Raw genomic sequence first — 106,559 nt, forward strand, 5'->3', positions numbered from 1 at the left:
AGCGAGGCAAAGTTTTACTGTAGTTTTGTTTTATTTCAATAACAAGCGGTGTCTTAAAAATGAGAATTTCATCTCAATCAGATGTTTATTATTATTAATAGTAATGATAATAAGACTAAATAGAAGAATTATAATGAGCTACTTGTGCCGCAGCTTCCATACAAGGAATCACAAGCGAGATAAAATAAACATAATATGAATAAGTGGACGGTGGGGATTTAACAATGAGCATAAAAATACACTGAAATAAACAAAAAGGAAAAGTTGAGGATAAAATTCAATAGAAACCCATTAAATAGACAAAGAAAGATAACAAATACATTGTGAACTGAAGGTCTTCTGGTCCAGCTTTGTTTCATTTAACAATACAGACTGAAAATAACATGGAAATAATGAGCTGCTCCGCCGTTCTAAAAAAGGTAACAAACCTACTGCTAAAACTATAGGGATTATGGCAATGGGCCAGTTTGCCAAAATGTTGAACTATCCCTTTAAATATGAATGAATGGAAACAGATTATTATAATAAACTTCAAGGATAAATGAAGAAATGTGAACGACAGTGATGAACAGCTGCTGAACCTCTTCCAGCCTCTACATGTGAGTTTACATTTACTAAACATACATAGTAGTGGTGCAGTAACCATAGAAACAACAGGGTAAACACTACATTAGTAATAGGCTAATAACTGGAAAACAAATAAATGATACAGAAGATAAATACACACATATAAATACAAATATACCAGATATTGAGTTGAAATACAACTCCACTTCTTTCATAAAAACACTTTGGTAAATTTACATTGTGGCTGTAAAACTAAAGAGTTTTTACATTAACAAACCTTTTCTTACGCTCCACCACGTGAATTGCGACGACGTGTCTCCATGGCAACGGCGGCCGGCCGGCCATTGCCATGTCCTGACGTCATCAAGCCTTCCATGGCGTTTATCTATGGGTCCGATGACGTCGTCGAACCTCGAGCTCAGATGAAAGCCACTACGTCACAAAGGGGGCGGAGCGAGAGGGTGAAGATCACAGAGAGAGAGAGAGAGAGAGAGAAGAGGAAACACTCACCAACTAAACCACCAGAGACTCTCATGTTCATTCACATTAATATAGGAATTCATTAATATTCATTAATATTTAAAAGTATTTTAAACATTTTTAAATACTTTTTGAAGAAGAGAGAAGTCAGAGAGAAGTCAGAGAGAAGTCAGAGAGAAGACAGCGAAGAGGCAACAGGTGGAAAAACTCTCTGATTCTAAAACTAAACAAGAAGACACATTAATATTAATTCAAGTGAATTAATATTAATATTGAAAAGTTTTTAGAGACATTAAAGCAGAAGTAAGCGATCCGGTCGTTTTGGCTAATGCTGCGTTCCAGACAGGCTTTTGAAATCGTAAATTACAGCTTCAAGTCACAACTTACGACTTTGTAGCGTTCCAGGCAACCCACTCGTGTTTTTCCGACCTGTTTTACCGGTGAAAGTCACTATAACGGCCACTCGTAACTTCTGACCTGTGAACTCGTACCAGATCGAACTGGTACGACTTCACGGTCGGAAAAATACGAGTTTCCTTGAACGCACCATAACAGTCCTCGTCCCTACGTCACCACATTCAGGCGCGTTCCTTGGCTGCACACACAGAGAGGACTGCCCCTTTATGCCGTTCTCTCTCCTCATTGGATAAAAACTGTAGGATACGATAAATGTTTTCTCTTCGGCTCAGAGCAGAGCAGAGTGACTGACAGACCCGTGTTTCAGACCAAACACTCTATGTAAGTGATTGCTGTCGGAAGATAGAACTATTTAAGACTTATATTAACACAAATATATCACTTACTTCTGCTTTAAGACGTTTTGAAGAAGGAAGAAGAAACTAGAATCATGTCTGTGTTCACTGACGTCGTTGGAAGACTGACTTCAGCTGTTCAGAGCTACATGTCACCACCGCCGCCGCCGCACGGCAACGCCCCGGCCCCTGACAACGCCCCGGCCCCTGACAACGCCCCCGTCCCTGACGACGGCCCTAACAACGGCCCGGCCCCTGAGGACGCCCCCGGACCTGACAACGCCCCTGACAACGCCCCTGACAACGCCCCTGACAACGGCCCCGGCCCTGACCCCGCCCCCGCCGGCGACAGCGACAGCTCTCCGTCCTCCTGGTGGTGGAAGGCGGCGTTGCTGCTGGGCGGGGGCGTTGCCACGGCCGCCACCGTCTGCGTCTTCTGCGCGGTGTCGTGCCCCGCGGCGCCGCCCGCCGTCCCCACGGCGACCATGGACGCGCTGCTCTCCAGCGAGCTCCTCTCCAAGTTCAAGACCTTGGTGTTGGAGCGAGGACTTCCCGCCATGACCAACTTCAAACCCGTCCTGGCTCCCTTCATCCAGGCCCGGGGATCGAACCTGGCCCACGCCGCCGCCGAGGCCGCCGCCGCCGCCGCCGAGGCCGCCGCCGCCGCCCCGGCCTCCCCCGGACTCCTGAACGCCTTCATGTCCAGACTGCTGGGGCCGCTCAGGGGGATCGAACAGGCGATCCTGACCACCGCCCTGAAGGTCGCCAGAGCCGCGCTGCTCCGGGTCCGCTAGCCGGTCGCCATGACGACCGGCAGGAGGCGCCGTCGCCCCGACGACCAGCAGGAGGCGCCGTCACCTTTAGTTCAGGCTCTTTCTCTTTCTACTGTTTCTTTGGCTGCCTGACCCCCAACCTCCCTCCTCTCTCTTTCTCCCCCTTTTCTCTCTCTTTCTCCCTCTTTCTCCCTCTTTTCTCTCTTTCTCCCTTTTCTCTCTCTTTCTCACCCCTTTCTCTTTCTCCCCCTTTCTTCCCCCTCTCTCTTTCTCCCCCTTTTCTCTCTCTTTCTCCCCCCTTTCTCTCTTTCTCACCCTTTTCTCTCTTTTTCCCCTTTCTCTCTCTTTCTCCCCCTTTATCTCTCTTTCTCACCCTCTCTCCCCCTTTTCTCTTTCTTTCTCCCCCCTTGTCTCTCTCTTTCTCACCCTTTTCTCTCTCTTTCTCACCCTCTCTCCCCCTTTTCTCTCTTTCTCTCCCTTTTCTCTTTCTTTCTCCCCCCTTTTCTCTCTCTTTCTCACCCTCTCTCTCTCACCCTTTTCTCTCTCTTTCTCACTCTTTTCTCTCTTTCTCCCCTCTCTTCCCCTTTTCTCTCTCCTTCTTTCACCCCCTTTTCTCTCTCTTTCTCCCCCTTTTCTCTTTCTCCCCCTTTTCTCCTTCTTTGTCCCCCTTTTCTCTCTCTTTCTCACCCTGTTCTTTCTTTCTTCCACCTTTCTCTCTCTTTCTCCCCCTTTTCTTTCTTACTCACCCTTTTCTCTCTTTCTCTCCCTTTTCTCTTTCTTTCTCCCCCCTTTTCTCTCTCTTTCTCACCCTCTCTCTCTCACCCTTTTCTCTCTTTCTCACCCTTTTCTCTATCTTTCTCCCCCTCTCTCCCCCTTTCTCTCTCTTTCTCACCCTCTATCTCTCACCCTTTTCTCTCTCTTTTCTCTCTTTCTCCCCTCTTCCCCTTTTCTCTCTCTTTCTCCCCCTTTTTCACCCTTTTCTCTTTCTTTCACCCCCTTTTCTCTCTCTTTCTCACCCTTTTCTCTTTCTTTCACCCCCTTTTCTCTCTCTTTCTCCCCCTTTTCTCTCTTTCTCCCCCTTTTCTCCTTCTTTGTCCCCCTTTTCTCTCTCTTTCTCACCCTGTTCTTTCTTTCTTCCACCTTTCTCTCTCTTTCTCCCCCTTTTCTTTCTTTCTCACCCTTTCTCTCCCCCCCCATCTCGTCTGTCCGTCCTGGGTGAGGGATCCCTCCTCCGTCTCTCACCCTGAGGTTTCTCCGGATCTTTCCAATGTCTAAGGTCTAAGGGCAGAGGATGTTCTATCCATCCATCCATCCATCCATCCATCCATCCATCCATCCATCATCATCTCTCTAAAACTAATAAAAAAATAAAAATAATAAAAAACAAAACAAAAAAAGTAGTAAATGATGTTTGTAAAGAATAAAACCAGAGACTAAAGGACATAAACAACCTTAAATATTCAAACAAGAACAAATTAAATCAGAGAAATAAACAGACACATCAGTGAATTCAGTTGGAGATTGTTGTGACTTTATTATAATATTATAATAATATAAAAGCATCGTTATGAACTGTGAAACTGGTGAAAACAGCTTCATTATGTCTTTAAACATCCAGAAACAGAAATAATTCATTCACCAGCTCAGTTTCTCTGACAGCTGCAGCTTCGTCCAGGTGCACGACATCATACCGGAAGCTGGGCGCCGGGCCTTCAAAATAAGAGTATTTATTAAAAAAATAAAATAAAAAAAACACAAGTTGTGGCTTTGAATTATTTGTATTATTGATTGTTGTTTTGTCTTATATTTTATGTCTTTAAGATCAATAACACACAGCCTGCTGTCAGACTGTTTAAAAAAAAGATTCAGAAAGCAAAAACACACATATCAAGTCAGGTTTCTTAAATACATATTTTGTCAATGTCACTACGTATTTTGTTTTGTTTTTTTTACAATCAAAATATGAACAAATATTATGGGATTATTGTTTGTATTCATCCCTATGTGTGTGTGTGTGTGTAGCCTTCTGTGTTAAAAAAGCATTGTGCGTTTGTAATTTGTCATAACTCAATAAATAGAATATGTGAATTATGTAAATTATGTTAATTGTGGCTGTGAATATTCATGCGTGTATATTTATGAATGTGAATTTGAATTTATTCATTTGTTCATTTAATGTATAAACATGTTTCAATGTTTATACTTGTACATGTTGCTGTATGTTATTTGCTCTGTATTGTAGCTATATGTTAAATAAATAATGTAAGACAGAGTCTGCTGGGCCCTCCAACCAGTGTTTATCAGTCTTATTTTATAAATAATCTAACACCAACAAAAAATGTATGAAATTTAAACTTTTTTTTATTTAAAATATCCAGTTATGGTGTTGGCTGGTGACAAGTCGTCCTCCTGATGGGCCGGTGTTGCTGTCTCGCTGGAGGTGGACGTTCAACTGATGTGACAAAAAAACAAAGGACAGTTTTACTTTAATTGATAACATTTTGCCCTCTAAAGATTCTTTATGACAATATACACTTACAGATTTCACTGTCAGCACATTATCCTTCTGTTCTGCTGCTGTCAGAAACCTGAATAACTTTCATAGCACCATAGCAAGTCAACTCTTACACTTTCATATTATTATATTACAGTTACAGAGACTGCTTGATGAAAAACTGTCCCTGAAGGCAACGCGCATCAGCGGTTTTGCATGAATTTCCCTCTGAAACAACTCTGTGTGGTAACGTTGTGTTATTATCTCATAGTGTGGTGAATGTGCAGCTCACAACTTGTCCACCAGAGCGTTGTGGAGTTGTTGGATTGTGTATTTGATGAGTTTGATGAGGGAAACCAAGAAATCCCATAATGAGCCTCCGTAGCGTAGCTCTGAGCAGCTCACGGCTCTGCTCCGCCGTTCTAAAAATAGCTTGCACCGACAATTAAAGGTAACAAACCTACTGCTATGACTATAGGGATTATGGCAGTGGGACAATTTGCCAAAATGTTGAACTATCCCTTTAAAGTGTTGAAAAATGGGTCATAGCGATCGTAAAAAAACTGTAACTGTACGTTCACACCAAAAGCTTCCAAAGCATCAAAAACGCCGGAAGTCAATTCATTTTCAATGAGAGCCCGGCGACACTGAGCGTCCAAAGCGTCAACAGGCGTCGCCGCGCTTCCAGAGCGTCCAAAGCGTCACCAGATGAGAAGTTGAACCATGGTTAACTTTAGGGTAATTAGCTATGACGCGGTTAAGCGGCAACCGGCGGCAGCCTGTCAGAATAGAGATGTTATTTATTTATTTATGTATTCTTATTTCTCTTTTCTCTCTCTCCTCCATTTTGTTTGGTTAATAAGTATGAAGTGCTAAATGTAGTGGAACCTATATGATATTTAAATGGCAGACATACCCAGTCTAGATAGGGTAAGGTGATGGCTTATATCAGTATGAGATTGATATATGGCCAACTTTTGTTTTTTGTTTGTTTGTTAGTTTTTTGGGGTTTTTGCTCTTTTTATTTTCAGTGTGGGGAGATTTATTTTGAGATCACTCTTATTAGATGGTTTACAAAAGGCCTATTGGATTGAGGAATATACTACACTTTGTCTGCTATGATAATGCCTCAATCCTCGATTAAAATCTGTTCCCTTAATATCAAGGGCTGTAAAAATCCAGTTAAGCGAAGTAGGCTATTATCCTCTTTCAGGAAAGAAAATGTTTCCATTGCAATGTTACAAGAGACCCACTTAACGGATGAAGAACATAAAAAGCTTAAAAAAGACTGGGTAGGGCAAGTGTATTTTTCTTCATTTAATAGTAAAAGTAGAGGAGTGTCAATATTAATCCATAAAAAATTACCGCTCATTATTGATCACTTTGAGGCTGATTTAAGTGGTTGCTATGTGTTGATTCATGGTTTCTTGTATGGTGAAGAAATTACTATCCTTAATGTGTACGCTGCTCCTGATATAAATGTATCCATCTTTACTACTATGACTGATTTATTGCTTAAATATAGTTGTCCAGTTATGATTGTGGGTGGGGATTGGAACTGTGTAATGGACAATACATTAGATAGGAACCCAAGTTTGAACACAACGAAAAGGAATCCTAGACAACGAGCTCTACAGCAAATGTTGGATGAGGTAGATGTTGTAGATATATGGAGGTTAATGCACCCTTATGATAAAGATTATACTTTTTTCTCTAATCCACATAAAACATATACTAGAATAGATTTCTTTTTGGTATCTAAAGTATCTACAGAGCTTGTATTAAGTAGCAGTATTGGGAGCATTCATATATCGGATCATGCCCCAATTATAATAGAGATCTCCATAAGTAAATCACATAAATATCGACATCCCTGGCAGTGTAATAGGTCAATATTGTCTGACCCTGAATTTTGCTCTATGATAAAAAGGGAACTTTTGGAATTTTTAGAAGTGAATGATAATGGGGAAACAGATCCATCAAACCTATGGGAGACAACAAAAGCCTATTTGAGGGGCCTGATGATATCGTACTGTTCTGCCAGAAAGAAGAAGTTTGTGGAAGAACAGAGGAGATTAGAATTAAAGCTACAGGATGCAGAATTGGAGCACAAGCTGACTCTTTCTAAGGAAAGCTGGGACAAAGTTTTAATTTATCGATCTGCATTTAATACATTGCAATCTCAAAAGTCAGAAAGAGCCTTATTCTTACAGAAGCACAAGAGGTATGAATATGGAAATAAATCAGGACATTATTTAGCTAATCTAATTAATAATAAAAAACCTAGTAATATAATTACAAAATTGAAAGATAAAAATGGTAAATTAGTATATACATCCTCTGAGATTTCAAATGTTTTCAAAGACTTTTTCTGCTCATTATATAAATCAGAAAATTCAGGAGAAGAGGAGGGGATGAATACTTTCTTTCAAAAACTTAAGTTACCTAAAGTTAGCGATGGTGATAGGAAGAGGCTTGATGCTGAAATTACATCTGAAGAGGTTGAAAAAGCTATTATTAATTTAAAAAATGGAAAAGCTTGTGGCCCAGATGGCTTCCCTTCTGAAGTATATAAGACCTTTAAATCTATTTTTGTACCTGTATTAACAAATATGTTTCAGTATTCCTTTCAGGTTAGGAAACTACCTAAGACAATGCATTTTGCCACTATCAAGGTAATACCGAAAGAACAGAAAGATCCGGATAACCCTTCTTCATATAGACCTTTATCAATTCAAAATATAGACTCTAAAATATTGGCCAATATTTTGGCAACAAGACTTAACTTAGTGCTGCCCAAATTAGTGGACACAGACCAAACTGGTTTTGTTCGAAATCGTCACTCGTATACAAATATCAGACGATTATTGGGCATTATGCAGTATTCAAGACTTAATATGAACAATGCGGTTATAGTTACATTAGATGCTGAAAAAGCTTATGATCGAGTAGAATGGAATTATTTATTTAGAACACTCAATGAATTTTCTTTTGGTAGTATTTTTATTGATTGGGTCAAATTGCTCTATGCATCTCCACAAGCTGCTGTATCTGTTAATGGTTTGTCCTCCCAGATGTTTTCCTTAGAGAGAGGCACAAAACAAGGCTGTCCACTGTCTCCCTTACTCTTTGCTCTGATTATAGAGCCTTTAGCTGAGACTGTAAGAGTAAGTGATCAAGTGATGGGCATTCAAACTAATATCAGAACACATAAAATATCATTATACGCTGATGATGTACTTTTATTTATGAAGGAGCCATCTAAATCTATACCAGCTTTAATTAAGATTATAGATCAATTTAGTACTTTTTCTGGATATAAAATAAATTATGAGAAGTCCCTGGCCTTACCTCTTGGGAAGACCTGCAGTGATTCAGAATATCTGCCTTTTAAGGTGACCTACAACGGATTTAAATATCTTGGGATTTTCTTCTCGCCCAATCTCTCTGATTTAACTAAATTTAATTTTTTACCTGTAGTTACTAAAATCAAATCAGACCTTCAAAGATGGGTGAACTTACCAGTGTCTTTATTAGGCCGAATTGCAATTGTTAAAATGAATGTTTTGCCACGATTATTGTACCCAATTCAGATGCTACCTACTTATATTCCGTTAAAATTGTTTAAATCAATACATGGTGCAATTCGTAGATTTGTTTGGAGAAACAAACGTCCTAGGTTAAAGCTGCAAAAGCTTCAATCACCCATAAAAAATGGTGGCTTAGCTTTACCCAATTTTATTTATTATCATTGGGCTTCACAATTGAGATATGTCACAGACTGGGTAAAAGATAGTCAGGTTTCCTTCATAGATCTGGAAAGTATAGGGCTAGATAACGTATTAATAGCAGACCTTCCCTTTGTATGTTCTAGGAAACTGCAAATTAAGATGAAGGATAATTTCATAGCTACAAATATATGCAAGTCTTTGACTAGCATACGTAAATACTTTGGTTTAAATCAATATTCATTCTTAGCACCCATTGCAAATAATCCTGACTTTGCAAATTCTTGTGTAGATGTGGGATTCAGAGATTGGAAGACCGCTGGTATTACAAAAATTGGTGATATGTATATAGGTGGTGCACTAAAGTCTTTTCAGCAACTGCAAGAAGAGTTTAAGCTTTCTCGAACTCAATTTTATCGTTACTTACAAATGAGGAGTTATTTAAACTCAATTTCATATTACAAAAGTGGTAGTAAGCTGAATATTCTTGATAGTCTCATCATGAAAGCAGCAACAATTAATAAGAAAGTGATTACTTATATATACGATCAGTTGCTTACGAATGATGGGACTATAATTAATATCAAAAATAGTTGGGAAAAAGACTTTGGTGCTCACCTAGATGACCAGACCTGGCGTAAGGTGTTAAATAATGCCAAGAAAATTACTAGATCAGACAAATCACATGAAGTACAATATAAGATAATTAACAAACTGCATGTGACTCCTGAAATACGTAGTAAATATGATGACTCATGTTCGGTAGCATGCAAGAAGTGTCAAAAACAACCAGGCACTTATTTTCATTTAATGTGGTCATGTCCATTGATTAAAATATTCTGGTCTACTGTCCAAACAGAGATAGAGAAGTTTCTTGGCATAAAAATGGTAATGGATCCTAAACAGTGTATTCTTGGTATCGATCTTTTGTCTTTGTCTGGTCAAACGGGTAAATTGTTGAATATTATGTTGTATGCCGCACGTCTGTCAATTTTGCATGCTTGGCTTGACGAGCACCCACCTACGTTAGCGATGTGGTATGAGAAACTGTTATCAATTGTTCCTTATGAAAGACTATCTCATGTGGTGCAAGGAACCTTATGGCGCATTTCCACTAGCACGGTTCGGCTCGGTACGGCACGGCTCGGCGCGCTATTGCGTGTTTCCACTAGCACGCAGTACCTGCAACCGGGTACAGTTTTGGTATCACCTCAGCCCTGGTTCCAAGCGAGCCGAAGCGTTACTAAAACGTGACGTCAGCCGACTGCCTTCCACTGATTGGCCGATGAGTGTCGTCACTGGAAGCGTCATAACCACTCGACGACCGACAACAGAAATGTTCCTGCTGAAGCTGTTATTACCAGAGAATTTCTAATATGTGACCCGCTCTGGCGAAATGAGTCGGAAGTCGCAACGTTCTATTTTTAGATAATCAGCTGATAACGTGGAAAATCAATAAAAACTCAAAAAAATTTTTTTTTGCTAATTTCAAAGAAATGACATTCAAAAACAATCTCCCAAAGTTTCATAGTCCAGATAATTGAGGAAAGGCACGTAAATGACTGTTGAAGTTGACTTACAACTTTTAACCCTCTAGAGAGGAGCACAACATTAGGCTAAATAACTTCTGAACCTGATAGGGACGAGCTGTAAACTGCATCTGAATCGTCAGATTCTCCGCTTTCCGAGGGTCCTTGAATGGTGCATTTATGACAACAAGGGTAGCCACGTGAAATCACAGTAGTACGGGGCCAGATGCTCAGCTGAGCGGTAGCAGCGATGCTAAACCGAGCGTTAGCATCGATGCTAAACCGAACGTAGCATGCTAACGCTTGCAGATGTTTTACTAGGCTAAACATGAAATATCTTCTGAACCGTTTATGATAGAGACGAGCTGTAAACAGCATCTGAATAGATACACTCTGCTTTCCGAGGGTCATTGAACGGTGCCTCTACAAGGTACGTGTAATCACATGGTACTGAACAGACGCCAGATTCACGGAAGGCTTTAAACCAGAGACGTTCTAAATTTTTTTGAACGCATTTTTCTCAGGTTTTCAATGGAGAGCAGTGAGTGGAAGACCATAATTAAAATCGCCATATCTTAAAAACTATCCAATGTATGACTTTGACTAGGGTATCATTTTAAAGCTTATTTTCTCCTCTTTCCATTGATACCAAAATCTCAATTTTGAAATTTGGGTCACTGCGACTCATTTTGCTGGATCAGGTCACATATTTAGACTGGCTCTGTTATTACGTGACTTTATTAAGTTTTAATATTTTTTCATGCGAGAAAGTAACTGTTTAGATCCCCATGTGCGGTTAGTTTATCCAAACGACGGCTGATTAGAAGTTTGCCCCGATGTTTTTCGGAGAAGTGAAGCTCCAGGTCCGAGCAGCGACCGCGACATCACAGAGGCAGCAGCCCGGCTCCTGACGTGCTCCGCCGGCCAGCCTACCACCGTCACCCCGAGGAGAACAGACCGCTAATTAACTTCCCCGATGGCTTTTTAGAGGTTTACCACCGGCTGGTTAAACTCTTAAATGTTGGTCTCATTGATTAAATCTAACAATTGTGGCTGTAGCAGCAGTTTGTTTGTGGTTAGAAAGAAGAGCAGCACTGCCTTGGGTTCTGTACGCACAGAAAACACCACATTTACATCAATAAATAAATGTTTTACAATGAACCAGGCCGATCTCGGAGCTGGCAAGACTCTCCGGTAAGGCATATTGAAAATTAAATGCCGTTATGGGGACGAGAGCAGTCAAAACGGCGGTTTAAAGCTAGCTACAGCGAGGGTAGGTTCACTTCCTGTTTACAAAGTAAAAGCACCAGTTCTATCGTAATGGCTTTCCTTATGATAAAAGGCAACAGGTGTTTTATTTTGTGAAAATAACCGGAAGTGCGTTGCTCACTACGGCTAGCTTTAGTAACGCCGACTTCGTTGAAACAAAATTGTAAACAGCTGGTATTTTGTCAGTTTTTCAACACGTTGGGGATCTAAACGACTACTTTCTCGCCTGAAAATGTTTCAAATGTTGCTAAAGTTATATATTTACAGAGTTTAGAGCGTTGCTCGGCGCCGTGTAAATGACGTCACGGCGGCACTAGTGATACTCAGTTGTAATGGAAACACAACCAAACCGAGCCGAGCCGTGCCGTGCCGAGCCGTATCGAGCCGAGCCGTGCTAGTGGAAATGCGCCATTAGATGAATTTGTTAAAGAGTGGACCCCCCTGAGTATGTTTTTTGGATGCGAGTGGCCTTCAATAATAAGTGTTGGTGTAAATTAAGACAACACCCCCACACACACACCTTTTTTTTTTGTTCTTTTCTTTTTTTTTTTTTTTTTTTTTCCTGTCTTTTGTGTTTTTGGTTCTTATTATATTATGTAGTATTATTTTGTGTTGTATGTTGTGTTCGCGACAGCGGAAGGCTGTACATTTGTGTTGTTTTTCTGATGAGCTTGTCTTGCTGTCAATGTAAATTAAAAATTAAAAAGAAAGTTAAAAAAAAAAAAAAAAAAAGAATAGAGATGTCCGTCGGCTGCCTTTTTTTTTCTTTTTTTTGTATTTCGGCTCCCCAATGACCAGCGCGATCGAACTTTGACGTTAGTCACGTGACAAGCGGCCAAAGCGGCTGAAAATATTTGCCGTTTTGGGAGCTGTCTTGTCTGACGCCTAGGATCCACTGGCGTCAATGCGATTTCTTGCCGGACGCGACGCCTCCAAAAAAACGGACGCTTCGGTAGGCGGGAACACAGACCGGCGAGTTAACGGACAGTGGACAAACAGACCCCCGCCCCCCCGAGCTGTTCTCTATCTCGCTCCCCATTGGACAGTGACCCTGCGTCGGACGCATTCATTTGCATAAAGTTGAGCTGCGGTCAACTTTTTGACGCGCCGCAACTGCGTCATAACGGTTTGACGCGTCCCATAGAAAATGAACTGGCAGCCGCGTCGCGTCGGACGAAACGAACGCCAGTGGATCCCAGGCGTGACGCCCACCCTCGAGCGTTTTTGACGCTTTGGAAGCTTTTGGTGTGAACGTACAGTCATACTTCAATACTGTAACATAGCTTTACTATGCTAGCTAGTACGTTAATACAGTGTTGTTAGGAGGCCAGAAGATAACGTTAACGTTAAATTAAACCTTGCTTGTTAACCTTTTTTTGTTTCTTTGTAACTTAGCGACCGTAACCAAGTCCAGCACCAGAAAGGTTAACACAGTGGTCACCACTGGTCTGAAGCTAACATTAGCTGCTAACATTAGCTGCTAATCAGTTAGCATTTGTTCAATAACAGCAGTTATTTACTGTTGACGTTACACTCTGCTCCACTTACCACCACTGTTACATTCCTCTTTTATTTACTTCAGTCTCTCTTTTCCTCTCTTCTTGCCTCCAGACGGACTCTTCTTCTTCCCCTCGGCTTCATTAGAAACTCACAAAGTGAAAACTCAGGTGCATCTGCACCATTATTACGCTCGACGACGTACGACGTTCGACGTGTCTCCACGGCAACGGCGGCCGTTGCCATGCCCTGACGTCATCAATCCTTCCATGGCCCGATGACGTCGTCGAACCTCGAGATCAAAGCCACTACGTCACGGGCGCGTGTGTGAAGATCAAAGGCAGAAGAACAGAGAGAGAAGTCATTCAGAGAGAAGACAGAGGAGGCAACAGGTGGAAAAACTCACTGATTCAACTGTCAGATTAGAGAAAACTAAACAAGAAGACACATTAATATTAATTCAAATTAATTAATATTAATATTTAAAAGTATTTTAAAAAAATTAAATACTTTTTGAAGAAGACATTTTAAAAAAGAAGAAAGGAAGAGACTGTCTTCGTTGACGTTGTTTGGCGACTGGCTGCAACTGTGCAGAACTACATCTCGCCGCCGCAACACGACAACGCCCTGATTTAACGTCAGATTAGAGAAAACTAAACAAGAAGACACATTAATATTAATTCAAAATAATTAATATTAATATTGAAAAGTTTTTTTTTTTTTAAATAAATACTGAAGAAGACATTTTGAAAAGAAGAAAAGAAGAGACAACAAGGATCATGTCTGTCTTCATTGACGTCGTTGGGAGACTGGCTTCAGCTGTGCAGAACTACATCTCTCCACCGCAACACGACAACGCCCCGGCCCCTGACGACGCCCCTAACAACGCCCCGGCCCCTGACGACGCCCCTAACAACGGCCCGGCCCCTGACGACGCCCCTGACAACGGCCCTAACGCCCCAGCCCCTGACAACGTCCCTAACAACGCCCCGGCCCCTGACAACGCCCCCAGACCTGATCCCGCCGGCGACAGCGACAGCTCTCCGTCCTCCTGGTGGTGGAAGGCGGCGTTGCTGCTGGGCGGGGGCGTTGCCACGGCCGCCACCGTCTGCGTCTTCTGCGCGGTGTCGTGCCCCGCGGCGCCGCCCGCCGTCCCCACGGCGACCATGGACGCGCTGCTCTCCAGCGAGCTCCTCTCCAAGTTCAAGACCTTGGTGTTGGAGCGAGGACTTCCCGCCATGACCAACTTCAAACCCGTCCTGGCTCCCTTCATCCAGGCCCGGGGATCGAACCTGGCCCACGCCGCCGCCGAGGCCGCCGCCGCCGCCGCCCCGGCCTCCCCCGGACTCCTGAGCGCCTTCATGTCCAGACTGCTGGGGCCGCTCAGGGGGATCGAACAGGCGATCCTGACCACCGCCCTGAAGGTCGCCAGAGCCGCGCTGCTCCGGGTCCGCTAGCCGGTCGCCATGACGACCAGCAGGAGGCGCCGTCGCCCCGACGACCGGCAGGAGGCGCCGTCGCCCCGACGACCGGCAGGAGGCGCCGTCGCCCCGACGACCGGCAGGAGGCGCCGTCGCCCCGACGACCGGCAGGAGGCGCCGTCGCCTTTAATTCAGGCTCTTTCTCTTTCTACTGTTTCTTTGGCTGCCTGACCCCCAACCTCCCTTTTCTCTCTTTCTCCCCCTTTTCTCTCTTTCTCCCCCTTTTCTCTCTCTTTCTCCCTCTTTTCTCTTTCTCCCCCTTTTCTCTCTTTCTCCCCCTTTTCTCTCTCTTTCTCCTTCTTTTCTCTTTCTCCCTTTTCTCTCTCTTTCTCCCCCCTTTCTCTTTCTCCCCCTTTTCTCTCTCTTTCTCCCCCCTTTCTCTCTCTTTCTCCCTCTTTTCTCTTTCTCCCCCTTTTCTCTCTTCCTCCCCCTTTTCTCTCTCTTTCTCCTTCTTTTCTCTTTCTCCCTTTTCTCTCTCTTTCTCCCCCCTTTCTCTTTCTCCCCCTTTTCTCTCTCTTTCTCCCCCCTTTCTCTCTATTTCTCACCATTTTCTCTCTTTCTCCCCCTTTTCTCTCTTTCTCACCCTTTTCTCTCTTTTTCCCCCTTTCTCTCTCTTTCTCCCCCTTTATCTCTCTTTCTCACCCTCTCTCCCCCTTTTCTCTTTCTTTCTCCCCCCTTGTCTCTCTCTTTCTCACCCTTTTCTCTCTCTTTCTCACCCTCTCTCCCCCTTTTCTCTCTTTCTCTCCCTTTTCTCTTTCTTTCTCCCCCCTTTTCTCTCTCTTTCTCACCCTCTCTCTCTCACCCTTTTCTCTCTTTCTCCCCCTCTCTCCCCTTTTCTCTCTCTTTCTCCCCCTTTCTCTCTCTTTCTCACCCTCTCTCTCTCACCCTTTTCTCTCTCTTTCTCACTCTTTTCTCTCTTTCTCCCCTCTCTTCCCCTTTTCTCTCTCTTTCTCCCCCCTTTTCTCTCTTTCTCACCATTTTCTCTTTCTTTCATCCCCTTTTCTCTCTCTTTCTCACCCTTTTCTCTCTTTCTCCCCCTTTTCTCTCCCCTTTCTCCTCCTTTTCTCTGTCTTTCTCCCCCTTTTCTCCTTCTTTGTCCCCCTTTTCTCTCTCTTTCTCCCCCCTCACCCTTTTCTCTCTCTTTCTCACCCTGTTCTTTCTTTCTTCCACCTTTCTCTCTCTTTCTCCCCCTTTTCTTTCTTTCTCACCCTTCCCCCCACCCCATCTCGTCTGTCCGTCCCAGGTGAGGGATCCCTCCTCCGTCTCTCACCCTGAGGTTTCTCCGAATCTTTCCAATGTCTAAGGTCTAAGGGCAGAGGATGTTCTATCCATCCATCCATCCATCATCTCTCTAAAACTAATAAAAAAATAAAAAAAATAAAAAACAAAACAAAAAAAGTAGTAAATGATGTTTGTAAAGAATAAAACCAGAGACTAAAGGACGTAAACAACCTTAAATATTCAAACAAGAACAAATTAAATCAGAGAAATAAACAGACACATCAGTGAATTCAGTTGGAGATTGTTGTGACTTTATTATAATATTATAATAATATAAAAGCATCGTTATGAACTGTGGAACTGGTGAAAACAGCTTCATTATGTCTTTAAACATCCAGAAACAGAAATAATTCATTCACCAGCTCAGTTTCTCTGACAGCTGCAGCTTCGTCCAGGTGCACGACATCATACCGGAAGCTGGGCGCCGGGCCTTCAAAATAAGAGTATTTATTAAAAAAATAAAATAAAAAAAACACAAGTTGTGGCTTTGAATTATTTGTATTATTGATTGTTGTTTTGTCTTATATTTTATGTCTTTAAGATCAATAACACACAGCCTGCTGTCAGACTGTTTAAAAAAAAGATTCAGAAAGCAAAAACACACATATCAAGTCAGGTTTCTTAAATACATATTTTGTCAATGTCACTACGTATTTTGTTTTGTTTTTTTTACAATCAAAATATGAACAAATATTATGGGATTATTGTTTGTATTCATCCCTATGTGTGTGTGTGTGTGTAGCCTTCTGTGTTAAAAAAGCATTGTGCATTTGTAATTTGTCATAACTCAATAAATAGAATATGTGAATTATGTAAATTATGTTAATTGTGGCTGTGAATATTCATGTGTGTATATTTATGTATGTGAATTTGAATTTATTCATTTGTTCATTTAATGTATAAACATGTTGTTTCAATGTTTATACTTGTACATGTTGCTGTATGTTATTTGCTCTGTATTGTAGCTATATGTTAAATAAATAATGTAAGACAGAGTCTGCTGGGCCCTCCAACCAGTGTTTATCAGTCTTATTTTATAAATAATCTAACACCAACAAAAAATGTATGAAATTTAAACTTTTTTTATTCAAAATGTCCAGTTATGGTGTTGGCTGGTGACAAGTCGTCTTCCTGATGGGCCGGTGTTGCTGTCTCGCTGGAGGTGGACGTTCAACTGATGTGACAAAAAAACAAAAGACAGTTTTACTTTAATTGATAACATTTGTCCTCTAAAGATTCTTTATGACAATATACACTTAGTTTTAGTTTTCACTGTCAGCACTTTATCCTTCTGTTCTGCTGCTGTCAGAAACCTGAATAACTTCATAATCCTAATGTTTTCCTCGGGCAGAGCTTTCATAGCACCATAGCAAGTCAACTCTTTTATCAACTCTTATTATCTTACAGTTTTTACAATCACTCTGACCCGTTTTTCAATAACACCAACAACTGATGGAATAACACAAACTGAATCACTTTACATGTGTCAGCTCTACTAACTACTGTCTGGTAACGTTGTGTTATTATCTCATAGCGTGGTGAATGTGCAGCTCACAACTTGTCCACCAGAGCGTTGTGGAGTTGTTGGATTGTGTATTTGATGAGTTTGATGAGGGAAACCAAGAAATCCCATAATGAGCCTCCGTAGCGTAGCTCTGAGCAGCTCGCATGCACCGAGAAGTTTATTTACTTCAAGCAAGCCGACATGTTTGTAAAACTAGATCTAATTCAAAGTCTCCCAGAGTCTCGCGCGAGACCCAGTTGCCGTGCTCGGTGTGTTCAGGTGCAGTGGGAAAAGCTACCGTTTGTGTCATAAACACAGGAATATCAACTCTTGACTTGCTTCAAGTAAAAAAAACTTCTCGGCGCATGTTTGAGTCGCCACCTGACGCTGTCTGTGGAAAAAAATGTACACTTCAAGCAAGTAAAGAGTTGATATTCCTGTGTTTATGACACAAGCGGTAGCTCCCACTGCGCCTGAATACACCAGCACTGCAACTTGGGTCTCGCGCGAGACTCCGGGAGACTTTGAATTAGATCGACTTTTACAAACATGTCGGCTTGCTTGAAGTAAATAAACTTCTCGGTGCATGTTTGAGTCTCCATCTGACGCTGTCTGCGGCTTTGAGGGCTGTAAACAGCCTAAACAGCAGAACTTACATCCACTCCCATTCATCGCTGCCGTGGCGACGCGGGGACAGACGCAGCTACCGCAAAACAGGAGACATTAAACTGAAAATCTTCAGATTCATTCTTTTCAAGAGTACCTGTATGCAGGGACATGGGCGCCGCCATTAGCCCAGATCCATACCGGAAGTCACGACCGGAAGTTGCTCTTCTTCGTGTATATTATTTCTATGTAGATAAAAAAAATAACTCAGTAACTCAATGGTCCATAATAAAATATTGTTTTCCAGCGGATATCTTTACAGTTACAACATGATTGAGCTATAAAATATTTTTTTGCATGGATCGTTTATTAAGTTATTGAGTTATTTAAAAAACGCTGCTAACGGCTAACTGCTAGCGCCGAACGGCTAACGACTAGCGCCGAACGGCTAGCGGCTAACGGCTAACGGCTAACGGCTAGCGCCGCTCCTGCTGACAGCAGACCAGGAGAGAGGGAGAGAAAAAATAAATGAAATGTCGTTGGTGGGTGCTTTGGTTAGGGTTAGGCAATGAAGAAAGGAGTTGGTTAAGTTTAGTAAAAAGAGCAGCTAGAGGCTAGACAGTAAGGTGACCAGATTTCCGAAATGAAAATCGGGGACATTTTCAGCGCAGTGGTCAAAATTCAAATGTTATCATTATGAAATGAATAACAGGGGCAATTACATGTTAATGTATTTGACAAAGCAAATGAGTAGCCAATAAGAAGTTACCCATAACCCTTCCAACCTCTCAGTCACTTCTGGCTACCAGTTCAACAGCATCAGCAAAACCAACAAAAACAACAACAACAAAACAGAAGCCAGTGCTGAAAGAGGCTTCTGCACCAAACAAACACTATCACACTCCTGGATGGATTCTTAGCTCAGTGTTTTTCAACCTTTTTTGAGCCATGGCACATGTTCATTAAAAAAATCCCGTGGCACACCAACCAAAATGTTACAAAATGACAGTGCAGCCTAATACAGTAAATATAGCCTAATACAAATATTGTCTCTTACAGTGTAGTTAGTTTATTCTGACTCAGTAATGGTCATTGCTAAGGCCAGGTCATTGTGCAGGCCTCTGCCACTACCCACTGACATAAAAGAGTCCTATTTTATTAGCCAACTCTGCCAGACAGTCACTATTGCAGACACAGATGCTCAACAAAGCCAAATTATTTTTAGGAGCTAAATAATATTTGTTTGGACACAAACTGTTAACTGATAACAATAACTTGTATTCTGATTTTACTCTGATTCTTCTTCTTATTAGGCTATTATGTTTTTTTTTGTTTTTTTTAAATTTTATGTCAATCAACTCATGGGAGCTTGTCAACACGTGCACACTTCCACTCGTGCCTTCAGCCATATTTCACAGCAAAGTGTTACATGAGAGGATTTACACTTATGCTGTGCACTCCCTGTGATAGAAAGTCAGAACAAACTCTGAGTGCAACCTGCAACGCGTACGGTGCCCCTAAAATAAAAAGGAGGGGCTCTCCAGTCGGCTCCCCCGTCATTCACCTGCAGCTGCACAGACGAACAGAGGAGCAGAGGAGCGCTCTGCTGTCTGATGCCGCAGCACAGCGGTAACAGCGCGTGTGTTTTATTTAAAAAAAAAAAAAAAGCAAACAAAAAGAGACCGCAGCCGGTCGGTACAAGCCATTTATCGCGCACGTAACGTCAGCACGCTAGTTATACTGGTTTAACCCTATGGTTTAACCATAATAACTGGAGTTTGTATCCATACGCAACTTTGTTTCTCCCCCATTCAAATCGGGGACATTTTCGGGGACAGCTTTAACCGGGGACAGGTCGGCCAAATCGGGGACTGTCCCCGAAAATCCGGGACGTCTGGTCACCCTACTAGACAGGCCAGAGAGAGACGAAGAAGAGCAACTTCCGGTCGTGACTTCCGGTATGGATCAGCTGGGCTAATGGTGGCGCCCATGTCCCTGCACACAGGTCCCTCTCATTCTTTTAGACCTAAAATGATAGGAAAATACACCCCTGAGTTGAATTCGCCTGGAATTGTCCTTTAACACAGTGGTCACCACTGGTCTGAAGCTAACATTAGCTGCTAACATTAGCTGCTAATCAGTTAGCATTTGTTCAATAACAGCAGTTATTTAGTGTTGACGTTACACTCTGCTCCACTTACCACCACTCTTACATTCCTCTTTTACTTCAGTCTCTCTTTTCCTCTCTTCTTGCCTCCAGACGGACTCTTCTTCTTCCCTCGGCTTCATTAGAAACTCCCAAAGTGAAAACTCAGGTGCATCTGCACCATCACCACGCTCCACGTGCGACGTTCGACGTGTCTCCACGGCAACGGCGGCCGTCTACGTCACGGGCGCGTGTGTGAAGATCAAAGGCAGAAGAACAGAGAGTCATTCAGAGAGAAGACAGAGAGGAGGCAACAGGTGGAAAAACTCACTGATTCAACTGTCAGATTAGAGAAAACTAAACAAGAAGACACATTAATATTAATTCAAAATAATTAATATTAATATTTAAAAGTATTTTTAAAAAATTTAAATACTTTTTGAAGAAGACATTTTTCTTCATTCTTCTTAAAAAGAAGAAAGGAAGAGACAAGGATCATGTCTGTCTTCGTTGACGTCGTTTGGAGACTAAACAAGAAGAGACATTAATATTAATTCAAAATAATTAATATTAATATCGAAAAGTATTTTTTTTTAATTTAATACTTTTTGAAGAAGACATTTTAAAAAGAAGAAAGGAAGAGACAAGGATCATGTCTGTCTTCGTTGACGTCGTTTGGAGACTGGCTGCAGCTGTGCAGAGCTACATCTCGCCGCCGCAGCACGACAACGCCCCTGACAACGCCCCTGACAACCCCCCGCCCCCCATCCCTGACGGAGGTGGCGACGCCCCTAACCCCGCCCACGTCCCCGTGGCTGACCTACGTGGGGGCGGAGACGCCTCGTACCCGCGGCTGCGCCCCGGTCCAGACGGGTCCTCCCCCTGGTGGCGGGAGGCGGCGTTGCTGCTGGGGGGGGGGCACCGCCGCCTTCCTCCTCCTGCGGGCGGCGCTGTCCCCCGGCGGGGTTCTCCTCAAACCGCTGCTGACGCCGCTCCTCGCCCGGGTCCGGGGATCGAACCTGGTCCCCGTCGGCCCCTTCGCCCCCGGACTCGCGTATCTCACGGCAACGGAGACGCGCAACAAAGTCGTGAATAACTTTCTGAACTTCGCCAGACGTGTGTTGTTCAGGGTCCGCTAGCCCCCCCTCTTTCTTTCTTTCTTTCTTTCTATCTTTCTTTCTTTCTTTCTTTCTTTCTTTCTCTTTCTTTCTTTCTCTTTCTTTCTCTCTCTCTTTCTTTCTCTCTCTTTCCTTCTCTCTCTTTCTTTCTTCCTCTCTCTTTCCTTCTCTCTCGTTCTTCCTCTCTCTCTTTCTTTCTCTCTCTTTCTTTCTTCCTTCCTCTCTCTCTCTTTCTTTCTCTCCTTTCTTTCTTTCTTTCTTTCTTTCTCTCCTTTTTTCTTTCTTTCTTTCTTTCTTTCTTTCTTCCTTCCTCTTTCTCTCTCTCTCTCCTTCTTTCTTTCTTTCTTTCTCTCCTTTCTTTCTTTCTTTCTCGACGATCATTTTAAGAAAGCTTCTATACTGACAGAAAAAAAGCAGTAAAAAAAACGCTGCATAAGACCACAGGTGGTCTCTTTCTTTCTTTTTTCTTTCTTTCTTTCTTTCTCTTTCTTTCTCTCTCTTTCTTTCTTCCTTCCTTCCTCTTTCTTTCTTTCTTTCTTTCTCTCTTTCTTTCTTTCTTTCTTTCTTCCTTCCTCTCTCTTTCTTCCTTCGTCTTTCTTTCTTTCTTTCTTTCTTTCTTTCTTTCTTTCTTTCTTCCTTCCTCTCTCTTTCTTTCTTTCTTTCTCTCTCTTTCTTTCTTTCTTTCTTCCTCTCTCTTTCTTTGTTTTCTCTCTCATTTCTCTCTCTCTTTGTTTCTTTCTCTCTCATTCTTTCTTCCTTCCTTTCTCTTCTTCTTTCTTTCTCTTCTTCTCTCTTTCTTTCTTTCTTGAGGTTTCTCTATCTATCTATCTATCTATCTATCTATCTATCTATCTATCTATCTATCTATCTATCTATCTATCTATCTATCTATCTATCTATCTTTCTATCTATCCACCATCATCTGTCTAAAACTAATAAAAAACAAAACAAAGAAAAGTAGTAAATGATGTTTGTAAAGAATAAAACCAGAGACTAAAGGACGTAAACAACCTTAAATATTATAAAACAAGAACAAATTAAATCAGTGAATTCAGTTGGAGATTGTTGTGACTTTATTATATTGTAATAATATAAAAGCATCGTTATGAACTGTGAAACTGGTGAAAACAGCTTCATTATGTCTTTAAACATCCAGAAACAGAAATAATTCATTCACCAGCTCAGTTTCTCTGACAGCTGCAGCTTCGTCCAGGTGCACGACATCATACCGGAAGCTGGGCGCCGGGCCTTCAAAATAAGAGTATTAAAAAAATTAAAATGGAAATGTTTGTCAGCAGAACACGAAGTTGTGAACAAATATTATGGGAAACAACACAGATCAAAGGAAGTGTGAACACATGAACTGAAAGATGTTTTGGATATAAAATATTTTTGAAATATTATAAAATGAAAATTCAAGATTCAAAGACTTGAGAATATGAATTATGATGAATTACTATATTAATCCTCAAAGCAAATTCATTTGTCTGGCAGTTCATCTACTATTTACAGAAGATTTAAAAAATATATTATAGATATAAATGAACTGCTCAACTCAACTCAACTCAACTCAAACTTTATTTATAGAGCGCTTTAAAAACAACCCAAGTTGACCAAAGTGCTGTACAGATCAATAAAAACATACCTTTATTAAAATACCATAATATTAATAAGTGAAGTGCAGTGCAACAGAATATAAATGAGCTATAAATAAACAGATAAAATACAAGTAAAAGACAAATGAGTCAACTCAATTGAATGCCTTGGCTCTAGAAAATACCGGTAAAATATAATACATAATATATATAAAACCATATTATGCAGCTACATCAGTGGCTGTTGTAGTGTTATGGTCTGACACCACATTATCAAGGTTTTTCTTTTTCTTTTTTAACCATAAATGTTAAAGCAGCAGCAGGTTCTGTGCTGTGTTCTGTTCAATCAAAACTTTGTTCACATTAAATATGGTTTAGATTTTAGATCTAATCATCTTTTCTTTTGTAGCTGAGGGGGAATAATGTAAATATCAAGACACGTGGTTATTATGAGGACTGGGACTGAACACAGTGATGGTTTTGAAAATGGTCTCTCATTAGCTTTGGTTTTGACTCGGTCTCGAGTTCAGTGGTCTTGACTACAACACGAGTCCAAAATATAGTGCATATGGGAGGAAATGTTAATGTTAAAGTCAGGGGACTGTATTTGTTGTATAAATTATAATAATCTATAAATAATAATACATTTTATTTCATAGACACCTTTCTGTCACTCAAGGACAAAGAGGTGCAAAATAGCCGAAACAATAAAAATAGTACACAAGATTAAAAACAGGTTAAAATTAAACAGTATAAATACACATGAATGATACAGGATACAGAAAATAACATTATTAGCCTTTACAGTTTTTCTCCGTTGGTTTGGCTCATTTCTCAAAACAACATGGACAAACCTCCAAACCACTTGGCAATAGTTCACCACAGAATTGTATTTCTCATTCATTTCATCAAACTGCAAATGTCTTTGTACATCTTTGTAAATGATTAAGTACAGATAGCTGCAGTTACTGTAGCACAGTTTCCAAGTGAATAGATGTTATTGATCTAAACTGATTGATTGATTCTCAGTCTAATGGTTGTTCTCTCCAAAACATGTCAGCATCATTTCATTCTATAAGTCGTCACATGCACAATTATATAGTCTGTTCAGTTGTCTAAATGAGTCAAGAACATAAAACCATGAACACCATATATTTATTTACAGCACTGTAGGCTACTTATAATGTACATAGTTTTTGTTTGTGTGTTTATATTACAGTATATTATGCTGTGTACATTTTCTTACTCTGATGAATGGAAGTTACTTTACGTGTGAATAAAAATGGCGACCTTTCCTTGACAGTATGAGTGCAATGTGCTACTCTTACCCTAACATCCTGTTTTATTTATTTATTTCAGTTTTATACACAATTATATTCTGTTAGGTAGACAAAAAAACAAACAAACTAGGCCAGTAACTATAGTGAACGAAGGACTGGGCTCAGACTGAGAGTTGGACATGCTCCTCTGCCATAGTGACAAAACATCTAAACATTTTGACTCCCACGATGCCAAAGGGACGATGCATTTTGGGGGCAACTATTTCTACGAGAAGGACATTTAGTTTTGACACGAGTGAACTGCTTTGAGAGAGAGAGGTGAGCTTTTTCCAGTGATCTCTATGGTGTTGTGCTGAACTGTAACACTGTTTTACCAAATGATCTTAGAGTTGTAAATGTAATGTAATTTCTGTTCAGAGAAATGAGCCAAACCAACTGAGAAAAACTGTAATTCAAACTCGAATCCTCGACTAGGCCAAGGACCCCCAAACTACTGGAGAAATGGAGCAGGGACCCCTGCTAAATATTTTCATATCATTTTGTATTATACTAAACTGGGCCTAATATCACCTTAATTCAGTACTAAGCTATTCAAATAATACACAGGTATAATTCATATTTTTATTTTAAAGGTACAGTGAGTAGGGTGGCCATTCATTCAGTCATTCATAAACACACTTTGTTATATCAAATGTCTGTATGTCTGTTAAAGCAGAAGTAAGCGATCCGGTCGTTTTGGCTAATGCTGCGTTCCAGGCAGGCTTTTGAAACCGTAAATTACAGCTTCAAGTCACGACTTACGACTTTGTAGCGTTCCAGGCAACCCACTCGTGTTTTTCCGACCTGTTTTACCTGTGAAAGTCACTATAACGGCCACTCGTAACTTCTGACCCGTGAACTCGTACCAGATCGAACTGGTACCACTTCACAGGTCGGAAAAACACGAGTTACGGGTTGTCTTGAACGCACCATAACAGTCCTCGTCCCTACGTCGCCACATTCACGGCGTTCCTTGGCTGCACACACAGCCCTGCATGCCGTTCTCTCTCCTCATTGGATAAAAACTGTAGGATACGATAAAAGTTTTCTCCTGGGCTCAGAGCAGAGCAGAGTGACTGACAGACCCGTGTTTCAGACCAAACACTCTATGTAAGTGATTGCTGTCGGAAGATACAACTATTTAAGACTTATATTAACACAAATATATCACTTACTTCTGCTTTAAAGGTGTACAGAAATGACCGTTTGTCCTGTTTGTCGCGCCGAGTTGTCCCGAGCTGCAACACGAGTTTACCCGAGTAAGGAAAACGAATTTGATTGGTCGTTATCGAGCGGGCGGGATATTCAAAGTTTGGGGCGAGACCGAGCTCCATGTGTGTGTGTGTGCGTGTCTCAGACGTTTGAATGACGGATTACGGATCCAATGTCAGTGGCTGGTGAATCGTGTACAGGCTGACGTATAATCCGTGCGCCTGCATTATCCAATGCGAAAAAAAAAAACACACTTTCATCCCGGATTTACTCAAAAATAGAATTTTGCACAAAGTTTGGCCTACATCGTCTGATAGATGAGTTATTACACTAATTTTATGATCCAGAGTGGGCTCAAATTCAATTTTCTTTTCTGTACACCTTTAAATGTGGAAATGAAAAAAATATACAAAATAGTATAATCAACCATAAAGTTCATGACCCCCTTGCACCTACCTCTGCGGACCCTATAGGGGTCACGGACCCCTTGTTGAAGACCTCTGGCCTAAACAATAAAAACAGTACACAAGATTAAAAACAGGTTTAAATTAGTGCAAATACACATGAATGTGACGGGACACAGAAAATAACATTCCTTCAGTTCAAAAAACCTTTTTGAAGACTTTTATTTTGAAGTCCGGTCGGTAGCGGAAGCTGTCGGTAGTTTGTTTGCAGCTTGACGTCACTCACGCTGCGGCTCCTCCTCGCGCGCCGCTCAGAGCAACATGGACGTCACATGCATGAGAATGACCTAAACATGGTCCGCGCAGTCCGCAGAGGGAAAACCAGCGACCACGACCAGGACCAGGTACGAGTCCGCTTCTAGTCTGACTTCTCCGGTACCGACGTTACTCTGTCTGTCTGTCCGGTGGCACGCGCCGCTGCTGCCGTTACACCGGTCTGTCAGTTATTTATACGTAACAGGCCCGCGAGCCTCCGGTTAACGGGGAGAGCTCGCGGCAGCAGCAGCAGCAGCAGCAGCAGCAGCGCCCATTGTCGGACACACTGAAGCCTCTTTCCTTTATTCCTCCTCTTCTCCTCTTCTCCTTCTCCTTGGTTTATTTAATAAACCATGGTCTTGTCCTGTCCGGTTCGGCTCAGCTCGGCTCAGCTCGGCTCGGTTCGGTTTCACTCGTTGTTTTCCGTTGACACATAAATAAACGGTGCGTGCACATTGTTTAAAATAGAAACGAGCTGAGCTGCTGCAGCGGAGAGGAGAGAGCAGCTGGTTCCTGCTGCTGCTGCTGGTTGGTGGGAAATGAAAAATGAGTTTCTGTCGGTTTATTTGTCAAAACACAAACACACAAAGACAGAACCGAGGGGAATCGAGCCTGAAATCCAGACCCAGACGGGCTGAATGTCTTCGTCCGATAATGGAACCAGACCTCTACTGCTGCTGGAGGAGGAGGAGGAGGTTTAAAGCTCCAGCAGCTGCTCATTGGGCCTGTTGTTGTTGTTGGTTTGTTGCAGTGCAGCTCCATTCCTGCACACTGACTGGAGCATCACTCACTGTTGTGGTTATTATTATTATTATGGTCTGTTGCTTTCACTAGTATCCATCACTGAGGTTAAAGCCCCGTGCAGTAGTAGCCTATGTAACTTATTTGGCTTTTTATTCGCAATAATTCAAATCTGTCTTTCATAAATCCGTATTTCACTTAAAGCAGAAGTAAGCGATATTTTTGTGTTAATCTAAGTCTTAAATAGTTCTATCTTCCGACAGCAATCACTTACATAGAGTGTTTGGTCTGAAACACGGGTCTGTCAGTCACTCTGCTCTGCTCTGAGCCCAGGAGAAAACATTCCTTGTATCCTACAACCTTTATCCAATGAGGAGAGAGAACGGCATAAAGGGGCAGTCCTCTCTGTGTGTGCAGCCAAGGGACGCCGTGAATGTGGTGACGTAGGGACGAGGACTGTTATGGTGCGTTCAAGGCAACTCGTAACTGGTGTTTTTCCGACCTGTGAAGTCGTACCAGTTCGATCTGGTACGAGTTCACGGGTCAGAAGTTACGAGTGGCCGTTATAGTGACTTTCACAGGTAAAACAGGTCGGAGAAACACGAGTGGGTTGCCTGGAACGCTACAAAGTCGTAAGTTGTGACTTGAAGCTGTAATTTACGGTTTCAAAAGCCTGGCTGGAACGCAGCATTAGCCAAAACGACCGGATCGCTTACTTCTGCTTTAAAGCCCCATGCAGTAGTAACCTATGTAACTTATTTGGCTTTTTATTCGCAAAAATTCAAACATGTCTTTCATAAATCTGTATTTCACTGAAGTGGAATCACACCATGCATACAAATGAAAGCTTTCTGGTACCTTAGAATGAGTTGTTACAAGTCGTTACCGAGGCGGCCATGTTGCATCGCCATGACAACATGTTGTCAGGCCTGTATTGTTTTGCCTCGTGCTGGCGGACCACTTGTTTATCCTGTTACATGCAGCGTCTGTTGTCTGTCTGACGTCTGCCCCATTTCACGTGAATGCAACAGAAAGGATACGTTCAAATATGCAACCACCACGGGATTCCTGCACACTGGAGCATCACTCACTGTTGTGGTGGTTATTGTTATTATGGTCTGTTGCTTTCACTAGTAGCCTCTCTCTCCATCACTGAGGTTAATAACGATGCCAACAACAACAAATTATGTTTTTATTACGAGAGGAAGGAAGGAACTCTTTAGGATTTCCACCTTCACTCTGCTCCATTTGTCCCTTAAAGGAGAATTTCCGTTTTTTACAATCTGGACCTTATTTTCTAGCATAAAATCCGATCATTTCCTCCCCCAGATAACTTTGGTGTCATTACAAGTGGTTGTGATGAAATGAGCTCCAGCCGAGAGCCGCGTATGTAAGGGATAATGCCCGACGAGGTGTCCATTATCAGAAATTAATGGACGACGCGGAGGCGTGAACCGTCCTCCGCTTCGCGTCGGACGGTTGCTTCCGCGAAGTCCATTAATCTCTGATAATCGGACACCTCGAAGGGCATTATCCCGCTTATACCATGGTCACTTACGAGATAAATACATATTAAATCAATTACTTGTAATTGAATGTTGTTTTTACCGTTAAAATCATACGTCTTTAAGCGGCTGAGCCGAGCGGACTATTTAATAAACTCGTCGGCGATAAAAGAGAAAAAAAGAGGGACCCGCTGTGACCGCAGCGTAACGTTACAGTCAGTGACTCTGCCACAGCCTGGTAGTTGATCAGTGAAGGGAGGTGAGGTGACGGCTTCAATGTTACGTGACACAAAGTATTATTTCAGACGGCCAGTGCACTTCTTACCGCTGGTGTGTTTACAGACTCCAGAGCCGTGATGCGCTGAAAAAAAGTTGTTTTGGTCCGAGTGTCCGTTGCCGTGGTTACTAACAAGCGTTTGAGCCAGCGCAGTAATATTTAGAACGTAATCAGGCTATTTTACCGGAACATCTTTATGGGTGTCCATTATCACTTTTTAATGGACACCCAGCAGCCAATCAGAATCGAGGATTCACCCAGACCATGGTATAAATCCGTATAATGGAGTCTACAGGGCAGCAGAATGCAGCCTCTAAATAACACATTATCTGCAGAGAAACTCCTTCATTTCACCAATATTTAGTTCTGATAGGCTAGTGCTATTCCCCTCTGAGTCCGGGGTTAGCTGTTATCAACATCCGGGGTCTGTAGGTTGACCTACTGACCTCTGACCTGGATGATGTCATCTCTGCGTGGCTTGTTGCTACCGCTAATGCTACGGTTGGTTTCTGCGTGTTTCTGACTTGTCAGAACAAAATGAGCAGCTGGATGAAGTTCAGCTTCCACAGGCTTCCTCTCCTCAACCTGGACTCACTAAAGCTCCGGCTAGTTGAGATAAAAATGGACCCGAATGCCGAAGCAGAATGATTATTATCAGAATGAGCCGCGCGGTGCTCAGAGATGACATCATCCAGGTCAGAGGTCAGTAGGTCAACCTACAGACCCCGGATGTTGATAACAGCTAACCCCGGACTCAGGGGGGAATAGCACTAGCCTATCAGAACTAAATATTGGTGAAATGAAGGAGTTTCTCTGCAGATAATGTGTTATTTAGAGGCTGCATTCTGCTGCCCTGTAGACTCCATTATACGGATATACGCGCCTCTCGGCTGGAGCTCATTTCATCACAACCACTTGGAATGACACCAAAGTTATCTGGGGGAGGAAATGATCGTATTTTATGCTAGAAATAAAGTCCAGGTTGTAAAAAACGGAAATTATCCTTTAAAGGGATACTTCACCCAAAATTGATAATTCACCAATAGGCTTTATGCACAGCTCCACTACTTCCTGAACTTAAGCCAACTCCTTTATTTCCTGTTTTAGATTATTGGACAAACTGATTAATGCAGGTGTGTCTGAGTGAGTCAGACACACAAAACATAAAAAAATATGGTGTGTTAGCCTCAATGATAATAATTATAATACATTTTATTTGTAATGCACTTCACATATTTAACAAAACATACAAAAAAGTTTACTTGTTAAGTTTCATGTAGATCTCGACGCTCTGATTGGTCGACTGCTCCGAATGCAAAGTGTTCACAAACTGATTTTTGAATGTGTGTGAGCTGCAGGACACACACACACACACACACACACACACTCTCTCTCTCTCTCTGCAGGTGAGTGTGTTTGTGTTGGCAGCGCCGGCCTTGTACCTGAGATAAGAACCAGACGAGTCGCCTCATGTAGAGAATGTGTCGCTGTACCAGGTCACACAGACGGCCGACAAGATGGTTTCACTTTGGAATAACTTTATTTATATATTTTTGGAATAACTTTATTTATATATTTTTAATAAGAAAAGGCCTTAAGCCCCGCCCACCTCCACCTGCCGGCTGCAGGTGAGCCAAGAGAGAGGAGGACTGAACTTTGTCTGAAGTGCTTTAAGTTGATGCTTCTCATTTACCCTCTTGAAGTTTTATATTGAGTTGGTAAAAGCTTAAAGGAGAATTCCGGTCATTTTTGACCCCTAAACCGTTGTCCTGATGGTCACCCAGTGTTGGTTGGAGCAAAAAACGCGACTAAAATTGCTGACTGAAATTGACTGAACTCATATAGTGTAGAGTATAAACAGTAGAAACTTTGTGTTTTTGCATCAGATAGCTGAACTCTGAACCATCCTGGAGAGACATTACTATCACATCACAGAGCGCCTGCTCTCCCCGCCACAGAAACTAACACTTTGTCCTTGTTGTGATGATTTCTTTACTAAAATAAACGGTGGAGCAGTGCAGCGGTAATGTCCAAAATATCTCTGACCGGTTATTTTATGCACGTTCCCGTCGGGGACAGTTTTGTCTCTGCATTCACCTCTCCTTTAACGTCTTGTAACGTCTTTGTTTTTTACACTAAATTACATGTTGTAGTATCAATCGGAGTACTGATAAGGAGTATCGGTATCGTTAATCCTAATGATATCCATCCCTATAGTATTTACTGATGGATGTCGTAGAATAAAACCTACCACAGACCTGATCTGAGCTGTTTTACCAAAATCCCACTCAGAAAACGTACTGACTTTTAGACGAGGGAACAGGAAGTGATGAAAGCGCTGACGGAGTTCAGGGTTTACCGGCGACTCTATAGGTGGATATAATGAGCTAAAAAATATATATATATAAAATATTTGAATACAATTTGAACCATTAACATAAGAAACATTAGAAAAGTGAATCTGATCTGGGGACAGACCAACGGCCCTGGTACAGATACATGTGACTACATCTCAATACAAAAGAGATCAGACTGTCAGACTGTAGTTTCTCTTTCCACTGCTGTTGTTCATCGCTCCGTCTCTGCAGCAGCTCGTCGTCTCGTCGTGGCTGCAGCGGCGGCGGCCCCGCAGCATGTCCCAGCATGCACTGCAGCATGTCCCAGCATGCACCGGGGCAGAGACTGGCAGCAGCAGCAGCAGCAGCACAGACCCACAGAACAACAACACCGTAAAATCTACAGTCGCTATCAAACTGTCTCATGTCTCGCTGCTCGCTCATCGACATTCCTGCAGCGATGCGTTCACTGTCACACACACAGACACACACACACACACACATGCACACACATACACAGACAGACACACACACACACACACACTCTCTCTCTGCTGCTCAGGAGGTTGCGTAACAAACCTCACGTGCCGAGCAGACGAGTTCATAACTCAACACACCCTGAAACATTTCTGCTGCTGCACATCATCACACAGGGTTCACACACACACACACACACACACACACACACACACACGCACACACACACACACACACACACGCACGCACACACACACACACACAGATTTTATCACCCGATTAGAAATGAAGAAACTTGAGTTTTCTGTTTACTGTTGCTGTTGTTGCTGCTGAGGCCTCGATGTGTTTCACTCTTCGCATGAGATCATCTGTGTGTGTGTGTGTGTGTGTGTGTGTGTGTGTGTGACTGTGTGTGTGTGTGACTGTGTGTGTGTGTGTGTGTGTGTGTGTGTGTGTGTGTGTGTGTGTGCTGGTCCGTCTCCAGCCTTCGTCCTCTCTCACCATCTGTGACTGAGCCGTGCCAGGCCTCGCTCGCCCTCGGCTCCTCGCTCTTCATTTTTTATCGATCGATCGATTAAAACCGGATCATTCTGACATTGATTATCAGTTTAATTTGTCCTTTATGTCCATGTGAAAGCTGAGTAGCTGCACTAAACTGAACATTTTTACATTTTGAGAATTATTTTGTTCATTTTTCAACAGTTTTTTACGAAGTAAAGAAGTAAATCAATAACCAGCTGATGAGTTAATAATGATATTGATTGATTAGTTTCTGTGACTAAGCTGCATGTTGAAATATGAAGAACTCAGAGCTGGTTTCACTGATGCTTTAAATGCCTTCAGCATTTACACTCATTACTGGATTATTATTAAAGGGATAGTTCAACATTTTGTCAAATTGGCCCATTGCCATAATCCCTATAGTCATAGCAGTAGGTTTGTTACCTTTAATTGTCGGTGCAAGCTGTTTTTAGAACGGTGGAGCAGAGCTGTGAGCTGCTCAGAGCTACGCTACGGAGGCTCATTATGGGATTTCTTGGTTTCAAACTCATCAAACTCATCAAATACACAATCCAACAACTCCACAACGCTCTGGTGGACAAGTTGTGAGCTGCACATTCACCACGCTATGAGATAATAACACAATGTTACCACACAGAGTTGTTTTAGAGGGAAATACATGCAAAACCACTGATGCACGTTGCCTTCAGGGACAGTTTTTCATCAACAGTCTCTGCATTTCCCTCTAAAACAACTCTGTGTGGTAACGTTGTGTTATTATCTCATAGCGTGGTGAATGTGCAGCTCACAACTTGTCCATCAGAGCGTTGTGGAGTTGTTGGATTGTGTATTTGATGAGTTTGATGAGGGAAACCAAGAAATCCCATAATGAGCCTCCGTAGCGTAGCTCTGAGCAGCTCACGGCTCTGCTCCGCCGTTCTAAAAATAGCTTGCACCGACAATTAAAGGTAACGAACCTACTGCTATGACTATAGGGATTATGGCAATGGGCCCAATTTGACAAAATGTTGAACTATCTGTTACACATTCTGCTGATGTCATTGTTTCAGAACAACTGCTCCAAACCAACCAGGTCTGAATTCACCCGTAGTGTTACACTACATTCATGGTCTCTGATTATACTGATAACAGCCGACCTCCAATGTAGACGCAACATGCGCGCTCATTAAAGCGGCGCGTATCCGCGTGGTGCAGTCGGTGCGACGGCGACGCCGTTTTTTTTTTCCCCTGTGCATGTGGAGCTGTGGCCGCGGACATGCACGGTTCCCTACGTTGCTGTGTCAGGCAGGTGTCTCCACGGAGCTCTGCCCCGTTTCAGAGGTGAAGGAAGCCCTGAGTGGAAAGACGTCGCCTCCGCGATGTAGAATGTGTTCAATTCAGAAAGTGAAACTAACACATTATATAGGCCTATATGTCCATTACACACTGAATGAAACATCCCATGTCTTTATTTATTCAGTTTATTTTAATAGTAATAATTATGACTAACATTCAGTGAAGACATAAAAATCACTATCTCCAAAATGGAAATATTGCTAAGGAATTTTTTTTAAAAGTATTTTTAATATAGAAATGTTGACCTTCTGAAAACTATGTCCATCTATAATCAATCAATACTTGGTTGGTGTTGAACTACTGGAAATGGACTTTTCCGTGATTTGTTAATGGTGAGCACCCCCCCCCCCCGGGAAATTCCTCTCTTTTTTGGTCCTGACCCGTTTGCATCCCTGAGTGTAGTAGCATATTTTACACTAAACTTCATCATGTTTCATCTGCTCCATCATTCACTAACACACTATAATCTGTGTTCCCAGTTGTTATTGATGGTTGTGTTATTAGTTGTTACTGAGTGCTGGTTGTTCTGCTGCTGCTGCTGCTGGTTCATCTCCTCTGTGAATCACTCTCCACGTTGGTGCTGAGGCTGCAGATCTGCACCGGCCACCTTGACACACACACACACACACACACACACACACACACACACACACACACACACACACACACACACACACACACACACACACACACACACACACACACACACACACACACACACACACACACACACACACACACACACACACACACACACACTCTCACACACACACACACACACACACACAGAGCGTTGGCGCTGAGATCCAGTTTCAGGATGTCCACAGAATCCCTCAGCAGTCGTCTCCGTCTCTCTCTCTCTGTCTCGTTCTTTGTCATCATCTTAACAAACTCATCACTTTAATTAATGTTACAGTGAAATATTTTGGGGGATTTCTTTCTTTTTTTTGAATAATTATTCTATTAAATAACAAAACAAATATATGGAAACAGGATCACCCAGAAGCTTTGAGCTTTAAAAAGAGCATGAAAGTGATGCTGCCACTAACCAGCAGGTCACAATGGGATTGAATTGAATAACTTTCGGTCGACTATTTGGGTCTGTATGTAGCTTATAGCCAGTCGTATCAATCCTCATGTTATTCTGTATTTCTTTCAAACTGTAATTTCCCAGCAATGGGATCAATAAAGTATCAATCAATCAGTCAATCAATCAAAAAACGCTAAACGTTGCTCTTTTTTCAAAATAAACTTGCGGTCTAAACTACTTAAAACGAAAGTAGTAAAGTGTCTGCCGCCATGTTGGATCGACAAGCTGTCAACAAAGTCTCTTCGGTGTGTCGTCATCGTCCCGCGAATAAAAGCGCAAGACTTTATAAGAGTCAGTTTAGAAAACAAACTACTGCCCACCTGCTCTAGAGAATTTAAACTTGATGGCAGAACAGCAGCATCGTTGTATTGTTATATCTGGAGTGGTGCTGACACTTTGGATGAGGAAAATGAACTGACTGTGGATTGAAAAACATTTCAAAGAATTTAAATGTTGTTTTTTCTTCGTACTTTCTTGACTATAAGCCGCTACTTTTTTTTACCAGCTCTCGTCTCTGCACCGCAACACAAACGCGCTCCGTAACCCGTAATCTTTTGTTCATGACGGTTAAGACTACACAAACACACACGTTGTAACATGGTATATGTTATGTAACGTTATCCACCGCTCCATTTATTGATTTTTCGCCGGCTTCGTTGTAAACAAATGAACATGGAGGAGAGGAGCGTAACCAGAACAGAGGAAAAGTGAGCTGACTTACATAGTTCCCCTTTAATGTTTTAATCATGAGGCCCTTCACTGACTTTATAAGAGTCGGTATAGAAAGAACTATTGCCCACCCTGGTCTAGTCTAGACAATGTGAACTTGATGGCAGAACAGCAGTGATAGTTTGGTGTGTAGAGGTGGTGCTGAATCTCACATTTGTAACATATTGTGTTATTTGTTCAATGTTCCCTCTAATTTTCAAAACTCCTGAGCAGAAATTCAACTCCCCTGATGACCTGCTTGAGCGACTGTGAGCGACGGCTTAAAGGACAATTCCGGGCGAATTCAACTCAGGGGTGTATTTTCATATCATTTTAGGTCTAAAAGAATGAATCTGAAGATTTTCAGTTTAATTGCTCCTGTTTTGCGGTAGCTGCGTCTGTCCCCGCATCGCCACGGCAGCAATGAATGGGAGTGGATGTAAGTTCCGCTGCTTAGGCTGTTTCCAGCCCTCAAAGCCACAATTTTTTTCCACAGACAGCATCAGATGGAGACTCAAACATGCACCGAGAAGTTTATTTACTTCAAGCAAGCCGACATGTTTGTAAAACTAGATCTAATTCAAAGTCTCCCGGAGTCTCGCGCGAGCCCGAAGTTGCAGTGCTGGTGTGTTCAGGTGCAGTAGGAGCTACCGCTTGTGTCATAAACACAGGAATATCAACTCTTTACTTGAAGCAAGTAAAGAGTTGATATTCCTGTGTTTATGACACAAACGGGAGCTTTTCCCACTGCATGTGAACACACCGAGCACGGCAACTTGGGTCTCGCGCGAGACTCCGGGAGACTTTGAATTAGATCTAGTTTTACAAACATGTCGGCTTGCTTGAAGTAAATAAACTTCTCGGTGCATGTTTGAGTCTCCATCTGACGCTGTCTGCGGCTTTGAGGGCTGGAAACAGCCTAAACAGCGGAACTTACATCCACTCCCATTCATTGCTGCCGTGGCGATGCGGGGACAGACGCAGCTACCGCAAAACAGGAGCGATTAAACTGAAAATCTTCAGATTCATTCTTTTAGACCTAAAATGATATGAACATACAGCCTGAGTTGAATTCGCCCGGAATTGTCCTTTAAGCAAACACACAGTACGTCCACATGCTGGTGCTATGGCCTCACCTCTCCAACTCCAAATATCAATACAATCGGCTATTACTATAATGATTAATAACAGATTATTTTGACAACATTACCTAGGCTGCTCCATATCTAGGTCAGTAACAAAATACAATATTGTTTTGGCAAAATAGAGTTTGCATGTATTGCCATATGAACAATTATGTCAAAAAATAACTAACATCAAGTTGGTGTCATCAACTCTTGGCACTGAAGCATTCTTGATATGAACAGTAATAATAATTCTCAAGCAAAAACTTCAATCGTAGTTGCACTACAGAGTGTGCAACTTTTTTTTGTCTTCTGAGCAAAGAGCACAGTAAAACACCTTAGAGGGAACAGTGGCGTCAAGTAATGTAACCTGTGAGGATGAGGAATATGAACCGGCTGTGGATTGAAAAGAAAATGTAGTCAAATTTTTTCCTGCTTTTCCCCCAAAAATGTTGTGCTTACATGGCTGCATTTTGCTGATGTCATGCTGCAGGCCGAGCTTGTTTGTTGTCGTCCTGATGGTGTCATGTCATCATGGTGTCATGGTGGTCTCCTGTGGTGCAGCAGCTGAGTGGTCCCAGCCCCCCCACAGCCCTCCTAGTCCCCCCCCCCTCCCTCCTCCTCTGTGGCCTCCTCTATATTTAGACGCTGGATATTTAAATCTCCTCCAGGAGTCTCAGCTCCTCCACTTTCAGCTGCAGAACCAGAACCAGACCTAGACCTAGACCCAGGACCAGAACCAGAACCAGAACCAGGACCAGAACCATCTATCTATCTATCTATCTATCTATCTATCTATCTATCTATCTATCTGTCTATCTGTCTATCTGTCTATCTGTCTATCTGTCTATCTGTCTGTCTGTCTGTCTGTCTGTCTGTCTGTCTGTCTGTCTGTCTGTCTGTCTGTCTATCCATCCATCTATCCATCTATCCATCTATCCGTCTGTCTATCTGTCTGTCTGTCTGTCTGTCTGTCTGTCTGTCTGTCTGTCTGTCTGTCTGTCTGTCTGTCTGTCTGTCTGTCTGTCTATCCATCCATCTATCCATCTATCCATCTATCTGTCGTTCTATCTATCTACTAGAGTAGTAGTAGCTGTCAATCAGGTTCATGATGACATCATCATCATGTGACTGATGTCATCACCACGATGAAGAGACGCTGTGACAGAGAGACAGAGAGCAGTTGTCTCCTCGTACCAGAGAACACACAGCTCCACACACACACACACACACACACACACACAAACACCACTCTCTGTGTGTGTGTGTGTGGTGGCGATGTCACCTTCAGTTCTCAGTAAAGAACAAACCTCCTTCCTTATAGAAACTGAAGCAGCAGCAGCAGCAGCAGCAGCAGCAGCAGCAGCAGCAGCATTAACAGCAGCAGCAGCTCGTCGTGTCCGTGTGAGAGGACGCGGTGAAGGTGAAGGGCATTCTGGGTAGTGACAGAGCTGCATCATCGTCACAACCACAAACAGACAAACTGTGGTTTGATTTACTGACCTCGTCTACATCCTGTCAGTTTAGACTTCTCTCTCTTTACTCGACTGATCGGCTGTTTAACTGACAGAAAAGAAAATCTAAAAAACCATCTCAGTGTAGTTTTCCATCTCCTCTCTCTTTTATCAGCTTCTCTCTGGAGCTCTAGTAACAACAGGTCGGTGTCAGCCAATCAGAAGAGAGGAGGAGGCTCTGAGCCTCTCTTCTGATTGGCTGACTGTTTCCTAAAATGATCCAATAAAAAACAGAGCAGATTTCAGAATAAAACACTCTGGTTGTGTCCGAAATCCCTCCCTCATTCCCTCCCCCCTACTCACTATAGTGAATTCAATATAGTGACTATATAGTGACTCACTGGCCAAATAAAAAAACACTTTCGGACACTACTCCGCCGCACAGTTAATGACGTATTACGCTGCGTAATTAAAACGTTCCGACCGCGATCGTAACGGCCGGTGCCGGTACCATGGATACAACCATGGTAACGGCCGGTGTAGAGGAGTAAAGCAATATTAAGCAGTAATATATATATATTTAAGCATCAAAGATGTTCAATCAAACCCACATAGTTTGAAACAACATTCAAAACACACACAGCCAGTGTCACAACTAAGCATAACGTCCGCTAACTTAATGCTAACATAAATGTAAAACACCATAGACGGGCTAACAGAAATTAGCCTCGCTATCCAGAGTCTGTGGTCAGTTTATAACACCTGTTAGGAAATTTGCTCCAACGTTTGTTGTGGGAGTCTGTGGAAGCCGCGACCGGACAACTCTGGCAGCTGGACACATTTATTGAGGCTGCTGCACTACTGCATTTATTTGGTAGCTACACTGGTCACTACTGCATTTATTTGGTAGCTACACCGGTCACTACTGCATTTATTTGGTAGCTACACCGGTCGCTACTGCATTTATTTGGTAGCTACACCGGTCAATACTGCATTTATTTGGTAGCTACACCGGTCGCTACTGCATTCAAGAAGCTTATGCCTCTTGTCAGGCCATCATTGTAAATAAGAACATGTTCTTAATTGATTTCGCCTGGTTAAATAAAGGTTAAAAATAAATTTATTTGGTAGCTACACTGGTCGCTACTGCATTTATATGGTAGCTACACCGGTCACTACTTGCATTTATTTGGGAGCTACACCGGTCACTACTTGCATTTATTTGGTAGCTACACCGGTCACTACTTCATTTATTTGGTAGCTACACCGGTCACTACTTCATTTATTTGGTAGCTACACCGGTCACTACTTGCATTTATCTGGTAGCTGCATTTATTTGGTAGCTACACCGGTCGCTCTGGGCCGCTGTAGTAACGGCGTCGATCCGTGACCGCAATGCATGATGGGATATCTTGCTCCGGTCACTACATTTCGCGGTGAATTGTGGGATAGATTCAGTCACTATATAGTGAACATTAATAGGCTAATCACTAAACATTCGGACACCACTAATGGCGTGGTCACTATATAGTGAGTAGGGGGGTATTTAGGACACAGCCTCAGAGAAACCAAATCCTGCAAAGTTGTTGGATGGTGTTGTCCAGGTGGTGAGGGGGCGGGGCTTAGTTGTGACATCACAAAGTGACAGGAAGTCCTGACGGCTGGTTTTAAGGCTCAGTTTCTGAATACAGGCTGTGTGCATTTCTCTGTGGACTGAGGCTTTGATACTTTCACAGTATTAATATAGAACCTAGAGCTGCTTTATAATCACACTACACATGGACATCTACCTTTATACTGTATGGAGCTTTAACACAAACATCTACCTTTATACTGTATGGAGCTTTAACACAAACATCTACCTTTATACTGTATGGAGCTTTAACACAAACATCTACCTTTATACCTATGGAGCTTTAACACAAACATCTACCTTTATACTGTATGGAGCTTTAACACAAACATCTACCTTTATACCTATGGAGCTTTAACACAAACATCTACCTTTATACTATATGGAGCTTTAACACAAACATCTACCTTTATACTGTATGGAGCTTTAACACAAACATCTACCTTTATACTGTATGGAGCTTTAACACAAACATCTACCTTTATACCTATGGAGCTTTAACACAAACATCTACCTTTATACCCATGGAGCTTTAACACAAACATCTACCTTTATACTGTATGGAGCTTTAATACAAACATCTACCTTTATACTGTATGGAGCTTTAACACAAACATCTACCTTTATACCCATGGAGCTTTAACACAAACATCTACCTTTATACTGTATGGAGCTTTAACACAAACATCTACCTTTATACCCATGGAGCTTTAACACAAACATCTACCTTTATACTGTATGGAGCTTTAACACAAACATCTACCTTTATACCCATGGAGCTTTAACATTACTAAATGACAGTAGTAGTTTGAGTCTAAACGCTGCTGTTGTTCTTCAGCTGTGTCCTCGTGGTTCAGCTCAGATACCACAGGTCTTTTCCTTCCTGCTGTCGCTGCTCAGTCGACCTCACACACTCTGTCGTGTTGTGTGTTTGTGCTTTTTCTGCTGTTGCTACATCCTCTTCTGTTTAACCCCATGTTGTCCACCTGGCCCAGGTGTATCTGTTATCTATGAGGCTCAAACTGGACCTGTGTTGATCTGGTCTCTGTAGACTCTCTGTCTCTGTTTCTGTCTGATGGTTTTTAATTCAGGCTGCATCTGAAACGAACGTCTGCGGCCTCGTTTCCGTATTTAACTGCGGCCCAGTCTCGCTGTCTGCTTCTGGTCGGACAGGTGAGGCCGAGGCAGGTGGAGATGGAGAGAGACGACACGTCGTGAAATCGTTTTGGTTTTTTAACCGTTTTTTTTTGGTTTCTCAGAAACAGAAGTTGGTTTAACAACAAAAAAAGGAAAAGGGAAACCACCAGAGCCGAGGTTCAGGTCGCTGCTGCAGCTGTCCTTCATTATTATTAATAACATCTGTAATGTCTGTGTGAAGTTGACAGAGAAACTTCCCCTCGTGTGTCTCACTTCCACTTTACGCTGCATCTCCAACTGAACTGATTGACAGAGAAACAGCAGCTTAGATCAATAAACACTGGTGTTCATCCATCTGAGGTGAAACTGGCCTGTAAATGACATTAGACGGCAGAGATAACGAGTGTTTTGCTGTTAATGCTAATAATAAAATATGTTTGAGTGCAGAGCATCAGCAGAGTCGTCAGGAGAACCATGAATGGATTAATGTTTTATAAACCAAACAATCTGTCAAGAAAATAACATTAGTCAATAATGAATAGAATTAGGTAGGCTAACCCTTTAATTTACAGGCTGCTAATTACGTGATCAGTACGCGACAATGTCAAGAAATAGCCTAGAAATAACGGTCAGTTTCATAGTAATGTCATGTTTTTCATAAAGGCAAAATATTACACATGCTTTGAACTTATTTGGGAAAGGCCAGAATCTTTCTCCACCAAGTCCTTGCAGTTGGCCATTATTTCTTTTTTTGTTTTAGAGTATTTTATTTTCAGCATTTTTCAAGATATACATGAAAACACAAACACAGAACTCCAAACCGCTCCCAACGCACCCGATTGGCCGTTATTTCTGGGCTGTTTCTCTCAGTACAGTGTTTCCTCCAGGATTTTTTTAAAGAGTGGCGGCGAGGGTGGTCTGTTCAACGGGGGGGGTGCGCGCGGGACCAGATTGTCCGACGGGGGGGGGGGCTCCGCGGAGATGCGGGGGCATTTCGGCGTCCAATCCTCCGCGGCATGCAGCGATCATTTCGGCGTTTGGTCTATTTTGTGCACGGGCCGCGAGCCACCGTGTCAATCTTGGCAGGAAGTCACACAAAGAAACACGAGAGAATCCGGTCAATTTTCAAAATAAAACACCGCGAATGACAAACACGTGAGGCCAATGTGTGTACGTTTGTAGCCTATTTAATAATCGAAACAGAGCGCGACAGATGAACACACACAGAGCTGAGGTGCGAAGCGCTTGTCCCCCGGCCGCCACAGAGTCGTTAATTAATGGTATAACACTGGATGCGCTGGTTGATAAGTTTCGTTTTTAATGAGGAGGAAATAAAGAACTCAGCTGTGATTGAAAAGCATGAGTCGAAAGTTGTAACTGTGTAGTGGAAAGAGCTGCAAAGTAGCTACCTAATGGTAACTGGTTGTGGAAACCCTGCTTAACATTGTTTTAACATTAAAAAATTTAAATAAAAATAAATCATCATTCTGAAGGTGTGGCGGCTTTTATTTTGCCGTGGCGGTGCGCCACGATCAATTACATGTAGCGGAAACCCTGCAGTATTTTAATCTTTGATGCTAAAAACTCGTCACACTTTTACTCACCACCATTCAGGTTTTCATTTACACAATCTACTATTGCCGTCAAACACAACACAACACAACACAACACAATGCAACACATTGCCTTTGTTGCAGCGTTGCACTTGAACGCACCACAGTAACCACCACAGCCAGCAGGCGGAAATAACTAATCAGTTATGTAACGTCACCTAAAACTATCAAGAAAAACTCCGGTTGTTCATCACATCAGGTTGCTATGGCGACAGCATTGTGTTTTTTAATGTCAAACTTTTCCACAAAGACGTAATGGATGAGAAACTGTTTCAGAAGGAGAAGTTATTGTGTGTTCTGTGTTAGGATTCGTCAACTTTTTACTGATCTCATGTCTCTTTCAGTGGTTTAGATTTATGAAGATGTGGGTTTTCAGACTCTAGACGTTATATTTTTTTCACTTTTCTCTGATGAAACGTGAAGAGTTTTTTTTCCGTTGCTTTGAAGTCAGAGGAGGACGACCGAGTGAAGTGACGACAGGAAGTGAGAGAAAACAGAGAAAACAGAAACAATGAATTTTAAGAGAAATGTGTTTGATTTGACTCAAAGTGAACTGTCGAAGTGAAGCTCAGTGAGGAAACTTAGGTTAGTACACTTCTCTGGGCTTTCCAGTGTGTGTGTGTGTGTGTGTGTGTGTGTGTGTGTGTGTGTGTGTGTGTGTGTGTGTGTGTGTGTGTGTGTGTGTGTGTGTGTGTGTGTGTGTGTGTGTGTGTGTGTGTGTGTGTGTGTGTGTGTGTGTGTGTGTGTGTGTGTGTGTGTGTGTGTGTGTGAGGTTTCCATTATTGCACATTGTCCATTTAAAAGAGGAAGTGACTGTGATGAAATCAGCTGTTGCAGCTAAATTTTGCCGGCGAGCAGAAACTCCCTCGGGCGTCGAACGAAGCTGAACTCGACGTTACTGGAAATAAAATTAAAAAACAAAACAGAAAAAAAATAAATCTTCTTATATGAAGTCGTGATGCGTTCAGAGGAGCGGACGCAGCGCAGTAAAACCCAGCTGCTCCTCACTTCACATGAAACTATAGAAAACAGAAGTGAACCACCAGCAACTCTTGATTTCTAGTTTCGACACTTTTCTGTCACCGAGGCGTCGACCTTTCACCTCCTGGGCTTTTTTCTTTGCTGACAGCGGCGTTTTGGATCAGAGCGTCGTCCAATCAGCTCGCAGCAGCCGACACGCTGCAGATCTGACATTTACTACAACATCTCTACTTCTGTTATGTTTTCAGTTTGACGTGTGTGAGCCACATCCTCATCTCCTACCGAGGTTATTTTAGGTCGGTGTCTGTGAACGCTCAGTTTTCCAACACTCTGGTTCGGACTTGAACGTCCCGACAGCTGATGGATCATCTGTGGAAACTTTGATCATGATTTTTTTTTTTTCATCCGGTTTGTCTGATACTTTGGTTCATGAACATCAGTTCCCATGAGCCTCAGCAAGAGACCAGTCTGAGGACACGTTAAAGGGACATTGTGTAGGAATTCCTCCCATCTAGCGTTGTGGTTGTATATCACAAGCAACTCAATCGTATTTTTCATGCTGCATTCACCTGAAATTGGGCAGACGGCAGACGGACGACAGCCGCTGCACGTAACGGCATAAACAAGCCTCTATGTAAACAAGTGGTCCGTCAGCACGAGGCAAAACAATACACGTGACCATATGTTGTCATGGCGATGTGGTATTGTTGACCTGACCCACGTTTTACACTGCAAAAACTCAAAATCTTACCAAGAATATTTGTCTTATTTCTTAATTTCTAGTCAAAACAAATCTCATTCTACTTAAAATAAGACTCATCACATAAAAAGTAGCTTGTTTTTATTCACTTTTTACTTCTTTCAAACATATTTTTGAACAAGTTTTTCTTCCTTATTACAAGCACAAAAACTTTTTTCTACTTATTTCAAGTGAAAATTAGTTTGAAACAAGTGAAAATGATCTGAAAACAAGTTCATTTTTAGGCGATGAGTCTTATTTTAAGAGAAAAGAGATTAGTTTTGACTAGAAATGAGACATTTTGACAAGAAATACGACAAATATTCTTGGAAAGATTTTGAGTTTTTGCAGTGTACCGTCTTTCTCTGGACTTCTGTGACTAAAATGACATCTGGTTTGTTAGCGACGGCCGTCTGCCCGACTGCAGGTGAATGCAGCATCAGTGTAACGCTCCATTCCTCCTCACTGCGTTACCGCGGCGACTGTTCACAGACGCCACCTCCACCTGAGCCGACAGCTCCGGTGTCTCCGCTGAGTTTCCGTGGTTTCCTACCGTCACCATGGCAACACGACATGGCAGCCAGCACCGAGCTTACCCGCTCCATGGAGATATGAATGATATGAACGGCTCATTCAGAGCTGAAAGGAACACTTCACTTTGTTGATGGGGGGGGATTACTGGTTAATGAAAAACAGACTGAAGAACCAAATAATAGATTTTCCTGAATAGATAACAGGAGAAGTTACACAATGTCCCTTTAAAGTGAGGGACCGGTCTGGGGCCTTTAGTTGTTGTTCTTCTTGACTGTAGAAGTTGTGCAGACAGCTTCCTGTTAGTGGCTTTGACAATAAGTTGAGTTTGTTTGGTTTATTGGTCTCTCACTTTTTTTTTGTCAAACTGATGTAGTAGTTTTCTGAGCTTGTTTGTGTTTCCTCTATTTGCTCTTGTTTAGTGAGTTTGCAGTGTGTCTGTTGACCCATCAGGGCCACCGTAGGTACGAGACTATCCAGTCATCTCCAGGTTTCCTCAGGTGCAGGTGAACCTCTGCGAATATAAAACATTGATATATATTTTTAACCGTCTTAGATCCACAATTCGAACTTTTCATTCTTTAATACTTCTGTGTTTTTCCTAATAAAACTGTAACTTTTAAAACCTCAGTTAATAATATCATCACTCAGCGAGGACGTGTGTGCAGTTTGATAAAGATTAATGGTCCAAAAAATACGAAAAACAACAGAACTGACCATGAATTTTAACTTTTTTTAATGCTAAACCTTTATAAATAAGAAAATGTAGAAAAGAAAGTTGCAGATGTGTGTTGTAAGTGTGATATTAACCCTCTGACAGAAGATGCTGCAGCTTAGTAGAAGTGAAACCAGGTCAGAACCTGAACCTGTGTCCACACACTGACTCTAACAACACGTCTACAACACACACACGTGCTGCTGCGTCGTCACCAGGAAGTCGTGACGAGTCGAGTCGATCAGGAAACAGGCCGCTCGCTCTCGTCCTGTTTGCTCGCCGATCTTTGACCCCCGGCTGGTCCTTCTTCTTCCTCTCCGTCCTCTTTAACGCCGCTCTGTCACTTTCTCCCTGTGATGATGATCCGGCCTCGCCCTCCTCCATCAGGATGGAAATACAAGCTTTTACAGAAAAGGAAGGAAACTAAAAAGTTTAATCTGTCAGAAACATCTGAGTCGAAGATTCAGCTTCTGCTGCTCATCACGAGACGACGGCAACGACTTTTTTAACCACATAACGGAGCGAAAACCTGCTGAAACCACAGTTTGAGTTTATTTCTGGATTTTACAACAGTTAAAAAACCAAACAGTTGCATTATTGTGTCAAATAAAACTAACAGGACGTTTCATGCACCTTGTACTAAAAGAAAACAGAACAAAACAGATGTCAAAATAAAAAAAACAAGATAGTAGGAAACACATAAAATAAAACCTGACACATGGATGGAGACCAAATCTGATCAAATCAAAGTTTGGCCATTTTAACAAAATGAAAACTTGTCTGTGAACCATAAAGTTTTAGAGGAGGAGGTTCAGATATCTATAATTTAATATCTCGATACAGTGCAGCTAAACATAAATATTACATGACAAAGCATTACGTAACATGACAAAGCACAGAATAACATAACATAACAGGACATAGCATAGCATAATATGACAAAGCATAATGTAACATGACAAGGCATAACATAAAGCATACCATAACATGACAAGGCATAACATGACATAACATGACAAAGCATAACATGATGGGACAAAGCACAGAATAACATAACATGACAACGCATGACATAACTTGACAAAACATAACATGACATAACATAACATTACAAAGCACAATGTAACATGACAAAGCAAAACATAACATGACAAAGCATAACATGACAAGGCATAACATAAAGCATAACATAACTTGGCAAAGCACAGAATAACATGACATAACATAACATAATGTCACATCCTCACTTGTGCAATGATAATAAAGATGTTCGGATTCATAACATAACTTATAGCAAGTTTATCATCATATTCATATTTTATTCAGCCTGACAACAAAAGTAAAACCAGAAGAACACCAAAATAAAAAAACCTCTGGAAAACAGATTCAACATTAAAATTTAAAAACCACAAAAGACGATGAAGCCTTTTCCTCTTAGAGGCTGGAGACTGTGATGCAGCAAAACGTTTCAGACTCAGACTGTTGATCCGTCAAAGTTCAGCTTTTCAGATGGCTGCCAAAAGGAGGAGGGGGAGGAGGAGGAGGAGGAGGAGGAAGAGGGGGAGGGGGGGGGGGTTGTTTCATTGTGATGCATTCACTGTCTCCTCTGTTTTCCCTCTCGGAGGAGGAGGAGGAGGAGGAGGAGGATGAAGGGTGAGAGAGGGCAGCGGACATTTAGTTACATAAGAGCTTTCAGCATCGCACAGCATCATCATCATCATCATCATCATCGGCCTATTTTTATACCACACACACACATGCTGCCCTCTGTGCTGCTGCAGCTTAATCACATATTGCATCGTCATGGCGACCGGTCGTGATCTCTCCTCGCTCATTATTCAGAATTTATTTATTTAAACAAAGAAAAATACGTAAAAATTTCCAAAAAGGGGACGAGTCAGGTCGGATATTAAAGGAGCTTCCTCTCTCTCTCTCTCTCTCTCTCTGCCCTCTGATTGGCTGATGAGATTCAGGGCAGTGACTCAGTGGCTTGACCTCCAGGACGCTGAGTCATGGTTTGCAGCTTGTGTGTGTATATGTGTGTGTGTCTTGTTTTCAGTTTCACTTCTCAGCTTCACCACAATTAACTTTATTCATACGACAGTTTTTGTGGACGACGCTGGCGAAGCAGCAGACCGTAGTGAAGCGTGAACGTGGCGTTAACGAGACAAATGAGACTCTGATGTGTGTGTGTGTGTGTGTGTGTGTGTGTGTGTGTGTGTGTGTGTGTGTGTGTGTGTGTGTGTGTGTGTGTGTGTGTGTGTGTGTGTGTGTGTGTGTGTGTGTGTGTGTGTGTGTGTGTGTGTGTGTGTAACAATGTGAATCATGATCTGCAGACGACCTGTTGATTAATTAATGACTCAGCAGATTTGAGTGGTTTTCAGATTCGTCTCATTTGTCTCTCAGGGTATCCGCGGGGTCTTGAAAAGTATTAAAAGGTGATCAATCAATTTTGGGAAAATTAAGACCCTTAAAAAGTATTAAAGTCTTTTCACGACTTTATAAAGTCTTAAATTTTGAAGGTATCTTTTTCTGAATTAGCTGTCCAAGAGTTTGAGTCCTAAAAACATTATAAAAGTGTGTGAATTTATTCATTTTATTAATTTTTTTTTTTTTATAAACTTTGCCTTTGATTTATTATCCCAGCCTATTTTGAATTCTGTTGTATCATAGTGGACTATAGTCTTTATCACAAACTGAAACTGTTAAGTTAAAAGTGTCACTGATGTAAATGGTTACAGCTTGAAGTGGCGGTGAGGTATTGAAAAATATTGAAACGGTCTTGAAAAAGTCTTAAAAAGGTGTTAGAATTAACTTCAAGATTCCTGTATAAACCCTGGTCTCTGGTTTGTTAGAAAACGGTGATGAGCAGCAGCAGCAGAGACAGAGAAACGTCTCAGTCAGATTATCTCTGAGCCGCTGACGAGTCGACAAACTGTTGGCAAAATAAATCCAGTCTCTGGAGCTGTAGTAACAACAGGAGAGAGGAGGAGACTCTGAGCCTCTCTGTTAAAATGATCCAGTAATTTTAAAAAAATAGAGCAAATTTCAGAATAAAACACTCAGAGAAACCAAATCCTGCAAGGTTGTTGTTGTTGGATGGTGTTGTCCAGGTGGTGAGGGGGCGGGGCTTAGTTGTGACATCACAAAGTGACAGGAAGTCCTGACGGCTGGTTTTAAGGCTCAGTTTCTGAATACAGGCTGTGTGCATTTCTCTGTGGACTGAGGCTTTGATACTTTCACAGTATTAATATAGAAGCTAGAGCTGCTTTATAATCACACTACACATGGACATCTACCTTTATACTGTATGGAGCTTTAACACAAACATCTACCTTTATACTGTATGGAGCTTTAACACAACATCTACCTTTATACTGTATGGAGCTTTAATACAAACATCTACCTTTATACTGTATGGAGCTTTAATACAACATCTACCTTTATACTGTATGGAGCTTTAACACAAACATCTACCTTTATACTGTATGGAGCTTTAATACAACATCTACCTTTATACTGTATGGAGCTTTAACACAAACATCTACCTTTATACTGTATGGAGCTTTAACACAAACATCTACCTTTATACTGTATGGAGCTTTAACACAAACATCTACCTTTATAGACCGAATCGCCTTGTTGTTTACATTCTACTTCCGGGTAGAAAACCAGCACGTAATTTGAATGAGATCGACAAACCAGAGTTTAGCTAGGCTATATATCATATTTTTCACGCCCTATCACCGTTTAGACAAATCTGAAATGATTGAAGAAACATTACTATTTCTGTGTGTGTGTTTTGTGTTGCTATGTGTTGTATTTATTCAGTTTGGGGGAATCACGGTGTCTAGAAAGCATCAGTGGCTCAGCTGACAGGGACAGCTAACGGTAGCTAAGCTAACGGTAGCTAAGCTAACGGCGGTAGCTAAGCTAACAGCAGGACGTCAGCTGTTAAAACCCTCCCGTTGTGGGACACGACATGAAACTACTCCAGTTAGCTCAGTCATGTTGGAACTCAGATATCCGCTGGAGAAAATATTTTTTCATGGAGCGTTTATTGAGTCACTGAGTTATTAAAGTTAAACAGGTAGCTAACCGTTAGCCCGGCTAATCTATGATAACCATGACTAATTACAAAAATGTACACACATAAATAGTAATGTTTGTCCAATCATTGGTTTTATAGACTTTACAAACATCAGATTAGTCTAAACGGCGATATAGTGACATGAAAATACAGTATATAGCGAAACTCTCGTCCGTCACTATTGTTCTCATGCTGGTTTTCTACCAGGAAGTAGTTGTAAACAACAAGGAGATTCGTTCTATACCGTATTATCCAGTGTGCGAAATACCCATCAATATTCGGGGGGGTCCCTAACTCGCGATTGTTGTGCAATACCGTTATTTTTTTTTCTTTTTATAAAGTAGGACTATAACATTACAATAAGCCAAGAAAATTAGCCTATAGCCTAAAAAGGAGAGGCAAAGTTGTGCATTACAATGCAGAAAGTAATTGACGATAAATAGACGATAATTCAAATAAATAAAAGACAATAATTGGCACCACACTGGCGCACTTGAACAATGAATAAATGCCAGGTATAGGAGACTGGCGCGCGATCAGGGCAATGCAGAAACGAATACACAATAAATAAAATACAACAATTAAAATGAATGAAAGACACCAAACTCGTGCACTCGAATAACAACCAACTGTATAAATCTGGAGATCGGAGACTGACGTGCAATTATGTGCACGAGATCCTCAGCCTGCAACTATGACCGATCATGTAACCTTATCTAACCACCCATCTAGCAAATACGTTTAAACACAGCATTGAACACATCCACAAATCACATTCGTATAACGGGCCATCATAAAAATTGAAAAAGCACAGACAAATAGCTCACAACAGGCGCCTGGCCAAACAACACCACTGGGGGTTCAAGCCATCGTATGCTGAAGCAGGGGTTACATGCTGCTATTCAGACATGCCGCTATTTCGACATTGACTTCTAATTGTCGGAATAGCGGCATTAACATTATTTTTTAAGCATCCCACTATTCCGACATTTTTTTTTTTCATTGTCGGAGTAGCGGCACTTTACTATTTTTCAAACATTCCGCTTTTCCGACATTGATTGATTACGTTATAGTCAGAGTGTCCTTCTGATTTATTTTTATTTTTTCATCTGAGACACTGTTTCTCATACACAAATACATAGGCCTATTAGAGAAGAAAAAACAAACCCTCCAAGTTTAAAAACACACCGGCAGCAGCGAACACTGATCTGCAGCACTGAGACTGTTATTATTCTGTCACCTGAGTTTATCCTGCTGCTTTACATCGTTTTAACATAGGTAAAAGAAGAAAAAAAGATTGTCTGGAATAAAGGGGCAGATTACATAAGATTATTCTTTTTTCTGCTCCCTTTTGTTGAGATTTGGGAGGTTTTTGCCTGATTTATTGCCCGATGCCATGTATCTAGCTTTCTCTCCCCTCCCTCCGCCCGTTGTCTTCGTTGTCACTTTGTTGTCGCTCCACAGAGCGCACATGGCTAATTAATATGCACGTGCTGACCATATGGTTGTCTAGGCATTCCGGGACGGAGGTGTGTTCACGTGCGCAACTGCTCACCATTCTTGGATCCAGTTATCAAAGTTGAGGTGCAGAGTTGTGCACGCACAGTTTGATAGATCTGAAAAAGGTGTAAATATTTTGGCTGTCTTTTCACCGTAGGCCTAAGCAAAACATTTAGTAGCAGCAGTTTTACACTGCTTACTTACAGTTTTGATAAATGAGGCCCCAGGCCCTGAGCCCAGAGCCCAGACGCTCACAGCTGCAGCTTCTCCGCGGCTCATCCACCGCGCTGTCCGTGGTGCTGAAGGTGACAGGTTAACTTGACAAACAAACTGCAGCATAGTTCTGTTTGTTTATCATGTGTGTCAGTTTTGTTTGTGACTTGATAGTTGAGTTGTTGAGATTAAGAACATCACTCCCTCATCAAACCAGTGATAGGCATGCTGAAAAGAAAAGAGAGAGAGACGCGCCTGGGTATCGCAGCTGTAAAAAAATAAAAATAAAATAAAAATAAAAAAGACGTGTCGGAATAGCGGTATCAAAAAGTGTCGGACTACCGGCATGTCTAGATAGAGGGATGTCGTAATAGCGGGATGTCTGAATAGTGACATGTCGGAATAGCGGGATGTCTGAATAGCGGGCGGACCCCTGAAGGGTTTGAGGCTAGCCTCTTACCTTAAGTTATTTTCCTGCCTTAATGTCAAGCCAAGGGTTGCGGTATTTCCATTACCCCACCTGCTTAGGTGTAAAAAAAAAAAAAAAAGAAAGAAAAAGAAAAGCGGCCAATCACCAGTGCTAGCAGCAGGGGCTGCTGCTACGTCTTCAGAGCACTCGGCCTCAACTTCACTTTCTTCGGCAGAGGGTGGAGAGGAACGGGATCCTCTGTTCTGATAGCGAGTGGGCTCGACTCCTGAGCTGGGCTGGCGCACATGGCTAATTTGCATAATGCGCAGGTGACACAGTTCAGCTTAATGTTAAACGAATAAATGTTTTGAATTATGAATACTGGACATGGTGATCTTAAACACATTTAATTGACCACAATACAATTATTGTATTATATTATATTATTTATTTTTTTGACAAGATTGAGACCCCCCTCAGATTTTGCTTTTGAGTCTTTCAGGGGGTCTCAAGGGGTTAATCGGGGGGGTCCGACCCCCCCAAACCCCCCCGTATTTCGCACTATGGTATTATCCCTTTAAAAACGCAACCACTGATGGTTTTTTATGGCGCTGAGGAGAGAAAACGCTGCTGTTTCCTGTTCTCCACTAAATAAACGTTGTTCTCTCCCCCCCTCCCCCTCTCTCTCCCCAGTGGAGGGCAGAGCGGCGGCATGACGGAGGAGAAATGTCCCCAGCTGGTGGACTACTTCGTGGTGGCGGGTCTGGACCCTGCGGGCCCCTGGAGGCCCCTGGATGAGGACGGGAAGACCTCCTCCTACTCCTCCTACTCCTCCTCTTCCTCCTCCTCCTCCTCCTCCTCCTCGTCCTCGTCGGGCCGGGCCGTGGAGCCGGTGACGGACCTGGCCGTCATCGCCAAGGGGCTGGGGGAGGAGGTGCCCGAGGGCTTCACCTGCATCGAGAAGACGCTGGGGGGGCACTCGGCCGAGCTGAGCGCCGGACTCATCAACAACCCTCACCTCTTCCTCTGCTACCGGAGAGGGAGGGACAAGCCGCCCGTCCTCGACCTGGGGTCAGTTTACCCCTCATGTATTTTTATTTATTTATTTATTTGTTTATTTCGGGCATGTCAATTAAATCATCATCATCACACTTCATCTTAGTTCAAGTAATACAACACACATGGCCGAAAGGGAAAGCGGGAGAAGCAAAAGCTGATCTAGTCTAAAATCTTTATCGTGATCTTTTCTTTTCTTTTACTTTGTTATGACATTTAAGCAATATCACAGTAGAGGGAGTGCTGTTGTACTGTATATCAGCACGGCTGTGATTCGGTCAGATAATCCCACCGTGCTGATATACAGTACAACAGCACGACCTCAGTGTGATATTGCTTTTATACAACAGTGCTACGAGCGCATTTTAGAACAGTAATAAACTACAAGAGATTATGATTTGTTTGTTTATTTAATCATTTATTTGGCTCCGCCAACAGAAATAGTTCCGCAACTGGACAAGAGTACCCGTATGCAGGGACATGGGCGCCGCCATTAGCCCAGATCCATACCGGAAGTCACGACCGGAAGTTGCTCTTCTTCATGTGTATCATTTAGATTAAAAAAATAACTCAGTAACTCAATGGTCCATAATAAAATATTGTTTTCCAGCGGATATCTTAGTTACAACATGATTGAGCTATAAAATATTTTTTTGCATGGATCGTTTATTAAGTTATTGAGTTATTTAAAAAACGCTGCTAACGGCTAACAGCTAGCGCCGAACGGCTAACGGCTAGCGCCGAACGGCTAACGGCTAGCGCCGAGCGGCTAACGGCTAACGCCGCTCCTGCTGACAGCAGACCAGGAGAGAGAGAGAGAAAAAATAAATGAAATGTCGTTGGTGGGTGCTTTGGTTAGGGTTAGGCAATGAAGAAAGGAGTTGGTTAAGTTTAGTAAAAAGAGCAGGTAGAGGCTAGACAGGCCAGAGAGAGACGAAGAAGAGCAACTTCCGGTCGTGACTTCCGGTATGGATCAGCTGGGCTAATGGCGGCGCCCATGTCCCTGCACACAGGTCCCTCTCCAACTGGAAGGGAGACAAGGCTGTTGCCAGGCAACACATAAACATTAAACTAGCTTGCTACTAGCTACAAGCTTTTCCACCGAGCTGCTTCCAGTGCTGGTTCTGGTTCTGAGCCCGTGTCTGATCAGCACCGCAGCAACAGGACCAGCGTGAAGACACAGAGACGTTATCGATACCGTATTACATTTGTTTATCTGCTATGTAATCAATATAAACACAGTTGAAGCTAAGTAGCTGAGCTACGTGGCTAACAACAGCTAACGCTAATATCAAAACACATCACCGTCAAAACGTAGTTGCCCCCGCGGCGATTTTTTCCCCAGCCGGGTTTAGTAGAGATTTATCTCCAATTAGACGGACCAGGTCAGGTCCAGGTTTTAATGTTCAGGTTTCTAACTGTAGTAGCAGCAGAGAGATGGGGCAGCTCCTGTATGGGGAGCCTGGCTCTGACTTAGCTCCTGTCCAGCTGAACAGCGGAGTGATAATGTCTGTGAAAAGTCCCAGTGCTGTTATACTGTATATCAGCACTATGGAATGTCTCGTTGTCCAATCAAATTGCTCGGTTGGGACCGGTCAGAACTAACTGTTGTATAATTTGACATAACATGTTACAGCAGTAGGTAGTAAACAGAGCTGAAGTTTAGCTCTAGACAGTAAATACAGATTACGTGTGTGTCTGCACATGTGTCCATATTTGTCCGTCATGAGTGAACAACAGTCTCATCTTGTAGCCTGGCATATAAAGTCACAAAGTCACAAAGTGGTCCAATCGACATGTAGCCTACCTCATGTAAACATAATGTTGTGATGTCACAGGCTGAGTCACTACATCGCACATTAATATTGAAAGGGATAGTTCAACATTTTGGCAAATTCTCCTATCACCATAATCCCTATAGTCATAGCAGTAGGTTCGTTACCTTTAATTGTCGGTGCAAGCTATTTTTTAGAACGGCGGAGCAGAGCCATGAGCTGCTCAGAGCTACGCTACGGAGGCTCATTATGGGATTTCTTGGTTTCCCTCATCATCAAACTCATCAAATACACAATCCAACAACTCCACAACGCTCTGGTGGACAAGTTGTGAGCTGCACATTCACCACGCTATGAGATAATAACACAACGTTACCAGACAGAGTTGTTTTAGAGGGAAATACAGAGACTGATGATGAAAAACTGTCCCTGAAGGCAACGTGCATCAGCGGTTTTGCATGAAAAAACAGATAAAACAAAATCATCACCTCTATGATAAAGTCAAGATAGATTCATATATAAATAACCTTTATTGGCCCATGGGGAAATTCTCTCTCAACAGAAAGTGAAAAGTCGAATTCATGTCTGAGCTGCTGTATTTGATGAGATGAGATGAGATTAGATCAGAGTAGAGTGAAGCTAACAAAGTGGCTGCTCAGTGTAAATAAATAACGGAAACTAATTTTTAATAATTAATAAGAAAAAATAAAGTTCTGAATTTCATAACGAGGAGTTTGAGGAATGTGAGGAAGTATTTAGTGTAGAAAGCAACAAGGTTTTATTGATGAACCAGAAGTTTACGGAGGAAAAAGAGACGTTGTGTTTAACATTTAGAGAAAAGATGTTCACTGTGGAGTTGAACTGTGAGTTTGTGATCAGTTATTGTACCAAGGTCTTTGTTTAACTGAACCTTTTCTATTGTTTCACTGTTACACAAACAGTGTGGATGTAGTGGATGGAGGTCACGGTGGAAGTCAGAATCAAGGACCGCTTCGTTTCTTCTTCCTCTTCTTCTTTTTTTCTGCGATAACAAGGCTGTAAATTAGAAAACAACTGGGTCATTCTAGGCGCCATTTCAACCTTCAAATTTTCAAAAATTTCATAGAGAGATTTATAAGCCATAACATGAAATATATGTTAATCCTCCCAAAAAACATATTTTCCCACCTCAGGCATAAAATCCTTATTAATATCATCACTTTTTTCAAGACGTGGGAGATATTCATGTACCACCCCGTCACGGACAGTGTGTACACCATTTGAGTAGAAATACATGAAATAAATTATAAAAGAAATATGTTTTCCAAACAGTTAAATGTCCTTAATCAGGAAGCCATCTATGTAAAGTATGTTATCTTATCAGATGTTTTTATTTTTAGATTTTCGATATTGAATTCTGAATTTAACATGTCATCGATCAAATTGTTTGAACAAAAAGTACTAATTTGCTTAATTAAAAAAAAAAAAAGTTACATTCATTTAATTTGTCCACAAAGTAAGAACATTATTAAACATTAATTTTTGGAGAATTTCACTCCCTTCCCATCATTTTTTTGACAAAATGACGGGGTGGTACAGTAAGTGATGTGACGGGGTGGTTTCACTTGGAAACACTTTTAAACACTTAAAATACTTAAACACATTGAAAACTGCACCTTGCTTCAATGACTTGAAAATTTGGATACTTGCATATTCATTAGGGGTGTCACGATTTCGATTTTTTATCGAAATCGATCGAAATTACGTCACGATCTCGAGCATCGAAGTCAAAGAGAGGATCGACGATCATGATTTTTGGGGGCATGTTACCTTTATATTGTAAAGAAATTATTTAAATGTGACCATTAGTGCCTAATGTGATACATTATGGAAATTGCATCACTTATATGTGGCCCATCTTTTGAAATAAGATTTACTGTACAAAATTTGATGAATAAAACCAATGATCGTAGACTAGACTAGTCTGAAAATAGCAGGCATCTGTGCTGTAAGAAAAAGAAAAAGAAACCGAGAATCGAATCGAATCGTGACCCTAAAATCGAAAATCAAATCGAATCGAGGATTTGGAGAATCGTGACACCCCTAATATTCATTAATTGCTAAATACAGTACTATGCCAGTACTATGCCTACCACCCATTACCACCCATTACAGTTGCAGTCATTTTGGCATGAAATTTACCACCCCGTCACGTTTTAGTGTGACGGGGTGGTAAATTTCATGCCAAAATGACTGCAATTCTCCATATGGTCAAGTTCCAAGAAGTAAAATACATGCATTCAATTTGAAATATAATTTTCTTTCTATTAATATTGAAAAAAACTGAATAAAAACGGTTTTCCCTGTCTAATTTGCGTGACGGGGTGGTAATAAGGTCATGCTGGACGAACCCCATCTATCATGTTAATAATAACACTTGATTTAATAGCTGTAAACTTTGAAAACACACTTAGATGCATTTTTTGTGCCTTGTCTTGTGCATCTCATCAAACACTGCGGACACAAATGGCACCCGTTTCGTAGAATGACCCAACTGTTGTTTCCTACTTTACTCTGAAGTATCTGAGTTAGTTTGAAGAGTTTGAACTTCAGGTGCTGATGAGAAAAAGGTTCAAACGTTTCAGACTGAGCTGCTGCGTTCATTCACACACATCAGAGTCTCCGTCCGACTCCTCTGGCTCCTCTTCGCTGTGATGATGTGACGCTCCCAGAATAAACCCTCGCCCTCACCCTGTGCCCCCCCCCACCTCCTCTCCTCTCCCATCTCGCTCTGAGGGATTATTTGCTCTTTCTCCAGTGGGTTAGTGATGTTTGCTGCTGTGGATTATTCTGCCGTTTCCCTCTGAAACGTCTCGTCACAGAGCTGAGTGGAGCTGGAGCTGCATGTTAAAGCTCCGTTTATATAAGAGCTGGTTATGTAACATGGTGAATGTGGTGGTGGTGGTGGTGGGCAAACATCGTGTCCCTGGACTCTCCACACACACACACACACACACACACTGATTCTCTCCTATTGTTCCTGTTGAATTATTTAATTACTGTGGATTACACACTCGTGTTGGGAGATAACGAGGTGAATCCTCTCAGAGCAGAGCAGACATCAGATTACAGCTGCTCTCCTTTTGTTTTATGTTCTGTGATGAACGAGGAGGAAACAAATGGACCAGAAGCTCAGAGCTGGGAGGAGGGGGAGGAGGAGGAGGAGGAGGAGGAGGAGGAGGAGGAGGAGGGAACTGAGTTCATCTTCATCAGTCCGACACACTGAGAGCATCAGGTGTCAGTAGATCAGAGGTTGTAGAGTTTTTTTTATTTAAACAAATGCATTTACAAACTAGTCAGGCAAATATTATATCTGTCCAAAATTTAACAAGAGCAGACATCAAGTTTCAGAGATAAGAATTAAGAATAACATTAAATAGACAAAAATTAAGATAAGTGAGTAAAAAACAAAACAAACACATATCAAATATATAGAAGGGAAGAGAAAAAGAAAAAGAAAAGAAATAAATAGAAACATACATTACATCATCCAGGATTAAAACAAATGTTACGCTACATTAGTCAGATCATTTTTGAACATTGCATAGAGGTCTTTGGCATGTTTGGACTTAATAAATTTTAGGGACTTAATATAGAGATGGAATTCATTTAAAAAGTATGTGAAGATGGGTGGAGTTTTTAGATATTTGGCTTTGTGAATAAAGAATTTGGCTAGGATTAGTAAGACATTTATCGTTAAATCCAATTGTTTGTCTTTTAATATAACACCATAGGTAATACTATTGTAGTTTAAGTCTGGCATTGTTGGTTCTTTTCTTTTCAACCAGTCTGTAAATAATTTCCAGAACAGCTGGGTTTTACAGCATGTAATAAAGAGGTGCTCTGTTGTTTCAATATCATCTTCACAGAAAACACATAAATTACTTTCAAATCCAAATCTTAGTCTTAAAAATTCACTAGATGGATAGAAATTATTCATTATTTTATAATGTATTTCTTTTGTTTTGGGTGGAACTGGGTATTTAAAAAATGTCACTCTTAATTGAGATACGCTAAATTGATCAAAAGTTAAGGTGACCAGATTTCTGAAATGAAAATCGGGGACATTTCCAGCGCGGTGGTCAAAATTCCAATGTTATCATTATGAAATAAATAACAGGGGCAATTACATGTTAATTTTAATCTGTAAAAGCAGTCTGCAGCAATTAACATTAGAGCTGTAAAAACCACAGATGAAACAAAAACAACAAAACAGATTCTTATCTTATTCAACTTATTTATTATTTAGCTGATGATTTTTTTTTTTTCAGTTCACAAGCTTTATGGAGAAAACAAGAACACATTTGATGGTGCACATATGAAGAACCACAGTGCAGACAACTGACTTTAAAAGAGGTCTTCTCAAAGTTATAGAAAAATTGTGAATGCTGTGAATTCATTGTGCGGAGCAACAATATTACAATCCTGTCTACTCAGGCCTGAGGTAAGAAGGTATTATGTCTTCCACCTTTTTAATTCCAATGACTGGATCATTGCAACACAAACAGATAAATCAAGATCAACTCATTTGACATTAATCATAACCTCTAGGTACCAAAACATGTTATGATACATCCATAAAAAGGCAATAATAGTTCCAGATAATAGATAACAAAACAAAATCAATCCTTTTTTTTCAATTATATGTTTTCATATTTGATTACAAGGTACAAAGATCTCAAAACCCCACATTTCAAGTAACAACATAGAACAAAAGTTAGAAAAACAAAGCACTTCATATAACAATTTTCTATGTTAAATGGGGCTGGTCAATCAGAAAACCAAAATAATAACCAGCTGATTTTATGACCACATCTCACATCACAGTAGGGAATGTTTTGCACTTTTCAAACACAAAATGGTTTCTGGTCCTAAATGTCTGGATCCATGAACCCAGGTTCAGCAGGTCCACCACAGTCCTCTCCCTCAGTAGTCTCAGCTTCCTTGGCCTGGATGGAATAACAGCAGAGGAGAACATGAGCAAAACTGAAAGAACAGATGCAATAGTAGGTGAAGTTTGTTTCTTAACAAAGAAATAACATCAGATTTGATAACATACTTTTATAATTTAGTCATTGTGCTCCTTTTTTTCCTTATCTGCTCAATGTAATTGCCTGTCTTAAAAGTGCTATATCAATACAACATGACAAAAATGCTACTAACATTTATACTGTGCACTCACACGTCATTCCTCAAAGGGACAGACTGAACATTATGAATATATGCATTATCTGTTTCTCCTTCTCTCTCTCACTCTTGCTTATTCCCTCTTTCACTGTCTCATTTCCTCACTTCTCTCTCTCCTTTGCCTTACCTGACTTTGATACTTGTCTGAAGAATGTATTTTTTTCTGTATGGCCTTGTCTTTGGCCAGAATTTCCATGAACTTCTCACAAGGGAGATTGATGTTCGTCTTTACAATGAGGATGGCCTTGATGGATGACACTGTAAACCTGTTCCTGTTGTCTGTCCAAATGTCATTCATTTGAGAGAATACTCTCTCCACAGGTGCGTTACTTCCAGGTAAGCACAAGCACACACACACTAATCTAGCCAGATTAGGGTATGGGATGTCATTCTCTTTGAAATGCTTGAATACTGTGCTCCATCTCTGAGCGACTGGTGCATTAGATCCCTTCCATTCATTGAGTAGTTCCCCTTTTAGGAACTCTTGCAGGGCAGAAATCTCATCAAACAAGTCATCTTCTTTGATCAACACATTGGGGCATTTTTCCTGCAGCGTGGCTGTTGCCCCCTGGATCTCTTCACGCTGAGGTTTCTTTTTTAGAAGGAGACAGTGCAAGTTGTGCAAGTTGTCTGTGTGCTTTCCCCAAGCTTGCAAGTAGTTGACAGCCGTTGTAAAAAAAATAATTTGATATTTTGAGAAAGTTTTCTCTAGTGATTGCTCCATTTTCCTCAAGTTCCCTCAGAAGTCCTCTGACCAGAACTGGAATGAAGCTGGCATCACGTCTTGCTGTCAGTTTTACCTCCAAGTCTTTCAGTATTGCAGCTGACTCCACAGCACAACGGTCCTGGCCTTCAAGCTTCCTAATGGTGTCACTGAATATGGTCAGGTTTCCATGGGCAAAGGTCAGCCAGAGTTCAGTCAGTGGATCTTCAAACATCCTTTTCAAGACAACAGGGCATTTTTCTTCAGAAAGGAAAAAGGCTTTCAGCGGTGCATACATTTTCAGCACTCTCTCAAGAGCAGGCAGCATGGACAGCCAGCGCACATTGCTGTGCCCTAAGATGTTGTGATACTCTTGGCCAACAAACTCACAAAAACTCTTGAGTCTTTCCACCCTAACAGTGAAAATGTGAAAATATGAAAATATTTTAGTGAGCATGTACTCAACATCAATGGGAACAAGATCCAAAGCTGTTCTGGTTGCATTATGGATGATGTGGGCAGGACAACCCAGGCCAATCACCTCCCGCTTCAGAGCACTTTTCACTTTTGTGTGGACATGGACTCTCCCTGCCCTATTCAGCCCTCCAAAGTTGGTGTTTGTGTTGTCAGCAGAGAATGCCACTACTTTGTTTTCCAGTGAGTATTTTTCGATTACCGCCATGATTTCAGCTGTGAGTTCCTCTGCCTTCTCTCCTTTCAGTTCGACAAAATCAAGAAGTTTTGTTTCTATCGACATGGCGTCATTATTTTCTTTACAATATCTGACCAGTATTGGCAGCAGCTTCACATGTCCGTGGTTGGAGGAATCAATAGACAGGGAAACAAACTCAACCTGTTCTAGGTCCTGTGTTACCATGTTGGTTGCCCATGGTGCAAACACATTATTAACTATAGTTTGACCTTTGGTCCGAGCACATGAAAACTTCGGCTCGTACAGCTTTTTCGTCAGCTGTGCTGTGCAGTCTAGAGACCTGAAACTGTGATTATGTCTCATGGTGTGGTAAGCCAGGATGCCCTCCTGCACAGCTATTTCGAACTCTTTCTGGGAAGGTGCTGCCTTTTTATAAAATGTAGTGATGGATGGTGTACTTGCATTGGCAATCATAGCATTTTTATGTTTTTTTGCACGCTGATGCTCTACCACAGAAAATCTTCCCCCACTGGAAATTGAAAAAGAAGACTGGCAAAGGGTGCAGTGGACCATTGTGTCATCTTGGCTTTGGCGACAGGGGCGTATGAATGGAAATTCCTCTTGGATTTTGTCAGTAAAATGACATTTGCGTTTCTTTGAGAGAGCCATCTTCCTGTCTGCTTGTCTTCCTTCACACTATCTCACTTCTTTTCTCCTTCTTTCTTCTCTCCTTACTCTCTCTTCACTTTTCACATCACCCCTTCACTCTCTCCTGCCTTTACTCAGTTCACTTCCTGCTCTCTTCTGCTCTTTTCCTCATCTTCTCTCTCCCTCACTCACCACTCTTCCTTTACACTCTCTTATTCTACAACAGAGCAAAAAATAGGTAATATTATATTGTGATCTCATGGTTATCTAATACACATTACAACTTCACCAACACCAGTGACAGTTTGGCATTAGTTATCTTCAATTCAGTTATACATACGCACTGTGATAATCATCCTTATTTTACTTCACCTAACCTACACACAGCCAAGTCTAGTTCAAGCTCCGAAAATAAATGGGTTCATACAACAAAACTTACCTTAACACAGGTGCATTCACATTCTCTTCTATCTTCTGCTCTTCGGGAAGAAAAAGTAAACAACTGTGCTGCATATTCTGTTTCCGGGTACCGCGACGTAACGTCAGTACGTTAGTTTCACTGGCTACCGTAATAACTGGAGTTTGCGTCGGTGCGCAACTTTTTACTGGCTACCGTAATAACTGGAGTTTGTGTTGGTGCGCAACTTTTTTTCTCTCCCATTCAAATCGGGGACATTTTCGGGGACAGCTTTAACCGGGGACAGGTCGGCCAAATCGGGGACTGTCCCCGAAAATCCGGGACGTCTGGTCACCCTATCAAAAGTATTCCTAATTTTTTTTTTGTAGAGGTTGTAGAGTTCCTCCAGTTAAACTCCTCTGTGACTGTGCTAACAGGATGCTAACTGTCCTGAAAATTCAGAAATTGCGAAAGATGAGGCCTACTTGTTTCAATAAAGATGCTAGTAACAGTAACCTCTTTAAACGCGCCCCGTAACCCGTAATCTCTTGTTTATGACAGATAAGACTACACAGATATACACATGGTAACATGATGATAAATAACGTTATCCACCGCTCCAAGATTGATTTCTCACCGGCTTCTTTGAAAACGCACGTGGCCAAGAGGGTTAGCAAAACGGCAGAACAGTGACCGGACAGATAGCACAGTTAGCATCTCTCAGAACACTTAGCACAGTTAGCATCTTTTAGCACCGTTAGCATCTCTCAGAACAGTGTTTGTAGTTAGCTTCTTTTTAAAACACATGGTTCACATCTTTTCAGAATGGTCAGTCCAAAAATTCCTTCCGAGGGGGCGCTGTTCCGAATGTGTTTTATTTGGAAAATTGACCGGATTCTCTCGTGGTTTGACTTCCTGCCCGGCTTGACACGATTGCGCCGTGGGGACAGCCTGGGTGAAACTTTGGAGGGGGGGGGGCCCCTCCAAAGTTTCACCCAGGTGCGAGTCTGATGCAGCCGCGGCGCTCCTGCTGAAAAATAAATGTCACTGCTCTGTGCTTTGGTTGGGTTTAGGCAATGTAGAAAGGAGTTGGTTAAGTTTAGTAAAAAGATCAGGTCGAGGCCAAGAAATTCTCTTCGGGAGTCGCACCTTGATCTCCTGTGCCGGAGGCGGATGCTCTAACCACTGTGCATTCACTGCAATGTGTGTACCCAGTGCCTTAAACATTTTAATGGCGGACTTTTTTCAGGTTCGGAAAGACACCCCTTTTCTATAAATAATTAAGGGCCGGCACTCCGACACATTAAAGTAAACGTTCGGAATGGCACCCTGGAACCAGTGTAGTTAGCGTCTTATATGATGGTTGGTGTCATTAGCAAATTTTCAAGAGGTTACTGTTGTTAGCATCTTTATTGAAACAACAAGTAGCCTACCATCTTTAGCAATTTCAGAATCTTCAGGACAATCAGCATCCTGTTAGCACAGTTAACATTTATTTACTACTGCTTATGTAGTAAGAATCTTTCATTTGTTTGTTTGGTTTGTTTGTTAGCTTGTAACCGGCGCTGGGTGACACAGTGTTAGCAGTTGTGCTAATGCTAACTCTCTCTCAGGTGTGTTTAGCCCCGCCCCCTCTCCTCACAGGCTGCCAGGATTGGTTCTGGTCTGTGTTCGTGTTAATGAGACGGTCACTGGTTCCAGGTGGAAACACTTTGAGTCATGATGAAGATTATTTCACTGTTCATAGTAAAATCATCACGTTAGCGTTAACGAGCTGAGTGGACGTTCGTTGTTAAAGACCACTCCTCTTCTTCTTCTTGGCCTGGTTCCTCTGAACACAGTCACACATGTATTTTTAGCCTCAGTGTGACTTACACTTCCTGATTATATTATTATCCCAGATGTCCACAGCAAAATAAAAGTCACAAACTCACTGAGGATCATCAGGTTTCAGAGGAGTTTTCTTTAGTCATGGTTCAAACAGGAAGTGCTGAGACAGAGATGCCGGTCTTCTGTCTGTCTGCCGTTGGGCGTTAGATTTGGAGATTTTGGGCTATTTTGCTTCCTTAACACGTCTTCTTTCAGAATAGTGAAAAGAAATGGTAGAAAATCAAGATTAGGGTGTTTTTTTATTTTACTTTATTTTGTCTTTTCATCTGTAAATTGTTATTCTGACCCACGTCATGTCAGGTGTCATTGTAAAGCTCTCTCTCTCCTGAACAATCATGTGTGCTCCAAAATGCTCCAACAAATCATAAAAGTACGATTGACAATAACAATCTGTAGTTTAACAGTCCAAGTCTTTAAAGGCCGTTTTCTCAGAAAGAGTTTTTCAGACTCAGACTCTGAGCTAGAAATCTCCACTTCAGCACTTACAGACACCAAACCTACCACTTTGATCCCTTTCTATATAGAGAGCCGAAGCAGGAAGCAACGTCTCTATGGGACCTCAACTCGGAAAAAGTCTCCATGTAAATGAACGGGAGTCAAAGTTTTATTTCGTGATCCGATTGAATTGCGTCATGCGAAAAAAATATGAACTCTACCTGTTTAAAACATCACGTTTCATGAAGAGAAATGTTGTAAAACTATTGTAGCATAAAATTCAGAAGAATCCGTAACCAGAAAGACTCCAGGTGGCGTAGGTGACGTCACCATGGCGACCTTCCTTTCCCGTGTCAGTTGGTGACGTATTTTTTGTGGGACACAGATCTGTAGTCCGTAGAGCGTCGTCACACTAAATACATTCTTCCGTTGCCGTTTTACGATAAACTGCTGGTTTCTCTTCATTAACGTGATGTTTTAAACAGGTAGAGGACAGGGAGTTTTATCATGACACAATTCAATCACATTAGAAATAAAACTTTGACTCCCGTTCACTTACATGGAGACTTTTTCTGAGTTGAGGTCCCATGGCGACGTTACTTCCTGCTTCTGCTTCAGCTCTCTATTCTGAAGGTTTTTACAGAGAGGTTTGTTCATATATCATTCACAGCCTGATTTATACAACATGTTATCCCTAAAAACATGGAGAAACTGGTGGCATCTTTTCTCATTTACAGAGTGACAAAAAGAGATCCAAACTCCTCCTCTGTAAAAACTTCTGACTCTAACGTCAACAAGAATTTTTAGTAGCTCTATCCATTGTTCAGATTTCTGTTCTGGAAATGTAATGCACATTAGTGCATATTTCATTAGATATTGCCTCAGTTGTCTTTAGTCCTGGTTGTCAAACAGGAATTGCTTATTGTCTGACAGGGTATCCGCGGGGTCTTGAAAAGTATTAAAAGGTGATAAATCAATTTTGGGAAAATTAAGACCCTGAAAAAGTATTATAAAAAAGGCTTTTCACGACTTTATAAAGTCTTAAATTTTCAAGGTATTTTTTCTGAATTAGCTGTCCAAGAGTTTGAGTCCTAAAAAACATTGTAAAGGTGTGTGAATTTATTCATTTTATTAAAGAACAAAGATGAACTGGTACATAAAAAAGAAAAGAAGATTGTTGTTTTTGTTTTTTGAGTGCAGCAATGTTTTTTTGTTTTGTTCTTTGATAAACTTTGCCTTTGATTTATTATCCTAGCCTATTTTGAATTCTGTATCATTATTAGACTATAGACCACTATGATTCATAGTGGTCTATAGTCTTTATCACAAACTAAAACTGTTAAGTTTTAAGTGTCACTGATGTAAATGGTTACAGCTTGGAGTGGCAGTGAGGTATTGTGAGGTAAAATATTGAGAAGGTCTTGAAAAAGTCTTAAAAAGGTATTAAAATTAACTTCAAAATTCCTGTATATACCCTGTCTGAGAGCTTGTTAAAACATTAAAATCACCACCACCGTTGCCATGCCTGTGTGTCCTCAGGGTTCTGTACGAGGGGAAGGAGCAGGTGAAGCAGGGCTGGTACGTCATCGAGACCACGCCCTACAGCCGCTCGGCCAGCCTGAGCGCCGGCGGAGCGCCCACGGCCCACCGCGTCTTCCTCACCTACCGCCGCGCGCTGGAGTCGCAGGCGCTGCACACGCTGGGCGTCACCGACATCGCTCTGCTGCTGCCCAGCAAGGCCGAGGTGGCGCCGCACACCTTCTGCCGCGTGGACAAGAACCTCAACACGGGCATGGTGAGTACTACGGCAAGAGAGAGGGACCGTTCACGTCTGATGGGACGTTTATTATAACTATATTAGAGGGATAGTTCAACATTTTGTCAAATTGGCCCATTGCCATAATCCCTATAGTCATAGCAGTAGGTTTGTTACCTTTAATTGTCGGTGCAAGCTGTTTTTAGAACGGCGGAGCAGAGCCGTGAGCTGCTCAGAGCTACGCTACGGAGGCTCATTATGGGATTTCTTGGTTTCCCTCATCATCAAACTCATCAAATACACAATCCAACAACTCCACAACGCTCTGGTGGACAAGTTGTGAGCTGCACATTCACCACGCTATGAGATAATAACACAACGTTACCACACAGAGTTGTTTTAGAGGGAAATACAGAGACTGCTTGATGAAAAACTGTCCCTGAAGGCAACACGCATCAGCAGTTTTGCATGAATTTCCCTCTAAAACAACTCTGTGTGGTAACGTTGTGTTATTATCTCATAGTGTGGTGAATGTGCAGGTCACAACTTGTCCACCAGAGCGTTGTGGAGTTGTTGGATTGTGTATTTGATGAGTTTGATGAGGGAAACCAAGAAATCCCATAATGAGCCTCCGTAGCGTAGCTCTGAGCAGCTCACGGCTCTGCTCCGCCGTTCTAAAAATATCTTGCACCGACAATCAAAGGTAACGAACCTACTGCTATGACTATAGGGATTATGGCAATGGACCAATTTGACAAAATGTTGAACTATCCCTTTAACCACTGTTCTGTTGGTACTGAAGTTTCTCATTCTGCTTTTTGATTTGAAGCTGCTGTAAATAACTATCCAGCACTTCCTGCCGTGATGAAAAACAATCTGCAGAAACAGCAAAGTTAAACTGAAGCAACCACAAAAAAAAAAAGGAAGAAACATTTTAAGTCGAGAGCCGGGAATCAAACCACCGATCTTCTGATAACAGACAACCCACTCTGTAAAAAACGGTGTTATTTCTAACGCTAGCACTTTTGAAAAAGCTGCAGAAAATGATTATTTTCACCGGCTGATGATGCTGAAAAAATGCATTTTCTCATTTCCACCGTCTGTACGACAAAGTGAATCCTTAAATTCACACATTAGAGAATCTGTAAAAAACTAATATTTGACATTTTGATTTGAGAAGTTACAAACGTCGGCTAAAAACCCATCTCTTTAATCTGGCTTTTATGTTATTATAGTCTCATAGTTATTTTATTCTATTTGTTTACATTCTTCTATTTATCACTCTCTTCTCTCTTATTGTTATCTTTCTTTTGAGTGTTTTTATATTTTGCTCTATATTTCTACCCTTTCATTTTATTCTGTTTTATAAAATTTTATTGTTGTTAAAAGTTGTTATTTTTTACTATTGTTATATTTTATTGTTGTTTTTAATCTTTGTGCATTAGTCTCCATGTCATTCTTATACTTTTTCAATCAAAATGTAAAGCACTTTGAACGGCATTTATTTGCTTTGAAAGGTGCTAAAATAAAATTGATTGATTGATTGATTGATTGATTGATTGATTGATTGATAAAGTTATTACTATGATTGATCGTTGGGATAAATATTAATATATGTGTATATTGTGTGTGTGTCAGTGGGGTCCGGCCCTCTACGTCTGCTATAAGAGAGCTGTGGCCAAAGCCAACGCGCTGGTCTACGAAGCCAGTGAGTATCTGCACACACACTGACAACACAGTATTAAAGGGATAGTAGCATTTTTTAAAAAGTGGGGTTGTATGATCTCCAAATAGCCCCTAAGTACTTTAATTGCAGTAGAAGACTCTCTGCACTCCTCCCGTTAGCAACGCCAGCCCATAATAGCCCTGCCCAGAGATTTACAACATACAGTGTTGTGAACAGACCCAAAGAAACGGCCTATTTTCGCGGCCTAAAAGAGGTTTTACCTGAAAAAAAAACACTGTTCCATTGTTCACTATAATATAATGTTTTCCAGCCCCTCAAAGTGCAGGAAAAACACAGTTTTTATTTGGACCTAACCAACTGCTGATCGGCGGGCGCTAACCCTGGGCGGAGGGATACATGAGTTGGTTAGGTCCAAATAAAAACTGTGTTTTTCCTGCACTTTGAAGGGCTGGAAAAAATTATATTATAGTGAACAATGGAACTGTGTTTTTTTTTTCAGGTAAAACCTCTTTTAGGCCGTGAAAATAGGCCGTTTCTTTGGGTCCATTCACAACACTGTATGTTGTAAATCTCTGGGCAGGGCTATTATGGGCTGGCGTTGCTAACGGGAGGAGTGCAGAGAGTCTTCTACTGTAATTAAAGTACTTAGGGGCTATTTGGAGATCATACAACCACACTTTAAAATTTACATTTAATATGTATAAAGTTTGTATTGATCTGTATGAAGTGTGTACATGTATAAAGCGTGTGTGTGTCTGTGTGTGTGTGTGTGTGTGTGTGTGTGTGTGTGTCTGGTCTCAGGTCTGATCAGCCGCTACCCGGAGGACGACCTGGAGACGTTTCCTCTGCCGGAGTCGGTGCCGGTCTTCTGTCTGCCGATGGGCGTCACCGTGGAGAGCTGGCCGCTCAACACCAAGTACCAGCTGCCCGTCTTCTCCACCTTCGTCCTCACCTCCGCCTGCGGGGACAAGGTGGAGCAGCACACACACACACACACACACACACACACACACACACACACACACATATCGATTTATTCATCGATTTGTAAGATATAGTTGATATAATGTGTGTATTTGCATGATAAATGACAAGTCACCAATGTTTTCTTATTGGAGTTGTTGAGTGTTTTGTGGTTCCAGTTCATAGGAGACTAGATGAACTGGTGCAGAACAATTAAGAAAAGAAGGATATACATATCAAATAATCAATCAGTTTATTGATAGAAACTGTCTTGGGGATTTTAAAGCAGAAATAATCAACATTCACTGTTTGCAGCTTCTCTAAAGAGACAGTTTAATGTTTTTCTATGTTTGGGTTTTAGGACGTTTTACATATAACTTTCATAAACCTCATGATTTGTCTGTTTAATCAGTTTAAGTTTCAGATGAACTGATATTAACAATAATCACAAGCAGCCTCTACATTTTACAGCAGTCAAACTGACTCCTTTTTATCTCCAGATGTGTGAGATGTGTTTAAGTTTCTCAGGAAAAAAGAGAAATTCAAACATCTGTACTCCCTTTAACAGCTGGAGAAGTAGTTTTATTGGTTAAATGTTTAAATGTTTAAAGAAAACAATAGATGAAGTCTTCAAAACGACTGTCTAAAACAAATATTGATCTTGATGAGTCACATTTGAGAATCAGTTTGTCTCTGAGTGAATGAGTGAATAAAAATGTTTTTCTGACGCTCCGTCTCTTCCCGCTGCAGGTTTACGGAGCGGCGATCCAGTTCTACGAGTCGTTTCCCCGCGAGCTGCTGTCGGAGCGTCAGAGCGTGCGGCTCGGCCTGCTCAGCGTGGTGGACCGGCGGCCCATCACCAACCGCAGCCTGCAGGTGAAGAAGAGCATCTGCGTCCTGTCCCACTGGCCCTTCTTCACCGTCTTCCAGAAGTTCCTCACCTTCGTCTACCGATACTCCATCTCCGGGCCGCACGTGCTGCCGCTCGAGAAGTCAGTCAGTTTTAAACTCTGTTAAAGGGATACGCCAACATTTTTTTTTTTGTTTCGTGTCTTGCCTCACTCCGGAGTCCATGACCAGCAGATAGACACCATCCTTTCCACTGTGCGTGTGTAGCAGTTTTGGTACTCATCATTGCGTTGTGTAGTTTTAACATACGAGTCAGACCTTCACCGTTGGCAACCTCGCCGTTTATTATACACACATGGACTGACCTGGCAGAGGAATCAACATTTACAGTCAGTCCAGTTCTTCTTTTCTCACACACACATACACGGCTGAAAAATGTAAAATGAAAAGAAAGTGCAGGTTAGCTAACACGTGTAGCCCTAGTCATTTTGTAAACATAAATAAAAGAAAAACACCATCAACTCTTTATGAAAAAGGACGTGCTTGACCGTTCGGGAGCTATATGATTAAGAAACACAACTTAAACCACCTCTTAGTATTGAAATTAAAGTAATTAATATGAAACAATAGCGGAGCTCGTAGCTTGTGCACCTACCAGGGAAATAGCATCGTCCGACTGCGGCTACCCCCCGGGGTGCACGACCGTAATCTACAGGGGTGATGCATTTAATTACCATAGGAAAAACAAGTTTTTGTGTTGTGTGGTGAGTTTTTATGGCAAGTGGAATCAAATTATCTTTTAACTCCGTTACACGTGCAGTAACAAGGGAGATAGAGCCGTATCGCCCGTAATTAGCTTAGCTCAAACGCTGGAAGTGTATGGGTAGTGTTAGCCTGCCTCCTACCTAAAGTCGCTAATTAGCTTAGCTCAAACACTGGAAGTGTATGGGTAGTGTTAGCCTGCTTCCACCTAAAGTCATCAGAGAAACTCTTCAGCAACTCTAAACGGAAACCGGCGGGCCGATCTTCGTCTCAGAGCTGACAAAACTCTCCGGTAAGGCATCTTGAGCGGTCAAATGCCGCTAACGGGACGAGATCGGTCAAAACGGAGGGTTCAAGCAAAGACGGTTTATTTTGGTTCAAGCTAGCTACATCGAGGCTAGGTTAGCTTCCTATTTCAAAGTAAAAGCACAAATTCTATCGTCGTGGTTTTCTGTATGTAAAGGGCAACGGGTGTTTTATTTTGTGAAAGTAACCGGAAGTGCTTTGGTCACAACGGCTAGCTTGAGTAGCACCGAATTCGCCCAGAAAAAATTGTAAACAGCTGGTATTCAGACAAATTAACGACACACTGCTGATCTAAACGGCTACTTTCTCACCTAAAAATGTTTGAAATGTGGATAAAGTGATATATTTACAGAGTTTAGAGCTAAAATGAAATCAGCTTCTGACTGCTGGTTTCGGCTCGGGTAGGAGGCAGGCTAACACTACCCATACACTTCCAGTGTTTGAGCTAAGCTAATTACGGGCGATACGGCTCTATCTCCATGGTTACTGCACGCACAGTCGAAAGGATGGTGTCTATCTGCTGGTCATGGACTCGGGAGTGAGGCAAGACACGGAAAAAATGTTGGCTATCCCTTTAACAACTCACTAATTATTTATTTCAAGTCAAGTTTTTCTAACGAGACATTTGAACTGAATTCTTCAAATTGTGCATAAATATTTTCATAAACGAGAATCTTAGAGACTTTTTCAGATTTATCGATTTTTAGATTTGGATGTCAGGTGTTTGATTTGATTTGTTATTGATTGATTATCTCTCTCTTTTATCTCTGTTTCCTGCAGACACATCTCCAGTTTTATGCACAACGTCCCGTTCCCGTCGCCCCAGAGACCTCGCATCCTCGTTCAGGTACAGACCAGGACTCAGACCTGCGATCACGTCTGGTCCTCTGCAGACAAAACATCTGTTGTTATAGAATCGATCACAGAGCAGAGAGAAGCTTGATCAGTTGCTCAGGTGTTTGGTTTTAAACAAAGCAAATGACTTTTTATTTTACAATAATTACATATTGAAGTAAATGGAAGAGGACCGAGGATTGAGCCCTGAGGAACTCCACACCTCACGTCCTGTTGTTAAATGAGACAAAATGTCCCCAAAAAAATGTCCACACTTTGATATTTTTCCACTTCCTCCTTTTACAGGAAGTGGGTGGGATCTGGTTGCAGACTTGAGCTGGGTAACGACGCCCAATCAAAATCAGTCCAGTTATTGATCATTTCTAATCAGCAGAGAAACTTAATAATAATTCTTCCAATATTTCACTCAGCTGAAGATGTTAAAGGGACATTGTGTAACTTCTCCTGTTATCTATTCACGAAAATCGATTATTTGGTTCAAAAGTCTGTTTTTAATAACAAACCAGATGTCATTTTAGTCACAGAAGTCCAGAGAAAGCCGGTAAAACGTGGGTCAGGTCAACAATACCACATCGCCATGACAACATATTGTCATGTGTATTGTTTTGCCTCGTGCTGACGGACCACTTGTTTACATAGAGGCTTGTTTATGCCGTTACGTGCAGCGGCTGTCGTCCGTCTGCCGTCTGCCCAATTTCACCTGAATGCAGCATGAAAAATACGATTGAGTTGATTGAGATATACAACCACAACGCTAGATGGGAGTAATTCCTACACAATGTCCCTTTAAAGCAGCATGTTATTGACCCGGATGATGAAGTTAATTTGAGATAATTGACTGATGATCGATCAGGTGGTCTGGTGCTGGATTTATGAAAAATCTACAGTAAATTTGTAAACATTGACATACATTTTTATTTGTTTCAGTTTTAATATGAGCAGATCAGATCATTGACACCTGCACAAGTTCGTCCAGGTGTCACATCCAGAATGTTCAACCTGAAACAGACGTTTAGTTTCACTTTTAACTTTAAAAACTCTTTTAAAACCAGTTTGACGACTCCTGGTTGTTTGTGTAAGAGAATAAAACCCTGAAGCACTTTCATGATGAGAAGTTTATAAGACTTAATTACCCTGAAATATACACCCAGAGGTAAACGCATTAGGCAGCAGCTTCTCGACCAATCAGAGGCCAGAGCTGCACCTGATCATCACTCACCTGTTTGATTAATTTATATTTATCTTCCAGGATCAAAGTGAAAACAAGATTGTGTCATAACTGAAACTGACTCAACTCTGTGTGTGTGTGTGTGTGTGTGTGTTGCAGCTCTCTCCGTACGACAACCTGCTGCTGTGTCAGCCCGTCTCCTCCCCGCTCCCCATCAGGTTGGTGATGTCATACTGACCTTTGACCTTTGACCTTTAGCCGCCAAACATCGAATCACTTCCTCCTCATGTCCCAGTTTAACATTTGAGCCAAATTTAAAAAACGATCTGTCAAAGTCGTCGTTGTCGTCGTAATCCATGAGAACGAGATGATTTGGCCCATTACATGGTCAAGCGAGCTTTTCAAAATGAAAGTTGAAAGATAATGGCTGAAGAAAAGGTTTCAATTCCAGAGCTTTTATTTTGACAGGCTTCACCTAATAAATACGTTTGGAGATTTACAAATTAAAGGTTGAATATGTTGAGTCAGTGGAGAATGAGCAGGATACCGCCATCTAGTGGCTCGAGAAGGGAAGTGCAACAACAGAAAAATAATTGTAACAGACCATGGTGAGGGACGCCGCTCTAATCAGAGGAGAAAAACTATGCAGGATATTTACCTTATGTTTAATTTTTTACCACGCTATGAGATAATAACACAACGTTACCAGACAGAGTTGTTTTAGAGGGAAATTCATTCAAAACCGCTGATGCGTGTTGCCTTCAGGGACAGTTTTTCATCATCAGTCTCTGTATTTCCCTCTAAAACAACTCTGTGTGGTAACGTTGTGTTATTATCTCATAGCGTGGTGAATGTGCAGCTCACAACTTGTCCACCAGAGCGTTGTGGAGTTGTTGGATTGTGTATTTGATGAGTTTGAGTCCAATTTTTCCCTGTTAAAAGGGTTTTCCATGGAGTTTTTCCTCTGTGGATGTGAGGGTCTAAGGGCAGAGGATTGTTATGATGCTATGTGAAGCCCTTTGAGACAAAATGTTTGTTAAAACAGCTATACAAATAAAATTGTCTTGCCTTGCCTTTGATGAGGGAAACCAAGAAATCCCATGAGCCTCCGTAGCGTAACGCTATGAGATAATAACACAACGTTACCACACAGAGTTGTTTTAGAGGGAAATACAGAGACTGTTGATGAACAACTGTCTCTGAAAGCAACGTGCATCAGTGGTTTTGCATGAATTTCCCTCTAAAACAACTCTGTGTGGTAACGTTGTGTTATTATCTCATAGCGTGGTGAATGTGCAGCTCACAACTTGTCCACCAGAGCGTTGTGGAGTTGTTGGATTGTGTATTTGATGAGTTTGATGAGTTTGAAACCAAGAAATCCCATAATGAGCCTCCGTAGCGTAGATCTGACCAGCTCACGGCTCTGCTCCACCGTTCTAAAAACAGCTTGCACCGACAATTAACAAGGTATATACAGGAATCTTGAAGTTAATTTTAATACCTTTTTAAGACTTTTTCAAGACCTTCTCAATATTTTTCAACACCTCACCGCCACTTCAAGCTGTAACCATTTACATCAGTGACACTTTTAACGTAACAGTTTTAGTTTGTGATAAAGACTATAGACCACTATGATACAACAGAATTCAAAATAGGCTGGGATAATAAATAAAAGGCAAATTTTATAATACAAAAAAACATTGTTCCACTCTCAAAAAACCAAAACAACAATCTTCTTTTCTTTTTAATGTACCGGTTCATCTTTGTTTTTTAATAAAATTAATAAATTCACACACTTTCACAATGTTTTTTAGGACTCAAACTCTTGGACAGCTAATTCAGAAAAAATACCTTCAAAATTTAAGACTTTATAAAGTCGTGAAAAGACTTTAATACTTTTTAAGGGTCTTAATTTTCCCCAAATTGATTTATCACCTTTTAATACTTTTCAAGACCACGCGGATACCCTGATTAAAGGTAACAAACCTACTGCTGTGACTATAGGGATTATGGCAATGGGCCAATTTGCCAAAATGTTGAACTATCCCTTTAATGTATCTGTGTTCATTTGTATATATTTATCTCAGCGGTGCGAGTTACCTGAAGCTGCTGCAGAACCTGGGTCCAGAGAACGCCTGCACGCTGCTGCTCGCCGTCCTCACCGAGCACAAGCTGCTGCTGCACTCGCTCAGGCCCGACGTCCTCACCTCCGTCAGCGAGGCGCTCGTCTCGGTGAGACACACACACACACACACACACACACACACACACACACACACACAGCTTGTAGATGTGACCAAGGGGGCAGTTGTCGGTCTGAGAAGTGAAGCTCACTTCCGCGTTCAAAAAACTGCAATCCCCTCGGATTCCTCTGGGGGCTGGTGTCAGAAGGGAGCATTCCCCATAGACCCCCATGTTAAAATCGCCGACTTTACATCCTCAGTAAACATGTTAAAAGCCTGGTGTCAGAACGTTTTTTCGTCTCAATCGATAGTTTCTACCCCTGCACACACTCTGAGGGGGGTGAATTTTTTTTTAACTCTACAGTTTTACTGTTATTAGGTTAAAATTCTGGCCAATTAGGGCGCGGAAACGTTGAGTGACAGGTCCGGAGCGGTCCGGAGACAGGCTGCTTCGAGGCCAGTGGGCGGGAACTCGGCCGGCCAATCCAACATGGCGCTGTTCAGGCCGCCATATTTGAGTCACAAAAACGACTCCCCAAAACCAATGGGTGACGTCACGGACGCTACGTCCATTCTTTTTACAGTCTATGGATGTGACCAAAGACGGTTTATAAACCAAGACCTTCCATGAGGAGTCAGCTTCCTGTATGATGTCACTAGGCTTCTGCTCGGCCACGCCCCTTTAGGGAGACCAGAGGCAGCCTGGACTGTATTGACTCCAATGGGACAATTGACCTCTGGCTAAGCCCCGCCCCCTCCACTCACTCGGACAAACAGTCAACATTCGGTGACAGTTGCTATGGCAACAGCTGTCACCGTAGAGACATTTCACAGGAGGCAATTGATGGTTTTTGGAGACAGAAAGATTAAATATCATGTTGAAGTCACCAAAACTTCACTTAGCTTTACTGCTATGGCTGTCGGTTGCTGTGAAACGCCGATAGCGACGGGCTAATTTCTGTTAGCCTGTCTATGGAGTTTTGCATTATACGTTAGCATTAAGCTAGCGGGCTTTATGCTTAGTTGTGATGCTGGCTAACATCTAAACATCTCTGACAATATGTTGCCTCAAATACGTTGTTGACTTAACTTAAGTTTATCCAGGTTTAGTTGGTGTTGTGGTCTACTGCATAACTTTATCCAGAGCAGACACTTCTCTCGGTTGAGATGTGGCTTGGGAAAAGGTAAAAAAAAAAATCCACCCCGTCGCCCAGCCTCTCAGGATACCTAGTGTCAGAGTTGCATGTACCCCATGCACACCGTTTGACCATTTTAAACTTAAAATGTCAAGAAAAAACATATAAAAACGAATGAAAACTGACTAACTGCAATGCATTTCAATGGACGTGGAAGCAGAGAATGTCCGAGTGTATGGGCTAGCTATGCGCACTGTGATTGGCTCATCGTGTTTGGGGGCGTGGCTTAGCCATAGGTCAGTTGAACGTGAACACCGATTATGGTCTGTCCTTTCTCCCCACAGTCACTGAAGTAAAGTCTGGACTAATTTGTCACAAGCCACATCTCTTCTGAACAGTTTGACACCAAAATGGCAACTTTCAGACGGACACATCAGGAGAAAATCCACTTTGTTCCAGACCTGTCTCTGTCTCTACGACACACTCTCCCCAGATTTGGCACCGATCTCCTAGGCAACGTCAAACAAACGGCCGCAAACTCCCGTGAAAATGATTTAAATGATTTTTGTCATGCTAAATATTACTGTTAGTAGTGTAAATATTTAATGTTATCATAAGAAAATATAAACATCTCACTTTCATCTACCTACAAATCGTATAAATCCACACACACACACATTCACAGACGAGGTGGGGAGACGGTTGGTAGGGGTGGGAGAAAAAATCGATTCACATACATATCGCGAATCTTTTTTGACAATTTTTAAATCAATTTTTGAAAAAAAAAAAATCAAAATTTTTTTTTGAATTTTTTTTGATTTTTTTTTTTTGAATTTTTTTGAATTTTTTAAATATTGTGCAATGTGCATTTGTTAGCCTTTTTTACATACAGTACAGGTTTTGAAAAGGGTTTAAGTTCACTTTATAATGGAGTATGTTCATTTATAGGCTCCTACAGTATTTGTGTGCAGATAAATGTTAAAAATGCTAAAGACTAAAAACAGAGAGAATCGGCAATATCGTAGAATCACAATTAAAATCGAATCGGCATCAAAAAAATCGTAGAATAATCGAATCGGGAGAAAAGCGTATCGTCCCAGCCCTAACGGTTGGCCACGCCCATTTAGAGAAACAGGAAGTGAAACCATTTCTATCATTGGAGCAGCCGCTAATGGAGCATCTTTCTGTATATTGAATATCTTTGCTGTGATGCTGTGACCTGTTGCACTAAGCCCCGCCCCCCTCTCGTCCTCTCGTCCTCTCGGTCTCCAGATGAGCTTCCCGCTGCGCTGGCTGTGTCCCTACATCCCTCTGTGTCCGCTGCAGATGGCCGACGTGCTGCTGGCGCCGATGCCCTTCATCGTGGGCGTCCACTCCAGCTACTTCGACCTGTACGACCCCCCCACCGACGTGGTGTGTGTCGACCTGGACACCAACACCATCTTCCAGTGAGTCCAGCAGCGACCTTCTGGTTTTATTTTATTGAGCAAATATAATATAATGAACAGAACCAACAGGGCTTTTACACTGATGCAGAACAGCTCATCAAAAAACACAGATAGTCACAAGTATTGTATACTAATAGATCATTACAAAAATGTAGTTTATTTTATTTTATTATAATATATAATATGTGTAATGTGTACTGCTCAGAAACTGTTTTTATATTAATGGGACTACGGACGGAAATTAGCATTTAGCATTAGCAAGTAAAGGAAAGGAAAGACAGATAATTGAATTAAGATGGGTACAAATAAAGTTTTCTTGCTTGCTACAACAGGGATAAAGAATAAAATAAAATACATAGAGGAAATAAAACAGCAAACAAAACAAGAAGAAGAAGAAAAACTTTTCACAGTGACTCAGTAATGTGTTGCTTTTTTTGTTGAGATTTAATCAGAGAGTTCAGTTCCAATAGAAAAGGAACGACCTGATTAAGCAAATTTTTGTTTGTGAATAAAGAAAATTGCATAAATGATGATAAAATTCATTGATCTTCTGGATGAACATCAGAGCAAATAAAATCTTTAAGGTTAAACAGAGAAGACAGATTCAGCAGCACTGAGAAAGTGAGACTCCAGAATCTTTTCCATATGTCACAATAAAAAAAAAAAAAAGCAAAGTTTTTTCTGTATTATTTTTTAGAAAAACTACAGGAGTCGTCAACGTCTGTAACTTAAAAAATAGACGGGATAGCTGTGTGTTCTGTTGTGTAGGATTTTAAATAGCTTTGTTTGAGATGCAGCTCTGCAGTGATGTCATCATGTCCAGATGTAAAAAAAATAAATAAATAAACATTTCTCCCTCAAGGTTGGAGGACAAGAAGCCGTTGACGTGGCGATCGTTACCCAGGAAACACGGCAAGATCCTGTTCAACACCCTGACCAACCTGCACAAGACGCTGGAGAAGAGTGAGTACGACTGTAAAACACCAGTTTACTGAGCAGAGACTCATTATTATTATTATTATTATTATTATTATTATTATTATATAACTGCATCACACCGTTTCTACAAGTTCCCCCTTTTATTGAGGCTTTTATTGTGAAATATCACACAGGAAGATGGTGTAAAACTCAATAACAATCAAAGTTCAATGTACAGCGACTTTTAACAATAAACTTTTCAACTTATATTTGTTGAAATTTTTTATTTACCTTCAAGAAAGTATATAATTTAGCAGTTTGTTTTCAGATATTATCTGAAAAACACAGCATTGAAAACACATATTTGCCTTCAGAACAGTTAATAAAGACGCAATGATGCAATTAAAAAGGCTACTTCTGTTTCTGTCACATTGGTTTGGGAAAGGTTGAGAACAGTTTTTTAACTTGTGCTAAATAAATAAAACTAAAAACTAAACAAATCTAAGAATTTAGATTTACCATGTCAAACTGTTAATATTAGATTAGATTATTCAGATGTATTTGTATTTATCATTATGTCAAGTACAGGTACAGAGCATAACAAAAAGAAATGTGCATATTTTTATACGCTTTATTTCAAACAATAAAAAAAAAGAGAAGACACGTTTCATTTCAGAAATACAACGAGAAGCATTTAATTCACTCACCTGAACCGCGCGTTGTAGCGTTTCCCCGTAGTAGATCTATTTCCTGTTTCCGTAGCCGTCGCAAAATCCACCATTGTTAAAGGGACAACGAGGAGTTTTGGAAAAGCGAAGTGTTTTCACACTACATTTATGAGCCTCCGCACCGTGAAATTCTTTGACCGGCGCAAGACAGACTCATGTTTTCATTCATCAAGAATTAAAGTCAGAGGTTGGAAGACGATCACATACCGTCGTAGTTCCCACCATAAACGGAGATTCGGCGGCGTTATTCTCATGACTCGCCACGAAACCGAAAGTAAAGAAACGCTGGTCGGCTCGCCCAGCATTTCCACCACCACTAATAATAACAAAATAACCATAGAGACAAAACCATAGATTTATCTAAAATGGACCATTAACAAGTGGTAACGGAGATTCATCCACATTAATATGAGACTTTTTTATAACCAAATAGAAACTCCTCGTTGTCCCTTTAAACTCCTTAATTTCACTGTGGCTTTTCAAAATAAAACAAACCTCTCCCCTGCAGTCTGCACGCCGGGCCAGGAGGAGGCGACGCTGGAGTTCCTGCTGACCGACTACGACCAGATCTACCGGCGCCAGAAGCAGCTGGAGCTGGAGATCCAGGAGGTTTTCCTGCGCTTCATGAGCTGCCTGCTGCGAGGATACCGCACCTTCCTGCTGCCCATCACACAGGCGCCGTCCGACACCACCACCGACTGCAGCTCGCTCTTCAACCTGCAGGGTGAGCCCCGCGCTTCCTGTCCCGCCTTCACAATAAAAGCTGCTCACGGAGGAGACGAGGTCGTGACAAAAACAAAGTTAAACTGAAGCAGCCAAAAAAAAAGGAAGAAACATTTTAGTAATTAAGTGAAAAGTGGTCTCAGTGCAAACGCTAGCACTTTCCAAATGTCAATTAATGTTAAAACTAAAGCTGCAGTTGATAATTATTTTCACCTGCTGATTTTTATTATTAATATTATTATTATTTTGACTATCAAATGTCATAAAATAGTAAAAAAAAGAAAAATAATTTTCTTGTTTCCATCATCCATATGAGAAAGTGAATCCTCAAATTCACTGTAAAATACAGAAAAGGTTAGTTTTTTTTATTAGAAAATTATGAAATGAAAACAGTGACAAAAACAATGAAACAGTGATCAAATTAGTTATTATAGTTGGATGATATATATATATATATAATGTGTGTGTGTGTGTGTGTGTGTGTGTGTGTGTGTGTGTGTGTGTGTTGTTGCAGAAAAATACATTAAAACTAAAAATATCCAACAACAACAAACTCTATAAATAAACCTGCTCAGATTCTCACATTAAATGTTAAATATTAATATAATAATAATAGAGGGATTAGGATTAGAAGGATGATGATTTTATCCAAAATATTTGTGATATTCTAAGTTTCGATGTTTATACAGTGTCTTTTTTTAATGTAGATGCCAAAGTCAGAATGAGTAGCAGCAGCTGATCCAGGTTCAGTTTCAGCTCTGAACCACAAACAGAATAAAACATGTTAAACCATAGATATAGGAGCAGAGCAGAGGTCAGAGGTCACTAACGACCCCCCCCCCCCCTCTCTGCAGGTTTCCTGAAGTCCCGCGACCGGACGCAGCAGAAGTTCTACACCCAGCTGACCAGAACCCAGATGTTCACTCAGTTCATAGAGGAATGCTCCTTCGTCAGCGACCGACACGCCTGCCTCGAGTTCTTCGACGAGTGCGTCCAGAAGGTCTGTCGCTACGGCAACGTCCGATAAACTGTTGGATTGACTGTATTATTATCAGTATATAATGTATATACTTGTATATTATTGATAATATTCCTGCTCCTTGTTCCTCCTGAGCTCATGACTGTGATCAAAAACCAGGAAATAGACACGTCCAGCCTTCGGCTCACAGTTATTATTCATAAATAACATAAGATAGTTAATTCACTATTACAGCAAAACAGCAAATAGTCACAGTTTCACATTTGCACAGAAACAATTCAGTTATCAATATTATTACAGATACTTTTTCTGTTCATTAACTAATCAGCTGATTGATCAGTTCACTTTTGTTCCATGATGTTAAATTAAGATGAGATAAGATTAATTAGACTTTATTGATGTTCATGAAACAGCAGCCCAGCAACAAAAATGTTTTACTAGGCTATATGTATTAAAAAAAGAAAAAAGAAAAAAAAAAGATGTTTCTTGTAGAAAATAACTTAAAGCAGAAGTAAGTGGTCCGGTCGTTTTGGCTAATGCTGCGTTCCAGGCAGGCTTTTGAAACCGTAAATTACAGCTTCAAGTCACAACTTACGACTTTGTAGCGTTCCAGGCAACCCACTCGTGTTTCTCCGACCTGTTTTACCTGTGAAAGTCACTATAACGGCCACTCGTAACTTCTGACCCGTGAACTCGTACCAGATCGAACTGGTACCACTTCACGGTCGGAAAAACACGAGTTAGGAGTTGCCTTGAACGCACCATAACAGTCCTTGTCCCTACGTCACCACATTCACGCACATCCTTTGGCTGCACACACAGAGAGGACTGCCCCTTTATGCCGTTCTCTCTCCTCATTGGATAAAACTTGTAGGATACGATAAATGTTTTCTCCTCGGCTCAGAGTTTCAGTCCAAACACTCTAGTGATTGCTGTCGGAAGATATAACTATTTAAGACTTATATTAACACAAAAATACCGCTTACTTCTGCTTTAACTTAATAATTTAAAGTTAAAAATTTAAAAAAATATTAGATTTTAATAAAAACTGTAAAGAAAGAAGAACAAAGACCAGGGTCGACCAAAAGCCTCTATGGGGCCCTAAGCAAAATCTTATTTTGGGGCCCTCTATTACTGCCAATAATACTGATTATTGATCATTTACACACCTGAAATTGTCGCAAATTCAGCTAAAAGTGCAGCCTGGGGTCGATTTACACTTAATATTCAAAGTGATATAGTATTCAGTGGGATACCGAATGTCATCAAGGCCTAAAACTAAAAATAACAAAACAGGCCAATAAATAATTGCATTTGCTGTAAACATATTGTCTGTTTTTTATTTTTAGAGTTTTTGTAATTATGCAGGATTTCTCCAGGGATCGACAGAAGTCACAAAGTCGTTTTAGCTTTAAAACAGTGAATTGCTCTTTGGGGCCATCTATCTAGTGGTCACGGACGGTGGATCAGGAATTAGAAACAAACTTGTATTTAATAAAAACATGGATGAAAAAGAGCTGAAAGCTGCAGCAGGAAGGTTGTCGTGGACGACGACGATGATGATGAAGATGATGATGATGCTGCTGCAGCTGTGATGTCATGGTGTCTGGTCCTCAGGTGGACGTGGAGAAGCCGGAGGACGTGCGTCTGATCGACCTGGACGAGACTCACAGCGGAGAACACACCGTCTTCATCATGCCGCCGGAGGAGCCGCAGGAACCCGACGGCTCCGAGTGCGCCGCGCATTACAGGTAGCGACCGCCGCCTGGCCCCGCCCCCTCTGCACCGATTGGTTGGTTGGTTGTTGATTGACAGGTTGGCTGTATTCAAAACCGCATACTACCGTACTGCCTACTACATACTGCGTTAGTATGTACTGTATACTGCATATTGAATGTGGGATTCAGTCTGCTACTTCAGCAGACCGACACCGTTCACACCGCAGTATGCAGTATACAAGTTTCCCAGAATGCATTTTGCGGCAACCTATAGCAGTAGCTGTAAAACAGGAGAAAAGCTGTTTTATTTCCCGCTGTAGCGCTGTTATTACGTATTACAATGAACCGATTCATAAAAATCAGAAGAGAGAATGAGAACCTCTCCTCTGATTGGCTGACTGTTTTTGAGTGGCATGTGGTCGGGCCAATCACAGGCAAGTAACTGAAACCTAAGCTGCATTCATAAAAATTGAAAAAAAAAAAACAACTGGTCACGGTGGGCGGAGTTACCTTGTGTGTGACGTCACAGAAAGGAGGAAGTGCTATCTGCTCGTCTTAAAGAGACAGTTCCTACAAATGGGCGGTGTGTGTTTCTCCGTTTATGACCAGTTTGATGCACGGGGCAGTAGATACGTGGCCCAGAGACCTCCCCAAGCACCAAAAAATAACCTAAATCATATTTTTCATGCCATGGGGCCTTTAATATGTTCTCATGTGAGAAAGTAACTGTTTAGATCCCAAATATACGCCCAGTTTATCCAAACGACGGCTGTTTAGAAGTGAAGCTCCGATGTTTTTCGGAGAAGTGAAGCTCCACAGCGACCGCGACATCACAGAGGCAGCAGCCGCTCTGCAGAGCTGCTCGGCCGGCCAACCTCCGTCGTCATCCCGGGGGGAGAAAACCATCGCTAATTAACTTACCCGCAGGTTTTTAGAGGTTTACCACCGGCTGGTTAAATTATTTTTAGGAGATAAATGTCGGTCTCATTGATGAAATCTAACAATTGTGGCTGTAGCATTAGTTAGTTTGAATGTAAAGTGAAGCTTCCTGTGTGTATTGGAGCCTCGAGCCTCGGGGCTCTGGAGCCTACGGACACAAACCACCACATTTACATCAATAAATACATGTTTTACAATGAACCGATCAGTCTGGATTAAGTTTCATTTTTACGGTACACGGCAAAGATACTTCACTACTCTAAACCGTCTTTGGTTATGGTTAGACGTCAGACGTCATTGCATTGTGGGATACAGTACGCAATGTAGACTGGTTAGATGCATACTGGGGATATTTCCCGAATCAGCTTTTGTTTGCATACTGCATTTTGGCCAAATCAATACGTACTAGCAGTATAATATGTGGTTTCTCATACATCCGTTGTGTTTCCTCTTCCTGGTTGCAGCTATGAGACGTTCCCGACCCTGAAGCCGGAGCTGTTCGACCAGCCGCAGGACCAGGATCAGCTCCGTGTTCCCGCCAAGGGCAGCGCCCCGAGTAGCCCCGCCCCCCGCCGCACCAAGCAGGTACAACAAGCCCCTCCCCCTCCTCCCCCTTCCTCCCCCCCTCTAGACCCTGAGCCGGTTTCTGACCCAGTTTCCTCCTGAATGAAGGAACCTCGATTCATTTTAATGAGTCGTGATCAATATTTCAGCTCTGATCATCTAATATTTAAAGACACAGACGGTTTCGTCCTCTGATCCTGGAACAGACGAGGAAAAGAAACAATGAGCAGGTTTTTATACAACAGTCACAATGTAAAGACGAGTACGGTGGCCCAGAGGGCTCAACAGTAAACAGTGACGGACCTGCAGAGACAAACTATTGATCAACAAGGTCCAGCAGGTTCATCAACACGTTGTGTTTTCTTTTCTTTTCTTTTTTTCTTTTATTTTCTCTCCCCTTTTTTTCTTTTATTTTTTTCTTCCATTTTTCTTTCTTTTTCTCTTTTATGTTCTTCTTTCTCCTTTTCCCCTTTTTTTTCATCCTTTTTCTCTTTTTTCTTTTCTTTTCTCTCCTGTTTTTCCTTAAATTTTTCTCTTTTTTCTTTTATTTTCTTCTTTCTCCTTTTTCTTTTCTTTTTTTTCCCTTTTTTCTCTTTTTTCTTGCCTTTTCTCTTCTTTTTCTCTTCTTTTTCCTCTTTTTTTCCTTTTCTCTCCCTTTTTCTTTTCTTTTTTCTTCCATTTTTCTCTTTTTTCTTTTCTTTTCTTTTTTCCCCTTTTCTCTTTTTTCCTTTCCTTTCTGTCTTCCTTTCCTTTTCCTTTTCTTTTCTTACTCTGTTGAACATTTAAAAATAAAACGATACAGTCCAGTGGTGGTGAAAACATCAGCGCAGCATCTGGATCTGTTCTGTGATAATATTGTGTCAGACGTTTGGATCATTGCTCATTGTATCAATTACAATTACTAACTGAAGTTTTTTGGTACCAGAGTGCTGGAGGAGCTTTTCACTTGAAGGTTATCATTTTAATTCCCAGTTGTGTTATAACGACATGTTGCTGTGACACTCAGGATGTCATAAATATATCAATGACATCATATTGTGACATTGACAGTGGTTTATTTATCGTTTCCTTCCCTGCAGGAGATCAAGCTGGCCCAGAAACGGGCCCAGAAGTACTCGGCGGTGCCGGACATGTGGTCCAAGTGTCTGCTGGGCCACTGCTACGGCCTCTGGTTCATCTACCTGCCCACCTTCGTCCGGGCCGAGACCGCCAAGGTCCGCGCGCTGCACACGGCCTACGACGTCCTGAAGCACATGGAGAACCGCAAGGTGGTGCTGCCCGACGAGGTGAGGCCTCCATCTTTACTTTATCCCAGTTAGTCAAAGCTCAGGTGGATTATTGGATCAGTCTGATACAGATAAAAACATTTCTAGATGAGAAGATCCAGATAACGAGTGTTAGATGTGACTGTGTGTCAGACTGAAGGCTGATGGTCTGTAAACAACAGGTAGAACAGCAGCATGAGGTTAACCAGAGTGGGTTTATTTGAAAATGTGGTGTATGTGTTGTGTTCTGTGCTCTTGTTGTTTCTTCAGTGTCTTTTAAACAGCCAAACCTGATCTGATCTGGATGTTTAAATAAATTAAAAAAGCCAATCTACAGTACAATACATTAGTCAAATACATTGTGAATATTTTTCTGTGTGTTTCAAATTCAAACTTCAAATGACAAATTTCATCAAATTATCCAGTAGTTGGGGAAAAGTTGTAATCAAAAGTTAACTTTATTAACTTTATCACTGTTATGGTTTAAATACCAGGTGCAAAATATAAATCAATAAATGTTTATATATATACTACATTATACATTTTGTTTATTTGACCTGTTTGAATTTCATTTAAACCCAATTTTGTTCCTGAATCCACCAAACTGCTGGCACAGAACGGGGGAGGGGGCAGCAAGACGATGACGACACACCGAGGCGACTTTGTTGATAACTTGGCGGCAGATGCTTTACCTTTCGGTGCAGCGTTAGAAAGTGTTTTAAGTCGTTTAGACCAACAGTTTATTTTTAAAAAAGAGCAACGTCTAGCAATTTTTTCCTCATCGGATTTCTGTCGCTCTACATACTTCATCGGGTATGATTGATACGATTGGCTATAAGCTACGTACAGACGTGTTTGATAGACATTCGTAGCGCCCAATAAACAGCTCCTGGCCTTCGGTTTACGAAGGCCCGCCTCAAATACGAAAAAATGAACGGGAGGTTCCCAGACCGAAGATCAATCTACATTGAGGTGAGGTCCGGTGTTAGCCAGGCTACAGAACTGCTGGGATCAGAATAATCCTGATCCGACTAAAAAGTTCTGAACAACACAAACTGAGGGTTTGATCCAGATTAAAACCAAGACTGGATCACATGATCTGATCTGATCTCAGAATCTGTTTTTTTTTTAGTTTTGAAACAACTCATTTTCAAGATTTGATTCAATCCATGATCCAAAATCTGACCAGATTACCTTTGAACAACCAGTGGCGGCCTTAGACATCTGGGGGCCCGTTTCAATATTTCATATGAGGCCCTACCCTGTTAAACATCACATTATTTGCCACCTATGTGCCCATGTGTCGCTGATGCTTTAAACCCTGAAAGGACGCAGTAAACGCAGTATCCATGCATCCCAGGTACACATTAAGTGTTAAAATCACTATCAGGGCAAGAAACCAGAAGAAAAAAAAGACATGAACAGGAATCTTAACACAATCAAAAACTACAGGCTTTAACAATATTCTGAATTTAAATTTGCAACAAAAGTAACGAGAGCAAAGTGCTCCGCGTTATTTCAGCACCACGGACAAGGAAAGGACGAGACATGCGGACAGACAGACAGACAGACAGACAGACAGACGTACAGGCGCTGATCCTGTCGGTGCTGCGGTGCTGGAGCAGCAGACAGACAGCTGTCTCCTCCATTAGTAAAATCTGTAAATAAGCTGCCAATAATATCACATTTTAGTTGTGCTCTCGCTGTGTTTTATTTCTCTGTTAAGTTAGGACGTACTCATAGATCGCCTGTTTGGAGGCATTTTAACCCCGAGGAAAAAAAGAAAAGAGGAGGAAAGTGATTGACAGACGTCAATCAACTGTGCGCACGTCAGGAGGAAAGCAGGAAAAACAAAAGGACATTAGAAAAGGAATAATACTGGGAGAAGGAAAACGAGGGTCTATTGATAGTTTGCGGGCCGTTTTCAAAGGTAAGTCTACGTTGTTATTGATATTTCCTGTCGTATTACTAATCAGGAGCGATTAGTAGGCTACAGTCGCGGTGTGGCATGACACGCGCATCAGTGGTTGTAGAGCGGATCAGGGGTCGAGTGTGTGACCGCACGGTGGACAGAGCTGTTTGTGTGTGTGGTGGATGTAGGCCTGTGTGTGTGTGTATGTTAAGGTGAAACCTATGAATTGTTGTACTGTCTTTTACTTGGTGGCTGGCAGCTGGGGCCCCCCCTGGTGGCTGGGGCCCGTTTCAATTGAAACGGTTGAAACATAGGTAAGGCCGCCTATGTGAACAACTGGGCCCTGGTCCTGGTCCGATTCTTCTCAGGCAGGTTGGAGAATAACCTCCGTGTGTGTGTGTGTGTGTGTGTGTGTGTGTGTGTGTGTGTGTGTGTGTGTCAGGTGTGCTACAGGATCCTGATGCAGCTGTGTGGTCAGTACGGTCAGCCGGTCCTCGCCGTCCGCGTCCTGCTGGAGATGAAGAAGGCCGGAGTCACACCCAACACCATCACCTACGGATACTACAACAAGGTCACACACACACACACACACACACACACACACACACACACACACACACACACACACACACACACTTAGTTAAAGGGATAGTTCAACGTTAAAGTCAAAATGGCCCATTGCCATAATCCCTATAGTCATAGCAGTAGGTTCGTTACCTTTAATAGTCGGTGCAAGCTGTTTTTAGAACGGCGGAGCAGAGCCGTGAGCTGCTCAGAGCTACGCTACGGAGGCTCATTATGGGATTTCTTGGTTTCCCTCATCAAACTCATCAAATACACAATCCAACAACTCCACAACGCTCTGGTGGACAAGTTGTGAGCTGCACATTCTCCACGCTATGAGATAATAACACAACGTTACCAGACAGAGTTGTTTTAGAGGGAAATACAGAGACTGTTGATGAAAAACTGTCCCTGAAGGCAACACGCATCAGTGGTTTAGCATGAATTTCCCTCTAAAACAACTCTGTGTGGTAACGTTGTGTTATTATCTCATAGCGTGGTGAATGTGCAGCTCACAACTTGTCCACCAGAGCGTTGTGGAGTTGTTGGATTGTGTATTTGATGAGTTTGATGAGGGAAACCAAGAAATCCCATAATGAGCCTCCGTAGCGTAGCTCTGAGCAGCTCACGGCTCTGCTCCGCCGTTCTAAAAACAGCTTGCACCGACAATTAAAGGTAACAAATCTACTGCTATGACTATAGGGATTAATATCTAGTCAATAAATCAATCCATTAATAAAAACAGAACATCAACAGTGGTGGGGGAGTTATTGAGTTATTGATCGGTGATCTGATTCCCTCCTGTCTGTCCCTCGTTACTCAGGCCGTGCTGGAGAGCAAGTGGCCGTCGACCAATCAGGGAGGGCGTCTCCGCTGGGCCAAGCTGAGGAACGTCCTATTGGCCGTGGCCCAGTTCCGACAGCCAATCAAACGGCGCCAGAAGAGCGGCTCAGTGGGGTCACAGGGAGGTCAGAGGAACTCTAATCTATCACCTTTATCAGGTTTTCAGTTTATCATCAATTGATTACCAGATTTGGGGAAATCTGATCGTTATGTTTTCTTTTCTCTTTTCTTTTCTTTTATTTCTCTTTTCTTTTCTTACTATTTTCTTATTTCTTTTAATTCTATTTTCTATTTATTTCTATTTTCTTTACTTTTTCTCTTTTCTTTTCTTTTCTTTCTTTTTTTTCTCTTCTTTCTTTTTTTTCTTTTTTCTTTTATTTCTATTTTCTCTTTTCTTTTTTCTCTTTTCTTTCATTTCTTTTCTTTCTCTTTTCCTTTATTTCTTTTTCTTTTTTCTCATTAATTTTCTTTTTTCTTTTATTTCTATTTTCCATTTTTTTTCTCTTTCATTTTTTTACTTTTTTCTTTTATTTCTTTTTTCTCTTTTCTTTCATTTCTTTTTTCTTTTCTTTTCTCTCTCTTTTCTTTTATTTCTTTTTTCTTTTTCTTTTTTCTCTTTTCTTTTCTTTCTATTTTCTTTACTTTTTCTCTTTTCTTTACTTTCTTTATTTCTCTTTTCTTGTTTCTTTTATTTCTTTTTCCTCTTTTCTTTTCTCTTCCTTTCATCAATAAGAGGCCATGTTGGATGCTGACCAGAGGCTCCGCCCCCACTCGGCTCTGATTCGTCAGTCCAGTTGGAGCGGCCTATCAGAGAGCTCCAGCCACGAGTCTCTGACCCTCCTGGTGAAGAGCAACAGCCTGAGCAGCATGAAGACGCCGGCCGACAGTGAGACTCACACACTTCACACGTATTGATCCCTGATCAGTGTTTATTGATACATATTATAGTTTTTATATGATTAATTATGTTCATTTTGTCTTCTCAAATGTCTGAACACAAGAAAAATATAACTAATAGTTTTTATAGTTTTTATGTTTTACTAACCTGTGAACTGTGACGCTCCGTCAGAGCCCCGACCGTCGAAGACTCTCCTCCGCCACGCCGGGACCAACGGCTGCAGCGACGCCGTGTCTCGTAAACCCCCCCTGGGCCTGAGGGACGCCGCCTCCACCCCCCCACCGGGGGCGCCGCCCGGTGGCGTGCTGGTGCGGCGCAGTCAGATCTGTCTGTCCAACTTCTACAAGGAGTGCGCCGAGTCGGCCGATTCAGAGCCGGACTGCAGCAGCTGCCAGCCGGCGGAGAGAGACGGCAGGTGAGGAGGAGGAGGAGGAGGAGGAGGAGGAGGAGGAGGAGGAGGAGGAGGAGGAGGAGGAGGAGGAGGAGGAGGAGGAGGAGGAGGAGGAGGGGGAGGAGGAGGAGGAGGAGGCGCATCACAACCGCATAGCAACAATAACACAACAGCATCACAACCGCAACACAGCTGCATCGCAACCGCATCTCAACCACGTCGCAACCACAAATAGGGGTGGGCAAAAATATCGATATGGCAATATATCGCGATACTTTATATTGCGATACGATATCGATATTCAATATTTAAATATCGATTTATTTATTATTTTTCAATTTTTTTTTTCGAATAATAAATCATGTTTCAGACGTAAATCCAGTACGACTTCCGCACCTCTGCTCCGCGAGGTGTCACTGTACTGCTACCTCAGACAGTGTGTTGTTCATGCAAACATGTTGTTGTAACTTGCACTTGTATAAAATGGCATGGATAATTAGAATTACATTGTTTTGACTCAGTTTGTCCCATAAATTATCACTATCATCTGATGTATATACAACTCTGATTTTAAGATGCATAACGCCTTTTACATTTTTCAGTGAACTATGTAGAATATCGTAGAATATCGCAACATATCGCAAAATTTGGATATCGCAATATCGTATCGTATTGTGACTCAAGTATCGTGATGCGTATCGTATCGTGAGGTCCTTGGCAATACCCACCCCTAACCGCAACACAGCCGCATCACAACAATAACACAACCGCATCACAGCTGCATCACAACCGCATCTCAACAATAACATAACAGCATCACAACCGCATCGCAATCACATCGCAACCGCATTGCAGCCGCACCGCAACCGCATGACAACTTCATTCTCGTCCCGTCTGCAGGTCTGCGGCCGTCAGAGACTCCAGCAGGAACAAAGGCGTAGACGAGAACTCCAACCACGTGGCGTCTCCGAGCCGCGGCGGCCTGGCGGGGAAACTCCAGCAGCTCCTCACACCGACGCGGCACCGAGTGTCGGTGCGCCGGGCCGCCAGCGTGGACGACCGCAGGCCGGGAGGAGGAGGAGGAGGAGGAGGAGGAGGAGGAGGAGGAGCGATAGGACGAAGAGTGTCCGACCAGAGACAGTCCAGGAAAGCTCAGGTGGCCGAGACGCTGCTGAAGGCGAAGGAGCGACTGGTGAACGCCACCTCAGAGGTCAGAGGGGGAGGAGTCCAGGGTTGTGTCCGAAATCACTCACTCATCCCCTCCTCCCTACTCACTATAGTGAATTCAATATAGTGACTATATAGTGACTCACTGGTCAAATGAAAAAACACTTTCGGACACTACTCCGCCGTACAGTTAATTACGTATTACGTTGCGTTATTAAAACGTTCCGATATAGACATATATAGTAAAGCAATATGTTAAGCGGCAATATAGATTTATAAGCATCAAATATGTTCAATCAAATCCACATAGTTTGAAACAACGTTCAAAACACACACAGCCAGTGTCACAACTAAGCATATAAAGTCCGCTAGCTTAATGCTAACGTATAATGTAAAACCCTATAGTAAAACCCTAACAGAAATTAGCATCGCTATCCAGAGTCTGTGGTCAGTCTATAACGCTTGTTAGGAAATTTGCTCTGACGTTTGTTTTGGGAGTCTGTGGAAGCCGCGACCGGACAACTCTGGCAGCCGGACACATTTATTTGGTAGCTACACCGGTCACTACTTCATTTATTTGGTAGCTACACCGGTCACTACTTCATTTATTTGGTAGCTACACCGGTCACCAGTCACTACTGCATTTATTTAGTAGCTACACCGGTCACTACTTCATTTATTTGGTAGCTACACCGGTCAATACTGCATTTATTTGGTAGCTACACCGGTCACTACTTCATTTATTTGGTAGCTACACCGGTCACTACTTCATTTATTTGGTAGCTACACCGGTCACTACTTCATTTATTTGGTAGCTACACCGGTCACTACTGCATTTATTTGGTAGCTACAGCGGTCACTACTGCATTTATTTGGTAGCTACACCGGTCACTACTTCATTTATTTGGTAGCTACACCGGTCACTACTTCATTTATTTGGTAGCTACACCGGTCACTACTGCATTTATTTGGTAGCTACACCGGTCACTACTTCATTTATTTGGTAGCTACACCGGTCACTACTTCATTTATTTGGTAGCTACACCGGTCACTACTGCATTTATTTGGTAGCTACACCGGTCACTACTGCATTTATTTGGTAGCTACACCGGTCACTACTTCATTTATTTGGTAGCTACACCGGTCACTACTGCATTTATTTGGTAGCTACACCGGTCACTACTGCATTTATTTGGTAGCTACACCGGTCACTACTTCATTTATTTGGTAGCTACACCGGTCACTACTTCATTTATTTGGTAGCTACACCGGTCACTACTGCATTTATTTGGTAGCTACACCGGTCACTACTTCATTTATTTGGTAGCTACACCGGTCACTACTGCATTTATTTGGTAGCTACACCGGTCACTACTTCATTTATTTGGTAGCTACACCGGTCACTACTGCATTTATTTGGTAGCTACACCGGTCACTACTGCATTTATTTGGTAGCTACACCGGTCACTACTTAATTTATTTGGTAGCTACACCGGTCACTACTGCATTTATTTGGTAGCTACACCGGTCACTACTTGCATTTATCTGGTAGCTGCATTTATTTGGTAGCTACACCGGTCGCTCTGGGCCGCTGTGGTAACGGCGTCAATCCGTGACCGCAATGCATGATGGGATATCTTGCTCCGGTTAGTGACCATCGGATGTTCACTACATTTCGCGGTGAATTGTGGGATAGATTCAGTCACTAGATAGTGAACATTAATAATCACTAAACATTTGGACACCACTACAACATGGCCTGGTCACTATATAGTGAGTAGAGGGGGATTTCAGACACAGCCCAGATGTTTCCTCTGTGGTGACGTCCAGATGTTCGTTCATTAATCAGCCTCCATGTTGTTTCCTCCACTCAGAGTTCTCTGTCTGTGGGAAGCGACCTGGACCTGACGGACACGCCCACGCCGGCCTATCCTCTACGCCGGTCCTGGGACGCCAATCAGGAGGGGGCGGGTCTAGAGGTGAGTATCACCAGCACCCCTCCACTCTCTGTGACTACGTTTACACGTGCCCGGCTATTTTCATAAACGGACATTTCACCCTCTCCCTTTACAAAAAAAACTGCGTTCACACCAGTCCGTTTTCAGAAAAGTTTTCGTTTACACTAACCCGTGAATATATGCCGTCAAGATCATGCCAAACCTGTAGGTGGCAGTGTAGCGACTAGCGAGAAGCTCAAGCCCACGTTAGCCAATCAGAATGCCGCACTGTTTAGATCCCAAATCTACGGCCAGTTTATCCAAATGACGGCTGTTTAGAAGTTTGCTCCGATGTTTTTCTGAGAAGTGAAGCTCCGCAATGACCACAACATCACAGAGGCAGCAGCCGGTCTTGAGAGCTGCTCGGCCGGCCAACCTCCGTCGTCATCCCGGGGGGAGAAAACGATCACTAATTAACTTACCTGCAGGTTTTTAGAGGTTTAAATTATTTTTAGGAGATAAATGTTGGTCTCATTGATGAAATCTAACAATTGTGGCAGTAGCATTAGTTTGTTTGAAGGAAAAGTGAAGCTTCATGTGTGTATTGGACAGAAGAGCAGCGCTGCCTCGGGGCTCTGGATGTACAGAAATCACCACATTTAACGTTACATCAATACATAAATGTTTTACAATGAACACATCAGTCTGCATTAAATTTTATTATTATTATTTATTTTATTACAGTAAGTTATGGTTAGGGTACACAGCAAAGATACTCCACTACTCTCTTTGGTTACGGTTAGACGTCAGCTACCCAAATCTCCGTTTTTCTCTGTTTACATGTAAATGTGCAAACGGAGTTTTCCAAAATCTCCACTCTGGCTGGAGTTTTTAAAAAGCCTCTTTTTCAGGGCTGTGCTCTCTCTGACCCCCCCCCCCCCCCCCCCCCTCTCTCTGTGTCCAGGTGTTGATGTCCAGCTGCTCTCTGTGTCGCAGCTGTAACTCGTTGGTGTACGATGAGGAGATCATGGCGGGCTGGACGTCAGACGACTCCAACCTCAACTCCTCGTGTCCTTTTTGCTCCGCCTCCTTCGTCCCCTTCCTCAACGCTGAGATCTGCGACCTCGGACCCGTCAGCAGGTACTGAACCAGAACCAGAACCAGAACCAGAACCAGAACCAGAACCAGAACCAGAACCAGGTTTATATCTGCTGTAAAGTTAAAGGTCCCGTGTGTAAAATGGAGGGGAAACAGCGACATCTAGCGTTCAGATTCTGGCCTCCGAGGACCAAAATACCTTGTGCGGAAATGATTTATAACTCAAAAACTTCTCACTATACTATGCCTTGGCGTTCAGGCTGCCACACAAACATGGCAGCGCAAGATGGAGACGCCCTCTAAAGCAAGACCCTTGTTATATGTAGATATAAAATATGAATTATAAGGCTATGAAAACCAAACCAATTTTATTTTATAGTGATGATACACTTATACAAATATATTCATGGGTAGTATATTCAGATTTTGCCAATAAACCTTGATAATTATTACACACTGGACCTTTAAAGGACATTTTCACATGGGAGTCTATGGAGACTGGCCCCCTCTAGTGGTCAGGAGAGGAACAGCTGTCATGGAAACTTGCTGCCAAGTCGTATTTCCAGTTTGTTTGTTTGTCTAAAACGTGTATGAACCTCTCTCTGTCTTTGCTCCTCAGTGCGGAGCGCAGCAACTGGAACGCGGAAGACGAGGTGGAGAGCGCGGTGCGGCCCCCCAGTGGTCAGGAGGCTCCACAGCAGCAGCAGCATCACTGTAACGGGCTGAGCGAGGACTCGAGCTCCGAGACCAGCAGCTACTCAGAGAACAGCAGAACCACCACGGTAGCTGTTGCTGAAGTTTTCAAGATTTTTTCTTGGGACAAAAGAAATCCCCAAAAAACAGGAGGATAAGTTTTAATGCAACTTTAAAGAGGAACTACGCAGGATTTCTCCCGTGGCTATGCTACATTTTTACCTTAAAGCCCCAGTATGTAGGAATTCCCCCCATCTAGCGGTGCGGTTGCATATCTGAACGTATTCTTGATGTTGCATTCATGTGAAATGCAGACAACAGACGCTGCATGTAACAGGATAAACAAGCGTCTATGTAAACAAGTGGTCCGCCAGCACGAGGCAAAACAATACAGGCGTGACAACATGTTGTCATGGTGATGTGGTATTGTTTTACCGTCTTTCTCTGGTGGAGTAAAATGACATCCGGTTGGTTTGCCGACGGCCGTCTGCCTGACTGCACCTGAATGCAACACCAGTGCCTCCGTCCTTCCTCACACTACACAGTGGTGACAGTTTTAACAGGCCGTTTCCGTGGTTACCTACGGTCACGATGCAACATGGCCGCCTCGGTTCGGTGCGTCGCCCACTTATGTATTTGTAACAACTTGTAACAACTCATTCTTTTTTTTTTTTTTTTAAGTATATTTTTTGACTTTTTCGCCTTTATTTGACAGTACATAGTGAGATGGAGATCAGGAAATGGGGAGGCAGAGAGAGGGGGAATGACATGCAGGAAAGGTCTGCCCGGCGCGGGATTCGAACCGGGGACGCCTGCGTCGAGGACTGCAGCCTCTACATGGGGCGGCCGCCTTAACCACTGCGCCACGCACCGCCCCTGTAACAACTCATTCTAAGGAACCAGAAAGCTTTACTTTGGATGCAGCTGTGATTTATGAAAGACAGATTTGATTTTTGCTAATAAAAAGCCAAATAAGTTACAGACTGGGGCTTTAAAAAGAATAAAAAGGAATGAATACATTTAAAAATAACAATAAAAAAGGAATAAAATAAGATAAAAAATACAATAAAATGATAATAAAAAGACAAACAAGAACAAAGATCACACAACTCTTCTCCTCCCCCAGGCGTCCTCGGTGGGCGGAGCCCCCCAGGTGACCGTGGCCTACCTGAGCCCTCTGGTCCTGAGGAAGGAGCTGGAGAGTCTTCTGGAGAACGAGGGCGAGGCGGTTCTGGCGCAGCCTCAGTTCCTCGACAGCCACTCCATCATCTTCTGGAACCTGGTCTGGTTCTTCCAGCGCCTCGGCCTCCCCAACAACCTGCTGCAGCTGGTCCGAGCCTCCACGCTGGCCAGCAGCTTCACACAGGTGACGAGAGGCCCATTGGAGCATATATGATGGCCATTTAACCCTAAGATATAACAATGAAGGAATAAGAATTGATGCAGAAGTTAAACATAAAAACACTTATGCAACACGTATACTCTGATACTTGCAAAAGGAAAAGCAAAAAGAGCTCTAAACTAACCGGATGGAAACTAGCACTAGCTGCTACAATCCGGCACATTTACATATGTCCATTAATGTGCATTGTCCCACCCAAATAAACCAATAAATAAATAAATAAATGATAAAATACACTAATAGTATCAGTTCAAGTCTATAATATTATATATTTTTATATTTTTAGAACAATTCAGAACATGAATGCAAATGAAATAGTACCAAAAGAAATAATAACATAAAACTAAAATAGCACAGGTCTCATCTTCATGTCTGATGATAAAATAACCAGACAGGAAGTTTAGTAGAAACATTCACAGACTTCTACAAGATGATGAAACATGAGAGAAGTTCAATATTTATTATCAAACGTATTGTTTCTGGAGTCTGAGTTTGAGTAAGAAATTTTAACCCAGTTCTTGATAGAATCAGAAATACTTAATTAATCTACTGAGGGAAACTGTTTTGTGTCACAATGAAAATGAAAATGAATAATATAATCCACATGTTTAAAATATATTACACAGTCCCTCCAGAAAAACCTGATTAGAGATGCATAAATCAGCCACAGTTGCATTTTATCGCCGCACTTTTGTCACATAAATCGCAGATTTCTGTGGAAAATGCACAAAATACGCAGAACAAAACAGTCACATGTATCTTTGCACAAAGTTGAAAATGTTGCATGTTAACACTAACGGTGTTGTGTTGTTGTGTTGTTGTTGTGTTGTTTCTCAGACTGACAGCTCAGCAGTGCGGGTGCGGCTGCTGTGGGACACTCTGACCCCCGACACCGACCAGTGGCCCCCCCTCTACATCCTCTGGAGGATCCACAGTAAGACACCGACCGGCGCTCAGGATGACAGCGTTCAGAATGTTAATGTGGTTAACTTACAACTTATTAACTTAACTCAGCTCATGTTGCTCATATTATACTAACGGTCTTCAAAAACCGAGGCAGTGGTTTTTGTTTTCGTCCTAAATTTCAAAATAAATTCGACCTCATGTTGTGTTGATCTTGTTTCTACACCGACTCTGAAACTTTCATCTGTCTTTAAAGTTTTCGGAACAGTTTGGTTTTCTGTGTTTTTTGCATCCGTGAAAAGACTTTCTGATTCTGACCAATTACATCAGTGTTTGTGTGTGTGTGTGTGTATCCTAGACATACTGCCAGCCGCTGTTCAGGATCATGGCAATTGGTCGTCTTCTTTTTAATGTGTGGCTCCAGTTGAGCTAATAATCAATAATCTATCAAACTGGAGCACTGACATCCTGAAATAAACTATGGATGATTCTGCAGCTCAGTAACGATCAGGTGTCTTTGCTCTTGACGTCCTCTCGGGGACGGATGGACACAACATTTTCTTTTTCTCTTTTTATTTTATGATAAGTGAGAGAAATCACAAAGTCATCCTCAATGCATGACGATGACTTTTGTCTCCTTTACGATGTTTGGAACAGGAAATAAAAATGCATGGTAATAAAACACATCAGACTGTGTAGGGCGTCGGATTAGAAAAACGCGGACTAAGCGACTGTTGTGAATGTTTCCTACTCAGCCGATGTTCCTAAGATGAATAACGCTGGTTAACGCGTGTTAATTAACGTCTGCGTGTTAACGTCTGTGTGTGTTCCTTCAGGCGGCGTTCCGATGCGGAGCTACGGCTGGAGGAGACACAACCACCCCTTCACCCTCTCCTTCCTGGAGGAGGTGCTGCGCTGGGTCGGCATGAACGAGGTGCACAAGGCCGTCACGCTGCTGCTGGACACGCTGGCCAAGCAGCCGGGGTCGCCACGGATACAGAGGTGAGACCTTGAAGGGTTAGGGCTATTATAGTTACTAAAACTGCTTCATCGCTAGGGATGGGAATCGAAAACCGGTTCCTCTTCGGAACCGGTTCCAACTTGGATCAATTCTTGGAATCGTGTGCGTGTCTGCTTTAACGATTCCCTTATCGATTCCGTTTGGTTCAGAAACTCGCGCATTAATTGATTAATGACGTTACGTAACGTTCCGTTAAAATCAATCTTCATTATAAATGAGGGTGCTTAGTGTTTATATCCACACGTCACCGTTTGTTCTCACAAAATAAAGTTAGTGTGGTGTCTGCGTGGAGCGGAGCTGCTGACAGATGCAGCTGACAGTGACGTTTCCTCATCACTAAACCTGTGAGACACCCTCCGGTCCTCCCTCCCTCACGTCGTGAGGACAGGACAACGTCTCCTGAACAGGCTACATGTCTATTCTTTGTGTTTTTCTCTCTTTATTCTAACCACTTCCTTTCAGGTTTTGCTCGGAGCCAGGTGAAACGGTGCGCCGTGTGTCTTTTCTCTGGCGCGCTCTCTCTCTTTCGCTCGCTCACTCGCTCACTCCGCATAAAAACGAACGTTATGAAAACAATAACCTACAGATGCGTAAAAACCATGGAAACATTGTTAAATTCCTCCTGTGAGCACAGCTGCCCCACAGCCACAGTGGTCTAGTGTTAACCTGTCCAGGCAGGTCGGTCCTGTCAACTTTTTTAATGTCAGAGCCATTAATACAGTGTTTTCAACCTTGGGGTTGGGACCCCATGTGGGGTCGCCTGGAATTCAAATGGGATCGCCTTAAATGTCTAGTAATTGATTAAAAATAAATAAATAAATAAATAAATAAACTAATTATTTTTCACAATCTTAAACAACTATATTCTTGATATATTCACTTTCTTGAATAAATCAAGATAAAATAAAATGCAGCATATACAAATATCTGAGCTTGCTCATCTTGAATGAGGGTCACCAGAAATTTGTGATGTCAAAAGGGGTCATGAGCCAAAAAAGGTTGGGAACCACTGCATTAATGCAAACAAACCCATTTCTCTTTTATTCCCTCACCCAATGAGAATCGATAAGAGAATCGATAAGGAATCGAATCGATAAGCAATATCGATAATGGAATCGGAATCGCTAAATTCTTATCAATACCCATCCCTATTCATCGCTTGTTGTACTAAATTAAACTAAACTAAAGCTTTTTATTTCAAGAAATCAAACTGAAAAACGAAAAAAAAAAAAAAAAATTATGAAAATTTTAACATTATTATAACCTTGACTTGAACTACTGGAAATTGATTTTTCAATGATATTCTAATTTATTGAGATGCACAGATATTATAGGACTTTTATTCTGAAATTCAACATCAGATTGCTCTGACAGTGACAGTGAGGTGTTCTGTCTCCTCCCATGTCAATCTGAATTTACAGGGAACACAGTGAAAATAAAAAACATTAAAAGGCTTTTCCTTTGAAAATCTACATCAACTTTCTCCAAATAGTTATTTATATCTCATTATTTATCTTTCTAATGGAAAATCTGTATCTGAAAAAAACTAAATTTAAGGCTAATACTAAATAAAAACTGGTCAGTTCCTCTAAAATAAAAACTAAACTGAAACTGCTTCATCATACGACGGAGTATTAGGGCCACATTGAGAAAAACTAAACAAAACACAGACTTCAAGAATAAAGTCATAAATTTACGAGAATAAAGTCGTACATTTCCTACGAGAAAAAAAGTCATAACATTATGAGAATAAAGTCGTAAATTACGAGGATAAAGTCGTAAATTTACGACTTTATTCTCGAAGTTTGTGATTTTTTTATTTGTCAATTTTATTTGTCAATGTGGCCCTAATACTCCGTCGTATCATCACTTGTTGAACTCACTAAAACTAAATAACTAAATAAAAATAAAAACTAATGAACATTTTAAACTATATGTATGCTTGATGATGAAGATGTTTGTGTTTTGTGTTGCAGGAGTCTGTACAGAGAGTTCCTCTTCCTCACTCTGGCAGCTATGGGCAAAGACCACGTTGGTAAGACTGAAGCATTCTGGGTAATTTTCAGCTTGATGCAGTGATCACAGGTTAACCCCCTCACCTCTCTTCTCCCTCCAGCTGCCTTCGATAAGAAGTACAAAGCGGCCTACTCTCGTCTCTCCAGCTCTCTGGGCCGTGACGAGCTGCGGAGGAAGAGAGTCCAGCCCCCGAGTCCCAAAGCCATCGACTGCAGACGGAGCTTCCACCCCCCCCTCGAGTGCTGAGCCGCCCCCCTTTTCAGGAGGGGGAGGGGCCAGGACTGAGCTGCCTTCACCTGCTTGTTGTCGTCACTCTCTGCTGCCTCCTGGTGGACGTCAGAGCCGGCGGCGGGGCTTAAAGGGATACGCCAACTGAATGTTTTATTTTTTTTTCTGTGTCTTGCCTCACTCCTGAGTCCATGACCAGCAGATAGACACCATCCTTTCCACTGTGCATGAGTAACAAGGGAGATACGGGCATAGCTGGCGCACCGCTAATTAGCTTAGCTCAAACACTGGAAGTGTATGGGTAGTGTTAGCCTGCCTCCACCTAAAGTCGCTATTTAGCTTAGCTCAAACACTGGAAGTGTATGGGTAGTGTTAGCCTGCCTCCACCTAAAGTCATCAGAGAAACTCTTCAGCAACTCTAAACAGAAACCGGCGGGCCGATCTTCGTCTCAGAGCTGACAAAACTCTCCGGTAAGGCATCTTCAGCGGTCAAATGCCGCTAACGGGACGAGATCGGTCAAAACGGAGGGTTCAAGCAAAGAAGACGCTTTATTTTGGTTCAAGCTAGCTACATCGAGGGTAGGTTAGCTTCCTATTTCAAAGTAAAAGCATAGCCTACGTATAAGCAAAGCGTATCTCCATGGTTACTGCACGCACAGTCGAAAGGATGGTGTCTATCTGCTGGTCATGGACTCGGGAGTGAGGCAAGACACGGAAAAAGAAAAAAAATGTTGGCGTATCCCTTTAACCGTGCGTCTGTAGCGAATTGTCTGTCTGGTGCATGTGCAAGAGGAGGAACCAGCTGTTTCCGTGGCAACTGTGCAACACCGGGAAGGATCAACAAACTTCGCCGTCGTCGGGACACGTCGTCGTCTGTTTGTCTGTCTGTTAGTTTGTGTCGTGTGGGCGGAGCTTAAAGGGAACGAGGGTCTGGCCCCGCCCCCTTTTCCTTTTCCTGCTCTCAATCCTCCAATCAGGAAGCAGAGCAGAACCAAACAGGAAGCTGACGAGGTTTTTTGTTTCACACCCTTCTTCACACCTGCATCCTCACACCGTTCTGTATGAGCCAATCAGAGGCGAGGATGGAGGGAGGGGGCGTGGCCTTTCTTCCTGTGAACAGAACTGAGTGTTTAACGTTTGTTGTTTCTTTTGTTTTTGGTCCATTAATCCTCCTCCAGATCTGAACCTGTCGACCTGTTAACGATCAATATTCACCCAACACCTTTAAATTAAGATTTTCCTTAAAGTCTCACTTAAAGGGATAGTTCAACATTTTCTGCAAACTGGCCCTAACTTGCCATAATCCCTATAGTCCTAGCAGTTTAGGTTCGTTACCTTTAATTGTCGGTGCAAGCTGTTTTTAGAACGGCGGAGCAGAGCCGTGAGCTGCTCAGAGCTACGCTATGGAGGCTCATTATGGGATTTCTTGGTTTCAAACTCGTCAAACTCATCAAATACACAATCCAACAACTCCACAACGCTCTGGTGGACAAGTTGTGAGCTGCACATTCACCACGCTATGAGATAATAACACAACATTACCACACAGAGTTGTTTTAGAGGGAAATTCATGCAAAACCGCTGATGCGCGTTGCCTTCAGGGACAGTTTTTCATCATCAGTCTCTGCATTTCCCTCTAAAACAACTCTGTGTGGTAACGTTGTGTTATTATCTCATAGCGTGGTGAATGTGCAGCTCACAACTTGTCCACCAGAGCGTTGTGGAGTTGTTGGATTGTGTATTTGATGAGTTTGATGAGGGAAACCAAGAAATCCCATAATGAGCCTCCGTAGCGTAGCTCTGAGCAGCTCACGGCTCTGCTCCGCCGTTCTAAAAAACAGCTTGCACCGACAATTAAAGGTAACGAACCTACTGCTATGACTAAAGGGATTATGGCAATGGGCCAATTTGACAAAATGTTGAACTATCCCTTTAAATAAAGATTTTCCTTATAGTCTCACGTTACGTTTCCTTAAATGTTGAACAGAACTCCCTTAAATTTCACCCTTAAACTCTTCATGTTGCCGGTCGGTCACGGGGAATTGCAGTTGTTTGGTCACTGAGGTGTTTTTGTGAAACAGTTTTAACTGAATTAAGTGTTAATGAGTGAAACCCTTAAATATTTAAGGGGTGAAACTTAAGGGTGTTTGTGCAGCTGTTTTAGTTTAAAGGAAAGTGAACTCAGACTTTAAGGAAAGCCTTAACTAACTTTAAGGGGTTTGTTAGTCAGGTGGTTGTTTTCAGCAGGGTTAGGATTTTATGTTTCCACGTAACAACCACGATGAAAAAGGACTAACGATGTTACAGCTGCTGCTCACTGACGAGGTCAAAGGTTTTTTAATTTGTTTTTTTTTGTTTTTTTATTTGTACCCAGGGGGCAAAATCCCAGTTTTTTGAAAAACGGACACGGAGCGTTGTAAAAGGTTTGACACCAGAAATGATATCTAGGAACTTCAAGGATTAAAACCTGGGTGGACAACCCGGTCAACTAGCTGCTGGAAAGCTACAGGGGACAAAACCCCTTTCTGGGGTCATTTTGCTGGCGAAATGATGTAAATGCAAATATTTAGGTACTACAATGGCATAAATAGTCATACAACTATAAAACTTGGCAGAGAGTATCTTGACACATAGGAGGAGGCATGAAAAAAAGATTCTGGGGTTTGTTGCAACTCAATTTTAAGATATCACCCTCAACATCCCAAAAAAGACCAAAAAAAGTACTGTTCGCCTGACAAATTCTCATGAAAATTATTATTTTTCAGCACTTTATGGAGAATATCTATGCTTAACATATATATATAAAAATTCCTTAATTCATAAGCTTCCATTTGAGTCCAAGATAGCCTTTCTACTAGCTACTGGAAAACTACAGGCTGCCTCCAAACAATGCAACACCTATTGTGAAAAACTACATGTAACTGACATGATCAGAAACCATTCTATTTCTGGTCTCCCCAAAGTGAACAGATAGATAGAGAAGACCGTTGGCCACAGCAAGTGGGGCTTTTGAGATAGAAAGGCTAGCTTGGTTTCAAATGGAAGCTTATGAATTAAGGACATTTTCTATATACATGTTAAGCATAGATATTCTCCATAAAGTGCTGAAAAATAATAATTTTCATGAGAATTTGTCAGGCGAACAGTACTTTTTTTGGTCTTTTTTGGGATGTTGAGGGAGATATCTTAAAATTGAGTTGCAACAAACCCCAGAATCTTTTTTTCATGCCTCCCCCTATGTGTCAAGATACTCTCTGCCAAATGTTATAGTTGTATGACTATTTATGCCATTGTAGTACCTAAATATTTGCATTTACATCATTTTGCCAGCAAAATGACCCCAAAACGGGGTTTTAGCCCCCTGTATCTTTCCAGCAGCTGGTTGACCGGGTTGTCCACCCAGGTTTTAATCCTTGAAGTTCCTAGATATCATTTCTGGTGTCAAACCTTTTACAACGCTCCGTGTCCGTTTTTTTGCTTTGCCCCCTGGGTATTGATTAAAGGGAAATTTAGAAACTAGAGGAAGACGTTCAGCTGTCGACGCCTCGTGATGTTTGTGAAACACTGGATTTAAACACTGGACAGAACAAGTCTCATTAGTTTGATTGTCCATCATCATCAGCAGCAGCAGCAGCTCCACTCTCCGTTTGCTCCGGGGCACGGCGGCGGCAGCAGCAGCAGCGTCACCGGGATTCGAACTCACGCTCACTCAGCTTCAGTCGACACAGTCTGCACTTCCATTCTAAAGGTCGTAACGTAAAGAACTTTTAGTTACGGCACCGACACCGTCGATATTCACATTGTTAGGTTTGAGAAAGAAAAGAAAATTAGAGAAACGAACAACAGAATAAAACTGAGTCACAGGTTTAAAGGGACAAGACGGAGATAAAAGCAGAAACATAAAGAAGCAATAATGAAGGTTCATAAATCAGATTTACAGAAATTATATTAGAGGAAATAAAAATAATGGGCAGATAAAATAATGAAAATATCGTGTTACTAGTTTCTTTTTCCATCTGGTCCCTGAATATAATTATTTTAGTTTCATTTACACAATTTCATTCATTAAAAATACTTCAATTTATTAAAATTCAATTAAAATTTTTTTTTAAATTTCTACCCAAAATTTCAATTTATTTACAGATATTTAAAAGAAAACAAAAAGGAACATCATTAGGTTTGAGAAATAAATGAAAATCAGAGAAACGAACGACGAAATAAAACAAAGTCACAGGTTTAAAGGGACAAGACGGAGATAAAAGTAGAAATCAACAGAAACATAAAGAAGCAATAATGACGGTTCATAAATCAGATTTACAGAAATTATATTAGAGGAAATAGAAATAATGAAAATATTTTGTTACTAGTTTCTTTTTCCATCTTGTCCCTGAATATACTTATTTTTGTTTCATTCATTAAAAATACTTCAATTAATTAAAATTCAGTTAAAAAAAAAATTTTCTACCCAAAATTTAAATTTATTTACAGATATTAAAACCAAAAAAGGAAAGTTTTTATTTCAAGAAACACAATATTTAAAATTATCTTTGAGTTCTGTCTCAACAACTTCCTCTTCCTCTTTAGTCTCGTTAACGACAAACGATCTTTGAACCGAACATGTAACACAGTGATGATGTCACAGCGAGCAGGCCACGCCCACAGGGACACGATGACATCATCACCGAGTGTCAGCCAGGTGGCGCTTTAAAAGAAACATTCAGCATCTTAAAAATGCTCGTTTGAGGTCAGATTAGGATCATTATTATCATTATTATTATTATTGATCCACATCAATAATGAGTAAATGACGCAGCATGCAGACTGACAGGTCGCAGGTTCGATTCCCCGCTGCAGCAGAAGTCGCCCTGGAGCAAACAAAAACCAGAATTCAAACTTATTTTATGTGAAAATGTCGAGTCAAACTGGAGAAAAGTGAAAAGTTTCTTGTTTTTATTTGAACTGTGAGTGAAGAAAAAGAAGAAAGAGAAGTGAAGCTGAAACGGCGTTTTCTTTCTTCACCTGAACATTTGAATGCAGCGACTGCAGCTCACCTCGTTGTTTTATGGGATGGTTTCAGAGCAGAGGAGTGTAATTTAAAATAGATAACTGTGTTTGCTGTTGTAATTTATATATGGCTGTGATTTCAGTTGTAAATGTTTTTTTTTTAAGAAAACACAAAAATAAAAGATAAAGACGAACCTGAAATGTTTTTGTCGTCTTTGTAAAAATATTGATTCATCCTTTTATTCTTTTAGTCAAATTACTTGACTTTCATTTTCTGTCTGCACCGATCACATCTTCACTCAGCTGGGGCAGTCTGAACCGGAAGTGAAACTCCGCCTTCAAAATAAAAGTATTCATATAAATCAAGCAGCATTAGAACAGGAAGGTAAAAATCATAACCATAAACAAATTCTGTGTAATTGTTAAATGTTATTTAATCTCATATAATCAGCCTGCTTTTTTATATAAGATATTAACAATAACATTAGAATTAAACCCTCACACCCCACCCCACCTATTAGTTTCTAAGTTACTATTCTTTTTTTATACTACCTGTCATAACAAATCAGAGCAAACATTAATAACTTTCATTATATTTTATCAACATAATGGCTTTAACTGTTGTGCTGCTGTGTGTGTGTTTTTTTAACCAACAAACAAAACAAACTCCAGTCCATTGACCTAAATGACAAAGCAAAGTGATCGCCATCAGACGTGGAGCTCCACAGGGATCGATCCTTGGTCCACTTCTGTTACGATGTTACATTAATAACATGAATGTGTTTCAATGTTAATTTTATTTCTTCTTTATTCATCATATAAACACTTCCTGTGATCCCTATTTCACAACTATGGAAGTTTTTCTGTGCCATCTGAGTTTGAATATGAATTTCTAAGATTGAATTTTTTTAGCATCAAAATCAGACTTTGAATTTTTCAACAGCTGACTATGAAATGAAAAAAACAAATGTTGAATGTTATAGGGATACAAAGGGAAGGGAAACACACACTATGAAACATCCAGATACTGCTCGTCTGTACTGACCCAAGTGTCCTGAAGAGGAAAATATTAATTTGATCTCTGTTTTTAGCCTTGTTGTAGTAGTAGTGTGTGTTTTGGTTGATTCAAAAGTGAACTCTATCCGCCGCTATTATAATATGAATATCCGTCACCAGCCGGACCCCCCCAGGAACTCCTAAAGCATTTTTTCTCCAAACCCTTCCTTGGCATTACGGTTAGTAAGATGATTGGTGAATTATCAATTTTGGGTGACGTATCCCTTTAAAGGGATTGTTCACTAAAAATTGAAATTTCTCAACTCATTATCTCCTCCCCCTCATGTGGACTAAGGGCTGGAAGAAGTTTCAGAGTCCTCCGTGGCTTCTCTGAGTTACAGGGGGTCTCGGCGTAGCAGTGCATGTCCATATAACGGTTGCAAATGGATACCAACTGTCTTCGTAACAAAAAGACACACCAAAAAACATCCAAATAATAATAAATAATTCCGCATTTCGGGGCTTCAATACAAGACGGACATTACATACGAGCAGCA

General features: G+C 41.7%; 1 protein-coding gene across 2 annotated transcripts; it reads left to right on the forward strand.

Moving 5' to 3' along the window:
- Window positions 1–26,068: 26,068 nt before the first annotated feature.
- Window positions 26,069–100,126, forward strand: dennd4b (DENN/MADD domain containing 4B). 2 transcript variants are annotated; one of them, XM_085803156.1, is made up of 29 exons: window positions 26,069–26,165; window positions 51,906–52,271; window positions 65,522–65,777; window positions 67,377–67,446; window positions 68,227–68,396; window positions 69,139–69,380; window positions 71,086–71,152; window positions 72,488–72,546; window positions 74,416–74,560; window positions 76,920–77,095; window positions 77,958–78,058; window positions 79,250–79,465; window positions 80,319–80,464; window positions 82,061–82,194; window positions 83,565–83,685; window positions 84,744–84,950; window positions 87,284–87,412; window positions 88,229–88,373; window positions 88,982–89,134; window positions 89,318–89,561; window positions 90,438–90,747; window positions 92,579–92,683; window positions 93,606–93,781; window positions 94,359–94,521; window positions 95,559–95,798; window positions 96,672–96,768; window positions 97,574–97,739; window positions 99,735–99,793; window positions 99,875–100,126. In XM_085803156.1, the coding sequence occupies exons 2-29, from the start codon at window positions 51,913–51,915 to the stop codon at window positions 100,018–100,020; spliced, it is 4,602 nt and encodes a 1,533-aa protein (XP_085659282.1). In that variant the 5' UTR covers window positions 26,069–26,165; window positions 51,906–51,912; the 3' UTR covers window positions 100,021–100,126. The 2 variants fall into 2 exon arrangements, with proteins under 2 accessions (XP_085659282.1, XP_085659281.1); XM_085803155.1 differs by having other exon boundaries at window positions 26,069–26,159; window positions 51,894–52,271.
- The last annotated feature ends 6,433 nt before the right edge of the window (window positions 100,127–106,559 follow it).

This window comes from Trachurus japonicus, chromosome 16, assembly GCF_045865225.1.
Source record: "Trachurus japonicus isolate A0001 chromosome 16, Traja_1.0".
NCBI lineage: Eukaryota > Metazoa > Chordata > Actinopteri > Carangiformes > Carangidae > Trachurus > Trachurus japonicus.

Bases quoted from the DNA above. Each gene is read 5' to 3' on its own strand.
- dennd4b (XM_085803156.1), top strand. From the start codon at position 51,913: ATGACGGAGGAGAAATGTCCCCAGCTGGTGGACTACTTCGTGGTGGCG. The intron at 83,686-84,743 runs GTACAACAAGCC...CCTTCCCTGCAG, and splicing joins CCCCCCGCCGCACCAAGCAG to GAGATCAAGCTGGCCCAGAA. The intron at 90,748-92,578 runs GTCAGAGGGGGA...TCCTCCACTCAG, and splicing joins TGGTGAACGCCACCTCAGAG to AGTTCTCTGTCTGTGGGAAG.